This window comes from Macrotis lagotis, chromosome 2 (assembly GCF_037893015.1).
Source record: "Macrotis lagotis isolate mMagLag1 chromosome 2, bilby.v1.9.chrom.fasta, whole genome shotgun sequence".
NCBI lineage: Eukaryota > Metazoa > Chordata > Mammalia > Peramelemorphia > Peramelidae > Macrotis > Macrotis lagotis.
This window is the reverse complement of record NC_133659.1, coordinates 254,881,096-255,025,274: the sequence shown is the minus strand read 5'-3', so window position 1 is coordinate 255,025,274 and position 144,179 is coordinate 254,881,096. Positions and strand designations below refer to the sequence as shown.

General features: G+C 39.0%; 6 protein-coding genes and 1 non-coding gene across 11 annotated transcripts in view; 1 reads left to right on the top strand and 6 right to left on the bottom strand.

Moving 5' to 3' along the window:
* LOC141511625 (keratin, type II cytoskeletal 74-like) overlaps positions 1 to 3,383 on the bottom strand; it is a 14,946-nt gene extending 11,563 nt beyond the window's left edge. The window contains exons 1-3 of the mRNA XM_074220744.1: positions 2,796 to 3,383; positions 1,883 to 2,097; positions 268 to 328 (exon numbers count right to left, since the gene is read on the bottom strand). Of these exons, the coding sequence (XP_074076845.1) occupies positions 268 to 328; positions 1,883 to 2,097; positions 2,796 to 3,263 (744 nt within the window). The 5' untranslated portion in view covers positions 3,264 to 3,383. The remainder of the gene's footprint in view (positions 1 to 267; positions 329 to 1,882; positions 2,098 to 2,795) is intronic.
* Positions 3,384 to 15,981: 12,598 nt separating this feature from the next.
* LOC141511624 (keratin, type II cytoskeletal 72-like) lies at positions 15,982 to 28,871 on the bottom strand. 2 transcript variants are annotated; one of them, XM_074220742.1, is made up of 9 exons: positions 28,398 to 28,871; positions 26,086 to 26,300; positions 23,660 to 23,720; positions 22,432 to 22,527; positions 21,340 to 21,504; positions 19,958 to 20,083; positions 18,629 to 18,849; positions 17,252 to 17,286; positions 15,982 to 16,270 (listed from the first exon to the last, which is right to left on the bottom strand). In XM_074220742.1, the coding sequence occupies exons 1-9, from the start codon at positions 28,869 to 28,871 to the stop codon at positions 16,086 to 16,088; spliced, it is 1,578 nt and encodes a 525-aa protein (XP_074076843.1). In that variant the 3' UTR covers positions 15,982 to 16,085. The 2 variants fall into 2 exon arrangements, with proteins under 2 accessions (XP_074076843.1, XP_074076844.1); XM_074220743.1 differs by lacking the exon at positions 19,958 to 20,083.
* An 8,064-nt stretch (positions 28,872 to 36,935) lies between these two features.
* LOC141511623 (keratin, type II cytoskeletal 73-like) lies at positions 36,936 to 50,238 on the bottom strand. Its single transcript, XM_074220741.1, has 9 exons — positions 49,792 to 50,238; positions 46,524 to 46,738; positions 46,105 to 46,165; positions 45,161 to 45,256; positions 43,542 to 43,706; positions 40,315 to 40,440; positions 39,375 to 39,595; positions 38,803 to 38,837; positions 36,936 to 37,195 (listed from the first exon to the last, which is right to left on the bottom strand). Exons 1-9 carry the CDS (start codon positions 50,236 to 50,238, stop codon positions 36,936 to 36,938), a joined length of 1,626 nt encoding a protein of 541 aa, XP_074076842.1.
* A 6,254-nt stretch (positions 50,239 to 56,492) lies between these two features.
* On the bottom strand, positions 56,493 to 67,866 carry LOC141511622 (keratin, type II cytoskeletal 4-like). The gene is made up of 9 exons (XM_074220740.1): positions 67,372 to 67,866; positions 64,597 to 64,811; positions 63,892 to 63,952; positions 61,605 to 61,700; positions 61,205 to 61,369; positions 60,616 to 60,741; positions 58,660 to 58,880; positions 57,331 to 57,365; positions 56,493 to 56,743 (listed from the first exon to the last, which is right to left on the bottom strand). The coding sequence occupies exons 1-9, from the start codon at positions 67,864 to 67,866 to the stop codon at positions 56,493 to 56,495; spliced, it is 1,665 nt and encodes a 554-aa protein (XP_074076841.1).
* Positions 67,867 to 84,565: 16,699 nt separating this feature from the next.
* Positions 84,566 to 95,183, bottom strand: LOC141511621 (keratin, type II cytoskeletal 4-like). The gene is made up of 9 exons (XM_074220739.1): positions 94,689 to 95,183; positions 91,268 to 91,482; positions 90,438 to 90,498; positions 88,846 to 88,941; positions 88,465 to 88,629; positions 87,904 to 88,029; positions 86,157 to 86,377; positions 85,174 to 85,208; positions 84,566 to 84,825 (listed from the first exon to the last, which is right to left on the bottom strand). The coding sequence occupies exons 1-9, from the start codon at positions 95,181 to 95,183 to the stop codon at positions 84,566 to 84,568; spliced, it is 1,674 nt and encodes a 557-aa protein (XP_074076840.1).
* A 29,171-nt stretch (positions 95,184 to 124,354) lies between these two features.
* On the top strand, positions 124,355 to 124,458 carry LOC141515697 (U6 spliceosomal RNA). Its single transcript, XR_012476453.1, has one exon. It is a non-coding gene; the product is annotated as a U6 spliceosomal RNA (small nuclear RNA).
* A 16,522-nt stretch (positions 124,459 to 140,980) lies between these two features.
* Positions 140,981 to 144,179, bottom strand: part of LOC141511619 (keratin, type II cytoskeletal 2 epidermal-like) — an 8,374-nt gene continuing 5,175 nt past the window's right edge. For all 4 annotated transcript variants that reach the window (XM_074220735.1, XM_074220736.1, XM_074220737.1 and 1 more), the window contains exons 6-10: positions 143,945 to 144,109; positions 143,439 to 143,564; positions 142,896 to 143,116; positions 141,650 to 141,684; positions 140,981 to 141,537 (exon numbers count right to left, since the gene is read on the bottom strand). In XM_074220735.1, the coding sequence (XP_074076836.1) occupies positions 141,137 to 141,537; positions 141,650 to 141,684; positions 142,896 to 143,116; positions 143,439 to 143,564; positions 143,945 to 144,109 (948 nt within the window). In that variant the 3' untranslated portion in view covers positions 140,981 to 141,136. The remainder of the gene's footprint in view (positions 141,538 to 141,649; positions 141,685 to 142,895; positions 143,117 to 143,438; positions 143,565 to 143,944; positions 144,110 to 144,179) is intronic.

Sequence of the window (144,179 nt, the reverse complement as noted above, 5' to 3'; positions counted from 1 at the left end):
AGCTAAAAGGGATTCTATAAGGGAAGGGAAAGGGACTAAACATGAGCCAAGGCATTACAAATATTCTCTCATCTGATTCTAATGAATCATGGAATTTTATAGAGATTATTTGGTCCAACCTTTTTACTTTACATTTTAGGAAATCTGCCCCCCCCCCCAATTAAGAGACTTTCTTAGAGTTAATAAATAAGTATTCAATATGCTGACTGTAAATCCAGTTGTCTTCCCAGTAAACTGCACAGTACTGGAAATTTCTATTCTCCTCACCTTTTTGAGAAGAACAAACTCATTCTCAGCTGCTGTGCGCCTATTAATCTCCATCTCATACCTGCAGATAGGGAGAGAGACAATGGATGCATGCATTTATCTAAAGCCTCCCCCCCTCAAGCTCCTCAAACAACCTAATCACATTACATTGTGTATGAACACACACACACACACAGACAAATATCCTGAATGTCATATACTTCTCTGTGTACCTGTTTTCTTCCTCCTATAAGACCCATGAGGGCAGTCAGTGTAACTAATTTCATCTTTGTATTTCTAGTACCTAGCATAATGAATGGCACTCTTTAAAAAAAAAGTTTGACATTCTAATGCATTGATGATGCTCCCATGAATTAGTATAACCATTCTGGAAATCAAAGTGGAATTATATACTTTATATATTTATATCTTTTGACCTAAAAATTCCAATACAAGTCAAATAGTCCAAAGAGATAATTTTTTTAAAAAGTCTTTATAAACATCAAAATATTTTTAGCAGCTTTTTGTGGTTAACCAAAAAAAAAAAAAAAACAACAAAGCAAATACCTAACATTTGGGAGTGGCTTAAAAATTGCAATAAAACAATGTAATAGTACATTACCATGTTGTAAGAAACAATGAACACGGAGTGGCTAGATGGTGCAGTGGATAGAGCACCGACCCTGGAGTAAGGAGTACCTGAGTTCAAATCTGACCTCAGACACTTAATAATTACCTAGCTGCGTGGCCTCAGGCAAGCCACTTAACCCCATTGCCTTGCAAAAACTCAAAAAAAAAAAAAAAAGAAACAATGAACACAAGAGATGCAGAGAGAAATGGAAAGATTTAAATGAATTGATGCAAAGCCAGGAAAGTTATATATGCAATGTCTACAATAAAGAGAAAGAAAAATAACCATAAACAACTAAGCAATATTATAAAGTTGTAAAGAACTAGCCCCAAAGATGAGCTATGAGATGCTATCTATCTAGACTGCTCTGCAGAGGTCATGAATTTCGGGGTGAGAAGTGAGGTGGGAAAGAGAAAGCATAAGTGTGGAGTTTGTATAAGAAGTCTGATTTTTCTTTAAGCATTGATCTGTTTTGTTGAAATTTTTTATGTGTTTTTTTTTTTCCTTAAGAAGAAATACCTTTGTTATAGAGGATGGCTTTCTGGTATACAGGAGTAAATCTAAGCAAGGAGGGGAGAGGGGAAAATCAAAGTCTATTAAAAATAATTAAATAAATGTTGGTTGAAATTGATGTCCAGTCAAGTATAGTATGAGGTGAAAACAGAGACAGCACAGCTGTCCTTGATTCTCCAGGTTCCTCTTGCTAGGTTAGATAGAAGGGCAAATAACTAGAGAATCCAGGTCTGCCAGGCTAAATCATTTTATCTGTTGCTTCTCCAAATGCATTTGAATAGACTTCCAATCTCCTTTAAGGCAGCATGCTTCCCATCCTTTAAATTATCTATTTTGGCCATCCTGAGCAGGTCAGGTTACTAGACAGTATGGTTTTCTCTCCCTATTCCCCTTTAAAAAATCCCAAAGGTCAGAATGCCCCAGAGACATCTTAGTGCATATATTTGCTATCTAGGAGCAATTCCACTCTGCCATTCACTCATGTCTTCTCACCTCTTTTTGAAGTCCTCCACCAAATCCCTCATGTTCCTCAGCTCAGAGTCCAGTCTCAACTTGTCCCCTGACAGGGTGTCCACCTGCCTCCTCAGGTTGCCAATGTAGCCCTCAAAGATGGGCTCTAAGCTCTTCTTGCAGTTGCTCAGGTCCAGCTGCTGAAGCAGGTTCCATTTGGTCTCCAGAACCTGGTTCTGCTGCTCCAGGAACCTCACCTAGAACCCAGCAGGAGAATCACTTAAAGTCTACTACTGAATACCTAAGGCAACAGTTTTCAATATACAAAGGAGGGTCATTTGGCTGAGGAAGACACGAAAAGATCACTTTGTCCATTTCCCTGCCTCTATCCTTTTAAAAAACTTCCATAAACAAGAGTCTCATGAAGTAATTAAAGCAAGTAAGACTCAAGACTTCTGACTACAAGTTCAATTCTCTTTACAATAAATATTTCCTGATTAATTATTGAAAAGTTTCCAAAGAAAAATATTCAATAGTATCCCTCAGGCACTTTGCTTAAAGATGCAAAAACTATCTCAATTAGGAGGTCCCTTCTTAGTTCTTAATTTTAATCTTTCCTACAGTACTACAAATCAATTTCCTTTGAATACTATTGACCCCTTAACCAACAAGACCTCCAGAAATCATTCACATCCCTGACAAAGTCATTTCATTAATCCTATCTTACCCCCCACACACATTGCTGTTAAGGTTTGGTGAGCCTCCATGTATCCCTTTTGGAAAATTCCTAGAAAAACTAATTTGATTATCTCACCTTGTTTCATGTCTGCTACCTCTTGAGGGCAGGAGATCCCTCCTGTTGTCCTAGCCTCAATGCTTCCATGTAAGGAGGAATAACTGCCTATTTTCCCAGCCCCACTTCACCCACCACCTCTTGGAGACCTAGTAAGCTCACCTTGTCGATGAAGGAGGCAAACTTGTTGTTAAGAGCCTTGATCTGCTCTCGCTCCTGGGTCCTCACTTTCTGAATTTCAGGGTCCAGCTCCACATTGAGGGGAGCCAAGAGGCTCTTGTTGATGGTTACCTGGTGTATGCCCCCAGGTGGGCACAGTGATGGGCACACAGGCCCCAGGGATACGTTGCCAAAGATACTTCCTGCAAAGCCAGTAGCCCTGGCCCCTCCATAGCCAGCCCCATGTCCAAAGCCATATCCCCCTGTTCGAATACCCCCAGTAATATTGAGAGGCATGCGACGAGTGGCCCCTACACTGTAGAGACTCCGGCTGCCAAAACTAGTTCCAGCCCCTTTGACCCCTGACTGATAGGAAGATGAACTGCCCCCTACTTTCCGTGGCAAAATTGCAGAATATCCACTGAAGTCATTCCTCTCACCACCAGACTTCAGGCCCAGCTGCCGGCTCATGGTGCAAGTTGTGGAGTAGAAGGTTATCGGAAACTAAGAGAGCTGAGAACAAACAGTACTAATAGAACATTTGGAATACCTATCTACTTATATCCCCTCAAGTCCAGGATAGCCGGAAAAGGGCGTCTCTCCCCTATCTCCTTTCCTCCTCCCAGTGAGCCAGGGGGCGATGGGCAAATTGCTGAACAGGGATAACCAAAGCCTTTATACCAACAAAGCCCATCCAATCTACAACTAGATATGCTGTCCTTGCAAGCTGCAGTGGTCTAATTTGCAGTTTATTTGTGCTCTTTAATTATGTATTAGAGGAGTTATCCCCCAAAGATCTCCAGTATTTATTTTCTTAGCTCTGCTTCCTTCTTGTTTGAACTCTTTTGGATCTCTGGGTTCACTCTCAGGAAGATTTCATCTCTTCCCTAATTCTTTCCTTTCAACTCTATCCCATTAGGGCTTTTCTTGGCAGAGATACTACAGTGTTTCATCATTTCCTTCTCCAGTTCATTTTATAGATGAGGAAACTGAGGCAAATGGAGTAAAGGGTCACACAGGCAGAAAGAGTCTGAGGCCAGATTTGAACTCATCTGAATATAGGCCAGAATACTCTGCATCATACACCATCTGGAGCAGAAACCTTGGGTTTAAATCTTGACTTACTATCTGTGTGACCTTGGGTAAGTCACTTAATCATCTTGTCTTCAGTTTCTCCAGCTGTAAAACATAAGAGTTGGACTAAACAGCTCTGGGGTCCTTTGAAACTCTAAATCTATGATCCTACAATGATCCTATGATCCTATGATCCTATGATCCTCTTAGTATATAAAGTATGGATGAAATTACATTCATTATAAAGGAGAAGTATAAAAGAATTTGGTTTGAATGAGTTGTATAAGTAAAAAAAAAAGACATCATTGTAGTAGTAAAGGCCCTAGAATTTAGGAGATATGGATTTGAGTGCCAATTCTGCAAAATTTCAGCTAGAAAGAATCTCAAATGTCATTTAATCCAATTTGCCTCTGAAACGGAATCTCCTCTACAACATTCCTTATGAGTCATATTTCAGCCTCTGATGAGGAATTCACAGCTATCTAAGGCTTGAGAAACTTTGACTTTTTAACAGTTCTAATTAAGAGGAAATATTTCCTCATATTGATTGTAAATCTACCTGTCTGCAACCAGTCATTAATTGTTCTCATTTCTGGGTCTAGTCAGAACAAGAGCAAGCAATCCTTCTTCTACATGGCACCCTTCAGATATTCAAAGACCCCCCCCCTATCATGTACCCCACCCCCAATCTTCTCTTCTCCAGTCTAGATATTCCCAATTCTTTCAATAGATTCTTATGTGGAATGATATTGAAATTAATCATCCTTATCATTTTCATATATAAATAGATACATGATAAATGAATAAGAGAACTTTCTATTAATGAATTCAGTGTGAATGTATATATGCCTTATATACATATATATTCCAGCTTATTGATATTCTTCCCAAAATTTGGTGTCAAAATATAAATGGCACAGAGATATGGTGTGACCAAAACTGACTCCAATGGAAAAATGACCTCCTTCATACTTGATCATAGATGTACTGAGTGTGAGTCAGATGTTTGTGTATTTTGGGGGCAGGAGAGAGGAAGCAGCATATCTGTTATCGTTGACCCTTCCCAGAGGGACCGTGTTCTATGAATAGTATTTTGAACTCTGTTCTGCTAGTGCAGCCTAATCCCTTTAGGGTTTGGGGGAGATTTTTGGCTGCCAGTTCATTCTGATGGCACAAATTGGACTGGCATTCCTCTGTCCTATCTATTATTTTAATCTTTTGGACCCTACCCTCCAATTCATATTAGTTATTATTCTCCACATATTAGCTCACTTATCCATGTTCCATATTCTCTTTTCTTCCTTTCCTCTATAAAGTCCTCCTTTAAATCTTCAAGGGGTGATACAGAGGCAAGAGGAACAAAAACAGGGTCCCTTCTTAGGAGAGCTCCTAGCCTTATGGAGAAAATCTCTCTCTCTCTCTCTCTCTCTCTCTCTCTCTCTCTCTCTCTCTCTCTCACACACACACACACACACACACACACACACACACACACACACGACCCAGAAAACAAATAAAAAATATACATATTCCATGTGAACTGAGCTCATCTAATACTAAAGAAATATCAAATAAGGTAGAAATGATTAGAGACTGGTTATGATGATCGTCAGTCTCTGTCAGGAGGAATCCTCTGATACTCAAGAGGAAGAAGGAGATTTCCTTAAAAACAATGATGGGAGCTCCACCCCGCTCTGATTAGTGGTCTCCCCTAATTGGATTCCAGGGAATTTAATTGCCTGGAAATTGTTCTTGTCCTAAGTGATAAGATCTCTGGCACCTCTGATCAGTAAAGTGCTTTGCCATCATTTAATTAGCCATTTTACACCACAGACATGGCCTTTAAGTGGATATTTAAGAGTGAAAAGTCTCTCAAGAGTTAGAAGTGTTCATTAAACAAATACTGAGCAACACAACTCAATGCTAGGCACTGGAGGAGAGCAAGGGGAGAGGAGGAGTTTGCAAAAGGAATGTAAGACACAGACTCCATCCTTTAAAAGTTTACAATCTAGCTGAGGAAGCAAAATACATAAGACTCAGTAATAATATGTTAGGAGATGACTAAGCACCCAAAGGTGTGATATGGACACTAATGCTACTGGTATTCAAAGAAAAGGAAGATGTATATGAGCATGGTCTGCTGGAAAAGGCTTTTCATGGAGGAGGTAGCAATGAGTATTAACTTTGAATGATGGATATGCTCTAGATAGATGTGTGTTTGTGTGTGTGTGTGTGTGAGAGACAGAGAGAGAGAGAGAGAGAGAGAGACAGAGAGAGAGACAGAGAGAGAGAGAGAGAGAGAGAGAGAGAGAGAGTTTTCTCCATAAAAAAAAACTATTTGAAGGGGCGGCTAGGTGACACAGTAGATAGAGCACCAGTCCTGGAGTCAGGAGTACCTGAGTTCAAATCCGGCCTCAGACACTTAATAATGACCTAGCTGTGTGACCTTGGGCTAGCCACTTAACTCCATTGCCTTGCAAAAGCCTAAAAAAAACTATTTGAAGTAGATAGTAGAACTTGGTCTTTGGACCTATAATTTCATTAGTATAAGGAATTCTCAGAAAAGGAAATTCCTTCTACCAAGAGGATAGGCTACAATATATAATCTTATTTACTGGAGCACTGAGAGGTTGAGTTATTTGCCTTGGATTTTATAACCAGAACTTGAATCCAAGTCTTCCTGGCTTCCCAGCTGATTTCCAATTCATTAAAATACCACTAGTCAAGGATTATTATGTCTGTTTAAAACATTAGGATTCAAGAAGTCAAATGTATTGTTTTTCACAGTCACAGCTATTAAATGGAAGCTAGGATCTCTTGTTCATAACTCAAAAGCAGTTGTCTTCCCTCTTCTCAGGCACAAGAGCAGCAGAGGCCACTGGAGCAGCTGTTGTGACAACAGGGAACAGAAGCAGGGGCTGTGGCAGACTATCCAAAGGGAGGTGCTCACAGAAAGAGGAAACCAATGAAAGAAAATAGCTCACTTGGCATTGATTAGGTTATAATCATTGGAGGAGAGAAATAAATGAACAACCCTTTTGAAAATAACTCAATGAGAGAAGTAAATGAACAGCCTTTTAGAAAATAACCCAATGAGATATTCTCAACTGAATGTAGTTATTGCTTAGGGTTCCCTTCTTCTGTGAAATTAAAACTATTTCCATTTGCTAAAGGAAAAAGTATCTACTGTGAAAAAGACAATGAGCTAAACCCAGATGATTCAAAGATGAAATCCTTGGGACTACTTACTCTAACAGGGCTATTGCAAGAGAATTCTTTTATAAATTTATTTAAAGGACCATAGAAATTTGAATTATTATTATTATTTCTTCTGTAATTATGTGCAAGTCAATAAATATGAGTCTACTTTCCTAAGATATAACAGGTGATAGAATAAGGAAAAGACATTAGAATATCATGAAAGTGGCAGCTAGGTGGCACAGCGGATAGAGCACCAGCCCTGGAGTCACAAGGAGCTGAGTTCAAATCGGACCTCAGACATTTAATTTTTGCCTAGCTATGTGACCTTAGGCAGGTCACTTAAGCCCATTGCCTTAAATAAATATTTTTTTTTAAAAAAGAACATCACAAAGGAGTAAGAGAAAGGGGCCTGGAGTTAATGACAAGTTGTGGATAAATATGAAAAAGTGCATAAATGCATAATTCCCTACTCATCCCAGAAAGTCTACTTCCTTCTCCATGAAGCCTTCTTCATCTCCTTGGACAATATCACTTTCTCCCTAGACTTCTCAGAATACTTTGCTTTGTCTTTTTTGAGTGAATTTATCAAGGAATAATGTGAAACAGTGTTATCAGTTTGGGTTTTTAATCTCCATACTAGATTATAAATCCCTTGAACATAAGGACCATCTGTATCTTACTATATTGTGTAAGCCTCTTTCCTTTTTCTTTGACCTTTTTGGGATACAGACCCAGTAATGTTAATAGTGGGTCAAGAGTTTTATAGCCCTTTGGGCATAGTTCCAAATTGTTCTCCAGAATGATTGAACCAGTTCACAATTCCACCAACAGTGCATTAGTCCCAATTTTTCCATATCCTTTGCAACATTTATTTACTTTATCTGTCATCTTAACCAATCAGAGTTAATTTGCCTTTCTAACCAATAGTGGTTAGAGCATTTTTTTAGATGATGTTTTTATTGCTTTCGTTCAAAGTCCTCTTGGTTTTTTAATAGTCCATTCATCTCCCAGAGACATCCATCCTCTAATCAAGATCCATTCCAGAGGCCCTCTTCCCTTGCAAAAATTTTTAGCTCAGATGAACTTCTGTCTGAACACAAATACACATTTACATGTGGAAGACGGTTGCCATCTTCTTGGTTAAGACAGGATGTTCCTAAAATGATGTAGTAGCCAAAGTATCAAGTGAAAAATCAGGGGCTTTGGGGACAGATTCTAATTTTTCTCCTTCACTTACTATCTCTTGTAGCCTTTGGCAAATAATTTCTCCCTCTCTGGACCTCAGTGGCAGTGACTATAGTGTTGGACTTGGTGTCAGGAAGATTCATCTTCCTAATTTCAAATCCAGTCCCAGACACTTACTCTCTGTGTGACTTTGGCCCAGTCACTTCACTCTGTTTATCTCAGTTTTCTTATCTGTAAAATGAACTAGAGAAAGAAATGACAGACCACTCCATTATCTTTGCCAAGAAAACCCCAAATGGGGTCACAAAGAGTAAGACACAACAAAAATGATCTAAAACAAGATCCCTTATAATTCTCCATCCAATAATCTACTGAAGGGGCTACATTTATACATGATCTTTCACAAGTTCCCTTCAACCATAATCACTGTTTGGGTAGGTTTTGTGAACTTACTAGCATAGTTCCTCTTCTCTAATGGTTCTTTTTTGGATAGAGGATTAGGACATTGAGGACAGAGACAGATGGCTAGGTGGGAGAAGGGAGGAGTCTTTTGATCAGAGGTTGTAGAGTCTGATGCTTGGTTTGCTGATTTCTCTCTGCCTTTGCCTATCTCCAAAACAAACAAGTCAAGCTTCTTTCTAGGTTATAATTATTGCAACTGTCATCATACTAATGACATACTATCTTCCATGGGGGAGTATGTGTCACTGTCCAAACAGGAAGGAATAGTCCCACTCTTCCATTCCTTTGCCTTAAGGAGCAATGACGGTGATGAGACTAGCCTGGGGTGACAACATAACTCAAATGTGGAAGTGGGAGAAGCTTACTCTGGCCCAAATTACTCTCCCTATATTTGAGCCCTGATGGGAACCAGAATGAGAATGGAACAAGAAACAAGAAACAAGTAAGTAGAAGTACAAAGGATCTAGGAGGGGAAAGGAGTTGAGGTTAGCTAGATAAGGGTTTGCAGGATTTTGCAGAAAAAAATAGGAAGTAGAAGAGGAAATTTCCAGGAAGTGTGCACATGTGTAGATATATGTAGGTGTTTTAGAGGGAGTCTAGGAAAATTAGGGACATGAGGAAATAATTTGGTCATGCTAGGATGGGAGGGGTAGTGTGCACGGGGTCTGACTAAGGTCACAGAAAGTGAACCTGAATTCAATGAGCTTCAATAAAAATTTTGTAGCTATCTACCTCTCATCCTCCCATATCCTAAATGTCCTAAATATCCTCAATTTTTCCAATGGATTCCTACATGATATGGTCTCCACTCCTCCCATTGTCTGACTTGTACTCCTCTGGATGCCTTTCAATTTATCAATATCCTAGAACTGAACATAATCCCCCCCAAATGGGACAGATTAGGAATGACTCAGATGGGACTTTCCTCACAACAGCCCCATGAGGAGATTGAACATGTTATTATTCCACTTTATAGATGAGGGAAAAACTGAAGCTCAGAAAGGTTATGATTAAAGGTCATGCCTCTAGTAAGTAAGAATCCAAGTCTCTAAGATCATTGTTCTTTTTTTAAATTGATATTTTATTTTTCCAATGACATGCTAAGGTAGTTTTTCAACATTCATCCATTTGCAAATTTATAAGTTATATATTTTTCTACCTCCCTCCTTTCCTACCCCCTCCCCTTGGAAGTAAACAGTCTGGTAAAAATTGTACATGTACATTTGAGTTTAACATATTTACACATTAATCATTTTATTTAAAATGACTTAGAAATAGGAGAGAAGGAAGAAAACTATGAGATAGGAAGGTAAAACATAAAAGAAGTTTTTTTACAAAAGTGAACATAGTCTATACATTCAGATTCTTTAGGGTTTTTTCCCCTCTGGATGTGGATAGCATTGTCCGTAACAGGTCTCCCAGTTGAACTGCTGAGAGAAGCTGCATTCATCATAAATGAAGATCATTGTTCTTATCAGTCTGCCTTGCTGTTCAGCCAGGAGTTATCACTTTCCATGTCAGAAAAATACTGGGACAAAGCAAATTGATGCCAGAGAAGCTGCTCAGAAAGACAGATGAGAAAACAATATTATAGGTCTGAGACATGTTACAGTGGAAATAAATTCAAGGTCAAGCTAGTAGATCTATAATGATCTCTTGTTTTCAGTCATGTCTGACCCTTCGTGACTCAGTGGACCATAGTATACCAATACCATCTATGGGCTTTTCCCTTTTTTTAAATAATATTTTATTTTACCCATTATATATAAAAACAATTTTAATATTTTGTTTTGTTTTTAATTTTGAGTTCCAAATTCTTTCCTTTCCTCTTTCCAGCCCTCCTCCTTGAGATGGTAAGCATTTTGATATAATTATACATGTGCAATCATGCAAAACATTCAATGGGGGTTTTCTTGGAAAAGATACTGAAGTAGTCTGCTGTTTCCTTCTTCAGTGAATGAAATCAACATGTTTACATAACTTGCCCAGGATCAGACAGCACTAAGTGTCTACAATCATATTTGAATTCAGGTCTTCCCATTTTAGCCACAGTCATCTAGCTGCCCTGTGGAAGTCTCTATCAGTGCTCAATTTTGTGCTTTTATGATAAAACTATGACTATAAAGCTATAACATCTGTGTCCAGATGTTAATAGAGATCATGAGATGGGCTCATGATCTAGAGATTGAGAGCAAGAGTGCAGGAGAAAGGTTGATTGGGTAAGCAAAATAGAGAGACCTGTGGGAGGTTCTTAGGCTGAAATTCAGGGGGCAAAAACAATAGAAAAATTATCTGAGTACAAAAGTCTGCATGTTGAATTTTAATACGGAATTAGGCATCTCACCTCGAGCCCAGTCAGAAAGGACCTGTAAGTGCTAAGGACTCAGCTTCAGATGTGATCATTTAGTTGACTAGGATGCTGACATGCCCTCTAACAGAAAAAGCCAGGCTAAGGCATTAAATTCTGCCTTGCAGAATCTGTGACTCAACCAAGTACCTGTCATTTACCTATTGGTTTGTGGTTTATACTCTTTCAAACTGCTTCTGTGTTTGACATAGCAATAAAATAGATCTTTTCCTCTAAATGACTGTCTGAGATCACAATGAGACATTGATGACTCACCATGGAAGGGAGCTACAGGAAAGGATAAGGGGCCAGGCTGGTCCTAGACAAAATTTCCCATTCCTTGGGTGGTGGCAGTAGGATTGGCCAAAGGCAAATATGAGGTGACTCTCTTTGGAAAGTGTTTATCATCCCTCCCCATCATTTGCCACAACTGAAAGCATAGGGAGGTGGAGTGTCCTGGGTGGGCCAAAGAAAATTTGGATTCCACCTGGTAAAATTTCTGAACATTGTCTTAAGAATTTCAGACAAACTCTCCTGTCTCTTTCTTTTTTCTCAGATTCCATATGACATTGTAATAAGAGAATTGAATGCAGTCAGAAATCTTGGGTCTACAATATACTCTATAATAGCTGTGTAATCTTGGACAAATCACATTCTCTCTGAGACTTCACATCTTCCCATGTCAAATAAAGGAATTAGGCTAGTTGATATCTAAAGATCTTCTCAAGTTCTCAATTCCCTTCCAAGTCTGGACTCAGAAAGATTGACTCCAGACCCAGCATCTCATTCACTGTGTCCCCTAGCTCCCCCCTCCCCCTTCTCTCGCTCTCTGTCTTCATCTCAGTCTCTCTCTCTCTCTCTCTCTCTCTCTCTCTCTATCTCTCTCTCTCTCTCTCTCTCTCTCTCATCTTCCTTTTCCTCCCTGCACCAGAGATGTCAAACTCCCCTGTAAAACACTTGTGATCTCAAACCAGATTAAAATGTAATTGGAAAATGTTTACAAAAATAAATAAAAATACAATACAACATCGTGTCAATTTGTGGTTATTTTGAGTCAATACCCAGCTGCAGAGATCATTTCTATTACTTTGACATCAGTATTCTACATTACCCCCAGTACTCCTTAGTTTTGATGAGGAATTCCAGGTCTAGTGGTGGGGGTATGTGGAGTGAGACTCTTCCCTTAGAATCCTTTGACCCACACTTCTTTCTCCAGAAGGCCCAAGATAAGTCTTTGCACATAGCAAGTTCTCAGGGAATATTACTGGCTCAACTCTTCTCTCAGAAGAGCCTTAATTGCCTACAAAATTCTGTTTCCAGAATTTAAATATTATTTATAATTCCTTCCCATAGAACATTCTTCATAGACCAGGGACTTTTTTTTATGAGGGATGAAAAGGAAACTAGGAAAGAAGGATTGTATTTACACTATTCTTCTATGACCACTACTGACCTGTAGGGCAGCTTGGATTAGAGGAAAGATAACTGAATCTGCTCAGACAACCTGTTCCAATCTTGTCCTTGCTACTTACTGCCCACATGCCATAGCACAAGTCAATTCTTCTCTGACTTTCAGTTAATTTTCATCTGAAAAATGAAGAAGTGAGATTAGATGATCTCTGGGGATTCTGCAAACTCTGGGTCTCAGAGTATATGATTCTGAAAGTTCAGAGGCAAAGAGAGGTCAGAGAAGGTAAGAGGAGAGGATCCAAATAGACTTTGAGACCTCAAGAGGATAAAAGCAGGTGATGAATGATCGAAGCAGGGCTTAGAGTGACACAGGGGTAGAGAAAGGGCCAGGGAAGACCTGAGAAACTACTTGCTCAATGGCATCTGGCATGCTATTGATGAGCAGATGAACAAAGACTCCACCCTGAGGACATTCCAGACCTCGAGCAGGTTTGGGCAAGAAGAAACCTGAGTCTCCAGTTTCTGCCTCCCTCCCTTAGATATAGCTAGATTGGTTTACTAGACACCCAGGATAGAAGTTGCACTACCTAAGGACGATTATGGAGGGCAGTGTTAGCCCAGGAAAGAGCTAAAAAGACATTAAAAATACTGATGTGTTTATATAATAGTATCACGTATTCCAAGGTTTACAAGGTGTTTCCTTCACCACAGCCCTGTAAGGGAAGCAAGAATTTAAGCTTTCTATTTCCCTGCATCTTACTCATGGTACTGGACATAGTAGGGGCTTAATAATTTTTTTTTAAAAAAATTGAAGCATTATTCCCATTTTGGAGATGAGAAATTAAGTGACCTGCAGTTAACTAAGTACCAAAGATATTCTGATTCTAAGACTATTATACCACATTGTCTTTTATGAAAAAATCTGAGAATGAAACAGGAGCTTAGATATTAGCTCTTCTAACCAATCTACCACATCCCTCCAGGAGCTTAGGAGCAACAAGAATGTTATATTTGGAATACGAAATCCTTCTGATTATTCTACTCCATCTGTTCTTTCCAATATGTTTTTGTATTAGTTTACTCTTATATAAACATGTGTATCAGCAAGCATTTAAGTGACTATTTGAGCCAGGCATGGGTGCATGTATGGGCATGTACATAGGCAGTTAGGTGGTATAGTTGATATAGTGTGATGTATTTGTATTCAAAACAATTTGACTATAAATTCAGCCTCAGAGGCTAGCTGTGTAATCCTGACAAAACAAACCTTCCTCTACCTCATTTTCACATCTGTAAAATGGGGATAGTGTCTGTTACTTCACAGGATTGTGAGAATCAAATGAGATGACATGTAAAATGCTGTGCAGACTTTAAAGTGTTATGTAAAGGGCATCTATTTTCTTGCCCTGTACCTGAACCTTTCTGGTGGCAGAGGACTTACTATGACACAAAGTAGTCTTTCCCACTTGCAGAGATGTAACTATTGTAAAAATTACCCCATTGGACAGTTAACCCAGAGTACTGAGCTTGGATTATGTCAGGGAATGATCTCCATCCTTTTTTGTTTGTTTGTTTGTTTTTTATTTAAGGTAATGGGGTTAAGTGACTTGCCCAAGTCACACAGCTAAGTGTGTGAGGCCATATTTGAACTCAGGTCCTCCTGACTCCAGGGCCGGCTCTCTATCTACTGTGCCACCTAGCTGCCCCGTCTATCCTTTTTAATGAAACAGTTTTGTGTTTAGAGCATTTGTTTTTCAGTTGTCTCATTTCCCTTAATCTTTAGGAAAGTCTTTTGGAAAGAGGCATCTTCTGTCCAGGGAACTTCTGTCCAGAAAACAGCTGCACTGAGCTGAGTCAAGGACTAGTGACAGTAATAGACAGGAAAAGCTGGCACCCAACAGCTTAGGGATGCCACCTGGTACAGCCGAGGAAGGCAGAAAGGGAGGGATGCTCTTGGCAGAGCTTCAGGATGTAGTTTTTTATTTTGTTTTTGGGGGGGGGTTTCAAGATGCAACTTAGGTCCAGCCTGCGAGATCCTTTTGGTCATACAAGAAGAGTAAAAGGAGGATGGATGGGGAAAATAAATAGGGAGGGGTCAGCAAAACCACCAGAGGAAACTAACTATTCACAAACTTTTACCAAGCTTTGAATACAAGACTCCATGATGAACTGCCCTTCCTTACAGGTGAAGAAAAAGAAGAACTATAATCTCTCTACACTAGATGTCTCGAAATTCCTGATTAGATTAGGTCTAGGGAAAATTCTCTAAGGGAAGTGTCTGTGTGTGTGTGTGTGTGTGTGTGTGTGTGTGTGTGTGTGTGTGTGTGTGTCTGTGTGTCTGTGTTCTCCAAGGATCAGCCTAAGTATGGAAAAATCCACTGCAGGATACCCACAAGGTGATGAAATTTTTGGTTATCAAAACTCACAAAGACTGTTTAATATGGCAGACAAGGGCTGTAATCTGCATGTGGTAGAGGGATCCATACTGTAGAAATGTCAAGTCTCATAACAAGATAATTTGAGAGAAATGTTAATTAGTATCTGTGTCCATTCAGTGGCTGCCCATCCACTAGCAGATGGTAGGAACCACAGGCAAGCAAGTACCAGATTAGACTTGGAGTAATTCTCTGTAGCTGTTGACATGGCACCTCCTGGGAAACAGTTCTTTCCTTGGAGTATTTTGGGCAAGATATACCACACCAAGCAATAAAATAGCATATAATGTTTATTCAGGAGGCAGCAGAACTGACAATGATCAACCATAGTTAGACAGCAGACACAGCTTCAGGACAAGCATATGGACAGCCCAAGGCAAGAGTTCTCTTTGGCAATCTAAAGCTGGCACAGTTGTATGTGATGGGGATTGGTGCTGGGGGGGGGGGGGAGGAATCAGGGGATACAATGGTTGGAGGGTCTAAGGAGCATCCAGAATATATAAACTCTTTTGTATCTTGAGAGGCAGCATAGTGTAGCAAATGAAATACTATACAGGGTTCAGGTCTACTCTTGTTACTTAGCAGTATGACCATGATGCGGAGACAGCTAGATGGTATGGTAAATACAGTGCTGGTTTGGAGTCAGCATGAGTTCAAAGATACTAGTTATATAATCCTGGAGGAGCAAGTCACTTAATCTCCCTCCCTCAGCCTTAGTTTCGTTTTCTGTAAAATGGGGATAATAATATTCCCTACTTCACAGGATTGTGAGAATCAAATGACTTCTCTAAGCCTCAGACAGAGGATAAGCATACCTATAGTATTCTATAGTATAATAGGATAGTAATCTAGTGCCCACCTCAGAGGGCTGCTGTGAAGTTCAAGTGAATTACTATAAAGCTATTTGCAAGCATTAATTTTTTTTAGAAATGCCAGCCATTATTGAGTTTGTAGCCCTGTGAAGGCTACCCACAGGGGAGCAGTTATTGCTAGGCTGGACCAGATCCCCTTTGCAGAAGATACTGAGGAAGGCAGGAGAGGGAACTAATCAAGCTTTTTGAGAGCAAAGAGAACTTCCTGACTTAGGAGCAGAACAGGGGATCAGTCACTGAGTTGCAGCAGGGGCTCAAAAATTTCTTGCAAATATTCTGAACTTGGGAGAACTAGGTTGCTCAGCCTTTATCTGGAACCCTTTTTGGCTGGAGAACTGCCACCTTTGGTCATTGGCTCCTTATAGTCACTTCCACAGCTGCCCTTGGTTTTGATGTCAGAAGTTCCTGGCTTATAGCTGTATGTGCTTGAGGTTCCAAAGCCCACACTGAAGCCGGTACCTCCTGGTCCAGTGTTGGTGCTGCTGATGACCGCTGTGAAATGATATACATACCAAACTGATGCAGGGCAAAGAGAACAGAACCCAGAGAACAACATTTACAATAGCAACAATGCTGTAAAGAACTCTGATCAAGGAAATGATCAACCATTATTCCAAAAGATAGAGGATGAAGTACGCAACTCATCTTCTGAGGCATAAGTGATGGACTCAAGATGCAGAATATGACAGAGATTTCAGACATAGCCAATATGGTCATTTGATTTGCTGAACTATGCATATTTTATAGGAAAGGAAAGGAAAGGAAAGGAAAGGAAAGGAAAGGAAAGGAAAGGAAAGGAAAGGAAAGGAAAGGAAAGGAAAGGAAAGGAAAGGAAAGGAAAGGAAAGGAAAGGAAAGGAAAGGAAAGGAAAGGAAAGGAAAGGAAAGGAAAGGAAAGGAAAGGAAAGGAAAGGAAAGGAAAGGAAAGGAAAGGAAAGGAAAGGAAAGGAAAGGAAAGGAAAGGAAAGGAAAGGAAAGGAAGAAGGAAGATGGAAAAGTATATGATGGGAGAACCCTGATCTATGAGTCTGGAGAACCATGTTCTTCCCTTGACACTCACTGTATGACCATGGAAATTTTTCTTTCCTTGCTGGTACTAGGTTTTATACAAAATGAGAAGGCCCTTCTCTAAAGGGACCTTCCAGCTTTGACAATATGTGGTCCACTTGAGATCTTCCATCAATGACTGGAGGATCCCTTGTTAGGGATGCCATAAAGGGGGTTTTTATTTGGGTAGGACTTGAACTAGATCCCTCTGAGGTCCCTTCCAATTCTGAGATACTGCCATTCTGACATTTTAGAATTCTCCCTTCCATTGTTCTTCCTTGATTGCCACTCAAACCCAAGAGTAGTCTACATTGTTTCTTGGGCTTTTGCCTTTCCCTCCTCTCCAGATATCCTGATCCCCTGGCCTGTCCCAGAATGAGTGACCCCCATCTTCTTTAAAGGAGAGCTGAGGTCTGCATATACTTACAGATGCTCACGGAATTGGGATAGTCGCCAGACATCCTGCAGAGGGTGAAACACAATCAGTAAAGTGATCAATGGCAATTATTTTACTATCAATTATCCAGACACAGGGTGAGAATGCTAAGACAATTTATATAAAACATTTCCAGGTCATGTTAACATGTCCCAAACTCATAATATTCTCAGAGGGTGGTCAGGGGAGTGTGTAATAGTGAGGCATTAAGATTCAGTATAGGACAAGAATATTAGACCTGGAGTTCTAAGAACCTGGGTTCAGATAATCAACGCTACTGCTCAGGTTTGTATGAAAGACTGTGCATCAATTAAGCTCTCCCAACCTCCATCTCTTTCTTTGTAAAATGAAAAATGTAAGACTGACAACCTCTAAGAGTATTTTCTAGCTCTAAAACTGTGAAAACTCCCATTTTCCTTTTCACAATTCTTAGGGAAATAAGCCAGTATGGTATAATGGTAGAGTTTTGAATTTGGAATTAGAAGAAGACCTGACTTCTAGTTCTAGCTCTCTGTCAGTTACTAGATGATCTTAGGCAAGGCATTTGGTTGTTTCAGTTTCCCTATCTGCAAAATGAGAAGGTTGGACTAGATGATCCTTACAAGTGGTTTCAAATTCTAAAATTCAGCCTCCAAACTCATTCTCAGTCTGAGCTCCATTCAAGGCTCATTTTCAGTGCCACTGTCTGTACTAGATCATTCCTGATCCTCCCTAGTCCCAAATTACTTTTATTTCATTTTTATGTATCTCACATTTATTGATATAAGTACATATTTTTCCCTGATAGAATTTAATCTCCTTGAGGGCAAGGACTGCTTTTTGCCTATTTATACATTCCCAGTGCCCAACACAGAGTAGACCCTTAAATGCTTATTGATAGATTGATAGGCACGGATGCTGCAATCTACCTTTCCCAATTAGTTATAGATTTTTCCCCATCCTGAAGTCCACACAAACTAATCTTCTCACTGTTAATTACATACATTTAATCTTGTTTCTCTAAGACTTTTGCCTAGAATGCCTTCTCTCCTCTACTCTGCCTCTTAGAAATCCTAGTTTCCTTGAAATCTCAGCTAAAACTCCTGCATGATGCCCTTCTTGATCCCCCAGCTACTAGTTCCTCCCCTTCCCCTATTATATTTTGTATACACTTAAATGTACACTTGTTGTCTCCTATAGAATGTAAGTTCCTTGAGGGCAGAACTGATCACATTTTTTATCTTTGGATGCCTAGCACCTAGGCCCATACCCAGTTTTAATATATTTGCTGATTTATTTATAAATAAATTCTTGCTTTATTTTCTTGATGTAGACCATGACCAATTGTTAGCTTGTTCAAAAACAGTGATCCTCTCCCCCGCTCCTCACCTGCACTCCTCGCCCTCCAGTAGCTTCCTGTAAGTGGCAATCTCCATGTCCAGGGCTAGTTTGATGCTCATCAGCTCCTGGTAGTCCCGCATCAGACGGGCCAGCTCCTCCTTGCCACAGTGTAAGGCACCCTCCAACTCATCCATCTTGGCCCTAGCATCTTTCAGTGAGCAGTCACCCCGCTGCTCAGCATCTGCAATAGCTGTCTCCAAATTGGCACACTGAGGGATGTAGAACATAGATTCTAAAGTACTTTTAATTACTCAGGTAGTCTTGATGTTATAGAATCATCGATTTAAAATTAGAAATCATCTGATCCAGTAGTCTTATTTTACCAATGAGGAAACAGAGGACTCATATACATCTGAGCTTTAGATTTCCCCACCTGGGAGGAAATAATCTACTCAACATTACAGTAAACCCTTGGTTGGAACCAATCTGGCTAAGGATCAGAGAATGAGAACTCCACACATACTTTATCCCTTCCAGTCCTGAGGATTCCATCATTTCCTTCTTTTACTGAGGACCAGGGACCAGCCATATGCCCTCCCACTATACCCTCCCTGTGTGTAATATTGACCCTTTCCCTGACACCATCCAAAGGGCCTTTCTACCTCTTGCTAATGAATGGTTCAGAACATTTAACATCATTATTGCCAAGTAAAAGGCATAGCAGTCTATTGTCCTATGGCACCATTCATAATCCCTGTGTTTCTGAGTCATAGAAAATGTAGGCTGAAGCTCCCTTCCCTGATCTTCATTCCCACATACCCTATCCACATTAACCCCAAACCTGGCCTATCCAATCATCTAAATGGGAGCCCAGGAGAGGTCCAGCTTCTTTGAGCAGAACTGCCAAAGCAGGGGATTCCATTATATTGTTAACAAAACACCTTTCACATTACTTCTATACTCTTTGCAGAGGAATTAATTGATATGTGTGTATATATATATATATATATTTGTTTAATACTAAGATTGTTTTTATTTTTGTATCAGCACAGTGAGTTCATGATAGGCACTTAATAAATAATGCTACTTGAATTTAACTGAATTTTAGCTCAGATTCTCATTTATTTAGGAACCATGAAGACAATATTAAATACTCTGAGATCTTCAAAGTCACTACCTCAGTTTTCACGACAGATTTCTCTAAACGTGTATTTATGAAAATAGACTCAGGAGAATATGGAATGGAGGAACTCTCCAGCTAGATTGCAAATTTCTTGAAGTCAGGGGCTAGCTATCCACCACAACATCTTGGGTTATGCTGAACACATAACAGATTCTTAACAAATACTCACTGATGGACTTATCATCATAACTCACCTGTTTCTTTACACTCCCAATCTCTGAACGAAGTCTCTGGATCAGTCTATTGAGTTCTGAGATCTCAGCCTTGGTAAGTTTAAGATCATCACCATGCCGGCCAGCTGTGACTTGAAGTTCCTGGATCTGAGGGTGAGCAGCAAAGGCAAGGAACAGGGATGAGAATAAGGAATTATTTATAGAGATTAACTGATTAAACCAGATGATTAGGTTTCACATGCTCTTATAATATTGATAGAAGCAGAGTGTCAAGGTCTCAAGGACAAGTACACAGGGAAAGAGAGCCAATTAACTAAGACTCCCCCAGAGTCATCTGACTCTCTTACAATTCCTCCTTCCAACATCCTCAATTCTTCCCACAACTCAACTGTATTCCCTTCCTTATCAAAATAACATGGAAAAAAGAATTAGAACATCTGGGAATCATTCCAAGAAAACCAAATGGGATCAGAATGGCCATTTTTTCAACACAGATGTTAATTGGTCTAAATAAAGCAAGTTTCCTTTGCTATACCCATACCAAGATTCATATTGTCAAAGTAGAAAATACTTCAAGGGACCATCTCTTTATCCATTAATAACATATTTGTTGAATGGACCTGTGAACCTGACCCCGGGGGGGGGGGGATTCTGATTCTCAGCAGCTTCCAGGAAATAGAAATGCCTTCAATCTTCATTCACAATCAGAGGGGCAGCTGAGTGATGCAACAAATAGAGAGCACCATCCTGGAGTCAGGAGGACCTGAGTTCAAATCCAACCTCAGACTCTTAATAATTACCTAGCTGTGTGATCTTGGTAAATCACTTAACCCCATTGCCTTGCAAAACAAAACAAAACAAACATTCACAATCAGAATCAGGAATTTAAATTTACTTAAATTTACACTATTTCCAAGAGGGAGGAAAATACACTAGGAGAACTTTTGTGGAATTTGAGTTTCCTCTCCTTTCCCTTTCCTTGTTCCAGGGACTTGAAAAGTAGCCCCAAAGTGGATAGGAAATATATGACAAAATAATGTCAAGAGCCTAGCTAATCTGTAGAGTGAGTCATACCAGTCCTGGAGTACAAGTGATCTAAACAGAGGTAGAGGGCCTAACACCAGTGCAATTCTAAAAATTCTATCTGAGGCCACCATGCCAGTAAGAGAAACATTTTCTACTAGGAGAACCAGATGAAGTAGCTATGACCCATCTTAATATCAATGCAGAAGAAAGATCAAGACCAGGATCTGAGTCCTAGCTTTGTCATGTATTAGCTCTGTGACTTGGGGTAAGTCTTTTCAATCTCTTTGATCCTCAATTTCCTCAATTATTAAGTTAGGGATAATACATCTCTCAGAAGGTCATTTTAAGGATCATAAGAGATCTTTACACTCCCTCACCTTGCTCTGATAGAGTGCCTCAGCCTCAGTTTTGCTTCTCATAGCAGTGTCCTCATATTGGCTTTTGATCTCATCAATGATGCTGTTCAGGTCCAGGTCTCGATTATTGTCCATGGAGAGAATGACAGATGTGTCACTGATATGGGATTGGATCTCAGCAATCTCCTAGGCAACAGATAGGTGACAGTGAATTTAAGAGTACCTCTCTTTTCCTAAATAACCTCTTATATCCTGAATAATACAAATACTAAGGGTATACTAGGAAATGCTCAATAATCATCTCTCCAGAGAAAGAAATGTATTTATAATGATACACCTTCAAGTATTACCTGCATCATTAACATTTTCTCCATCACTAGTCTAGACAATCCACAAAGCAGACAGGTTCTGAGTTGTATTTGCCTGTTTCTGAGTTTTAACCTTGAAAATTTGACAATCACTTCTTGAGAGCTAGTTCAAGCTGACTGCAGCAATATCTCTGGGTCTCATTTTAATGAGTCTTGGTTAAAAGACCTGCATTTTAGGCTCAGCTCTGCCATTTTTTTAACCGCGATTGCTCGTCCCTTTATTTCTTAAAAAACTCTGTTTTCTCATCTGTAAAACTGAACTGAGGACAGGCACTATTTTCATGTTTCTTTGTATCCCCAGGGCTAAGCATGGTAGTAAGATCCTAATGAATATTTTTTTCTAAAATTTCCCTTTTAATTTAAATGAGTTCCAAAATCCTTTCAGCTCTAAGTTTTCAAGACTGTTGTCATTTCTATATTTCATATTGATAGTTTCTGAAGGTTAGAAAGCATGTGCCATTCACTTTTGACTGTTTCTAGTCTCATTTTGTACTCTCTCCAGGATATCTAGGAGGATTCTTAATATTTCTGCCTTTGTGGTGAATTGTCGTCCTTAACAAAAGACTATACTTAACAACCCATCTTCCTTCTCACTCCTCTCAGCTAATCCCTTTACCATGGCATCTGCTTTCTGGCCATTTCACCCAACTACTAGTCTTCTATATCCAGATCTAGGTGGCATCTGTGGGGCCACTGGTCTATTTGTTTTACTTGTGTGAAGGAAAGGATAGGAAATGATGCTTACCCCTTCATATAGGCACTTAAGGAATTTGATCTCATCAGTTAAGGAATCCACCTTGCTCTGGAGCTCTATTTTGTTCATATAGGCAGCATCCACATCCTGTGGAAACAATAAACCAGGGAAGAGTAATCTCTCCTTCCATGTTTACCTTCTTTCCCCTGATCCAAATTCCCCAGATGTAGGGGGTATCATGTTGGAGTCCTAACTTCAACATCGTATGGTAATGATTTCTGCCTCTTAAACCTAGCACCTTTACTAACAGGATATCTCTGTACCTTCCTTTCACTTTCCCCATACCTAAGGGGAAAAAGACTTAGAAACTCAGGACCACAAGTCTGCACAAGATCTAAGTGTGTCCAACCAAACATCTAAATTTTAAACCAGAAACATTTCAAGAATTAACTCCTTTCTAGACCCCATTCCTCATTCTGGACTTTCTCCACCATGGTATAGAAACCTCTATACCCTGGAAGATTATTCCATTCCTGGACTTCATACATTGGAAGTATTCTCCTTGCCAATGACTTCTCCTTCAAGTGACTGCTTCCTCCCTGAAGCTTCATTTTAAGGAGGGTACTCAGCTCAGACATGTCTTCATTCCTCTCTATACTGCATTTCTGACTCTCCTAGACTCCCCTTTCAAAGTCTCTAGTAACTTAATCCCTTCTTTTAGGTGTTGTTTACACACACACAAATTCATACACATGCACACATACATACATTATTATAATGTAAGCCTTTTGAAGGTAGGGAATTATCTTTTGGCTTATATTGATATTTCCAGAATTTAGCATGGAGTCTTATACATAATTAATAAATATCTCTTGAGTTGACTTAACTCAAGATGATTAAATTAAGAAAAAATACTTGAGAGTAATGGACATAAGGAATATGTAGCCAAAATATCAGTCAGGGTCCAAGGGATAAAATGACCCAGATCCTACCTCAACTACTCCCTACCTATGTGACCCTAGGCAAGTGATTCACACTCTCTCAACCTATTTCCTTTCCTGTAAATGGTTGTGAGGAACTAGTGTGATAATATAGGAAAAGAGCTTCAAACCTGAAGGTCATGTGCTAGTGCTTGCATCTATTCCTACAAAGTCACCAAATTTTACTGTTTGCCTGGAGTGAAGAGGCCAGTGATCAGTAAACCTTTTGTTCCCCACCCCACCAAGGACTACTCTCACTTTGTTTCCCTTCTTTGACCCCACAGCCACCACCATCTCACCTTCTTGAGTACCACGAACTCATTCTCAGCTGCTGTTCGTTTATTAATCTCCACCTCATACCTATATGGGATAAAAGATAAGAGACTGAAAATCAGATTCATAAAGAAAATAAAGAAAGACACTTAGGCAGGCATGGAGGCTCTAAAATTGAACAACATTTTAGTTTATGCCCAATGAGGATGAAGATGGATGACACACATATAGTCTTCTCTAATGAAAGTTCCTCTTCTTCTGAACTTTGTTCAAAATAATGACTATATTTACATAGTAGTTAGTAGGTTACAAAATTTTTATCTTGTCATCTGTCATTTAATAACTGCATACACAAGACTTCTGAAGTATGCAAGGCAGGTATTATCATCCCCATTTTATGGATGTGGAAACTGAGGCTTAGAGAAATAGTGACTTGTCCAAAGTCACAACTAGTAAATGGAACCGTTGACACTCAGATCCAGGTCTCAACTGATTTCATAATATAGAACTTTCTACTAAAATAGTTGTTGCTGTTGCTCATTCATTCAGTCTGACTCTTCCTGACCCCTGTGGTCCATAGTATATTAGGTTCTTCTATCTTCCATTATCTTCTAAAGCCTGTCAAAACTCATGTTGTTGTTTCCATCATGCTATCTATTCATCTCGTCCTCTACATTCCCCTTCTTTTGCTTTCAATCTTTCCCAATATCAGAATCCTTTCTCATTATGTGGCTAAAGTAGTTAAGCTTCAACTTCAGTATTCTGAATTAATCACTAAAATAAATCCCATTTCAAAACTACACTTGACTCTAATTGCCTTCTTTCCTTTACATTCCTTCACCACTGGGGTAATCAGCTCACCCTCTTTTCCTTTGTGTAGCTTTATATATTATTTCTAATTAGTTTTAAGTCTTTGATAAGTGCCCCATTTCCCCCACTCCCCCCACCAAAACCAACCATATCAACAATAAGACCTCCACTCCCTAAGTTGAGAGAACAAATCTCCTTCCTACCTTTGTTCCTATTTCTTGGGGAAAACCAGCTGTTTACTTAGAAATCACTCAAATGGGAAAGTAAGTATCCAGTTCCTAGAAGTTCTAGGCCTTAGAAACTATGCCTAGGGGCATGATATCCTGAAAACTGGTCTGCTTTACTGGTTCAGTTTGATAGGAGAAACAACCCACTTCCTAATTTAGATTTGGATTTTCTCCCCAATGTTGGAAACCAAAGTTACAGACAAGTACTTGTGAATTGGAAGGACTAAACTCTTCATTCCATTGGCATAGAGAACTCCTTGATGAAGAGACTCTTTGCCAATACAGGTTGTTCTGCAGCTTGTGGTCTTGGAGAATTGTATAGGTTAAGTGACTTGCCCAAGGCTGGCCACTCTCCTATGTGTCAGAGACACAATTTGGGCCCATCTTCCTGATTCTGATGCTGGGCTCTCTGTTCATTAAACTATAAAGAGTGCATTAATCCAAAAAGATTTCTTCTAGCAAAGAATTTTGGTCCTGATGCAGAAATTGTAGAGAAGCATGTGATTAAACTCTCCAAGAAAGTCAAGGAACCAGAGAAGGAATCTTTGTGATAGGAATGAACAATATCATTTTTCAGAACAGCCAAAGAAAAGCAAAACTGCCTACTCTCTTTCCTCTCTTTCTCTTTTTTGTCTCTTTGTCTTTTTCTCCCTTTTTCTGTGTCTCTGTGTCTCTTTCTGTCTCTCTATCTCTGTTTCTCTCTGGGTCTTTCTGTCTCTGTCTATCTCTCTCTGTCTCTGTTGTCTCTATCTCTGTCTCTCTCTGTCTCAGCTTCTGTCTCTCTGTGTATGTCTATGTCCATCTGTATCTCTGTCTGTCTGTTTTTCTTTGTCTCTGTCTCTGTTTCTGTGTATCTGTCTGCCTCTGTGACTATCTGTATATGACTATCTCTGTGTCTCTCTGTCTTTCTTTGTCTCTGTTTCTGTGTGTCTGTCTGCTCTGTCTTTATCTGTCTCACCTCTCTATTTTTTTGTCTTTCTCCCTTTCCTCTCTCTGCCTCTTCTCTCTGTCTCCCTCGTTCTGCCTGTCTGTGTTTCTCTTTGTTTCTGTGTGTGTCTCTGAGTCTCCCTTTTCTCTCACTGTCTATCTGTCTGTCTGTCTATGTCTCTATCTATTTGATTCACACATTCTCTGAAAGACTGTAGACTGGAGAAAGGAAAGGGAAGAGATAGTGACAGTACCAACAAAGGATTAATATTAACATCAAATCTTTAAATGTGAGCAAAGAATTGAAATTTTTATTTTCCAGAAATAAAATTCATATCTTTGTGCTCTGCTTGCCTCTTCTTTTTAAAAATTTTAGTTATTGTTTTTAATTTATGAAACAAAACAAGAATTTCTATAACATAATAGAATAAAAATATATGATTGCACATGAAACTGAAAATCAGTTATGTACAACTGGCTATTCTTACCTCTTCTTGAAGTCTTCCACCAGATCCTGCATGTTCCTAAGCTCAGAGTCCAGCCTTACCCTGTCCCCTGACAGGGCCTCCACCTGCCTCCTCAGGGTGCTGGCATAACTCTCATAAACAGGCTCTAGATTTCTCTTGCAGTTGCTCAGGTCCAGCTGCTGCAAAAGGTTCCACTTGGTCTCGAGCACCTGGTTTTGTTGCTCCAAAAAGCGTACCTAGAACCCCATGAAGTTAACAATTAGAACCCCAAACTTGGGTTAGATGACTTTTGAGGTATTTTCCAGCTCTAAGAATATTGTAGTGATACTAAAATTCTTTGACTTCTGCTTTGGGAAGGTAGGCTATAAATCAGAGTCAAGTGATGAAGATCATGGCCATTGCTTTTTTTTTGTTTGTTTGTTTTTGCAAGGCAAATGGGGTTAAGTGGCTTGCCCAAGGCCACACAGCTAGGCAATTACCAAGTGTCTCAGATCGGATTTGAACCCAGGTACTCCTGACTCCAGGGCCGGTGCTCTATCCACTATGCCACCCAGCTGCCCCATCATAGCCATTGTTAGTTAGAGACTAGTTATAGTTGTTGAGGTCATCAAGAAGAAAAAAATAACAAATCCAGCTATAATCCCAGAGGAAACAAGTGAATAGGATTCAGAAATTCAAAGAGTTATTCCCTCTTTATGGAGGTGAGGTGGGGAAGCTAGTACTACCCATTTCCTGACAGAGATGATGGACTCAAGATACAGAATTAGACACAAAGTTTTTGTTATGGCCAATGTGAGAATGTGTATGTGTGTGTGTGTGTGTGTGTGTGTGTGTGTGTGTGTGTGTGTTACCATGGCCTTGTCTTCCTTTTTTCCTCAGTGGGGAGAACAGGAGATGGGGGGGGGGGAATACCTATTCATTGAAAAGAATCTTTAATTACTTTAAATAAATTGTTTTAAAAATATAAAAAGGATAGAAAAATTCAGTCACTGCCTTTGAGGAGATTAATTATAGGCTATTTTCTCAGTCTTTACTGGGATTCAATAGTTTTCCTCTTATTTCATTAATTCTCCCTTCCACTCTTCTCCTAATTCATTCCCCAATTTTTCTGTGACTCCACAATTCAGACTCGAGTCAGAAAAATATGTACTCTTTTCTCTTCCTAAAATTCCTCTTTCCCACTTTTGAGACTTCACATGGGCCAGTCCCTTTTACCTGACTTGTCTTCCAATCTAAAGTAACTCTGTACCATACTCAACCCTTCCTCACCTCCACTAGGAAGCCTTCCTAGATTAATTCCCTCACGGTATATGCCAAGTTCTTCTGCATTGTCCCAGCTCTGATTTCTAGAGTTATGCATATCTCTTCTATCTCTATTCTTGTTTATCTTTAGGTTGCCTGGATACACTGGACATCATTTAATTTTTTCACTGAACTTATTTTTAGTTATTTAATATATTTTACTTCCCCAAATTACACATTAAAATAATTTTAAATATTTTTAACACTTCAAATTCCCAATTCTATCCTTCCTTCCATATATCCCTAAAAGGGTAAGCAACCAGATAGATATAGGTTATGCATGTGCAATTGTGTTGCATATTTGCATACTTAGCAACAGCTCTCAAGGTGTGGTCCAAGGACCCCTAGAGGTCCTGAAACCCTTTAAAGGGGTCTGTGAGGCTAAAAGATTTCATAGATTTTAATTTTTAATTTAATAAACCCATATAACCCATATAATGAAAAGCTCATTGTATATTGGGCAAAAGAGAGGGTTCAACAATTTTTAGGAGAGTAAAAGGATCCTCAGATCAAAAAATATGGCAATCATTGAAGTCCAAGAACCACTAGATTCCATTGCTTATCTTCAATCTAATATTTATATAGCTTGTTTGAGCATAAACATTTATTTGTATATTGCCTCTCCCATTAGATTGTGAACTCCTCAAGAGCCATCTTTTAACTTTCTTTTTATCTCAGTGTTTAGTGTCTGGCATATATTAGTTGTTTAATAAAAAGTTTATTACCTGCCTGACTGGCTCAAATTCCAGCTCTGCTACTTGACTTTGACAAGTCATTTCCTTTTTTTGGGGATTCTCAGTTTCCTCATTTGTTAAATGAGAAGTTGAGCTGGAAGATGTCTGGAGATCCTTCCCTAGAGTTTTCAATCTTCCAGTTTCTCATTAGATTGAAAGCTCCCCAAAGGCAGAAATAGAGGCTACTCCTCTTTCTGAATGCCCCCCCCCAATGCCCTCCAGTGCTCAAGATGGAGCTCTGCCTAAAGAAAGGAGGAAGGATTTCCACGATAATACAGAAAAGTTAGGTCAACCCACCTTGTCGATGAAAGAGGCAAATTTGTTGTTGAGTGCCTTGATCTGCTCGCGTTCCTGTGTCCTTACTTTTTGAATCTCAGGATCCAGCTCCACATTGAGTGGGGCCAGGAGACTTTTGTTGATGGTTACTTGGGGGATGCCTCCTGGTGGACACATTGATGGGCACACAGGTCCCAGTCCAGCATTTCCAAAAATCGTTCCCACAAATCCACCCACTCTACCTCCCCCAAAACCAGATCCATGCCCGAGGGCATAGCTCCCAGTCCGGGATGCTCCTGTGGTGGCACTCATAGAAATGCGACGATTTCCACACAGACTGTATAGACTCTTGCTGCCAAAGGCTGCAGCCCCTATTCCCTTCACCCCACCTCGGAAGGAGGTTGAACTGCTGCTAAGCCGACTTGAAATGATAGCTGAGCAACCACTGAAGCCAACACGGTCCCCATTGGGGTAGTGATTGAACTGGCGACTCATGACAGCCAGGCAAAGATAGCAGCAGATAGAAACAAAGTGGTGGGACCAAGAGGTGCGGCTCAGTTGATCTACCCCAATAGCCTCTCCTCTTATATACCCTGGACAGTTGGGATAGGAGACAATGAAATCAGCTTAATTTATGGGTCAGGAATATCTTTCAGGTCACTCTGGACTATTTTGTAAATTACCTCTTTGGTTCTCCATTTTGTAAATTATCTATCACCCTGTCTCATAGATTTTTGTCTCTTCTGCCCTGGACTCTGATGAATCACCTATAAAATGACCAAGAACACAGAAATTGCTTTGCTTACATGTTGTATTATAATAATTTGGGGTTATCTTATTCATGTTGCTCTCCAATTACTGGGGTTATCAACTCCTAGATCTCTAAAGTAGACTCCCAGATAGTCTCACCCCCTCATTGGTTTGGGGCTGTGGGTTGGGTTGATGTTGGGGCCAATTCTGGGTCAGAAATGGAATGAGTATTATTGGGTACCATTTATGAAAATGCCCTTCTTACCTTCCACTGATTACAGGCACTAACCAAAATTCTTCCCTTTCTACTCCCTTCATCTTTCCTGTGCTGGTTGCTGAGAAAAAAACTAAAGGAAAGAAACTACATGGGCCCTTCCTTGGGGACCTCAGAGTCTAAAAGAAGAACTGTGACACATACCCAGGACACAAAAAAATTTTAAAGATAGTAATAGGAAAAACCAGTCAAGGGCATTACTACTCCCTGAGACAGAAGAAGGGGAAATAGCTATAAAGAGTGCAGAAGAAAAGCAGGAGAATGGAGGAAATGATAATGTTGAAAGAAGGTTGTCCTAGGTAAAAAGTTTTTGTGCCATCTCCTGAGACAACTTAGGGCAGGGATTGTTTATATACATATATATATATATATATGTATATATATATATATATATATGTATACACATACATATATATATATATATATATATATATACATATATATATATATATATATATCCTAGACCCTTCTGAAAATCTGGTCAAGCCTTGGAACCCTCCTTAGATAAATATTTTTATTTAACAATTGAAGAAAATCCCTCTGAAATCTATACATGACCACCTTGTAGGTCTGTGGACCCTAGGTTATGAATTCATAAGATGGGAAATGTCCTTCCCTGAAGAGTTCCACAAATTAAAGAGATGGGAGGCTGTGCCCTGAAGCAGGGGATTGACTGTGAGGATCTCTCAAGGTCTTTTCCAGCCCCCAAAGACTATGATTCAGGACTTGGTACTATCTAGACACCATTAATCTTGGATCTAGGATCTGATAGGAATGTCAACCTGTAATGACTACATTTTGCTCCTGGAGACAAAACATTAGTCAGACAGAAGCAAAATTAGGACAAAAAGGAAGGCTCTCCTTTACCTGAGTGGAGAATTCTCTCCTATTCCACCCCCATTACAATTGGGAAGTTTTTCTTTGTGTGTAACTGAGTTTGCTATTACAACCTGTTATTTGAGATTCTCTTTAGAGGTAAGGAGCAAGTAGTCCTCATTAGTTGAACACTTTATTACAAGGATTTTGGTTTTTACTTTCTAATAGGAAGAGGAGGAAGAGAAAAAAAAGATTTTTGTCCATTAAAAAAATAAATTTAAAAATTAATAAATAGGAGGCATAGTCAGTTCCTGCTTAAATACATCTGCTCTAAAAAGTGCTCTGTCTCAAATTGTCTCTTCTACAGTTCTGTGTATAATTTGGACTACATTCATATCTGTCTTTGAGCTACTGCATGTCCATTTTCTCTTTTCAGATTGGAAGGTCCTCAAGGGAAAGATCCAGGTCACTTCCCCCAGCATTCACTTCTGTCCTTCCCTCTACCAGCTCAAGAGTCTCAAGATGGGAGAGGAAGCAAGAGACAGGAGGCTGACTTCACAGGAAGATCAGGATGATGCTACAGGGAGGACTTCCTGACAGACACATACTCCTCTGAAATAGGATGATAAGAGTAGTGAGGGAATTCAAAACCAAGCTGTTCCAAGACTGGTTGAAGGAGCTAAGCCTGGAGAAAAGAAGCTTTAGGAGGAGAAAATGGAGGAGTGATCAAGCATTGACAAGATTGGCATGTGGAAAATGGACCAGAATTATTCTTTTTTGCCTCAAAGGACAGAACCAGGAGCAATGCATGGAAGTTTTAGAGGCAAATAAAGGTTTGATGTCAAAGGGAAATAAAAACAGGCTTCTCATTAGTTAGACCTATCCAAAAATGGAGTAGGCTGCCTAGAGAGAAAGTAGGTTTCTCCTTGGAGATCTTCAAGTTGAGGCTGGATGATCACTTGGTGGATAGAATAAGATAGGGATTCTTTCCTTGATAAGTTAGCCTAGATGATGCTGAGATTCCTTCCAACTCCTATGATTTAATTAGGGAGAGGTAGGGAAGAGTAAAGTTCTGCATGTCTTTGAAGAACTGTCATATATGGAATGGAAATTACACTTGTCCAAATGAAAATTCCTTGAGGGTGGGGACTGTTTTGTTGGAGGTTTTTTATATCCAGCACCTAGTAGGAGTTCTTGCACATAGTAGGCACTTAATAAATATTTTTTTAAGTTGAATTGATTTGCTGTAGGAGAAAGAATTAGGACCAGAGACTGGAGGGTGACTGATTTTGACTCACCATAGGAATTTACTAATTGTCTGAAAGTTGAATGGGTTGTCTCTCAAGGTACTGATTCACCATCATGATTAGCAGTCTGGACAACCACTGAAATCAAGAATGTTAGAGAAGAGATTCATACATTAGGCAGGGAGAAGTACCAGATAACATTGGAGGTCCCCTCCAGCTTTGAAATTCTTAGTGAGAGATAGGAGGGTGTTTTGGAACACCAGACGGTAAATCTGGAGTTCAAATATCAGCTCTCTCAATATGGCCTTGGGTAAAATCACTTCTCTCTAACTTTGGTTTCTATCGTCAATGAAAAAAAAAGAGACTGGATGAGATGATTTCTATGGGCCTTCCCAGCTAGGCTCCTCCATGAGTTTATGTCTCCATGGCTTCTTCTTGTACTGACTGTGGTCTTGGTTCTGCCTAGACCCTTCTGGGAAGTTAAATGGTGCCCAAGAGTCCCATGTAATTCCAACCAAAGCTGTTTACATCCCAGGGAATAACATTGCTAGAATCTTGATAAGCAAGGAAGGCAGAGGGAGAGGGAGGTGCCAAAGTGATGAGAAGATTAAGAAGTCTAGGGCTGTCCTGAATAGAAGGACTTCATCCCATCTATGTGTCTCATGTGTCCTGCCTCCCAGAAGAGATCTGAGAAATGTCTGTATATCCAGTCTTCTGAAAAGTCCAGGTGAACTGCTACTCTGAGTGATGATCTATGGGTTCAATCTTTGGAAGATTTGGGGGAAGTCTATATGTTTAGCCCCAACCAGAGTATTCTGTGTGGCTGGTTCCTGTTTAGGATATCTGGTCCTTCTTTGGGATTTATGTAGTCAATCCCTTGGAGCAGTCCCCTGCCTCCTGACTCTCAGGAAAGGAAGGCTGTCTCTATTTCTGTGTTCTCATCAGGTTGATCTATGTTTCCAGAACCTTTGGAAAAGACAGTCTTTGAGAAATTCCGTATGTTCAGTCCCCTTGGAGCATCTGTGTTTAAATATCTCTTCCTCGGTGTGTTCACTTCCTCTGAGAAATAGTTCATATATCTGGCCTTTTTAGGGGCATGTATGTGTCTAATCCCATGGAGAATCAGAGAATCTATATGTTTTTATCCTGACATAGAGGGGAGGAGGAGAGGGGAGGGAGAGAGGTTGATGGAAGTGGAAGGTTGCATGACCCCAATGATTCTTGGGAAGAGAATAAATATCTCAGTCTTTTGTAGTGTTTATATAATGATGTTGGATAATAGAAAAAATTCTGGAGAAATCTCTAGATGTGAATCTGAATCCCAATTCTGACACTGATGAGTTGTATGACCAGGGATAATCACCTCAAAACCTCAGCTTTCTTACCTGAAAAATGGGAATAATTATATTTTCAGTACTTAGCTCAAAGAGTCATTTTCTGAAATGCATTTCTGAACTTAAAGTTCAGAACTGAACTTAAAGCTATTAATAACTAACTCCACCCTCCAGTACTTTTTGTATTTGGTTTCTTTCCCCTCACTTTAAGCATATTTTACTTCTAAAGATACATGGAGGGGCGGCTAGGTGGCGCAGTAGATAAAGCACCAGCCCTGGAGTCAGGAGTACCTGGGTTCAAATCTGGTCTCAGACACTTAATGATTACCTAGCTGTGTGGCCTTGGGCAAGCCACTTAACCCCATTTGCCTTGCAAAAACCTAAAAAAATAAAAAATAAAAAAATAAAGATACATGGAAGCGATCTCAATTATAGAATTAAGTTAAACTAAGGAAGAACTCATCTCTGAGGTATGTGAGACAATAGAAGAACTTTTGAAGGGTGTGTAGACATCACTTTTTATGGAAACATTTAAAAATATTAGAGAAGTCCCATTTGTCTGGAATATTAGTGGTTCAGTCCAGGGATAGGGGGATGGCTGAGATAACTTCAAATCTTCCTGAGAGAGGATGAATAAATAGATGAGTGACTCAATGACCTGTCTTCTCCCAGAATCTACTTATTTTAAGATTCAAAAGTGACTCAAGGAAAATAACTAAAGACCAGAGGTGAAAATAAAGTACCACAGTGGGAGGATCAAAGGGGTAAAGGGAGAAGCCTGGAGGATAGCTTTCATCCGGCATCCCAGCCTGGATTATCTCTGATTGCTAAGTCATGAACTAATGTTTATTATGCTCTTATGTCATCTGCATGTCTTCAATAAAAACTGAGCCTCCAGAACTGCAGCTCCCAAAAAAGGGGGTCTTTAGGGCAGAGGATAGAGTATCACTTGGAGATTAAGCAGAAAGGTAGACAAAATGGCCCCCAGATCAGGCTGTGGTGGCAATTTTGTGACTGAAGTGGTCATCAGAATGTAGGTCAATATGGTTAGTGAGTGTCCCTTCCCTCAAGTCCAGACAAAACTCTCCAAAAGACAGCAGGTTCCATACCTTTCTTTGGTCTTTGGTATGTTTCACTGGAGGGATAATATTAACTGTAACCTGATCTCCTAATCTCCTAATCTCCCTCATGTTAGGTCTCTGGCTCAGCATCTGGCACTACTGATTAAAGCAGCTTATCTGATGCCCCATCACTTGGGTACACAGCACATCAGATGGGCAGGGGGTATTGGTTCTGCTGTACTTCACATCCTCCATCATTTTGAAACAGGATTTTAAACTTTGTAATGAACCTAGTAATTCTCATCTTGGGTGTGTATATCATTTCCTTTTGTCTCAGCTTGGGAGTTCCCTGAGGGTAAGAATTGTGCTATGCTCTCCCAGGACAAGATCTAGGATGGCACTTTTCACATGAGGTCCAGGAAAGGAGTGGAAGGAAAAAAGAAGAAAAAGAATGTCATGGTGTAATGAAAATCGGACTGAATTTAGGAGGCAGGAAACCTCCAATCCATAAACTAGTTAGAGATAAATCCAGGATTGGAACACTAGCCATCTGATCTCTTTGGATAGAATAGGATAGGGATTCTTTCCTTGATAAGTTAGCCTAGATGATGCTGAGATTCCTTCCAACTCCTATGATTTAATTAGGGAGAGGTAGGAAAGAGTAAAGTTCTGCATGTCTTTGGTTTTTTTTTGTTTGTTTGTTTGTTTGTTTGGGTTTTTTTAGGTTTTTGCAAGGCAAATGGGGTTAAGTGGCTTGCCCAAGGCCACACAGCCAGGTAATTATTAAGTGTCTGAGACCAGATTTGAACCCAGGTACTCCTGACTCCAGGGCCAGTGCTTTATCCACTACGCCACCTAGCCACCCCCATTCTGCATGTCTTTGAAGAACTGTCATATATGGAAGGGAAATTACACTTGTCCAAATGAAAACTAAATTGAATTAATTCTAAAATTCAATGATTCTGATTTTGAAGCAGTTTTCATATCATTCAAATGAGAGAGCTAAAGTAGTTGACCCCTCCTCAGATAAAATGTATTGAAGGATGAAAGTACATATTGAAATTTTCATTGTGAGCATTTAGACCTTAGAAGTTGGCAAATGATCTATGAATCAGTACTTACTTATTATCTTGTTTGCTTATACTCTCATTGAGAAAGTAAATGAGAAAATATTAATGCAGATTGAACTGAAAAGTGTGTCATATGGACCTTTTACCCTCCTGAAACTCAGTTGTTAAACATTTTACTAGCATACCCCAAGGTGGATAGATACTTATCTAATGGCAAAAACACTGGGTTTCATTTCTGGGGCCTCATTTGTAATTTGAAGGGATTGGATAAGATCATCCCTAAAGTCCCTTCCAGCTCTAAATCTACAATGCAGTAGAGTCAGAACTAGAATAACTCATGTTTGAAAGTACTTTAAACACATTGTACACTTTGATACAAGCCAGTGAGATAAGTATTATTTTTATTATTCTTATTTTACAGAGTTCAGATACATTAATCATCTTTCTGACAATTGCATAGCCAGTAAGTATTTGAGATGAGATTTGAAATCATGTCTTCCTGATGTCAGCATTTCCGCCACTATACCACACTTTAAGTTCTACTTCTGCTACTTTGGATCATGATTTAGAGATGGAACCTTAAAGGTCACCTAATCTAAGGTTTCTCTAACTGAAAAACTCTGAAACTCTCCAGGTTTAGTTGCTTATTAATATGACTTAATAATATGAATGCTTGAGCATCCTATCGCCTCCAATGCCCTCAAATTCAACTGAAGTCCAAAGCCCAGAAACATTAAGTCACTTGCCCAAAGTCACATAAGTAATAAGGGCAGAGTGGAGGTTTGAACCCTGCTCCTCTGACTCCAGATCCAGGGAGCTTCCCACTATCCCAGATTGCCTCATTCTCTACTTAAATCAAGCCACCTGTCTTTTCCCTTCCCTAAATCTCCATTTAATTCATATAGAATGAGGCAACTAGATTAAAAATTCTAAGGTCCTCTTCAGTTCTAATATTATATGAATATGATCATTGGGATTTATCCCTTTAGTCTGGAACTAAACCTGACTTTTTGCTTATTTTCTGGTGATGCTAGAGGAAACTTAAACTGCAACATCAAAGCATTCTTAAGGAAGGGCCCATCCAGGCCCTTAAAATAGAAAACATTCTAGGCAAATCTTCAGATAAAATAGTGAATTTGTGGAGTTTATTGGAGGGACACAAAAAGAAAAAAATAGTGAACAGAGAAGTCAAACAGCAAGGAGAGAACAACACCATGAAATCATATGTGCAAAAGCATAAGGTTTTTTGCTTACAATCCTTTCTGAGAAAACCCATCCACTAGAGCCAGTCATCACTATTCTGGGCTGTCCCTTTGATTTCCTATAGTATTCTCAGTTGGGAAAGGGACAGCTGAGCCCGATCTCTCTCCCTGCTAGCAAAGATTTTGTTGTCTGGACACCTCAAAACAATACATCCTCCAATCAGGGACTTCATCTCTCTCTGGAAAAAAGAATCTCCTCTTCCATTCAACCAGGGAAGGAAGGAAGGAAGGAAGGAAGGAAGGAAGGAAGGAAGGAAGGAAGGAAGGAAGGAAGGAAGGAAGGACGGACATAACTTTTGTGGAGTTACAATATCCAAGCAGGATGGAAGTTGAAGTAGCAAGAAATGTGATTACCCCTGAGGGAGGAGTTCATTTTTCTCTAAAACCCAGTTTGGCAACAATGATGTAGGATGTAGAGTCGTTTTCTCTAGAGGGCTAATAAACATGGAAGCATTTTTTTTTCAGTGGGCTTTTCTGAGTAGAGGCATGTGGGAGTAGGAAGGGCAAACAAGGCAATTTCTAGTCCTAAAAAATCCAAGGTTCTCTAGCAAGAAAGACTAAGGTAGAGAGACCAGAAATAAAGGGGATTTCAATGTCAAAGAAAATGAAGAAGAGAATTCTAAAAAGAAGTGAATTAAGAGGAAATCAGGGGAAACATCCATCTCTTTAGGTTCTCTGTGGGTCAAGAGAGACCCATAGAGAATAGAACCTCAAAGCATCTAAAGCCACCCTGGCTCTAGGTTGTTTATCTTGTCATTTTCTTAGTAGGTGAACTCAGAGCCAAAGACATCTTCCCAAGGTTGTCTTTGTATTCATTGGCACTGCCCAGTTGGGTCTTGGATTCCCCTCTTGGACTGCAGGTCCCACTTCCAACGACACATCCTCCACCAAGGTTTCCATAGCCACCACTGACTGAGCTGGACCGGAAGCCATAGGAACTGGCACCACTAAGCCCAAATCCAGTCGCTGAGCTGGTGTTTCCAGCCATAGTGCTACTGATCACAGCTAGAAAGGAAGGAAAGAAGATAATTAGACTGTCCTAGAGAAGCCAGGAAAGCAGTGTATAAAAATGAAGTCAAGACAGTAGCAAGGATTTAGGTTAGCACTTTATAAACAGGAATTTTCAAAAGAACCAGACTACAGTTGATTCTTTGAGCAAATGAGAGCAACCAAGTGCATCACCTCTCATATAGCAGATGATCACAGTATATTAGATAAATTAAAAATCAGTAGAAATTAAGCTTTCAATGATATTCTGATATTTTTTAAATTGAGAATTTAATAACCACAAAGAAACATTTCAGCACACAGAAAAGGAATGAAAAGCTATGATCTTTTGTTAAGCTTTTAAAGAAATATTCATATACATTAAAATTAACAAGGAAGAAACAAAATCACAATATTCAAATTCCCTTCTCTACTTTTTTGTTTAATTCTGTAGATCTTATAAAATGTTTAGTGATGGGGTTTTTTGGCCTATTACTTACCCACTAACACCTCTCCCCCCAAACCTTCTCTTTTAACTAATATGTAGGCAGAGAAAAATAAAACATCAACACATTAGATCAGACAGAGGAGGCCCTGTGGCAAGCAAGAACTCTTGAGAAGGTATCTAAAGACCTGCCTTTGAATTGTGGCTAAGCTATTCTTTACCCACACTGGGTAAATCACTTCTACTCTCTAGAACTCTGTTTTCTCATCTAGAAAATGGGAGGATTGGATCAGTCCTAAATCTTATGATCTAAGACATTTCCTGCTACTGATTGACTTAAGCCAAATAAACTTGTGGGGGAAAGTCAGTGTAAGGCTCACTTGGGAACAAGCTGAACCTCCTTGTGAAAAAAAAAGATAGAAGAGAACTCTACTGATAATAAAAATTGTTCAGAGAACAATCCACAAAGACTGAATATTTGGCCTTCCTAATCAACTTTGAAAATAGTCCAAGTAATGGTATTAATGGGTCAAAGAGTAAAGCCAGCTTAATAACTCTTTGGGCATAATTCCAAACTGATTGGATCATTTGGTGTTGGTTGTTTGTTGTCTGATTGCGGTAAAGATTTTTCTGGAATCTTGTGATTACTGGGGGGAAGAGTGTGGTTATGAAGTGTTTGAATGAGAGACTCTATGAAAAGATAAGTTTTTCTCTGCATGTTGTGTCTCCATTAGAATGTAGAGACTCTCAGTGCGTAGGTAGAAGAGAATTTTAAACAAAGGCCAGTTGTTATGTACATATTGCTTCATGTTATATGTGACCTCTGATCACTTCTTTTTCTGTGCCTCTCTAATGAACTTGCCACATTTATTATGTTAAGATAAGTTTTGCTTAAGAGACTTTTATCTTGGGAGGAGGGACTGGATGATTCCTCTCTTAGAGAGGTCTTTGGCCTTCCCCACCCCCCTCCCACATCCCCCAGGTGTTTCACACAATTAATGGGACAAAGTAGGTGTTTTCCTAAGCTTAGTTGACTGACAGTAAAATCCTTGAAAAGAGAGAGGAGGAAAGCTGTCCCCCACTCAGAATACAGAAGAGAAGGCAAAGAGACCTCTGTCACTGGCACTCAATAAGTATTTATCAACTGATTTTAATTAACGAAAGGGTTTCAGATACTTACAGATGCTCACAGAGTTGGTGTACTCTCCAGACATCCTGTAAGAAAGAAATGAGCAAATCTGGGTTCTTCTGACTGGTATAGCATCCCAGAACGACAGACATATTGAACCCACTCAACAAATATCCAAATGGGAAGGCTAGATGCATTAAAAAATAAACAAAACAAAAAGCTCATTCTTTCCAGCTATCTGACTTCATTCACTTCCATCTGCACAGCTCCAGGCTTCCCTACCCATCTGCTAACTTCTCTTCATTCATCAACAGCTGAATAGGATCTCCGAGATCGGCTAGATCAAAACTTCTCATTGAACACACTAAGGGGTAAATTGATACATTTAAAATCATACGGTGAGAACATCAGTATCTGAAACTTGGTCCCTAGGGAAGAAGCTAAAACCAGTATCTGAAGCCTGGTCCCTAGGGAAGAAGCTAAGTACATTTCTTACCTTTTAGACCTGCTTCTCAATTTTAGCTAACCCCACCATTTTCTTTCTTTGAGGTTCTCTGGCTGGTCTTCACAGGAGTGACAGTTAAATAAAATGATCTTTAATTATGTCTATTGCCCACCCTCACCTGCACTCCTCGCCTTCCAGTAGCTTCCTGTAGGTTGCGATCTCAATGTCCAAGGCAAGCTTGGTACTCATCAGCTCCTGGTAGTCCCGTAGCAGGCGGGCCAGCTCCTCCTTAGAGCTATGCAGAGCACTCTCCAGTTCATCCAGCTTGGCCCTGGCATCTTTCAGGGCGCAGTCACCCCTCTGCTCAGCATCTGCAATGGCTGTCTCCAAGTTGGAGCACTGTGAGGCAAAGGACCAATTCTAAGGCACCCAAGCTTACCCTCCCATCTAATTATTATAATTGGTTCCAGATTGAGTCTATCATATAACTTCTATATTCATAGGGAGCCAAGGGGGAGAGAGTAGCTACTAAGTGATCTGGGAGAAGCCTTATTTCCACCACAGCCCTCAGAGAGCTGCCCTACAATTTGAGGTTAATTGTCAGGGCTGGAGACTAAGTAATGTAGAAACATAAGACTAAACATACAGAAATAAAACTAAATATGGAGAATGGGGGAGGGAAACTGATATGTAGGAGGTCGAGACTCAAATGTAAAGGATGATAGGAAAGTGTAAATAGGTTATGGGCTAACCATAGAAGGGATTGCGTGTGCCAGTTGAAGAGAATGAGTAGAGAGGAAGGGGATGGGGATAGGGTTAAGTAGAAAGAATGAAAGATATGAAGTCTCTAAGGCTAGGAAGTGTGGGAATAGGGACGATGTGTGAGAGATGGGAGCCCCTGAGTGTATAAGTGGACTGAGTAGAGAGCACAAGATAAATATCAGAAATGAAAAGAAATAATGTTGGGGATTTGGAGAGTTAAGGAGTAAAATGATTGGCCAGCTGTCAGTGGAGACTCATTCTCATCCCCATCTTAGTTTCAGGGTCCTAGGATACTCCAACTTTCCACTCTTATCCCCACTATGGACAAGACCAACATCCCATTAAGATACACTCACCTGCTTCTTCACATTCTCAATCTCTGAGCGAAGCCTCTGGATGAGCCGGCTCAGCTCTGAAATCTCGTTCTTGGTGTGTTTGAGATCATCCCCATGGCGACTGGCTGCCAGCTGCAACTCCTGGAACTAGATTCCAAAACAATATCATTGACCCAAAAAATTATTTAATGCTAACCAAAGTACATGGCAGAGCATACTGTCCTATGGGTTGAAATGGTGGAGAAAGAGATCTGTTGGGGAACATCCTTCATTTACATCACCTCTGTTGATAACCATCCATTTGGACATTAGGAGCACCTGAGGACCAGTGTTTTATTCTTTTTTATATTTACTCAGAATCTAGCACAATGCATTCTATCATAGACATTTAATGCTTGCTGAGTGAATATTGAATGATAAAGTCATTTGATCATTTTTATTTTTCATCTCAGACAATTTCTGTTCAATTGAATACCCCATTTCATCTAATGTGATCATAAAGACACCCAAAAATATCCTTTAGTCCTTATAAAGTTCACAGTTATCCATGAGAGAATTCTCTGCTTTAAAAATGAGTAAGAATCAGAAAAGGAAGCTTTGTTTCATTACTTCTATTACTCAGGCTACAATAGCTATCATGGTAGTAGAGAGATAGTATATGTGAGAGGGAGGAAGAAATAGAGAGAGTGAGAGAGAGAAAATGAAAGATAGAGAAAAAAGAGTCAGAAACAGAGTGACAAAGACAAAGATACAGAGAGACAGCTCCTATTAAAAAAAGATGCAAATTTCAACTTTACATAAAGAAAAACTTCCTAACTACTAAATACTAGAGTTTTCCAAATGGGAATAGGGTGCCTTGGGGAGTAAGAAGGAGGGTAGCAACCTCTCCTTCTCCAGAGTTCTTCAAGCAAAGGTTAGATACCCACTTATATGAGTTTAAGAGATTTTTATTCAGATCCTGACTGGAATCAGTGCTCTCTGAGATCTTATTCAACCCTGAAATTCCATCATTTTGATCTGAGCATTATCTAAACTTGAGCTTCTTTTTTTTGATAATACAAATTATTTAAAATAAACTGGATTCCATGCCAACAATATGTCTTCACTGGGTCAGACATTCATTAGACAAATGCAATATTCTTTCCATTTTTTAACTGTGAATTATCTGTAGCAAGTATCTAATCCCCTTTTTCCCTAACCCATATGAAGGTTTCTGAACCCAGATGTCTTAAAATGGCCATGCCTTCCCAAGAACAAAGAGTTCCTTCCCACCATCTTTTGATTTTTATCCTTCCTCTTCCTCCTCTTCTATATAAGTCTGCTTGGTATGATAATAGGAATAACCATAATAACAGTTTATACTGATGCTCTTGTTTATGGCTACATATTACATGTGCTTATCTGATTCTATTTGAGGATGATGAGTATTTTAGTCAGTCAAGGTGGAGATGGGTTTCTATTCCTGTCTGCATGTATACCTCTAGAGTAAGGATCTAAGAATTTGTTTTTGAAATATTTTGATCACTGATTTTAATATAATTGGTTTCCCTTTAATCCTAGGTATCTTATTTTATGCATTGAAAAATTGATTCTGTAAAAAGGATTCAGTCTTCACTAGACTCAATCAAAGGGGTCCAACACACACACTCACACACATACACACACACACACACACACACACACACACACACACACACACCACATATAAAACACATTAAGAACCAAGTTTTTCTAGAGGGAGATAATCTTTATCCCTATAATTTTGATGTGAATGGTGGCCATCCTACTGCTCCTCATCAACTGCATATCCCAGTTCCTGAGTCAATCTAGATAACTCCTTATCTTAGGATTTAACAAAGGGAAAAGTGGCAAAGATAACTGAAAAATTATTTTTAAGTGATTCTGAAAAACATTCAGCAAGTTTCTTCCAGGAAACTGGCCCAAGATGAATCTTCCCTCCCCAGCACACACCAATAAACTTTGATTTTATGTTAGAGGACCTGAGTTCAAATCTCAGCTTTGCTATTTACTACCAATGTGATATTGGACTAGTCATTTTAAAGACCTCATTTTCCTCATATATAAAATGAGGATGCTGGACTTGATGATCTTTTCAGGTCCATTCCATCTCTAAATCCTTTTATCTTCTGAAAAGATAATAAAAGGGCAACCCAGGAGCAAAAAAAATCTGCCTAAAATTAAAACTGATCCAACTGAATGTATAATTCACTCAAGGATGTTACTCCTTAGGTGGCTTTCAGAAAATGAGGTGGTACAGTGGATAAGAAAATTGGACTTGTAGTCAAGAAGATCTAAATTCAAATCCTGCCTTTGCTGACTATGTGACTTTAATTGAATCTTAATTAATCTTTCTCATTAATCTTTCTCCTCAACTGTAAAATGAGGAAGCTAGATTTAAGGTTCCTTCAGAGTTAAAGTTTTGACCCTCTGTATGGGGGGCTGGGAGTTAGAATGAAGGTCTTGTTTTTAAATACTGATTGTACCTGTCTCTCAGATTTGGTGGAGTTTGTAACCTCAGCTTCCACACACACCCCCCATTCTTATCTCCAAAGGATTGTAATAAGGTCTTTTCATAGTTTGTAGTTCCCTTGAGAAAAACTCTGATAAACCCCAAGGGGTGTTTAGGAAAGCAATCTCCCAGGGAGAAACTAAGTTATCTCAAAAATCACCTTCCCACTCACCAACTATTAGGGATGTTAAGATCAAAGTGAGTCATTCTCTTTCTCTTTCTTTCTTGGGCCCTGGAATTGGGTTTGATTGGAGAACTGGGGGAGATTCAGATCACAGTTGAAATAGCACCCCTCTTCAGCAATTAATTTTAATTTACAAGAGAGACTAACAGTCCGTGTTGGTTGCACCCTTCTAAACCTGCTTCAAAACTCCCCTCCTCTAGAAAACTTTCCCTGGCTGACCCTGGTACCCAATATTAATAATATCTGTGCTCAGTCTTTGTGTACCTATTTGACCCTAAACTCACTTATGCTTGATACTCTATGTCTTTTTGTCTAGAAACATATCCTGGGTGTGTTCTAGTTCTCCTCAACCAGATTGTTATTTCTCCTAAGACAGTGATCACATAGTCTCAGTCCAGATCTCACTCTCCAACCACCCAGGACAGAACCCTACACACTATGGGTCTTGAAACTTAGTACAGACTTCATGAAAAGAACAAATTGGCCCTCTGGCCCTGGGCATGTGTCCAGTGGTGTTGCTTCAGCCTCACTCACCTTGGACTGATACAGGTTCTCAGCCTCAGTCTTACTCTTCATAGCAGTCTCCTCATACTGGCACCTGACTTCATCGATGATGCTGCCTAAGTCCAGGTTTCTATTATTATCCATGGAGAGGATGACAGATGTATCACTGATATGTGACTGGATCTGGGCCACCTCCTTCAAAGATGGAAAAAATAACAAGAAACTCAAGTTGAATTGACTTCACATAAAGAAAGCAAAGCTTCAGATACATTGATCTAGGTAAATTTGAAGGTATAATAGTTAAATGGGAACATTAGGGAAGCTTTCATTGAGGAGATAGACTTAGATAGAGAAAGATTTCAAAAGGTAGAGAAAAGAATGAGATATTCCAGGTAGAAGGGATGGCCTTTTCAAATACAGATGTGAGGTTCAGAAAGACAAGGTCAAGATTTGGGAACTGTGGCCAATCTGGTTTAACTGACAAAGAGAGTGTAAGAGAAGACTAACATGAAATCAGGTCTGACAGATAAATTGGAGTCAGACTGTAGGCACATTAAATTCCAAACTAAGGAGTTTGTAGTTTTTCCAAGAGGTAAGTCAATTGAAGCTTTTTAAATGAAAGAATGACAAGACACAACCTATACATTCTAATCACTAATAGGATAGCACAGTACAGATTTGGAAAAAAATCTGTAATGAGAGAGTTATTTTTATATGTCATCATGTGTGATAGAGGACATTTCTGAACAAACAATCCAATTATATCTGATTATATTGTCCTAGAGATTTGGAATCCTGACCTGTTTGTCAAAGACTTTCCAGGAAACCCTAGATCTAGACCCTGAAGGGTACAGAGAGCAACCTGGATTATGGAATCTGACAGAATTTACAGGCAACTAAAAGGGGCATCACCAACCCCAGAGAAGCTGAACATAAAACATCTGTTCCTGAGGCTATATTAATTGGAATTAAGTGTGAATGGGAAGAGGGAAACCACTACTCTTCAGGCATTTAACAAAAAATTCAAGAAGAAAGACAAGAAGAAAAGAAGATGCTTAGTTTGGCTAATGACTGTTCCCCACAGCCTCTGTCTGTGTGTGGTGTGGTGTGGTGTGTGTCTGTGTGTGTGTGTATGTAAAAAGAGAGAGGGACTTCTTGGCCTGGGGTCACCCCAACATTCTGAATCTTCAATAGGCTGTCACCTTGCCCTTGTCTCTGATGCTACCTGCTGCAAAGAGTCTCACTGGGATGAGCTAAAGCAGGCCACTTATGCTGTAATCTCACAGGCATCTGGGAAGGAATGAATGTCTACTTGAAAGTAAAAGAGTGAATGTTGAATTTGATCAGGAATTGTATTTTCTAATTTTTGCAGGAAGAGTTATCAAGAGTGTGAGGGAAGTCAGAGGAGAGGCAAAGCATTATAGTGGTTGCTTGAAACCCAGATCAGTGTATTAGTAAGGAGGTGAATGGAGTCCTTGCATGAAGGTCATAGATTGGGCAAGAGGAGGAGAAGGAAGAGAGACATAGGAATATAGAGAAAAGGAAATAGAGGCAGAGAAGAAAGGGGGGAGAAAGAAAGAAAGAATGGAGCAAAGGAAAAAGAAAGGGAAAGAGGGAACCTCAATGAGAAACAGGCAGAGGGTACTCACTCCTTCATATAGGCACTTAAGGAATTTTATTTCTCCATCTAGGGATTCTACTTTGGCCTGCAGCTCCACCTTATTTGAATAAGCAGCATCTACATCCTAGAAAGAGGACAGACAATCCCTGAAATGGCTTTATTTCATGCTCTGAAAGAGCAGGACACCTTCCCTTCTCCTCTCCACTACTGAACTTTCAAAACCTGTTCACATTTCTGTCATCTAATATGATGGAAAGAGCCCTAAACTGGTATTGAGATTCTAATCTCTATTCTTTCCAAGGATGATTCATTAGACCTTGGATAAATCACTTTCTTTCTCAGGAAAGGAATGGGAATGAAATAAAATACAATCATCTCTTTATTATGTGGATTATTCACATGACCTTCTTCATACTACTAGCATCCCCCACCCCCACCCCACATGCAAGCATGAACACATCACACAATCACATACCACACATTCACCACACATACATATATCATATGCATCACATACTACACACATCACACACCACACATATCACACACACACACACACACACACACACACACAATGCACACCTCAAATGAGCTAAGTATATTTCCATTACTATGGGTAGAGAATGCTCATTCATTTAAGCTCTTACTTCAGATAAACAGGATTCAAAAAGTAAACCAGCTGTCCCAGAAAATCAAGTAATATATCCCCAAATCATACAGATTTTAAAAATAAACAAATTATCCATATCCAAAGTCCCTTCAATTGTCCTAGATAATTAAAAACTTACCATGGCAAATGCAATAAAAATAGTTCATGTTTGTATATTTGTTTTATTTATGTCTTACCATGAAGGTAGTACTTTGAAAGTGTTAAATAAACATACAGGTAATCAATACTACCACCTCCTGCCCTTTCTTGCCTTCCTTCCTTCCTGAACCCATCTACCTGCTGATGGATATCCACCTCCTCACCTTCTTGAGCACCACAAACTCATTCTCTGCTGTTGTCCGTTTATTAATTTCTTCTTCATACCTTTGGTTGAGAGAATGAAGATAAGGATTATAGTGAACATGTATAGTCTGCTGCCATCTTGATGGGAAGGTGAAGATGGAATTCCCCTAATCTCACAAATAATACTATTATTATTCTGGGAACTTGCAAATAAGTTACCACTCACAGAATCAAATCCTTTAAGTGCTATTGGTAATTCTGAAACCTTCATAAATAGAGGGCATCTTCAGGAAAGATTGTCTCCCCTTGGGTCATGCTCACCTCACTATTTCCCTAGTATCAAAAGCTAAATACCTCAGTTCCCACAGGGCTATTCTCAACTCTGTTGGGTTGAACTCAATCTAACACCCAGTCCAATAAGGATCATATCCCTTCTCACCTCTTCTTGAAGTCCTCCACAAGTTCCCTCATGTTCCTCAGTTCAGAGTCCAGTCTCACCCTATCCCCTGACATGGTCTCTAGTTGTCTCTGCAGATTGTTGATGTAACCCTCATAAATGGGTTCTAAATTCTTCTTGCAGTTGCTCAGGTCCAGTTGCTGCAGCAAGTTCCACTTGGTCTCCAGCACCTGGTTCTGCTGCTCCAGGAACCGCACCTAGAATCCAAACCAAATTGGGTTTCTTACCCTTGGAGCTGGGGATAAGCATCAGTCAGCTGGCAAGTGTCAATTACTGCATTTCACTAAGAGCAACATTTATGTCTCAGAAACCAGAAACTGCTACAAATTAGGTCTTGACATATTGTTTATTGATTGGCTAAATTTATTGGTGCAATAGAGGAAATAATAATTCAGATTAAAAAAATAATTTGTGTATGCATATATACTTTTATGGAGAGCTGGTTGCTAAATATTTACTAGTATACCCTTACCTAGAATCCAATATGACAGGCACCAAAAACTAAATTTGTGAGTCAGAACTTTTCCTTCTTTACTCACTCTCCCATTTGATCATTTGTTCATTCATTCTTTCATTCATCAAATCTTTATTGAGTACCTCCAAGTGTACCAAATGCTAATGGTGATGGTGATGAAAAGTTGAGGGTGGGGTGAGGAGGGAAGGATCAATCCCTGCCCTCAAATTACTTGCAATCCAGCTGAGAAATGAGATATACATACATGAAATTTATCAAGCTATCAGGATTATCACTCAGAACAGAAACAGGAAGAGATAATCTTTTTCAGGTCCATGAATAGCCTTCTCACTGGTTCCTCAGTACTCCATAAGTGTCTTTATACCTATTATTGGTCTTTCTCTGATTCTAATTTCACTAATTCACCCTTTATTAACAACTCAACTCAACAAGCCCTTATAGCATGCCTATTGTGCTAACCCCAAGGGAAACAAAGTTTACCCAATGTAGTTAAGTTCTAAACATGAGCATTTCATAAAATGAGAAGGAAAAACTAAATAATCTCAATGGTTAACTTCCATCTCTAAAGACAATGATTCATCTGATCATCTACCTGGGGCATTTTCTCACTCTTTTTCCCTTGTCCCTATCCTTCCCCTCCTTCAAAATTATTTTCCCTACTACCCTCACTTTTTTAAAACCAAGAACAGAGTCATAAGACTTATTAGCAAAGGAAAAGGAAACAACTCTTAGGACCAACTCTTAGCTTTATCTTATAATGCACCCTCAGCCTTTGGAGGTAGAGGTTCAACATCTGTGATAACTGTTCTTAATAATGATGCTCATTTACACTGATTCATGTGTCAGTGTTTCACCAGAATTCTAGAAGCCTTTGGATAATGAGTTGCTTTACAGCTTGGGCACTGGACACATTCTTAGTAAGCAGAGAATGATGGTATAAGACCAACTATCAATGGAAAAAAACTCAATCCAATGAATTGGACCATACTTAATGAATCTGAATTCTAGAGTTGGCACTACAGAGTTCATTTAGTGTAACCTATAATCCATGCATGAATTCCTTTCACAATGTTCTTACTGCCTATGTGACTTGAATGAATCATTCACTTCTCTCAGTCTCAGTTTCCTTATCTGAAAATGAGGGAATTGAACTAAGTGATTTCTAAGATTCCTTTCTGCTCTACATCTTCTGAGTTTCAGGATCCCTGGCAAATAGTACCACAGAATCTGCTTGAAAATTCCTAATGACAAATAACTCACCTCAAAGGGCAAATAAAAAGAAAAATAAACCTTCTCCGCAAGACCTCATATTATATCATAGACTCCCCCCAAAAAGATACTGAATACAAGAGGAATTTAAGCTAAATTGCAATTGTCTTGTGAGCATCTTCTGGTTGATGTGAAAAGTTATTGGATAGATATGTTTGAAGGGAGATAAAAGGAAGAAAGAAATGAAGGTCAAAATAATTACAAGATCTCCTTCCCTGTTGAAAAAAATCTAAATCCTAATAATACTCTCTGTCATCAGTGGATGGACAGTTATCAAAATACCTGAAATGCTGCCCTAGTTCATCCTATCCTAAATTGGAGGCAATAGAGGAGCATGGAAGTCAGGGAAGGTGGGCTTAGCTTCAACTATCAAGCAAGTGCTCAAACAACCTTGTTTCTCTCAGTGACTCATGATGAATTGTCCAACCAGAAAATTTACATAAACATCCTAAAATCTCTTTATACTTTTATCCTATAGTACTTCTTTCTTAGGATATTCCTTTCTCATTAGGGCTGCAGTGACCATTCATGAACCAATCAATTAGTAATTGTTAAAAAGAAAAAAACTTTAATTCATTTCCTTTTTTTGTCCAGAGTCAGTTCTTTGCTTTGAAGTGGCTCTGCAATAATCAGAAGGGACTAAACAAGGCTAATAGTCTATCAGTTTTAGCCCTATGGAAACTTGGGACTTCTGAACTCAAGAGCCACCTCCTATAATTGAGATTATGGACATGTGCAACCATTACCCCAAACTTGTCTTCTCTCAAGCTCAGTGGGGATCCTACCACCACCACTGGAGAAGGTTCATACTTCATAATTTTATAGGTTTTGAGCTTTCATAGAGGTGGGTGAATATGCTGATACTGAGATCCTTCCAAAATTAGATTTCTAGTGATACAAATCAGTGCACCTCCCCAGAGTATATAATAATTTATTCAGTAGCTAGAATGCTGGACTTAGAATCAGGAATACCTGAATTAAAATCTGACCTCAGAAACTTCCTAGCTGTGAGACTACTCCCATGAAAATCATTTAACCTTTGTCTGACTCAGTTTCCTTATCTTTAAAATGGAGATAAAAAGTATATCTACCTTTTAAGGTTGTTGTGAGGATCAAATGAGATGTTTGTGAAGTGCTTAAAGCACTATATAAATGTTGTATACAAAATTTATGATAAAGATAGGATTGTTTCCTAAACTTAGAAACTATTTAATATGGTCATGATCCTATGAGTATATAGTCCTGCTTTCCTGATCCATTCCCATCCTCTCTGGTTTCCATCTCCTTGATAGACCAGAGCAAGAAATGGTTATCTTTTTATTTTCCTCTGCTCCCACTATTAGCATACACAAAAGTACTCATGTACACATGCACACACACACACACACACACACACACACACACACAGAGGAAAGAAATTAGAAACAAGGTAAGTCATGCATTAATTGGCTTTTATATTATGAAGAGGGATTTTCAAGGCAACACAAAGAAGCTTGATCAACCCACCTTATCAATGAAAGAGGCAAACTTGTTGTTGAGAGCTTTGATCTGCTCCCGCTCCTGGGTCCTTACTTTCTGGATCTCAGGGTCCAACTCCACATTGAGTGGAGCCAAGAGGCTCTTGTTGATGGTGACTTGGTGAATGCCTCCTGGAGGGCATATTGACGGGCACATGGGACCCAGTGCAGTATTGCCAAAGATGCTCCCAGCAAAGCCACTGGCCCGACCACGGGCAAAACTATAACCCCCACTCCTCCCACTTCCACCAGCCACATTGAGAGAGATGCTTCTAGTTCCTCTCAGGCTATAGAGACTCCTGCTGCCAAAGCCACCCTGGAGTCCTTTGCCCCCTGCCCTAAAGGAAGATGAGCTGCTGGTACCTCCAGAGAGCACGGCTGAGCAGCCACTGAAGCCTCCTTTGGCTCCTGACTTGTATGTGAATTGACGGCTCATGGTGCTGGTGGAGAATCTGGTAGTTAGATATGAGAAGAGATGAATGAAGTTCTTTGGGAAATGATTTAAGATTTCCCCTTTATAGAGTTCAGAAGAGGAGTCACTTCCCTAATTTGGGGGTTGGTTTGCCTTCAAGCAAGAAGTCATTTTCTCCCAACAAAATCAGAGACACCAAGTAAATAACATGAAACCACCCTAAATTGCTTGGCTTGCAAATTTTGCTCATGTAATTTGGATTTTATCTAATTAAGTGACTGTCATAGGGCAATTAGCCCAGGCTAGAGTTATCTCTAGGAGGATCTGGGCTATGGAATTTGTCTTGTCCTCAATTGTTCTTCAATAGGGACTACTGAGAGGGAATTGGGTGGAGGGGGACCAGTCTGGAGGGGGTGTGAAAAGAGACTCTTAACTACAATGTCAATGATAAGAGATCTCTGAACTGGCTAGATCAGATGGGCTGGTGCAGGAGGAACCTTGGATGTACTCTTTAATGTGGTTAGGAAATGTACCTTCAGGCTTGCCTTCCCAAGAGCTCCAGAAACTTTTCTCATGATTTTCTAGAATACTAGAATCTCAAAGCTAGAAAGGACTTAGGAGGGCTTCTAGACTTCCTGTCACCTGAAACCCAAGCCAGGTAAGTATCCCCCCCAACCTCAACATGAATACCTCTATGTTAACAAAGACCATATGGACACACCCACAAATCACATGAGATTAAGGGAAAGTATTTTATATTGGGCAATTGAAAAGAACTGGGTAAAAATACCAGATTTAAAATCAAGCAGACTCATGTGTAGGCCATTCTCTTAATCTTTCCAAACTTCAGTCTCCTTATTCATAAAATAAAAATAATAATAATAATAGCATATACCTCACAGGGTCATTGCTATGATCAAATGTGAAAAAAAATAGTATATGTTTGGACAGCTAGAAAGTTTTACAACAGTGTTTCCAGGAAATTAAGGCAGATTTTGGTTATAATGTATTGATTAATTGATTGCTAATATTTTAAGGACCTTATTATAAAACATCAACCAGAGGATGCCTTTAAAGTTAGACTCTTGCATCCTGACTTGCAAGGTTCCTTGGGCAACTGTCCACCTCATTCTTTTACCCTTCCTTCACACACATACACACACACACACACACACACACAAACACACAGAGTTCATCTAGCCTATGGACAAAACAACTCCCTCACCTAATTGTACACTCCTTTCCCTTTTCTTCTTTATAAACTCTATGCTAAGTGACCACCTCTAGGCAATCTTCCCTGATAGGCCCCTCCCAGAGAGAGAGGCAATCACACCATTCTTGCCATCCAGTCTCTCCAATCTATTCTCCTCCATAATTAAGTCTTTCCTTATCAGCAATATCAATTTCTATTGATTTGAGAATACTGTTCCCAGTTGTGACCCAGGATTGGGCCTTCTTTGTTTGGTGAATTAGGATTAATAATAGAGAGAAGGCTAATGGCAGGGGACAATGAGGGGGGGGGGTATGGAAGAAGAAACTGACTCTATTGCTAAAGCATATCAGAGCTAGAAGGTACCTTAGAAATAATAATAACTTCTTCCCTTTTAAAGGTGAAGAATTGTTAGGCTATTTCTATAGAACTAGACTTGAACCCAGATTTCATAATGGCCAGTGCAGCAGATGAAAAGGTCCAGAAGCAAGTATGTGCTGATGAATATTTAACAACTAGATATTGGGGGAGAAGGGAACATATCTCTGAAAGATTTTCAAGTTTAATCAGCATTATTAATATTATTTTCTCCATCATTTTCTTATATTTAGGCAATTAGAGCAATAAATCAAGTCTCAATTTAACCTCACACATTTGATTTTCACTAACTGGTTTGAGCAGACTCCAGCACATTTCTGCCAAGTTAACTTGTGACTAAAACTGAGAAGCTTTTAGCAAGGCATATTTACTGTAAAGCTATAGAAAGAACATAGTACTAACTTTTTCACCAATACTTCAAGAGAACACTTTCCCAATACCCTCATTAGACTGTGAGCTACTTGAGGGCAGAGATGGTCTTTTGCCTCTTTTTATATATCCCATGCACTTAGCATAGATATTTTGTTATTGTTTGTCCTTCCTTCAGAAAGAGGACCAAGATGGTAGGTTGCTGATGTAAATCAGACACTGGAGTGAATTGGATTTAAATGAAGCAAGGCTATGGAAAATTACCAGTATCATTTTTTCCTCCAGAACATCTAGATCCAGTGGCCAGATATAGATCTGGATGAATGGAAATGGACCTGTATGCAGTGGAGACTTTGACTATTTTAAGCTAAAGGCTTTAACACCTCTCAGTTTGACTGATGCAAAGTCCATATGGAGATCAGGCTAGGTAAATAAAGAACTACTATGCATTTAGTTGGAATAATAAATGAATTTATAAAAAAAAAAGGAAAAAGAAAGAAATGAAGCAAAGAATGGCCTCTTTTTTGTTTTTGTTTTTAAAAAACCAATCTGGGAGGGGAAGACCCTCAGGGTTTCTGGTCAAAACACAATTAACTGTTATTTACATTCACTCTGAGCCAATCAGGGCCCAAGTGGTGCCTGTCCTGAGACCTATTGTGGCCAAAAAGAGAGAGCCAGTGTTTTGAGGCTGGTAAACTCCAAGAAATCTTGACAGTTTTCAGTGATTACAATTTACATTTCAGTAAGTACTTAATAAATATTTATTGACCAATTACAGAATGTCCATTGTGTTCTCCAGTCTCTCCTGAATTTTTGCATTCCACATCATCATAGGAAAACATCATTAGAAGGTACTCTCCATTTGTGCCTGACCTCAATTACACAGTACACAGTGTCCTTCAATTAAGTTAGAGATACTTACTAGTATTACTATAATATAGTATTGGTAAAGAACTCTAGATAATATAATACTATAGTATAGTATCACTATTGGACATCTAGGTGCTGCTATGAATAAAGTACTGACCTGAAGTCAGGAAGACTCATCTTCCTAAATTCAAATCTGACTTCAGACAATTATTGGCTGTGTGACCCTAAGCAAGTCATTTAACCCATTTTGCTTTGCTTTCCTCATCTGCAAAATGATCTGGAGAAGGAAATAGCAAACTATGTTTAAAGAAGAATCAGATATGACTGACTCCATCATATCACCAAAGATTCTCTAACTTACTAGACATACAAAGATAAAAATTAAAGACTACTAGAAGCTACAAAACATATGAGATTACAAAGATAAAAATTAAAGTCTGTACTCCTGAGGAGCTTACATTATATAATGTGTTTAGTTTGTATACATGTGAGTGATGTTCTTGGAACACTGTAATAATTTAGCAAATATTGAATTGAGTTGGATTATAATTGGGAACTATATTCCTAAAAAAGAACTCAGTATCAAATCAATCCTAAATATGAAAACATCACTGGTCATAAATATAGCTAATCAAGGTGACTTCTCTCAGTATAATCTCAGGCAGATCCCATATTCTATTTGAGTCTCAATTTCCTCCTCTTTTTTTAAAAAAAAAAACTTTTGTTTCATTTAAGGCAATAGGGTTGAATGACTTCCTCAAGGTCACACAACTAGGCAATTATTAAGTGTCTGAGGTCAGATTTGAACTCAGTTCCTCCTGTGTGGGATAAAGTTCTGAGATTTCTTCAGTAAAATATAGATTGAATCTGGTTAGCTATGTGCCCCTCCTTGACAAAGCAAACTCCTTGGAGTCAACTGACTTCATCTTATCTGTTGATGTCTGGAGAATCATTCAATTCCTGGGACTAAAGAGATAATCTGGTTTCAGTTTGAATTCTATGCCCCTTTCCCTAGGGTAGTTCTCGAGTTTAGATTGCAAGACCACAATCCTCATTAACGAGGGTGGGTCAGTTGGGGGTGGGGGGGATCGAGTTAGGATAAATGTGATTCTTGGGCCTTTTTCTTTTGCCTCAGTCTCTCTAATTGATTGTGGCCCGTTTCTCGAGAAACGAATAAAGCCTTTTCTTCATACCTTGAGAGATCTCTTGTTGCGGTCCACTCTGGGCAACCGGGTCTCAGTTTATTTCACACAACTCTTCGGGGAGCTCCGCCGGACATGTCCTGCATGTTCAATAATGAAAGTCAGCCAGTGAGAGATAAGCAAGGAGTTTATTGCAGGTATATGCTACATCTCTGACTCACATAGTTGAAATAAGGGTATATATAAGCCTAGTCCCCTTGTATCAGCATCCCTCATCTCCAGGCCTGTGGAAGTGTAACGGGTATGCCACAAAAGGTCTGTATCCTGGAAAAATGTGGAATCTTCAACAAGATAAAGATGAAAGGTAGAGAGATAAGTACCAGAACTCCTTCCTGGGACAGTTGAACAATATGAGGATGAAAGGCAGAGGGATAAGGACAAAAGGTCCTTCCTGAGAATATTCAACAAGATAAGGATGAAAGGCAGGAGAACAAAGAGAGAGAAGGGCCAGAGCTCCTTCCTGAGTTCAGAGCACTCTGGTATGGACATTCCTGTTGTCCCAGGTCTCAATGACTCTCAGGATGAACTCCTCATGGCCACATACTCTGTCTATTATCCCCTTACAATCTCTGAAATTTATTTAAGTGGCATTTGTCCCACACACTCCTGACTCACAAGGTCCAGTACTCTATCCACTGTGCCACCTAGCTGCCCCCAATTTCCTCCTTTTAAAATAGAAAGATTTGGTTGATTCATTATCTGACATCCATTTTAACCCTAAAGTTTATCATCTTCTAATATTGTCCAATTCCAACACAGGACATAGGATAAGGGTTGAAGATTTGTATTACCTGTCAGCTTTCTTGTCTTTCCCGAGTTATGTCTAACTCATCCTAAGTCTCAAGGATGATGATATATGAGATGACATGACAAGAAATAAATCCATATTCATGCCTCCATACAAAAACATTTAGCAAAGCTAACCAGAAATGAATGATATCATCCATGAGAAATAGACCCAGATTTTGGAGATCTGTTTTCTGAGACCTATTCGAGATGTAACTTTTTGGCAAATCACATGACCTAGTTGAGGTTTAGTTTTTTAATACAGAAAATGAGGGTGATTTGCAGTTGATGTGAGGAAGATGGTCTTGTAAATCAGAAAGCACTATGTAAATTGTTAGCAATTTTTCCTTGTAATTAATATAATATTCTCTGTTACTACATAAGGGATAGCTGTTCCTGTCTTGGTTGAAGGAGGTGATAGAGTGGGGAATATGATTAGGGAAAACTACAGAACATTTTTCTGGTAACCATGACAAATATTTAGACACAATTTAAATTTTTTATGAAGTTTATTGATAATATAGAGAGAAAGGGAAAGGAGAATATCCAAGGTTTTAAAACATGGCACAAAAACATAGACAACAAGTATTATTGACAAATATTATCAGATTTAGTTTAATTCTTACATTTCACCTGACCCAATTACATAGAAGGAATATTAATCCTCTTCCTGAGATCAGATAGCTATGAGGGACCTATGTTGTGCTGAACACTACATTTGGTGGCAACTACACCCTTCAGTCCTTTTCATGGGGTTTTACTTATACCTTCCAAGAGTAATATGGTATCCAAAATAAAAAAAAAAATCTACTGGGTCCTTAGGGAATCAAATATTTTCAATGATTCAAATATAGAAAAGGTTTGAGTTCTAGATACAAATCTGCCCTTTGGCATGTTCCTGGACTTTACCTATTCTCCATTGTTTGAGATGTGTTAAGAGATGGAAAAATCTGCTTGAGCAGAAAACAAACCCTGCTGTCAAATAATTTTAATAATAATAATGTCATACAATAATGCACACCCCAAAGGATATAATCCATTACTGTGGGTTATGTTCCCTCTAGTGAAGTAGATAATCATGGGCTGACACAAATTGATTCATGATTGTGCCTCTTATTTAAAATCAGGAATGGGTAGAAAAGGAAGAAGGGGGAAAAAAGATTTTTTTCAGCAGTTTGATGGGAAAGGGGGAGTGGTAGGAATTCTGAGGAATGAAAAAGGAATAATGGGGACCAAATAGGAAGGAAGACAAAAGATGAACCAAAAAAACCCCACTAAAAATCATCTTCCTCCTGCCTTCCCAGTTTCACCGAGAGGGATGAACAGAAAAAGGAAATCTGCTTTTGATTCAAAAGACCTCTATCTCTAGATAGCATATGTTGGAGGATGATGGATCAGAGACCAGAACATGGGAGATCATAATCTAAGCAAATTTGAGGATGCCAAAAATCTAAGCCAGGAATTTAGAACTTCACTCCAGTAGAGGAGCCCTCCTGATTTCCCTGTCCTGAGCTGTAACCCTGGGTCTTCCCAGAACTAGATTCTAAGATTCCAGATCCAGAGTTGGACCTTGAAGATCCAAAAGCAGCACTGGTGCCAGAGCTATATTCAGCTCCTGAGCTGTATCTGTTGCTTCCATCTCCAGAACTCTTGTTCCCATGACCAAGGCTTGTGGCTGCTGACCCAGTGGATGACACACTGCTGGTAACCACAGCTATAGGGAGAAAGAAAAGAAGTTCAAGACCCTGAAGAGCCCCATACCAGTTCCCCAGTCATCCATCCTTCACACATAATCATGAATCATCTTCCTCAAGAATGAGTTGAACTTGAGCTCTGTGTCTCTGTCTTTATCTCGGTATTTCTCTGCCACATCTTTGTCTGTCTGTCTACCTCCCTCCAGGCTCTCACTGCCTGTCTCTCTCTGTCTCTGTCTCTCTGTCTCTGTGTGTGTGTCTCTTTCTGTTTCTGTCTCTGTCTTTGTCTCTGTGCCTCTGTCTCTGCCTCTGTCTGTCTCTGTCTCTGTCTCTTTCCCCTCTCTCTGTCTCTGCCCCCCCCCTCTAGTCACAATCCATCCCTCCAGGACTCATGACCAAATCTCAACTCCTCATCCTAGGTTTTAAGAAACCTGTCATACTTCTCCCACCATCACCTCCCATCTTGCCTCTGTTCTGGGTATCCTGCAACCCCTAGATGTTCCCCAGTGCCATATCTTTGTATTCAAAGATGCAGGGAGCTTCTGTACCAGAAAACAAAGAGATGCTCAACAAAATTCTTCCCCTAACCCCAATGTAAGCTACTTACAATAGCTCACAGAACTGCACAGGTCTCCAGAAAGCCTATTAGAAGAGAAAGAAAAAATACAACTAACAGTCATTTTTTTTGAAGTGAGGTTTGGGAAAGAATTCCAGGTTTTGTTAATCCCTTGCTCTATTAAAGAATTCCAACATAGTTGATTCTAAGCTAGTATGATGAGTTACAAGTAAAATCATTTTTAACCATTTCTTCCCAGACACTTTGCTGCTTCCCAGATACTTTCTACTCATCTCTCTTATTATCACCCTTTTCTTTAGTACTACATTATCCTTCCTTAAAATCATTAGACCACCTACAGTGAGTGACTAACCCCAGGATACCAAAATTTTAAAAGCACAAATGTTAACACATGAACTTATTGAGCAGCATGAAATCTTTACTGACTAGGAACTAAGCACTTAATTACTGAGGAAACTACCAATTTGTTAAATACCTATACCTATTAGCCATTATATTTACTCCCTTCCTGCTCAACTGAAAATGACTCAATTGAAAATGTCATTTTTTACATAATGAAATTACAAATTTGATTTGAATGCACCACTTCAAGCTATTTGTTTCATGATCTTCAAATTGTTTCCACTAAGGGGCCAGAATTACTAGTTACAGCTCAATATTAGCCTGATTTCCACTTCTCAAGTCCTTGATAACTTCCCCTGTCCCTTTTCTTGATCCTTTCTTAAAGTCAGCCCAAGATACCAAAGACTCATCTGAAGGAGAACATGATTATGCCTAATATGGGCAAAGTCAAATGGAAAAGGGCATAACTCACCCTATCTTCTCAACCAAAAGGAAATCCTACCACAAAACTGAGGGGAGGGGAAGGAGGGGGGTTATTTGATAAGGGATAAAAAGTATGCAATCTCTCTATTCAGAAAATTGCAAAACAAACGTGGCTAGAAAAGTATGATTTTATTGAACATAGCCTCTAAACTAACCCAGGCATTTTAGGATTCATTGTAAATGAATGAAGAGTGGCAGGTATATCCAAGACTACAGAGTGATCAGATATACTCAAGAGAGGCTAACATTGGTTTGATAGAAGAGAATAAACCAAACAAAAACTTCCTAATAATGTGAGTTGTCCGAAATTATGAGACACATGGGTAGTAAATAGTAAATTCTTTATCCTTGAATGTCTTCAACCAGAGGTTGAATAACCTTTGTGAGGAAGGTTGTAGCAGGATACCTGACCAGATTAGGATTGAACTAGATGGCCTCTGAGGTCCTTTTTAGCTCTGAGTTTCTAAGGTCCCATGACTCCATTCTATACAAGGGCAGGAACAGTTAGGAGGAGGCATGTCTTGCTGAGCTCACCTGTTCTCTTCTCCCTCCAGTAGCTTTCTATAGGTAGCAATCTCCACATCTAGGGCCAGCTTAACATTGAGCAGATCCTGGTAGTCCCTAAGCAACCGGGTGAGTTCTTCTTTGTTCTGCTGCAGGGCAACCTCCAACTGGAACAGTTTGTCCTCAGCATCTTTGACAGTTTTCTCACCTTTCTGCTCAGCCTCCATGATGGCCTGTTCCACTGAAGCATTCTGCAGAGGATAGAATGGGATGAGTCTGTGGATCTTATTCAATGTTAGAGACTCATCTATAAGGAAGTTCTCCAATGAACAGGATCAGGATGAAGAGCTGTTAAGAGTCTTGGCAATACAGTCTAGCCCTCTCTTTTGACAGATGAAGAACATGAAGTCAACACTTTAAGTGATCAAATATCAAAAACAGTATCAGGACTGAGGTTTGCACATGGATCTTTTGAGGTAGCTAGGAGACACAGTGCACAATGGATAGAGCACTGAATCTGGAATCAGTAAGACTCATCTTTATGAGTATGAATCCAGCAAGAGACACTTCCTAGTTGGGTGATCCTAGGCAGGTTAATTAATCTTCTCTGCCTCAATTCCCTAATCTATGAAATGAATAGACCAGGAAATGGCAATGATTCTAATATCTTTACAAAAAGAAACTCCAAATGAAGTCATGAAGAATAAGATATGACTCAAAAAAACTAAAGAACAACAAAAGGGAAAACAGATAGAGCACTGGATTTGTAGTCAAGAAGACCTGAATTCATTGCCTTCTTCTGATGGTCTCTGTGTCACTTTGACCAAGTTATTTAATCTCCCTCAGTCTCAGACTCCTCATCTGTAAAGTGAGAATAATAATAGCATCTACCTCCCAAAATTTAAGTGAAGATCTAATGAGCTAAAATATTTTTACATATATTTGCTAACATTAAAATCCAATATAAATAGTTCTGGTTGTTGTTGTTGTTATTATTCTTATTCTCTCCACAGAGAGAACTTTACCTGCTATCCCAGACTGTCTCCCCTTTTTATAATCTTGTTCCAGGAGGAATGCCACCTATTCAATGGGATATGGACAATGAATGTGAGCCAAGCAGGAGCCAAGTTATATCAATACTAACACTAACAGCAATAAGCATTGATAGTAATGCTCATTGACATTTAAACAGAGCTCTAAAATTTACATGGCACTTTCCTCACAATCCTATGAAGTGAGTTGTGCAAGGTATGATAAAGAAGCTAAAACAAAGAGAGGTTAAGAGCCATTCCCATGAAAATCTACTTTATCAATATCAAATCAGAAATTTGAACCTACTAAACCTAGAAAAAATTTGGGTTCTAGTCTTGATTTTCACACTAAGTCATGAAACTCATCTGTAAAATTAAAGACTGAAGCAAGTGAAACTCTAGGTTATTTAACTGCTGTTTGTCTCAGTTTCCTCAATTGCAAAATGGGATATTAATAACACCCACCTCCCAGGAGTTTTGGGAGGATCAAATGAGGAAATATAGGTTAAGGCCTTAGAATAGTTTCTAGAACATACTAGGTACTTAATAAATATTTGATTCCTTTGTCCTTTCTGCACTCCCTTCTTCTTCCTTTTCTTCATTCCTTATGTTCTTATTTCCCTTCCTCTTTTTTCAATTTGATCACTCTATTAGTCTCTCACTCTTGCTCTAGTATTTTGTTTTTTTCCATACCATACTACCTTCTCATGACTTATTCACATCTTCTTTACTAAAACCTTAAAACAAATTTCCTAAGGATAGAAACTAAGACACTTTCTTATTCTGAAGCTCTTTCCCCTCCAGTGTCCCTGTTTCTCTCCCTGAATGAGCAGCACTTAGTACATATTTCGAGAAACAAATATTCTGTCTGGAGACAAAAAGTGTTCATTCACTGAGCTGGAAACCATAGGCATGGGTAATTTTGACCACAAAAGAGTGAAAGTACAGCCCCTACCTGTTTCTTGACACGGTCGATTTCTGCACGTATTCTCTGAATGGTTCGGTTCAGCTCACTGATCTTAGTCTTGAGCACCTTAACATCTTCCCCATGTTTCCCTGCAGTGATCTGAAGTTCTTGGTACTAGAGTGAAGGGAAAAGAGCAGAGTCAAAAGGAAGTCAAGGGAGATTGCCCAGATGATGGCAGCCCTTCTCAGGTGAATTAGTCCTCTTCTTTGTACACTCAAGGTCATCTTGAACAGAATTACTAAGTCCACTAGATATATGCCTTGAAGCACAACCTGACCTGTAGTTAGAATCACTGACTATAGAGAGATAATTCAGTCAATGCAGAATTGAACCAGTTTGCAGCATTAGATTTCAGATAGAACCATGCATGAACCCTTGAGAGTTCTCTTGGTGATATAGCCTTGAAAATAAAATAAACTCTCCAAAGTTGTCCAATAAAACCTACTCTCTACTGGACAAAATTTCTAGAAGTTTTGGATAAGAGATTCTTCCATTTAATCATTCCCTAAAAGGAATTTTAAAAAAGTACTGGTTCCAAGATCAGATTGTGCCCTAGTTGTCTGGTTCCCTCACTCACCTTGGCATGGTACAAGGTATCAGCTTCTGCCTTACTCTTCTCAACAATTTCCTCATACTGAGTCTGGATCTCAACCAGGATGCCGTCCAGGTTCAGGGTACGATTGTTATCCATGGAAAGGATCACACTGGTGTCATTAACAGTTTCCTGCTTATGGGCCAATTCCTGAAAGACATAGTTTGGATTGATCTTTAGAAGTTATTGAAGTCACCTTCTTCTTTGACTCTTCTTTCTCCCAAGGTTTGAAGAATCATCTCACCCCTAAGATCTACTCACAAATTTAAAGATCAAACCAGAGCTCCTTCCCTCCTGAGAGCCTTTCTCCCTTGTCTTTCTGTTTTATAGGGCCTCCTGGGCCAACTATGATGGTTAGATTGAAGGAGATAGCCCCTATACTTACAGCTGCATTCAGAACTGTGTAGAATTCGATTTCTTGCTGAAGATTGTCCACCTTAGTGCTAAGATCAACTTTAGCTGTGTAGATAGCATCCACATCCTAAAATCAAGCAGGGGAAAATGTATATAAAAATGAAGTTAGGGAGGACTCCTGATGCCAGAATACTTCTTGAATATGTTCTGAGTACAGGTGTATCTGTTGGTCTGGCAAAAGCACAAGAGAAAAAGTCAGAGTGGGAAGAATTGGCTTAGGGTCTTTTGTATTTTAAGTTCAAATTCCAATTCTCTAATTTTCAGGTTATGTGATTTTGGACAAGATTTCTTAGGATTCTTCATGTATAAAATGAAAGAGAAAGATAAGATGAACTCTGAAATGACTTCCAGTTTTGGCACTGATATTGTAAGGTCAAAAAGGCAGCCAGGTTCACCAATCCACTCCTTCAGTTTACTTGTTGCTTTTCCCTGAACCATGTTAAGGATAGGTGACATTACCTCTCAAATTGCTGCTGAACTATTTTCTTTTTTTATTTTATATTATTACAATAATCTTGTTGTGAGAGTAATGATAAACTCCCTTCCCCACACCAGAAGGTTGAGAAACCTCAAGAATAATAAAAGAGAAAAAAATGTACTTCAGTCTGTGTTCAGATTTCAATGGCTCTGTCTCTGGGATGAGTTGCCTTCTTTATCATAAGTCTTTGTACACTTTTTTGGGGGAATAATTTTATTTCTTCCTGGGTTCTTGCAGAGAAATATCTGCACTTCCAAAGCTTTGGGGTTTTTTTTTGGGACAATCTACAGGGATCTTAATTCTTCCAAGGTCTTATGAGAGGCTTCAAGCCCTCCCCTTTGCCCTGGAGCTGTGAGGATGGTCCCTGCTCAGCTATGGTAGTGTGGAAACCCAAACTGCAACCTGGATCTGAGTGTGGGCAAACAGCTGAGTCCTGCTCCAGGGACAGGAGAGAGATTTCTGCAGTCTTCCCTAACTTCCATGCCATCTGTGGGCTGAGAACTCTGGATGTGCTGGGTGGCCCTTTTGACTCCCACTGCAGGTTCTCACCATAGGGTGGCTCTGAGGCTCTGCAGTCACTCTAGTGGCAGAGTTCTCTCATCACCTCTTCTGGCTATTCCCAGTGATAAAACAGCTCCTTCTGCCAGGGACCCTGGTGTCCAGCCTGGCTATGCTGTGCTGCAGTTTTTTCCAAACCTTGGTCCCTAGAACAGATGTGTCCTGGAAATCTTCTAAGTTATCTTGGACTGGGAAATTGTATCACTCAGTCTTTCTGTGGGTTCTGCCACAGTAGATTTTGGCTAGAGTCATAATTTGATGGCTTTTGGAGTTTTGGGGGGAACAAGTTTCTGGAAATTCCTGCCTTCATGCTCCCATCCTGGCTCCGCTCCCCACCCCCCACTGAACTATTTTCTATCTTAGGTTATTGTCAATCTCAACCATACTTAGTCCCCTTCAGGGATAGGAAAAAGTAATTCATAATAAACCAAAGTACTAAACTATTATTCATTTCAGTTATTTCAGACTCCTCAAGAATCCATTTGGGATTTTCTTGGCAAAGACACTGGCAAAGACATTTTTTTCTCTAGTTCATTTTACATATGAGGACATTGAAGCAAACAGGGTTAAATGACATGCCTAGGATCACATAGCTAAGAGATGATCAGTCTTTCTGACTCCAGGCTCAGTCCTCTATCCACTGCACCAGCTAATAACCCTCTTACTAAAAGAATATCAGGGCAATTGGGTAGCGCAGTGGATAAAGCACCAGCCCTGGAGTCAGGAGTACCTGGGTTCAAATCCAGTCTCAGACAATAATAATTACCTAGCTGTGTGGCCTTAGGCAAGCCACTTAACCCCATTTGCCTTGCAAAAAAAAAAAAGAAAATCAATTTAATTTTTTAAAAGTACTAAACCATGTTTTGATTTAAAAGAACTTTCCTTACACACCAGGAGATTGTACTTTCATGCAATCAAAGTCACCAATTGGCAAGAATATTGGCAAAGAAGGTAGAAAGCAATCATTATGCTATGCAGGATTTATTGACAATAATTTTCATTGCAAAAACCCAAGAACTGATTACATTTTCCTTATCATCAGTATGATCACTATAGATTTCACTGAGCTCCAAATCACATAGACCTGAAAAGTAGACTGGGGACTAGAATTATTCATAAATGGAATAATAGGGGTCCAGTGAGGGAAGAAATAAGATTTCTCAAGACCAGGAAAATGGTGCCTACTGATTTGACACCTACTGAGATATTCAATTATATTTACCTTCTTAAGCACCACAAAGTCATTCTCAGCATTTGTACGGGCATTGATCTCTCTTTCATGCCTGGCAAAATTGAAATGATACTTGATGACCAATTATGTAAGACTTTCATCACCAGAGATGTTCTAATAACTAAATTCTAATTACTAAATGGTTAGATATAAATATAGATATAGACAGGTAGATAATATAGATAACTATATTTAAAAGATATTCATTTCCTTTGAAATTCTATGCATTTGAAAACAATATAATGAGAAGAAACACAGACTTCTCCAGTCAGTCAAGGGGGTCCAAGTCACACACAAAAGTTATAAATTCCTAATTTAAACAACTCATGTCTCAAAAGTTTAGTGACTTGACCAACTTCACATGCTAGTAAGTATCCAGATAAGCAACATTTGAACTCGGCCTTTTAACACAATAGTGTTATTTTTTAACAATACTGAACCAGTCTGCCTGCCCTAAATGATACATGGTGAAGTCCTTATTATATTCATTGCAGGGAAATGTCTTTTCTTCCCTGGGTCAGAGCAGCAGGAGCACCTGTTGGGTGATTGCAGTCTATGGAAAACAAGACATAGGCTCCCTCTTTGAGGTCCAGGCACATGAGAGAAACTGTCTTTCAGACCTCCTCAGAAGTAGGGGAAGTAAAATGACATTTGCTTTCCACAGATGGTAACAGTTACCACATGGGCTCCACTTACTTCTTCTTGAAGTCTTCCACTGACTCCTGAGTGGTCTTCAGTTCCACATCCTGCTGGCTCTGCTGAGCCTTGAGAGTGTCCACATGGGCCTGCAGGCTGTTGATGTATGATTCAAAGATGGGATCCAGATTGGCTGGGCGGGTACTGATATTCAGCTGCTGGAGCAGGTCCCATTTGGTCTTCAAGACCTGGTTCTGCTGCTCCAGGAACCGAACCTGAAATCAGGAAAAAAACTTTATAGGTAACAGAGATTGCCTCAGAGCAGAGGACACTGGGACCTCCAGAGGGCCCTTCTCATAATCTCAGCATCCTGGGATCTAAGAGCACCAGAGGACATTGGACATCACTTAGTCCATCCCTCCTTTTGTTACAGATGAGGAAACTAGGACACAGAAAGAAAAAGGGACTTACTCAAAGCACATAGCCATTTTGTAGCAGCTCTCACTCCCAATGACACAGTCATTCCCTATAAAGAGCTTGGGTTCTCTCCCAGCTCTGCTTCTTCCTGTCTAGTCACCAAGGTGGCCCAGTGGATGGAGTAATGGAACTGGAGTCAGGAGGACCTGAGTTCCAATCCAGCCTCAGAGACTGACTGTGACCATGGACAAATCACTTAACCTCTGCCTCAATTCCTCAATTGTAAAATGAGAACATTATTAGTACCTACCATACAGGATTCTTACAATGAGATTTCTATAAGGCATTTAGCACAGTGCCTGTGCATAGTAAGCATTTAATTCATATTTTTTCCTTTACCCATAATTCTTCATCACTCACTTCATCTTTCTAGGCCCATTTTCTTCTCTGAGGAAATGGACCACTGTGGGCTAAATAGTCACTAATATGCTTTCTAGTTCTGCATTCTTAGATCTCTACAAGGTTTCCCCTACCAACCTTCCTTTCAACCTTGGCTCAAAGGTCCCCTCCTCCAGGAATCCTTCCCAGATTACCTTCCCTCCATTCTATTCTGTCCTTATCCTCCTAGTTAGTATTATGTTGCTTCATATATATATATATGTGTGTGTGTGTGTGTGTGTGTGTGTATTTATGTATATTTAGTTATAAGCATTCTTAAGTTGTTTGATAAATACAAAGTCAGGGACCCTGTCTTCTTTTTTTTTTTTTGTATATATCTTTCAAGGTTCTGCCCACAATAGGCTTTCAATGGAAGTTGCTGGTCCCTCCACTGATTTTTCCCTACTCTTAAACTCTCCTAAGGCAGAACTTTCTCTTGAGTCTATTATATGACATTTCTTTGGTGTAAGAAAAATGATAGTCATCTCATATTCAAAAAAAATCCTCCTGCTCTTTCACAACAATTCACCAGCCCCTACCCTAGCGTTCAAGAGTCCACTGTGATAATAACAACTTCAGGGTGTCCAAAGTTTTCCCAAATACTAATTCAATGAAGACTGCCCAGTTGATCCCATCCTTTTAAATTCCTCTTCAATCAATCATCTTGGGGTGATGGGGACCTAGGTTTTTTGAAACCTGGAGAACCACTTGTGGGGGATGAAGTAGTGGAAAACAAGACTTAGACTTTATAACATTATGTCCTCCAAGGTCCCTTCCATTGCTAAGAGTATAATTCAATAATGCTGCTCCAAAGAAACACAAGCTCTCATCCATCCATAACAGCAAACTGGAGAGACCCTGGGAACAAATTGAATACCAGTCTGGTTAAGCTCTGCTTATCACAGAAAACAGATGGTTACCAACAGGTGGGTTTTCTTGGTTCCATCAATTTAGGAAGAATTATTGAATAAAATGTTTAAACCTATACTAGTGGAGGGAATCCTACATAGATATTTCTTTCTTCTCTCCCACCATCCCTCTCTCATTGCTTCCTTCTCTCTTTCCTTTCTTTTTTCCTTCCCTCTTTTCTTCCTTTACTCTTTCCCTCCTTCACTCTTTCTTTCCTTACCTCTTTCTGTTCTTTTCCTTCACACTATCCCTCCCTGCCTCTTCCCCCCCCTTTCATCTTTCATTCCTCCTTCTTTGGTTTCTCTCTTCTTTCCTTTCTAATATCTAATCCATGCTGGAAGTACAACTGCCACTCGCAGCCCAATCTGACTACTGATGAGAAGTCAAATCTTTGACCCACTATCTTTTTCCTCTCCCATAAGGCCATAGTTGAATAGGATTCAGTGAAAACATGTCATCACCTTAATCCTTGCTACAACTCAGAATTCCAGAGCTCAAGAGCCAGCCTCTGGCTTGACCTGTAGAAGGGGTTACAGGCATTTATCATCATTGCCCACATACCAATCTAAAATCCAGTCTAAAGTCTCATTAATTAAGACTAGGGAAGGAAGACTTGGAAAAGGTCAGGGAAGAAAAGGTCTTCTATGATATCTTGGTATAAGGAAAAGAGCCTTGGCCTTGAAATCAAGAGATCTGGGTCCATACCCTATACTTAATTATGTGACCTTGTACAAAAGATGTAAACCTTAAAATACTATATAGAGATTATGAATAAGTAGGATCCAAGATTTTCAAGTTCATTCAAAAATAGATTTCCCAATCAAATAGAAAGTTCCATTTTCACATCTGAAACCAGATATTTACCAAGGACAAGTTATCATGAAAGTTTGTTCTAACTCCTTCATTTTGGAGAATTTTTTGATAAAGTGAGTCTCTTTTATCCTTGTACTTGAAAAACCTTAGTCATTTTCCTGTTAGACAAGATAGATAACCACTGAAGTGTAGTAAACTTTTGCAGATTTTTGATATAGTTTATTCCTGGCTCCTTGAATGAGAAATGTTGGGACTTACCTTGTCAATGAAGGTAGCAAACTGGTTGTTGAGAACTTTGAGCTGTTCCCTCTCCTGGGTCTTCAACTGTTGTACCTCAGGGTCTATCTTCACATCCAGAGGCTCCAAAAGACTCTGGTTGGTCACCACTTCATGGATTCCACCGGGGCAGACATTAGGGCCAAACAACCCACCGCCCAAACCACCTAGGCCAAAGTTTCCCAAGCCAAAACTGCCACCACTAAAATTTCCACTTCCAAAGCTGCTCACTGTGTAGCCTCCATAGCCTAGGCTTCCTTGGCCTGAGCCTCTCCCTGCCACACTGGTAAGGATGCTCTTGTGTCTTCCAAGGTTGACAAGGCTGTGACTGCTAGAGCCAGAGCCTCTGCCTCCAGAACAGCTTCCAACTTTCAGAACAGAGGAGCTTCCAGCTACTCTCTGGCTCCTTCCAGGCAAGACAGCAGAGCCACTGCTATAACCTCCACTTTGGGATCTCCAGACAACTTGCCTGCTCATGATAGGTAAAGGAGAGTGAGTAAGGATGAGCTAAAGAGAAGAGCAAGAAGACTACTGAGTCCTACTCTGATGGAAGAAGGGAAGGATCCTCTTTTATATTCCCTGCTTGCTTTGGCAACTCTCCAAGGTAATTGGTGTACAAATGTAGGGGTTTGGTTCCCTTCTAGCAATAAACTAAAAAGTGACATGAAAATAAATTAAGGTCATCCATCTAGGGAACAGTTTGTCAAATAATAACTGCTTGGTTAACAGGTTTTTTCAATTATCTATTGACTATCTGCTGGTCTAGGCAATATGAGGGGTGTGAGATGATTCCCAAGAGCCCTCCAAAAAGCTGCTTTTCAGTTGTTGGTATTTACCACTTTTCATTTCCCTCAGGGTGGGATCAAAACCCAGGCAGTATCTTCTTAGACACTGAAGTTCAGAGACTTTGATCATCTCCAATTAGCTTCCCAGCTAGAGTACTGGCTGAGGAAGCCATTCCCCCCTCCATGAAGTTTTCTCAGATTGTTGTTTCAGAAAGCTGTTTCCTTTCTTGCTTCCCCTAACCCCATTTACCAATAACAAGAACATCTCACTAATTATACACTCATCTTAGATTCTCAAGAAAGAAGAAAAATTGCAAAACTATAAGTAATTTCCTGATCATTAGATTGTCAGTTTCTCAAGGGCAGGAATTGTCTTTTGCCTTTCTTTGTACCCCTAGAGCTTAATATGGTATCTGTCACAGAATCAGCACCAAGTAAATGCTTATTGACTAGTCAAGGTTGAAAAATGGTAAATCAGACTAGGAAAATCCCTAGGGAACCAGCATCCTGGCATCCCAGTTACCAGAAACTTGACTTTTCTTTCAGCACTTGCCCTCCAGAAAATTATCAGAACCCACTGGACAAAGCTACATTACCCCTCGAGGGAATATTCCCCCTTTTCTTTAGAGAATGCAAGTGGTCCTTTTTCCCAGGCACAGTAGCCTTTGCTGAATGCAGTGGACTTCATGCTCAGTGAATTTTGGGAAAATGTCCTTGGAGCATGCCATTCCCATCCTAACCTTGTCTTCTCTCCTACCAACAGGATGACATGATTTATCCAAGCTGTTTCCTTTCCTCCCCCTAGAAAAATGTGAAATATCTAAGCCTTTAATCCCCCAGTTCTCCCTAATCCCCTAGAAATTTACAAATCTAGTTCCAAAGGTCTCTAAGTCTCTAGCCCTCCTATTCTTCAGATCTACTATCATCTAGGTCTCCAGGTTTTTTGACTTAGAGACCTTCAGATCTCTAGTTGTCCAAAAGTAATATAGTGGATAGAATATTTTCAAGCAGCTCTCAGCTCAAATTCAGTCTCTGACACTAGTCATTTCTTTTTCTGGGCACATTTCTCTTTCAGTTTCTTTAACTATAAAATGGGAATAATAATAATAATTCTTTGGGTTATTGTAAGGATCAAATGAGATATTAACTGTAAAGTAAATAGTTCCTGGCACATAGTAGGTGATATATAAATGTTTATTCCCTCCTTGTAAATCTCTAGGTTTCTTGGTCTCTAAAAATTCAGATATAGGGTTTACATACAAATGCCTCTTTGACCTCTAAGGATTCTCCCCACTACTCCCTGTTGTTCAACATTCTCACAGTCACCTATCCAATCAACTCTCCATATATGTTCTTACTTCTAGTCACTAAATCAAAAGAACAAAAATCAAATTCCTAGGGAGAAAAAAATCCTGTAGCTCTGAGTTGGGACCTTTTAAAGGTCTATATTTAAGTTCAAGTGGAAAAAGATTGGGCTTTTAGGCAAGTTACCAACCTCTCTGGGATTCCATTTATTTCTCTGTAAAGTAAGTGGATTGGATGAGAGAATCAAATCCCTTCCAATCCTAAAACAAGAGATAGGCACAGGTTGCCAGAAAGAACTGATCTTGAAGACTAGAAGATCCAAGCTCAAATCTTACTTTGAACACCTGCTCATTGTGTGAATCTCCGACAAGGTGTTTTCCTCTCTAAGTATTCTAGAACTTTCAGTTCCAAAGAAGATCCTTCATTGACAGGGGAGTTCCCTAAAACAATGAAATCACAGGTAGAGTCCTTTAAAATTTGCAAAGCAGCTTGAGATATTGTCTCTTGCAGGCCTCCCAATAACCCTATGAGGCAGATAGAACAGCTATTATTATCTTCATTTTACATATGAAGAAAATGTCAAAGATGGTATTTGAACCCAGGTCAATCAGTCAGTAAACAAGAATTGATTAAGTCTTACTACATACCAGTGACTGCCCTAAGTTCTTGGGATACAAAGAAAGGTAATCAGTTGTTCCTGATTCTAAATCAAGCACTCTAATTATGTCACTCTCTATTGAGATTTAGAACACAAAAACAGAATTCAACAACCTAAGCAATCACATTCAATTCATCAGCTAGTTACCACAACTACTTGTGAGCACAGCTCTGAGTCAGAGCTGAGACAGAAATCATTTAGCTGAGCCAACCTTCTTGGCCCTCATGGTGAAGCTAGGAGAAACTGACTTAGGGGAGGGGGCACTTTAAACATGAATGTGATTCATCTTTGGTGAAGAAATCACCAATTCATGAGGGTAAGGAAAGGCTTAAATTTTAATTCACATGTTCCTGCAATAGTTCACATTATTATAAAAAGTTCACAGAAAAGTTTTATGTTTTTATGGGCTAGTGAGAACATCAAGGACAGTTATGAGGGAGGAAAGAGTGTGAGAGTTTATTTAGGCAATCAGGCTATGCCAGAGTGGGCTGCCATCACAAGAAGACAAACAACCAGGAAATAAGTAGTAGAGAAGAACAAAGGGGCAGAGTATCACATTTGCCTAGAGCAAAGTCCTCCAAAGAAGGATGGGCAACTCAACTGAGGAATGAACAAGATTGTTAAGTAAAACATAGGGAGATGCTGACAGGTCAGAGATGAGGTAATTTAGGTATATGTAATATACCTGATTCAGAAATTAGGCAGTAACTCAGAGAGCAGAGATAATTAGAGTTATGTAGATGAGAGTTGGAAAGTCAAAGATTAAGCCTTTCAGACTTATTATTAATGAGAGCTTTGGGGCCTGGGAGGCAAGACTTATCTGAGTTCTTGTCAGGGATTGGTAAGGTACATTACTAAAAGTTCATTGACCTCCTCTCATAACTTGGATAGTGGGAGGGAGGTGAGAGGTAGGATCAGTGTCAATGGAAGGTACATGGTCAGTACAGAGGGAACAGATTAATTATAGAATATGTTTCCCTTAACATTTCCCCTACTTCAATGGAGCTAATTTTCTAGTTGGGAGAATAAGCTACATTTACACATACATCTTTTTAAAGGTTCTTGAAGAGATGGAAGGCAGGATGAAGTTTTCTCCAGCTAAAGTAAAGAAATCTGAGAGGGGAAATTGCTTTCTTCAGGGAACATAGCATATTGGGGGTTGGCAGAATTACAAAATGGTACTGATGATGAGATCATTGACCTTGGTGAAGTACCTTACCCTAGCAAGGACTGCATAAATCCATGTCTCCAATCACAAAACAAACCCCTATCAACATAATAAATGCTTAGCATTGCCTAAAAGGATTAAGTCTTTGAGCTACAGTCCCTCATCTACATATCCCTAATCATCTCATTTCTGCTCTCAGAGCTACATCCCCTCAACTATATACTTCAACTCTCCTCAGTTGAGGTCTCCCTTTGGTAGATCAGTTCAGTTCTGGGGAGTGTAATCCTCCAAATAAATGCTTTCTCTTGAACTCCAAAGTATCCCTTGACTTTAAATTCTTTGGGGACATCTTGCATCCCAACTCACTGTATCTAGGCACTGACATATGTTCTAGCCTTATGAATCATTCCAGCCATCTTCATATGCAGGCCTCCATGGCAACTCATGCTAGGAAATCCTCTAAGAATCATGATAGCAAATGCATATTACCCCCACTATTGTGGGACTCAGGATGGTGAATCACTTGGGCTCAGGAGATAAAACATCCATATGATGAACCCCAGGGAGCAGGTAATCAGTTAATAAGTGTTTCTTAAGCATCTACTGTTAGCCAAATCCTGTGCTAAGCATAGGAAAATACAAAAAGGGGGAAGACAGCCCATAGCTCAAAACAACTCATAATCTAATGGAAAAGACAAGGAGAAGGAAAAAGTACAAACAAAATATATATATATATATACACACACAGAAAAAAAATGGAACATAACTGAGAGGGAAGCATGAGGGACTGGGAAAGGCATCCTGTTGAAGAAAGGGTACCAGGAGAGCCAGCAGGTAGAGTTGAGAAGGGAAAGCATTCCAGACATTGATTGAGGAACAGTCAAAAAGAATGTACAGAAGCTGGAGATGGAGTTTCTTATTTGTGGAATAGTCAAGAGGCCAATGTCATTAAATAAAAGAATGTTGGGGAATAAAGTGTAAGAAGTTTATGGTAGAGAATGGGGGATGAGGGGATGGGAAGAAAGGAAAACTATAAAGGACTACTAAACATAATTTTGTTTGATTATTTGTTTGCTTCCTGAAGTAATAGAAAACCACTGGGGAATGGGGTTGTGATGTGGTTGGGAGTTCAGTTTTAGTAAAATCACTTTGACAGCTGAATGGAGAATGAATTGGAGTGGGGAGAGAGTTGAGACAGTTAAACTAACCAAGGCTTGCCTAAAACAGAGCAAACTAGGTTCAGGCAGTGTTATAAGTGGTTCATGAATATTTAGTACAGAGTAATACAATGTTTCTTTTATTAAGACATCTTTTTTAAAATTTTCTTTTCAGAATAAACATAATACTCCCTCCCCTCACAAAACTATAAAACCTCATGAGAAATAAAGTGAAAGAAAGAAGGGGAAAAAATGTGTTTCAATCTGTGTTCTAATACCATCAGCTCTGTCTCCAGTGGATCACATCCTTTATTATAAATCCATCATAGAAGTTACTTCCATATTTTTCCACAGTTGCTGTTTTATATTTTCTCTCTCTTTTCACTCCATCCCTCTTCTAAAATGTTCTGTGGGGCAGCTGAGTGACACAGTGGACAGAGCCCCCAAGACTAAATCCCACCCCAGAAACCCAGAAACCACCCAGACCCTTGGTCCCAGACAGGCACCTAATCCCACCACCTTGCAAAAAAGTAAAAAAAAGAAAATGTGTTCTATCTGACTATCCTTTCCTATATCTACCCTCTCCTCTATTACCCACATTCCCCCCCTCCACTCCCCTCCCCCTGACCCCTTCTCTCCTTTTTCTTCTAGATTTTTATACCCTTTTGAGTATGCTGTTTCCTCTCTAAGCTATTTCCACTGAGAATGAACTCCCTCATTCCCCCCACCTTCCCCCTTGCATACCATTGTAAAAGCTATTTCTTGACTCTTTTACATGAAATATCTTAACCTATTCTACCTCTCCTTTCTCTTACTCCCAGTACATTTCCCTTTCACCCACTGACTCCATTTTTACAATATATTATACCTTCAAACTCAGCTCCCTGCCATGCTTCATCTATAAAAGCTCTTTCCATCTGCTCTGTTAAATGATAAGGTTTATAAGAATATTATCCATTCATCTTTCCATGTAGAAATACATGTAGTTCATCATATTTAAGGCCCTCATAATTTACCCTTCTTGTCCATCCTCTCTATGCTTCACCTGAGTCCTTTACTTGAAAATCAAACTTTCTATTCAGCTTTGGTCATTTCAACAGGAACATTTGAAATTCCCCTGTTTCATTGAAAGTCCATCTTTTCCCCTGGAAGAGAATGTTCAGTTTTGCTGGGTAGTTGATTCTCAATTGCATTCCAAGGTCTTTTACCTTCTGGAATATTATATTCCAAGGCCTATTGTAGTTGCTGCTAAGTCCTGTGTAGTCCTGACAGTAGCTCCATAATATGTGAATTGTGTCCTTCTGGATGTTTGTAATATTTTCTCTTTGATTCAGGAGTGCTGGAACTTGATTATAATATTTCTGGGGTTTTGTTTTGTTTTTGGATCACTTTCTAGGGGAGATCAGTGGATTTTCTCAATTTCTATTTTATCCTCTGCTTCTAAGATAAAGGCAATTTTTCTGTAGAATTTCTTTAAAAATGAGGTCAAGGCTCTTTTCCTGATCATGACTTTCAGGTAGCTCAATAATTTTAAAATTATCTCTTCTGGATCTGTTTTCCAGATATGTTGTTTTTTCAATGAAATATTTCACATTTTCTTCCAATTTTTCATTCTTTTGGTGTAGAATTATTGTACCTTGATTTCTCACAAAGTCTTTCAGCTTCCTTTAGCTCCATTCTACATTTGAAGGATTTGTTTTCCTCAGAGAGCTTTCTTATCTCCTTTTTGATCTGGCCAATTCTGCTTTTAAAGCATTCTTCTCATTAACTTTTTTTTTTATCAGTTTTATCCATTTGACCTAAATTGGGCTTTAATATGTTATTTTCTTCAGCATTTTTTTGGATCTCCTTGACTAAGCTGCTGACTTTGTTTTCATATTTTTCCTGCATCTCTCTCATTTCTCTTCCCAATTTTTCTTCTACCTCCCTTACTTGATTTTCAAAATCTTTTTTGAGCTCTGTTATAGCCTAAGCCCAACTTCTATGTGTCTTGGAGTCTTTAGATGCAGAAGCTTGGACTTTCTCATCTCCAGAGTGTGTTTTGGTCCTCCATGGGATTATAATAATTGTCTATGGTCAGGTTCCTTTTTTTTTCTGTTTACTCATTTCCCAAGTCTATGCCTGGTTTTGGGGTGCTTCCTGAGCTTTTGAGTATTATTGGGCCACCACCACAAGGACCTCAATTCATTAAGGTCTTATGGGAGGCTCTAACTGCTTTCCTGGTCTGTGAATGACCACAAGCTCACCCTTCTGCCACAAGGCTATGAGGAAGGTCCCTGTTCTGTGGAGGCCCCAGGCTACAACTAGGGTCTGAATATGTTCCAGGGACAGAGGAAAGACCTCGACAGTCTCCCTCCACTCCCTTACCTTCTGTGGGCTGAGCACTTAGGGAGCAGCTGCCAGGTGGCTTCCAGCTGGATGGCTCCACAAGCCTGGTTCTGTTTCCTGGGATCTGGGTTGTGCCGAGGACCACGGCCATGCTGATGAGGGCTACACTGGTCTGGGCTTTGTGCTCACTCTGACAGAGATCTCCCTGCTGATCTTCCAGGTTGTGCTTGGTGTTCTCTGGGGTGGCAGGTCAGGAAACTGCTTCTGCTGCCAAGAGCCCAGGCTTCCAAGGACCCAGGCACCCTGGGGCTGTTCCTGGAAGGCTGGAGTGCCTTTGCTCCCATGTGCTATTGCTCCCTCTAACCTTGAGGAACAGAGTCTTCTCATTATTTTCCAGGTTACCTTGGGCTGGAGAATTGCCTCACCGGATCATTCTGCAGGTTTTCTCTCTTGAAAATTTAATTAGAGCCATAATTTTAAGGTTTTTGAAATATTTTGGAGAGAGTTCCTAAGAAAGGCTATTCTCCCCCGCCATCTTGGCTCCGCCCCTTTATTAAGACAGTTTAATAAAAAGACACACCTCTCTCAAGGGGAGAGGGGCTCTAAAACCCCAAAATGCTAGATGTTATATGCACTTTCAAAGGCTTTGTGCCTTCCCTTTTGCACCAATCATTGGCTGAGGCCACAAATCTAATTGATACATTTGCTCCCCCTCATATGATTTCCCTACCTTGCTCATCATACTAATGAGCAAGAACAACTACTTCCTTATCCAGGTGCAAAGGACAATAGCACAGACTCCCATTCAACCTATGCAAAGTTATTTAACCTTTTCCTTTTGTCTTAACTCTCATCTTCCTGTAAACAGGTTGGTATCTCTTGAGTTTCCACAAAGACCAGATATCCTGGCTTTTGTCATGTATTATCCTCACAGACATCTGTGAGATTCTGGAAATACCATTTCTCACCCTTGTGAAAGCAAGATACTTGATTCTTTCTCATAATTTCCCCCTTTTTTCTTTTTATCAATTTTGCTTTCCACACCTTCCTAGTAATTTCTCCTTCAAATCATAATCCTTATTGACATGACTATTGACTTTTTTCTATAAAGATCTTACTTCCTCATTATCTGTTCTGGACCCATCCTATTTTCCAGATTTACCAACTTTCTGATGTCCCTACTTATTTCTTTATTACTTGTCTATTGGCATCTATCTTTAGGCAGCAATTTTATAGATAAAATTTACCATAAACTTCTTCTTCTCTAATGAACAGATTGTCTAATTTATCTCTTGTTTGCAAAGCTTAGCCAGACAGTGAGTCTAGGGCCCTAGGTATCTAACTGGTAATTTGGGGGGCAGCTAGGTGGCACAGTGGATAGGGTACCAGCCCTGGAGTCAAGAGTACCTGAGTTCAAATACAGCTTCAGACACTTAATAATTACCTAGCTGTGTGGCCTTGGGCAAGCCACTTAACCCCATTGCCTTGCCAAAAAAAAAAAACCCTAAAAAATAAAAATAAAAAATAATTGGTAATTTTTTCCACTATAGCTTAGAATCTAATCAGGATATAAATTGGGATTCCATAGTCCTAATTCCTATCCTGTGCCCAGGTAGCAGGCCCATAAGTCTAGATAACAACTCCCTTATCAACCCTTGGAAGATGGGTATATGCAGTAGTAATCACAATTTTCTTTACCATAATGGATCCTGACAAAGGATCTAGGTACCATAATTACATCTCACATGAGTCTCAGTCCATGTATCTCTGTAAGTAGTACAGCTCAGAATATATGTACCCTGCTTCTTGACATAAGTTCACACACTTTAGCTTCTTTCCAGGAAAATATACTGGCCAGACTGGTATAGATAATAGTCACCCTGAACTGATTCAGTCATATGCCACTGGAGTTTCTCTCCTCTGGACCAGAATCCTGTGCCACAGTGCACCTCTGACCAGGAATGGAGAATCTAAGCCAGACTCAAGGGGATTGGTAGACTACCACAGTTAGCCACACCTCAAGACTGGGCAATGACTTCTGTCAGCTGAATTCTACTCCACCATTACTCATACCCCCTTCTCTAAATCAGATATAGGACTCTTCCTAGAAAGGATATGCAGACTCATATAGGATATAATCATGCCACCTAATAATCTCCCTCCTTTTCTCCCAATGAAGAACATTATCACCCTGCCTCTCCTCCTCTTTTCCATAAGGAGAGGGGCATAAGTAGGGGTGTCACACTTACAGAATCAAAGGGACATTACAGGTATAAGTCCACTGACTAAACAATGTATACAAAGGCAAGAGATAGTGGAGATGAATTGGTCCAGTGTCTCTTTTCTCTTCTCTTCTCCCTGGAGACATCCTACTATGTCCTTCTGCATCTTCTGAATCGGTTCCAAAAAGTCCTCTCCAACTCAGGTGACTTGTTGAGGTCTTTTCTTCTAGTAAAGAAACTCTTAACATTTTACTCAGATCAAAACACGTGTTTTTATCACAAGACAATGAGATTTTGGAGCTTATTACAATTTACATTTTGCCTTACTCACTGTCATATTGATATTCATACTTCACTTCAACAAAATAAATTTTCATAAGTGTTTTACTACATGAGTAAACTCCACTGAGAATTACCACATTAACTTAAGCTTGTAACATATACATTTCTTAACCTTTTGTTCTCATTACAATGACTCAAACATCCTCAACCAAAATGAATTTTTTTCCAAAATATTCCCAAATATACCACAGATTTTCCTTTCCCTGATGTACTTGTCTGACCCACTTTTCTTTTCTTAAACTAGACCTTGAAAGTGTAATTATCCTAAAAATTTCCCATTTTTCTTCTTACCTATATATCCTTTCTAACACATAAAATTAAGGAGCTAATTCCTATCTAACCATGTAGGTGACAGCAGGTGTCAGAGTCCATACCTAACCTATCTGACAATTAAATCCACTTGACCTAAAACTTATTTTTCTTGTTTTGCTTAGTTACTATAAAGATCCAAGACATCAAAGGAAAATTCCTTTACAGATATAAGTATTGAATGTAAGTGTCCAGTCAGAGATCATGTGGGTAGTCAAATGTCTTAGGCCAGATTTATTCTACCATGTGAGATATTATCCAAATGTCACTCATCCAGATCAAAAAGGTCCAGCCTCAGGCCACACTGAAAAGATACTCCTTAGACTGTACATCCCTGTTACCTAACATCTTCAGTCCACTGGCTTCCTTGGTTCCAAGAACAACACATTGATTCAGTAACACTTCCTTTTTGCTGACCATCCTGATCTGATTTAAAAAGTGAAAATTGATTAAAAGTCCTATGATCTAAAATAGTTGTTTTATCTATTAGAATTTTGAGTGAGTCTAATTCACTAAATCCCAATTATAGTCTTAATGGGGTGCCAATTAATGAATTCCCTACCTAAGTTCTGAGTACTCTTCCTGCGTCCTTGCTAAAACCTGGAATTCTAACTATGACTGGCCCTATATGCCTCATCTCCTGCCTCCTATATCCTTTTGTCTGAAATTATATCTCTTCTATCTCTATATAAAGATGGTATATCAAATTCTCCTTGGCTAGAGACCCTTCCTTCTAGCCTGTTGTATTATGTAACAAATAAACACCTCCTTTGGCTAGGAGATTGCCTATCACCTCCTAAATTCTCACATAGCAATCAGCTAAATATAGTCACAGAAAAATCTCAAATTATCTTTCTCATATCACATAGATGCTTTTATTTCAAGTAAACAACCACAATTTTGGAATACATACATATATGTAGCTAGAAACTTCGATACATAACCTTGTTTAGCGATCCTTAACTTACAAATTATTATTTGTATTATTGGGTGGGTGGGGTTGCAAGGCAATGGGGTTAAGTGACTCACCCAAGGTCACACAGTTAGGAAGGTATTAAGTGTCTGAGGTCAAATTTGAACTCAGGTCCTACTGACTCCAGGGCCGGTGCTCTATCCACTGTACCACCTAGCTGCTCCCTAACATACAAATGATTACTTTAGAATTCTTTAAAACTATTAGAACAGGGGCAGCTAGGTGGTACAGTGGATAGAGCACCGGCCCTGGAGTCAGGAAGACCTGAGTTCAAATGTGACCTCAGACATTTAATAATTACCTATCTGTGTGGCCTTGGGTGAGTCACTTAACCCCACTGCTTTGCAAAAATAAAAACAAAAAAAAACCCATTAGAACATCTTAGGTGACTTTAAATTTCCAACATGTGTTATTAATTCCAATATAACAAAACAGCAATAAGAATAGCACGCAATACTAGATTATACAAAAACAATCCTTCCATTATTACATTATTCACAAACCCACAGATCTATCCCAGAGGGGATCATGATTTTTGATATTTCCCTTTATTCAAAGCAATCACATGATAATCCCAGGCTTTAACATCATAGTATTCAAATAGCTTATATATTCACAAAAGATAACCAAATATTGTAAATATAATCTCTTCACAGTTACAAAGGAATATCACATAACTGAGAAATACAGCTTACTCATCAATAACTTACCTTTCAGTGGGATCACACAGTTGCTATTTGTTCAATCATCTGTTAGAGCCCCCACATCAGCTGTCTGAAGTTACCAAGGGAGAAGTCCACATTCTTACCTTCTTTAAAACTAAACATACATTATTAATTTACATTGAACATAATATTCTTATTTAAACATCTTATTCCCTTTAGAACAAGAGCAAAATGAATATCCCACTATCTTTACATTTATGTCTTCCAGTCCTCTTTACCCAGATCCTCCAAGAATCCAGTCTCATACATATGATACACTTAAAAGCCCAATGCAATTTTTATTTATGCTATAAATGCTAGGTATTATTAATACATTCTCCTATTTTCAAATAACAGATGTTAAGTAGATTTTACTTTTAGCTTCATTTTATACACACACACACACACACACACACACCACACATATTCCCTTTCACAAACATGTGATAAGACAAAATTATTGCAAACTTTCTTTACCAACAAAAGGCATTATAAATTGTTGAAAATGTACTATCAATATCAATTTAACATCACAATAAATCAGATTACAAAATTTTTCTTTCCCTATTACAATATTTATCTTTTCCAAAAGAAATCAGTAAATGTCCCTGATAACATAATTATGTATTTTTCCACTGCCCTTTAACTCAAAGGTGTTTCAAGAGAGTTTAAAATCCCAAACCAATTTAACAATTTAGGTTATTTAATTCCTCCCATTCTGTACAAATTTATTAGAATGTAATAGCACTAGTTCCCCTCTTTTAAAATCCTCAATGTGCTTCCCCAAACTCGTGGTTTTTATATTTTCTTCCTTTCCCAATCACATATCATACCTATGGTGGAGTTTTTTTCCCTTTAAGGCTAAGTATCCTGTCACCCTCCTCCTCCATGGGCAAGTGGGGCACTCCTCCTGCTAAACTCAACCTTTAGAATTAAAGTAGAAATCATCGCTCCTATAACTTCTCAGTCTTAATCATCATTTCCCTTCAAATTTTCTCACTTCCTTTAAAACTTTCCCCATCACAGCTTTGTCTTTAAGAGCCTCTCCCTCTTCTCCAGTGCCATCCATCAGCTGCTGGCTCAGAGAGATATGTTGACATCTACAGATCTTCCTTCCTTCCTCCTCCTCCTCCTCCTCCTTTCTGAAACTCCTGGGCTCAACTCCCACCTCCCCTAGTTTTAAACTAAACTGAGTTCACCAACCCAGAAATAACTAATACATACCACACACACACACAGACACACAAACACAAACAACACACTTATACACACTCCCACCAGACCATACTCACATTGGATCTTATCAGCAGCTTCCTTCCTTCAGCATTCTGGCTACCAACTGATGGTTCCTGACTACAGACCACGAGGCTCCCTGGCCTCCCGTGTCCAGCCTGCTATCTTTTGTTCGGTGGGCTTTGGTTTTGGGGGAACTTCCTGAGAAGGACTTCAAATCCCCCTCCCTCCCTTTGGAGCATCCTATTAACCTCTGGCCTCTCCTTCTTTGGAGAATTTCTCAGACAGTCCAGGGCAGCTCTGGACACCACCTTGGAGATTGTCCCTTACCTTGGTTCTTACCCTCAGACGTTTTAATAACTTGACTCCAAACCCTTGGGTCAATCTTCCCAGGAATATCTGAGATACACCCCCACCCACCCACCCAGGTGGAGAACACCAAGAAAGTGGGCTTGAAATCAAGCCATCAAGGGAAATCAAAGGGAAAATATCGAAGAAGAGATTTATGTTATATCTGAGAACAAACACCCAAATTGTTATAAATGGCTAAGGAATACTTAGTCCAAGGGGATTAAACTGTTTCTTTTATTAAGACATCTTAATAAAAAGAAACACCTCTCTGAAAGGGAGAAGGACCCCAAAACCCCAAAATGCTAGATGTTATATGCACTTTCAAAGGCTTAGTTCCTACCCCTTTGTGCCAATCATTGGCTGGGGTCACAAATCTAATTGATACATTTGCCACCACCCCAGCCACCCAATATGTTTTCCCCACCCTGCTCATTATACTAATGAGCAAGAACAGCTACTTCCTTCTCCAGGTGCAAGGGATGATAACACATACTCCCATTTACCCTATTCAAAGTCATTTAACCTTTTCCTTTTGTCTTAATTCTCTCTATCCTGTGAACAGATTGGTATCTCTTGAGTTTCCAGGAAGACCAAACAGCCTGGCTTTTATAATGTATTATCCTCACAGATATCTGTTAGATTCTTTCTCTCTTGTGAAATCAAAACACTTGATTATTTCCCACAGGCAGGAAACATCAAGTCAATTTTCTATGTGACTAGGTAAGGGGATTTAGATTGAAAGAAACCACAACATTTCTAGCCTGGGAGAGATAACGCGATCCAATATTGAAAAAATAGAAGGTATATGCTTAACATCATTATGGTAATTTGAAGGTATAAAATGTTTTAAAATTCACAAATTTTTGAACATACTATTATCAGTTGATTATCATATCAGTGCTGATAGGAACTAAGGATAGTTTTCTGTTCTTTTCCAGGTGAAGGAGCTAAAAGAGAGTTTAGAGACCTCTCCATGAGCTCACAGCAAGTAAGTATAAGAGGGAGATCCCCCACATAGATTATGGATACAGAAATGTCATGCATGTTAAGTACCAAGAATCACAGTTCCAAAAGTGGTTCTGGATACAGCCAGCTCAAACCTTCTCTGATTTCAGATTGATTTTTTTTATTAAGCATTTCTCTGGATTCAAATAAGTAATTTTGGTAATCATTAAGTTATTATTATTATTATTATTGAGTATTGTTATCATTAAGTTATTATTAATCTATACTGATAAATTCACTCTGAACAACTCATTCACCCAAGCTGAACTGGAAAAAACTTCTTCACCCTGTGAGTTAGTCTTCATGTTCTTTATTAACCTCTAATAGCATACTTATAGATTCAGACATAAATCACGGTTACTATGTATTTATTTAACAGGGGCATAGGTCTGAAGCCAGGAAGACTCATCATCCTAAATTCAAATCAAGCTTCAAACACTAACCAGATGTGTGGCCCTGGGCAAGTCACTTAATCTTGTTTGCCTCAGTTTACTCATCTGTAGTAGAAGCTGGAGAAAGAACTGGTAAACCACTTCAGTATTTGCCAAGGAAGTACCCAAAAGAAGAAGAATCAGACATGTCTGAAAATGACTTCAAAACAACAACAGAGTATCACCAAGGTTACTCTAACTTCCTAGAGATACAAAGATAAAAATTACAAATTACTAGAGAGTACAAAGATTAAAATTAAAGTCCTTGCCCTTGAATTTACATTATATAATGAGTATAGATTGTATCTGTGTGTGCGCGTGCACGTGTGCGCACGCACTCACATGCACATAATATTACTGGAAAATGTTGAATTGAGTTGGACAATAATTAGGAACTATATTACTAAGAAAGAACTCAGCATCAATTCAGTCATAGCTATGACAACCCCACAGGTCAAAAAACACTATTTTCAATTAGTATTAATTAAGAATAATTATAAAAGTGAACTTTCAGTATGACCTCAGGCAAGCCCTTCCCATTGGGTCTCATTTTCCTCTTCATTTAAAATATAAGATGGGGTTACATCCTGAGATGCTTTTTAATCTCCCTTTTAGTCCTAAAGTTTTATATCCTCTGACACTTTCCAATCCCAGCAAAGGCTATTTAAAATATAGGATGGGGCTAGATCCTGAGATGCTTTTTATCCCCCTTTTGGTCCTAAAGTTTTATATCCTCTGAAACTTTCCACAGGCTTTCCTGAGTTATGTCTATCTCATTCTGAGTCTCAGGACATGAGATAAATCCATATTCATGTCTCTATACAAAAGTATTTAGCAGAATTAGCCAGAAATGAATGACGTCATCCATGAAAGATGGACCCAGATTTAGCAGGCTTGGTTCTGAGACTTGTTACATGTGTAACTTTGGGGAAGTCAGTCACGTGACATAGGTAAGACTTAGTTTTCTAATCTGGAAAATGGGGATAATGATTCATGCACTATGGACTTCCTAGAGTCATTGTGAGGAAGGTGTCTTGTAAATGAGAAAGCACACTATATAAGTGTGTTATTATTCCTCTAATCAATATAATGTCCTCTGTTAATAATTAAGGAATATTTAACTGGTCCTGTCTTAGAGGAGGGGACTGAGTGGGAATATGATTAGGGAAAACTGAACTCCATTTTTATAGTACCCATGATCAATATTTAGACACAACATAATTTTTTTATGAAGTTTATTGATGAGATGGGGAGAAGAGGAAAGGAGAACATCCAAGGCTTTAAAACAAGGTAAAAAAGCATAGGCAACAAATATCATTCACAAATAGTATCAGCCACAGCTTAATTCTTACATCTCAACTGACCCAAATACATAGAAGGAATATTCATCCTCAACTGATAGCTCACTGTTTTGCTGAACACTCCATTTGGTGGCAATTACATATTTCATCTTTTTTCATGGGGTTCTCTTTGAACCCTCCAAGATTAATAATGTATTTAAAAAATATAAAACTAATAGGTCCCTGGAGATTGGTAGATATTAGTGGTCAAATGTCAACAATTCAAATATGGATTCTGCTTTTTGTAGAAAAGTTTTGAGTTCTAGATAGAAATATGCCCTTTGGCATACTCCTAGACTTTACCTATTCTCTCCATTGTGTGAGATGTATTCAAGATGGCAAATCTGCCTGAGCAGAAAAACAAACCCCCGCTGTCAATAACAATAATAATAATAAAAATAATAAATTTCATACAATGCACACCCTAATGGACGTAACTTTTTTTGAAGCATCCATTTCTGTGGATTATCTTCTCTGCATTAGGGAAGATAATCAAGGGCTGACACTAATTGGTTAATAATTATACTATTTATTTAGAACTAGGAATAGATGGAATAGGAAGAAGGGGAAAACAAACTTCTATCAGCAATCTGGGTAGTGGTAGAAATTCCAAGGAATGGAAAAGGAATAAGAGGAAGGACCAAGTAGAAAGGAAAACAAAAATTGAATCAAAAAACACTAAAAGTAAATCCTCTTCCTGCCTTCCCAATTTTACTGAGAAGGGTGAATAGAGAAAGGAGATCTGCTTTTGATTCAAGAGATCACAATCTCTAGATGACATAAGATGGGAGGATGGATCAGAGGCCAGAATGTGGGAGATTACATCTAAGTAAACTTGAGGGTGCCAAAAATCTAAGCCAAGAGTTTAGAACTTCACTCTGGTAGAGGAGCCCTCCTGACTTCCCTGTCCTGAACCCTGAGTCTTCACAGAACTAGATTCTAGAGTTCCAGCCCCAGAGCTGGCCCCTGCAGATCCAAAAGAAGCACTAGTAGAGCCAGCTCTGGTGCCAGAACTATATTCAGCTCCTGAGCTGTATATGTTGCTTCCATCTCCAGAACTCTTGTTCCCATGACCAAAACTTGTGGATGCTGATCCAGTGGATGAGACACTGCTGGTAACCACAGCTACAGGGAGAAAGAAAAGAAGTTCAAGACCTTGAAGAATATCATAACATGTTCCCAGTCATCCATCCATCCTACTCACAAAATCGACAATCTTCAAAAGTGAGCTGCCTCCCCACCTTACTCATGACCAAATCCCAGCTCCTCCTCATTCTAGACTTTGAAACAACTCTGATACTTCCCCCACTATTAGCTCCCATCTTGCCTATATGCTGGGTGCTGTCTACCCTGCTAGATATTCCCCAGGGCCATTTCTTTGTATATAAAAATAAAGGTAGCTCCCATCCCAGATAAGAAAGAGTTAGGAACTCAACAAAATTCTTCCCCTACCCCCCAAAGGAAGTTACTTACAGTAGCTCACAGAATTAGATAAGTCTCCAGAAAGCCTATGATGAGAGCAAGAAAAAACACAGCTATCAATCAGCCTTCTAAGTAGGCTTGGAAAAGAATTCCAGATTTTGATAATTCCTGCTCTATTAAAGAATTCCAACATGACTAATTCTAAGCTAGGGTGATGAGTTACAAGGACAACCATCCTCAACCATTTGCTTCCCAGATACTTTCTACTCATCCCCCATAATCACCCTGTTATCTGAGACTACTTTTTCCCTTCATAAGTCATTAGACCACCTACAGTGAGTGACTAGCCCCAGGATACCAAAATTTTAAAAGCACAAATGTTAACACATGAACTTATTGAGCAGCATGTAATCTTTACTGACTAGGAGCTAAGCACTTAATTACTTAAAGAAATTAGTTAAAATAGGAAGTTTCACATTTGTTGAATATATTTACATATTAACCATTATAATGACTCCTGCTCAATTGAATGTTTTAATTACTTAAATCATTTTCACATAATGAAATTACAAAGTTTCTTTTGAATGCAATACTTCAAGTTACCTGGTCCATGGATTTTCAAACTGCTTCCACCAAGGGGCCAAAATGACTAAACCAACTAGGCATTTTAGTATCCATTGTCAACGATTCACAGAGTGATAGATATGTCCAAGACAAGATATTCTCAAGAGAGGCTAACAATCACTCCATATAAGAAAAGAAAACAAACAAATAAAAACTTGCTAATAATGTGAGTTGTCCAAAATTGTAAGGAAATACTTGGGTAGTAAATTGTAAATTCCTTATTCTTGAATGTTTTCAACCAGAGGTTGTATAACCCTTGTGAGAGAGGTTGTAGTAAGAAACCTGACCAGGCTGGGACTGAACTAGAAGACCCTTGAGGTCCTTTTTAGAGCTCTAAAATTCTAAGGTCCCATGACTCCAATCTACAAGGGCAGGAGCAGTTAGGAGGAGGCATGTCTTGCTGAGCTCACCTGTTCTCTTCTCCCTCCAGTAGCTTTCTATAGGTAGCAATCTCCACATCTAGGGCCAGCTTGACATTGAGCAGATCCTGGTAGTCCCTAAGCAACCGGGTGAGTTCTTCTTTGTTCTGCTGCAGGGCAACCTCCAACTGGAACAGTTTGTCCTCAGCATCTTTGACAGTTTTCTCACCTTTTTGGTCAGCCTCCACAATGGCCTGTTCCACTGAAGCATTCTACAGAGGATAGAGTGAGAGGAATCTATGGATCTTGTTCAATGTTAGAAACTCATGTATAAGGAAGCACTCCAATGAATAGGATCATAGGATAGAAAGCTGTTAAGAGTCTTGGCAGTATAGTCCAGCCCTTTCTACTGACAGATGAGGAACATGAAGTCTCAACACATTAAGTGACTGAATGTCAAAAAGGTAGTCAGTATCAGCACTGAGGTTTGCACATAGAGATTTTGAGGTAGCTAGAGGATGCCATGCTGGGTGGCACAATGGATAGAGCACTAGGTCTAGAATCAGGAAAATATCTTTATGAGTTTGAATCTAACCTCAGACACACACTAACTGTGCAAGTCAGTTAATCATTTCTGCCTCAGTTTTCTAATCCATAAAATGAAGAGAGAAGGAAATGGCAAATGATTCTAATATGCTTGCAAATGAAGTCATGGTGATCAAACATGACTTAAACAACTGAACAACAACAAATGGGAATACAAATAGAGCACTGGATTTGTAGTCAGGAAGACCTGAATTCATTGCCTACTTCTGATGATCTCTGTGTCACCTTGAGCAAGTTATTTTATTCTCCCTCAATCTCAGTCCCTCAGCAGTTAAATGAAGATAAAAAAAACAACAGAATTAGAGTTGAAGATGTAATGAGATAAAATGGCACTTAAAAAAACTTAACTAACAAAATTCCTAAAATTTAAATGTTATTTCCTCACAAACCTTTGAGATTGGTTGTGCAAGGTATTCTCATCATTCTACAGATGAAGAAATTGATGCAAAGAGAAGTTAAGTGATGCCCACGGTCATCTAATTTGTCAATGTCAAATCAGAAATTTGAATTCACTGGACCTAGAAGAAACCTGGGTTCTAGATTTGGCTTCCACATTGAACTTTTCTGTACCTCTCTTCTCTCATCTGGAAAATTAATAACTGGGGCCAGTTGAACCTGAGGTCATTTAAATGCTTCCTGTCTCAGTTTTCTCATCTGTAAAATGGGACAATAAGAACATCCAGCTCCCAAAATTGTTGGGATCATCTAATGAAAAAATGTTGGTAAAGCTCTTAGGATAGTTTCTGAAGCATAATAGATGCTTAGAAAATATTTTCTTCTTTCTACGCTCCCTTATTTCTTCCTTTTTTCTTTCCTTTTTCCCCCCTTTCCTTTCTTTCCTTTTTTCCCAACTTGATCATTCTGTTAGTCTCTCATGCCTGCTCTAGTATTTTATTTTCTGTTTTGTACCACATTACCTTCTCATTGTGATTAATTTTCATGACTCATTCACATTTTCTTTATTGGGTTCATTTCACAAATTTCCCAAGGGCAGAGACTAAAACACCTCCTTATTCTGAAGCTGTTCCAGAAGCCTGTCCCCTCCCCTGCCCCCAGCTTTTTTTTTTCTCCCTTCACACTCAACATCCAGTACAGAGTTTTGCACATGGATACAGAAAGTGTTCATTCACTGAGCTGGAAACCATAGGCATGGGTAATTTTGACCACAAAAGAGTGAAAGTACAGCCCCTACCTGTTTCTTGACACGGTCGATTTCTGCACGTATTCTCTGAATGGTTCGGTTCAGCTCACTGATCTTAGTCTTGAGCACCTTAACATCTTCCCCATGTTTCCCTGCAGTGATCTGAAGTTCTTGGTACTAGAGTGAAGGGAAAAGAGCAGAGTCAAAAGGAAGTCAAGGGAGATTGCCCAGATGATGGTAGTCCTCAGGTAAACTAGTCCACTTCTCTGTACACTCAAAGTCATCTTGAGCAGAATGCCTAAATCCTGACCTGTGATCAGAATCACTGACTACAGAAAGATAATTTAGTCAATGCAGAATTGAGAGTCAGTTTGCAGCATTAGATTTCAGATAAAGACATCTATGAACCCTTGAGAGTTCTCTTGGTGATCTAGCCTTGCAAATAATAGAAACTCTCCAAAGTTGTCCAATAAAACCTACTCTCTCACTGGATAAAATTTCCAGGAGTTTTGGATAAGGATTCTTCCATTTAATCCTTCCCAAAAAGGAAGCTTTAAAAAGTACTGGTTCCAAGATCAGATTGTGCCCTAGTTGTCTGGTTCCCTCACTCACCTTGGCATGGTACAAGGTATCAGCTTCTGCCTTACTCTTCTCAACAATATCCTCATACTGAGTCTGGATCTCAACCAGGATGCCGTCCAGGTTCAGGGTACGATTGTTATCCATGGAAAGGATCACACTGGTGTCATTGACAGTTTCCTGCTCATGGGCTAATTCCTGAAAGACATAGTATGAATTGGTCTTTAATAGTTACTGAAGTCATCTTCTTCTTTGACTCTTCTTTCTCCCAAAGTTAGAAGAACCATCTCTTCCCCTAAGACCAAACCAGAGCTCCTTCCCTCCTGAGAGCTTTTCTCCCCTGTCTTTCTGTTTTACAGGGTCTCCTGGGCCAACTATGATGGTTGGATTGAAGGAGATAGCCCCTATACTTACAGCTGCATTCAGAACTGTGTAGAATTCTATTTCTTGCTGAAGATTGTCCACCTTAGTGTTAAGATCAACTTTAGCTGTGTAGAAAGCATCCACATCCTAAAATCAAGCAGGGGAAAGTGTATAAAGATGAAGTTAGGGAGGACTCCTGATGCTAGAATACTTCTTGAATATGTTCTGAGTACAGGTTGGTCTGCTGGTGTGGCAAAAGCACAAGAGAAAAAGTCAGATTGGGAAGAATTGGTGTGGATCCTTCACATTTTAAGTTCAAATCCCAATTCTCTAATCTTCAGGTTACAAGATTTCTCAGGATTCTTCAAGTATAAAATGAGAGAGACTAGATGAACTCTGAAATCCCTTTCAGCTTTGGTATTGATTGCCTGAGAAATCAAAAGGGCAGCCAGTTTACTCTGCAACACATTTTTGAGGAGGGACAAAGTGAAAAGAGAGAGAGAATAGAATTAATGGGAGTGGGGAGGAATAGAATGGAGGAAATTATAGTTAGCATTAAAAACTTTGGGAAAACAATATTGAAGCAACTTTTCTGATGCACTGATGATAAAAAAAAAATGCAACCCATCCCAGAGATAGAGTTGATGGTATCTGAACAACAGACTGAAGTATATTTTTTTCTTTTGTTCTCACTTTATTTTTCTTGAGGTTTCTCTATCTTTGTGGGGGGAGAGGGAATTATGTTGTTTTTATAATACTATTGTAGTAATGTGAAAGTAAATAAATAAATTTAAAATCGAAAGGTAGCCAGGTTCTCAGTCAACTCTGTCATTTACTTCTTCCTTTTCCCTTATCCATGCTGAGGATGGGTGACATTACTCTCAAACTGCTGCTGAACTGCTTCTGTTTTAGGTTATTGTGCATCTCAACCATACTTCGTCCCCTTCAGGGATAAAAAGAATTCATAATAAACCCAAGTACTAAACTATTGTTCATTTCAGACTCCTCATGAACCCATTTGGGATTTTCTTGGCAAAGGTACCGGCAAAGATATTTTCTTCTCTAGCTCATTTCACAGATGAGGAAACTGAAGCAAACAGGGTTAAGTGACTTACCCAGGGTCACACAGGTAAGTGTGTCTGAGGTCAGATTTGAACTCAGAATGATATACCTTTTTGACTCCAGGCCCAATCCTCTATCCACTACACCAGTTAACTGTACTCTTACTAAAATAGCATTAATTTAATTTTTTAAAAGTACTAAAACCATGTTTTGACTTAAAAGAACTTCCCTTCTAATACCAGGAGTTGGAACAAAATTATCATGCAACAAAAGTCACCAATTGGCAAGAATATTGTCCAAGGAGGTAGAGAACAATCATAGCCAACATTATGTTATGCAAGATTTACTGATGATGTTTTAGTGCAAAAATTCAAAATCTGATTACATTTGCCTTATCATTAGTATGATCACTCTAGACTTCACTGAGATTTAAATCACCCAGACCTGAAAAGTAGAAAGGGAACTAGAATTATTCATAAATGGAATAATTGGGGATCAGTGAGTGAAGAAATAAAGTTTCTCAAGACCAGGAAAATGACACCTACTTATTTGATTCCTAGTGAAAGATTAGCTATACGTACCTTCTTAAGCACCACAAAGTCATTCTCAGCATTTGTACGGGCGTTGGTTTCTGTTTCATACCTTGTTAAATTGAAAAGATGAATAAGTGACCACCATGAGCCTTGATGACCATTTTTGAAATATTTGTATCACAGGGAATGTCCCCTTTACTAAAATCCCCTATGTTTAGGCCTTAGTCTTTGCAACAAACCAGGAATCTAAGAATTTGGTCTTTGCAGAAAGAAAGAAAGATAGAAAGTAGATAGATAGAAGGATAGATTGGTAGATGTTGTAAATAACTATATTTCCTTTGAAATTCTATGAATTTGAAAAAAAGTTATACTGAGAAGGAACATAGGCCTCTCCAGATAGTCAAGAGTATCTAAGACAAACACACACAAAGATTAAATTCCTAATCTAGAACTTAAAAACATGTCCAGGATAAGTTAATCCAACCCCATCCCTTTAGGAATAAACAACTCAAACCTTAGAGGTATAGTGACTTGCCCAACTTCACATGCTATTAAGTATCCAGATAAGCAAGATTTGAACTCAGGTCCTTTAACACCAGAGACAGGACTCTTTCTACTAAACCAGTCTGCCTGCCCTAAATGATTCATGGTGAAGCCTTTATTATATTCATTGCAGGGAACTGTCTTTTTTTCCCTGGGTCACAGCAGCAGGAGCACCTGTTTAATGGTTGTAGTCTATGGAAAACAAGACATAGGTTTCCTTTTTGAGGTCCAGACACATGAGAGAAACTGTCTTTCAGACCCTCTCAGAAGCAGGGAAAGTAAGGTGGCATTTGCCTCCCATAGATGGTAATGGTTCCCCCATAGGCTCCACTTACTTCTTCTTGAAGTCTTCCACTGACTCCTGAGTGGTCTTCAGTTCCATGTCCTGCTGGCTCTGCTGAGCCTTGAGAGTGTCCACATGGGCCTGCAGGCTGTTGATGTATGATTCAAAGATGGGATCCAGATTGGCTGGGCGGGTACTGATATTCAGCTGCTGGAGCAGGTCCCATTTGGTCTTCAAGACCTGGTTCTGCTGCTCTAGGAACCGAACCTGAAATCAGGAAAAAAATTTAATCTATAGGTAACAGAAATTGCCTCAGACCAGAGGACACTGGGACCTCCAGAGGGCCCTTCTCATAATCTCAGCATCCTGGGCTCTAAGAGCACCAGAGAATATTGGACATCACTTAGTCCAACCCTCCTTATGTTATAGATGAGGAAATTTGGACACAGAAAGAAGGGACTTGCTCAAAGCACATAGCCATTTAGTAGCAGCTCTCACTCTCAATGACACAGTCATTCCCTATAAAGAGCTTGGGTTCAATCCCAGTTCTGCTTCTTACTGTCTAGACACCAGTGGATGTACCTGGAAGGCAGGAGGACCTGAATTCCAATCCAGTCTCAGAGACTTACTAGCTGTGTGACCCTGGACAAATCAGTTAATCTTCGTTTGCCTCAGTTTCCTCAATTGTATAATGAGAATATTATTAGCACCTAGCCTGCAGGATTCCTACAAATGAGATATCTATAAAGCACTTAGAATGGTGCCTGTGCACAGTAAGCATTTAATACATGCTTTTTTCCTTTACCCATTCTCCATCATTCACATTGAACAATTCACTTCATCTCTCTAGGCCTGTTTTCTCCTTTGAGGAAAAGTACAGTTGTACTAAAAAGTCATTAACATGATTTTCAATTCTTCATTCTCAGATCCCTACAAGGTTTCTCCTTCCATCCCTCCTTTCAACCTTGGCTGAAAGGTCCCCTCCATCAGGAAGCCTTCCCTGATTATCACTCTTCCATTCTCCTCTACCCTCAGCTACCCAGTTAGGTCTCTGTTGCTTCACATTTATTTATTTGCATATAGTTTTTTTTAAGGTTTTTTTTGCAAGGCAAGTGGGGTTAAGTGGCTTGCCCAAGGCCACACAGCTAGGTAATTAATAAGTGTCTGAGACCGGATTTGAACCCAGGTACTCCTGACTCCAAGGCTGGTGCTTTATCCACTAAGCCACCTAGCCGCCCCTGCATATTGATTTTTAAGTGATCTTAAGTCATTTGATAAGTACAAAATCTAGGGACCCTTCCTTCCTTCCTTCCTTCCTTCCTTCCTTCCTTCCTTCCTTCCTTCCTTCCTTCCTTCCTTCCTTCCTTTTGTTCCTGCCTTCCCTTTCCTTTTTGCCTTTCCTTCCTTCTCTCTCTTTCTTTCTTTCTTTCTTTCTTTCTTTCTTTCTTTCTTTCTTTCTTTCTTTCTTTCTTTCTTTCTTTCTTTTCCTTTTTCTCTCATCTTTCAAGGTTCTGCTCACAATAGGCATTCAACAGAAGTTACTGGTCCCTCCACTGATTATCTCCACCCTTAAACTCTCCTAAGGCAGAATTTTTCTTGAGGCTGCTAGATGACATTTCTTTGGTGCAAGGAAAATGACAGTCATCTCATATTTGAAAAGAACCCTCCCGAACTTGCACAACAACTCACTGCTCCCATTCAAGAGGCTCCTATAGTAATAACAGCTCCAGGTTGTCCAAGGACTACTAATCCAATACTAATCCAGTAGAATCTCCAAGATGAACTCATTCTTTTTCATTCTTCCTCAATGTATCATCTTGGGGTAGAGGGGACTTAGGTTTCTTGAAGCCTCGATGACTACTTGTGGGGGCTGAAGTAGAGGAGAACATCACTTATGTTATGGCCTCTGTCCTCCAAGGTCCTTCCCATTTCTGAGAATATAATTTCATAATGCTACAAAAGCTCTAGTCCATCCAGCAAGCTGGAGACACTCTGGGGATGACAAGTGGTTTGCTGCTTGAGAACCTGTCTGATTCAGTTCTGCTCATCAGCTGAAATCAGATAGCTATCAAGAGGTGGGTTTTCCTAGCTATGTCAATTTAGGAATAACTATTTAATAAAATGTTTCATCCTGTACCAGTGGAGGAATCCTGTTTATTCTTTCACTCCCTCCCTCCTTCCTTTCTTTCCTCTTTCCTTCCCTCATTCTCTCCTTTCCTCTTTCCTTCCTTCCTTTTTTCCTAACCACTTTCCCACTCTCCCTCATACCATCTATTCCTCTTTCGAAAATTTCTTCATTCCTTTTTTGCTTCCTTCCTTCTATCCTTTGTAATATTTAATATCTAATGCAGGCTGGAAGTACAACAGCCACTCACAGCCCAATATGAATATTGATAGACTGAAACTTTCACCTACTACATTTTCTCTCCCCACTGAGTCAAAATTGTATAGGATTCAGTGAAGACTCCCAATCAGCTTAATCCTTGCTACAATTCAGAATTCCAGAACTCAAGAGAGCCACCAGCCTCTGACTTGATCTGTGGAAGGGGTTACAGGCATACAACATTACTGCCTGCATATCCAATTTAAAATCTCATTGATTGACTAAGAAAGGAAGACTGGGAAAAGGTCAGAAAAGACCTTCTATGATAGCTTGCTGAAAAGGAAAGAGCCTTGGTCTTGAAATAAGAGATTTGGCTTCATGGTCTATTCTTTCTTTTGTTACCATTGGCAAATATAAATCTTAAAATGTTCTGTGGAGATTGTGATTAAGTAGGATCCATGATTTTAAGGTTCATTTAAAAATATTTTCCCAATCAAATAGAAAGTTCCATCTTTATATCTGAGTCCAGATATTTCTAGACCTAGTGATAATTGCTAGCCTGGCTAATAGAATTTAAAGTCAACTGACCATCTCACCTACAATACCCCATCTTCCCCATTTCCTCTTCTTCACTCTTTGCTATTATCTCTCCCCATCATTACAATTTCCTGGCTACAATTCTAGAAGGACTAATATGTTGTCAGCATGCTTGTAATGCCCCTTACAAATAAAAATTCATATGAAATCCCATACCATTATTTTGGGGGTCTCTTTCTTGCCTAAGAAAATATCAAAGATTCTGCTATGAAAAGATCTTCTTTTATTTCAAGATGACATCACTCAGATACAATTCAAATGTACTAACTTGAAAGTGGAAATGAAATAAAGTCCAATATTGGGAAGATCTTATTGCCAAGGTTGAGACCTTCCTCCCCCCCAAGAAGGAGTTATCTTGGAAAGTTACTCTAGCTCCTTTATTTTGGAGAATTTTGGAGAAAATGAGTCTTCTTTATCCTTGTACTTGAAAAACTTTAGTCACTTTCCTGTCAAAAAAACAGTGAAACAGAGTAGAAAGATAACCTCTGAAAGTTTAGTAGTTCTTTGACATAGTTTATTCATGGCTCCTTGAATGTAAAATGCTGGGACTTACCTTGTCAATGAAGGTAGCAAATTGGTTGTTGAGGACCTTGAGCTGCTCCCGCTCCTGGGTCTTCACCTGTTGCACCTCAGGGTCTATCTTCACATCCAGAGGCTCCAAAAGACTCTGGTTGGTCACCACTTCACGGATTCCACCAGGGCAGACATTAGGGCCAAATGACCCACCGCCCAAACCACCTAGACCAAAGCTTCCCAAGCCAAAACTGCCACCACTAAAATTTCCACTTCCAAAGCTGCTCACTGTGTAGCCTCCATAGCCTAGGCTTCCTTGGCCTGAGGCTCTACCTCCCACACTGGTAAGGATGCTCTTGTGTCTTCCGAGGTTGACAAGGCTATGACTGCTAAAGCCAGAGCCTCTGCCTCCAGAATAGCTTCCATATTTCAGAACAGAGGAGCTTCCAGCCACTCTCCGGCTCCTACCAGGCAAGACAGCAGAGCCACTGCTATAGCCTCCAACTTGGGATCTCCTGACAGCCTGCCCATTCATGATGTCTAAAGGAGAGTAAGTGAAGATGAGCTAAAGAGAAGAGCAAGAAGACTATTGGATACTCCTCTGGTGGGAAAAAGGAAGGATCCCCTTTTATATTCCCTGCTTGCTTTGGCAACTGTCCAAATGTATGGGTTTGGTTTCCCTCCAGCATTAAACTAAAAAATGACAAAAATAAATTAATGCCTTCCAACTAGGGAACAGTTTGTCAAATAATAACTGCTTGGTTAGCAGGTTTTTCTCAATTATCTATTGACTATCTGCTGGCCTAGGCAATATGAGGGGTGTGAGATGGTTCCCAAGAGCCCTCCAAGAGGCTGTTTTTCATTTGTCGGTATTTCACCACTTTTTTTCCCATCAGGGTGGGATCGAAACCCAGGCAGTAACTTCTTAGACACTGAAGACTTTAATTGTCTCCAACTAGTTGCTCAGTTTAACATATTGATTGAGAAAGCCCCCCCCCTTCCACCAATGCAGTTTTCTCAGATTGATGGAAAACTGTTACCTGTCTTGCTTTCCCTATCCTTTACTTTCCCCAAAACAAGAATATTTCACTGAGGATCCACTCATCCAATGTCCTTGAAGAATAGTCATTCTTTAGATTTTCAAGGAAGAAGAAAAATAGCAAAGGTATAAGTAATTCTCTGATCATTATATTGTGAGCTTCCCAAGGGCAGGGTTTGTCTTTTGCCCTAGAGCTTCGATGATGTCTGGCACAGAATAGGCACAAAATAAATGCTTACTGACTGATCAAGTTTGGAAAATGGTAAATCAGGCTAGTAAAATATCTATGGAACCAACATAATGATGTCCCAATTTCCAGAAACTTGGCTTTTCGTTCAGCACTTGCCCTCCAGAAAATGGTTAGAACCCTTTGCACAAAGCTCTATTACCTCTGAAAGGAACATTGTCCCTTTCTAGAGAACCTGAGTTGTCCTTTTCCTCAGATACAGTAACCCTTGCTGAGGCCATTGACCTTGTGCTCATTAATTTTGAGGAAAATACCCTTAGAACATGCTATTCCCATACCAACCTTGTCTTCTCTCCTATCAACAGGATGACATAATTTATCCAAACTATGTTATTTCTTAGAATTAAAGGCTGTTCAATACATTTCGCTTTCCTCCTCTGAGAACACTGTGAATATCCAAACCTTTAATTCTCTAGATCTCCCTATCCCTAGACCTTTACACATCTATTCTAAAGGTCTCTGCATCTCTAGTTCTATTGCTCAGAGCTACTACTGTTCAGGTCTCCAGGGTTCTTGATTTGTGGACCTTCAGATTTCCATTTCTCCAAAGGTGATACAGTGGATAGAATGTTGACCAATATTCAGGCAACTCTCAGCTCAAATTCAGTCTCAGAATCTAACTGTATAATCCTGGGCAAGTTATTTCTCTTTTCTGCCACAGTTTCCTCAACTGTATAATGGGAATAATAGTACCATATTTCCCCCAAAATAAGACTAGGTCTTATATTGATTTTTGCTCTAAAAGACCCACTAGGGCTTATTTTCAGGGTTTTTTTTTTTTTTTGGTTCATGTGCAACAATCTACATTTATTTATTTATTTTATAAAAATCTACTTCTATTCATGTTCAAAAATCTACATTTATTTAAATACAATCATGTCTTCTGGGACATTTTCATAATTCTCCAAACCCCAAATTCCAGCCTGAATTTCTTGTGACTCCATTTCCTAAAGACACATTGGCCCCAATTTCTCATGTCCAGCAATAGAATCCTCTTAAATGAATACTTCTTGTCCATGTAGTCTGTTTGTAGTGCATTGGCAACACAAGTGTCAGTGATTTTATCCTATGATTTCTTCACCCAAGTCAAGCTAGGCTTCACAAAGTTTCCCTGCTGATTTCTCTCCATTCTATTTTCAATGTAGTCATTTATTTCTATGCTCAAATGGTCCTTGAATGACTTGCTTATTGCAATATCAAGAGTCCAGAGATAGTTATTCCTGTGGGAATCATTTTTTGATCTATTCTTTCTGCAAGGAATTTTTTCATATCTTTAGCATGGTGAGTGCTGGCTAAATCCTAGATTAGCAGATCTCTTTGACCATCTCACAAAACAAATGGCACATTAAATCAACCCATTTCCTTATAAATGCACCAGGTTTTTTCAGTTTCTAGAACATAAATGCCTAAAACACATTCACTCTTATCTTTCTTGTCCTTGGTGATGATTAGAACTGGGGCTTTCTTTCCATCCAGACTTATCACAGTTATTCCTGCACTGTCTGTACTCCTATTGATTATTTGGCAATAAATTTCAAGTTCATCTGTTTCTATATGTGTTTATCTCTTGAACAAAAGTACTCACTTGAGTATTTATAAGTACTTAATTATAATTTATATTATCATTTAAGTATTAATGTCAATAGTATTTATATTTAATTATATAATTATATTATTATTATTTTATGGTTCAATATGTGCATTGTATGTTGCAATGAATGTACTAAATGTGTCCATCTGGCTCTTGATCTTAACAGGGACTTATTTTTAGAGTTGGGCTTATATTACAAGCATCCTGAAAAATCATATTAGGGTTTATTTACAGTTAGGTCTTTCTTATTTTTTTTTCATGGAAGTATGGTACCCACCTCTTAAGATTGCTGTAAGGATCAAATGAAACAATAATTATAAATAGTGCTGGGCACATAGAAGTGATATATAAATGCTTATTCCCTCCTTATAAACCTCCAGGTTTCTAGGTCTCCAAAAGTTCAGACCTCTAGGGCCATTGGGTCTATAAGCAAATACATTTTTGACTCTAAAGATTCTCCTCCTTACTACCTATTGTCCAGCATTCCCACAGTCACCTATCCAACTAATTCTCCATATTTGTTCTAATGTGTCAAAAGAACAAAAAAACAAATCTCTAGATAGATAAAATTCTGTAGTTCTGACTTGTATGCCTCTAAGATGAAAGCTTAGGTTCAAGTGGAAAAGATTGGGCCCTTAAGCAAGATATCAATCTCTCTGGGATTCCATTTATTTCTCTGTAAAATGAGTGGGTTGAATGAGAGAATCTTTCAAATCCCCTCCAATCCTAAAACAAGAAATAGGTTTAAGACAGGTGCATAGGTATTATTTGTAGTAAAGAAACTCAAAATAACTAACTACCTAGTATGTGAGATGCAGTTCACACATAAATTTGATAAGATTAATCATCATAAAATACTTTTATAGCAGTCTTTAAAGAGAAGGAGTAGGGTTGCCAGAGAGAGATAGCTAATCTTGAAGCCTGGAACATCCAAGTTCAAATCTTACTTCAAATATCTACTCATTGTGTAACCCTTCGACAAGTTATTTACTCTTTGACTTTCAGTTCCAAAAAAGATCCTTCATTGGCAGGGGAGTTCCTTATGACAATGAAATCATAGGTATCTTTATCCCTTTAAAATTTGCCAATCATAAAGACATTATCTCTTGTAAGCCTCCCAATAATTCTATGAGGCAGGTAGGAGAGTGATTATTATCTTCATTTCAAGCATGAAGAAATTGAGACCCAGAGACATTAAATGATTTGTCTATAGTTGACTATCAAAGATGGTATTTGAACCCAGGTCAGTCTGTCAGGTGTTGTGGCTTGCTTCACCTTCGGGCCCACAGTGATGATCTCCCTCCCAGAGGGGAGCTGAGAATAAGGAGTCAAGCCACCACTGCCTTATGCCTCCAGCTCAATTTTATTACTGCTTAGTTTTTACATATATACTGTTAGGTCTTCCAGGGTAGAACAAAGAATATTGAGGTAATTGGGGGATGAACAAGAGGGATGAAAGTGCAGCATCTTACCTTACAGGATAAAGGGGTACATTGGAGGGAGGTGCTAAAACACAGCTGTGCCTTGTGCCCTTGGGCTGTGGGGCGGAATGTCCAGCTCCCAAGGACTCCGGTGCACCTTATCTCTCAGGGCAGCTTGCCAGCTCCTGAGACTGTCCAGGTGGTGGTCCGTTAGAATAGCCCGTGTTCCCACATCTCCCCCTTGTTTTTCATTTAGGGCCAGGGGGACCTGGATAGTCATATAATAAACACTGAGTAGGGAAGCCACACAAAATGCATAGGGGCTTTTACATGGGGTCCAGGAGATATGTGGAGACCAGAAGCGGGGAGGGGGGAGTGTCTAGTGTCAGGGAGAAAAGGGCAGGGAGGGGTGTGTGGGGTTTGGGGTCCTTTGGTAATCTTAGGTCCAGGGTACAAGGTTCTGAAATTCTGGGGCCAGTAAGCAGGGAAGAGAGATGCATCATGACCCACGGGTAAAAGAATGGGGATAGGGGATAAGTGCAAACCGAGGGGCGACCCATGCTTTGGAGGTGTTCAGCAGGAATAGCATAGTAACAAGGAGTTGAAGAGACAAATGTTCTCTGGGCTTAAAAGTTCATCGCTCTTTTTGCCAAGGTAAAGAGTTTGTCTTGGAGCGCTGCAAGAGGTTGGGGGATTTGCCTCTTCCTCCTCCATCCTCTGCGTGGGTTTTGTCTATAGTTGTTTAGAGACATTCTTTGCATTTCTTTGGTCAGGCTACTGCGGTGGAGGGACAGAGCTAGGGCGATCTGATCTGGAAGCCGGTGGGGAGGGGGCTGCTGCTGCCACTGCTGCGAGCTTCATCTAGAGAGGCAGGTCGGGTCAGACGGTCGGGAATCTGCAGCGGGGCAGTGCAATCTGTGGGAAAAACACAAGCAGACCCTCTCCCTTGTGTTAGGATGGGAGAGGAAGGGAAGTGGGCAAGGACCAAGACTAGGGCTTGCAATTCTGCCCATTGCACAGACTGGGTGTGAGGGCTCCTGTGAGTGAATAAAATGGATCCATTACTGTAGATTACATAGCCCAAGTGCTTTCTGTTTGGGTCTGTAAAGGCACATAAACCTGTGGAATGGGTCAGGGGGAGGGAAATAAGGAGAGCTTGCCGACAGGGAGTGCTGAAATCTACTTGAGGAGAGGGGAGGGTGGGTAATGGTTATCAATAGACCCAGCAAAAATCTCTCATCTCACAGGCATCCATGAAATCGTTAGCTGCTGCTGAGGGGGAGGGGGGAGCATCTTGATGTTTTGGGGGAGGCTGGATCCAGTCATCTTCCTGAGGCAACTCAAGGTAGAGACGAAGAGGCTTTGTGGGGGTGGTTTGTCTGGTGGGGGATGAGAAGGGCTTAGGAGGAGGGGGGCGAGTGGATTTCTCATCAGTTTGAGTGCCCTCATTGCAGACTTCAGTGAGGTGGCACGGGCTCTCTGCCCTGGCCTTTTCTGTATCTAAACCTGCCTGTAAAATATCTTGAGGTTTTTACTCTCTCCCTGAAAGGCAGGCATGTACTGCAGTGACAATAGGATAGAAAGGCAGAGGGGGAGAAAAGTCACCACAGACCTCAGCTCTGCAAGCAGGTGTCAAAACATGCCCCCAAATATCAGGATCCAGGATGTGACCAGCTTCAATCCAGGGGGCCAAAGCCAAAACCGCCTAGAGTGTTATCTTACATTCTTTTTCAGAGCAATTCAGGCGATGGGAACTTAGGAGGTGTTTAAGAACCTGTACTTGGGTATCTTGGGAAGAAGGGGAAAGATTTCCCATTATGTTAAGGGACTACAAGGGGCTCTAGAAGCCATGGGGTTGCTGGGGCGAGGGGACCATCAGAGACCAGTCAATATGGGGCACTTACCTTGGCCAGCAAGGATGAGTGCAAATTCTGAAGCATCCTTCAGATTGGGGGATACCAGATTTCAGCACCATTTGTTGTGGCTTGCTTCACCTTGGGGCCCACAGCAACGACCTCCCTCCCAGAGGGGAGCTGAGAATAAGGAATCAAGCCACCACTGCCTTATGCCTCCAGCTCAATTTTATTACTCCTTAGCTTCTACATATATATACTGTTAGGTCTTCCAGGGTAGAACAAAGAATAATGAGGTAATTGGGGGTGCACAAGTGGGGTGCAGCATCTTGTGTTACAGAATACGTTAGGGGGGATGTGGTAAAGCACCGCTGTGTCTAGTGCCCTTGGGCTGTGGGGCAGAATGTCCAGCTCCCAAGGACTCCAGCACACCTTATCTCTCAGGGCAGCTTGCCAGCTCCAGAGACTGTCCAGGTGGCGGTCTGTTAGAATAGCCTGTGTTCCCACATACAAGAACTGATTAAGTCTTACTATTGAGGGAAGGGACCCAGAGAGGTTCTAGGGACCCCATCCTGGTTTGTGGGTGATTGTGAGAGAACTCACATAGACAGGGAACTGATTCAGTCAACTTTTATTACTTGTACGTTTGCAGAGTTCAATGAAAGAAGTTTAAGACAGTTGACTGATGGGGGTGGCTAGGTGGTGCAGTGGATAGAGCACTGGCTCTGGAGTCAGGAGTACCTGAGTTCAAATCTGGCCTTAGACACTTAATAATTACCTAGCTGTATGGCCTTGGGCAAGCCACTTAACCCCATTACCTTGCAAAAACCTTCAAAAAAAATAGTTGCCTGACTATGGGTGGGGGAAGGGATTGCTTATAGAGAAAGATTATGAAACTTAGCCAGGTACCCCATAGGCTAAGGAATTTTCCATTTGCAAATTCTTCAAGATTGGAATTTGAGAGGAAAAGAGGACATGCAAGGGGACCTTAGAGATAATGGTGCAAAGTTAAACTCTGCTTGAGAAGACAGTCATACAGAGAAAAACTTGCTTATATTAATAAGTCTCTGTCTGGGACCTCTTTGCACACAAAGTAAGGTGAGATAATATCACAGTTAACCCATTCATTTCAAAGTTCAAGTTAAGCACTTCAGTTAATCCCATCATTTCACCCTTCTTTAATTTGGGGACCTAGTGGCAAAAGGGGCAGATACCTCATTTTCTAGACCTGCTTCAAGTTGATAAATGGATGTAGAGCTCTCCCTAAAGACTCTATTGGTCAAATATAGCTGCAGTCCTTTCAAGATGGGAAGTGGAATCAAGCATTGAGGTTTTTTGACACTAGAGATTTATTGGTAGTCATCATTCATCACCATCTGCAGATGGAAGACCTGAAGTCTAGATGTGGCAAACTTGACAAGAAGATTAAGGAAATAGGGTCCAAATCTACAGGGGTATAAGAATGTGGGCAAGGAGAGGAAGTATCCAAGACTTCCAGAAAAAGGAAGTTGAGAAGGGAACTACTTCTTCTCATGAAGGGGCATGAAGATCATTCATTGATTAAACCTCATTTAGGAATTTTCTGGTTTGCAGTTCAAACTGGTGAGAGTTATTGATGCCCATAGCAGGAAGTATTTGCTAGTTCACAGACACCTCCAGAAGAGGCTAAGGGGTAATATAGGGTGATCTGACTATCAAAAACAACATTGGCAAGGGAATTCTGTGTTTCCTTAATATCAGAAAGGGAATGAGAGGTGTCATTTGCAAGGAGTGAAACAGCAAGGGTTAAGTTAAAAAGAATGACATCATGTTTTCAACGACTAAACCAGGGGAGCAAATACACAGGTCCCTTGAATATGTACCAGAGAATATTTTTTCAAAATCCTCATTTTGGTGGGGATGTTCTAGGAGTATCAGGAAAGCCAGGATCCCCAACAAGGAGAGGGTCCTGGGGAGATGAGATTCTCATGGACCTTCTGTATCCATGCAATCTTTTCCATGATACACTTAGTCCAGAGTCCAACCTTTTGAGAATTGTTAATATACACACAGCAACAGAAAAAAGAACAAGAACAAGAATATGAAAGTGTAGACAACAAAATGCTACTTTATGACTTTGGTCAGTGGTTGAATCAATGCATCTAGTGTATGTTATATGGCAGTTTCCAATCCAGGTGGCATTGGTCTTTTCAGCATGTAGGGGAATACTGCTTGGTTGAATGTAGAAAATTGATAAAGAGAGAAAATGCTGGGACATGATAAAAACAACTTCAATTTAGTCCCTGGTAACTCAACACATATGCAGTATGATCAACATCCTTAGCTCTGCTTGACTTCAGCTAAGTGTCACAGTTGACATCCAAATATGCATTAATGACTTAATTAATTAATTAATTAATAATGCTTAATTGATGATCATATTCAGGAACTGATAGGTGGGGAACATTCCTTCTCAATGGAGGACAAAGGGGAAAAACTGAACCAAAAGGGATATATCTTGAACAGAGACCAAATATTGTCCTTTCAACCTGTTTCCAGGCACCTCCTCCTATAACACTTTAGGACAGGACCATCCAACCTTAGGTGATCTTAGGGCCACATTAAAATAAACTAATTATTTGAGGGCCTCACCCAGAATAAAAAAATACAATACACTAATGTATTAATTTGTAGTCTTACCTTAGTTAGATTTAGCAAATGCTAGAAAACGTTGTGGTACTTTTAATTTCTTAGAAAGTGGAGGAACTTGTGTCATCAACACAACAGGCAAAGATGTAAAGCATGAAAGCAAACACAAAACAACAAAGCAACAAAAAAACAGTATAAAGGCATGTGCATATAGACTACTCTGAATTGTACAGATGGAATACATCCCATAGACTGACTAAAAATTCTGTTTTCCATTCATATGTTACATCTGTAATACTGCTTTAAAACAGCAAAGAAAAAGAACATCAATGAGATTATTTATTAGTGATGGAATTAAAAAATCTAACACTCATTGCATGCAATTTATTATTTTATTCTTTTACCCATGAAAATGAAAACCCCAGGTGGTTCATATAAAACTGCACTGTGGATTGCATAAGGCCCGCAGTCTATTTTGGACAGACCTGTTTTAGGATATCATGTCTTTTTAATATATTATACCTTCCAACTCAACTCCCTCCTTTGCCTTGTCTATATACTCTCCTTCTAATTGCCCTAATAAATGAAAAGACTCATCAGTATCATCTTCCCATGCAGGAATACAAGCAATTCAAGATCATTAATTCCCTCATGACTTGTCCTTCCCAAGTACTATCTCTAAGCTTTCTTTCTGTCAGCTTGTAATATTTTCTCCTTGACTTGGGAGTTCTGAAATTTGATCATAATATTCCTGACAGTTTTCATTTTGTGATCTCTTTCAAGGAGGTGATTGGTGCATTCTTTCCATTTCTATTTTACCCTCTGCTTCTGGGATATCAGGCATTTTTCTTGGATTATTTCTTGAAAAATGAAGTCTAGGCTCTTACTTTAGTCATGATTTTCAGGTAGTCCAATAATTTTTATATTATCTCTTCTAGATGTGCTTGCCAAGTCAGTTGTTTTCCAATGAGATATTTCATTTTCTTCTAGTTTTTCATTCTTTTGGTTTTATTTGATTGTTTCTTGATTTCTCACAAAACCATCAACTGCCTTTAGTTTCAATTCTACATTTGAAAGAATTATTTTATCAGAGAGCATCTCTATCTCCTTTTCCATCTGGCCAATTCTGTTTTTTAAGGTATTCTTCTCCTCGTTGGCCTTATGGACTGCTTTTTCCATTTGACCCAAATGGTTTTTAAGATATTTTCTTCAGTATTTTTTTGTATCTCTTTCACCAAGCTACTGGCTTGATTTTCATGATTTTTCCCATATCACTCTCATTTCTCTTCCCAGTTTTTCCTCTACCTCCCTTACTTGATTTTAAAAATCTTTTTTTGAGCTCTTCTATAGCCTGAGAACAATTCATATTTTGCTTGGAGATTTTAGATTCAGAAGTTTTGATTTTGTTATGTTATGTTTACATTTTGATTCTCCATAGAACCAAAGTAATTGTCTACAGTCAGGTTTTTCTTCTGTTGTTTTCTCATTTCCCCAACTCTTTGTTAAGGTGGGACTCTATTCCCAGGGTAGAGAATGCACTGTCCCAAGCTTTGGAGAGTTTTTTTTGGTAGCTGTTTTCAGGACCCCCCCCCCAGACCTGCAAATTCTTAGTTCTTCCAAGTTTTTGAAAGGCTCTAACTGCTCTCTGGTCTATGAATGACCACAAGGACTCCCCTTTGCCCTGGAACTCTGAAAAACATACCAACTCTGCTACAGATCAAAACCTTTGTTGAAAGTTGGGGCCTCAGACTGTGACCCAGAACTGACTAAGGGTGAAGCAACAGAATTCTGCCTCAGGGAAAGCAAAGATATCAATGTAATCTCCCCAGTCCCCTTACTATCCATAGGTTGAGCATTCTTGAAGCAACTACTAGATGGCTCCCCAGGCCTTCTCCTAGTCCTCTGGGAGGACTTTATTTAAGTCAATGAGGTTAAGAGTGACTTGTACAAGGTCACACAGCTAGACAATTATTAAATATCTGAGACCAGATTTGAAATCAGATCCTCCTGACTCCAGAGCCAATGCTCTATTCAGTGTACCACCTAGCTGCCCCCTTTCTCTTTTTACATTGATTTTTAATCAATTTTCAAAACTTCCAAAATCAATATTTTAACTTATACAAAATCAAACCAATTGATCCATTCTATCTGCATGCTTTAACTTTCTATAAATTTTATATACCTCACATGTGATTCAAAAACCCATCCTTCTATAATCCTCTATTAAATTTTATATACCTCAGATATGGTTCAAAAAACCAATCTTCTTTATACCTTTGCCTTTTTCCTTGTAATCTTGTTCTTCTTATTTTCCTAAGTTTTTCAAACCCATTACTCAGACTGAACTTACATTTTCCTTTAATATATGGTTTAACCATATTTCAAACTGTATTCACTCCTTTTAATATTTCCTTTTTCTGACATTAGTACCTACTGTTCTTAACTAAATCCAATGACTTATTTAACTTTTATAGCTATAAGTCAATATATGATTTTAATTATCACATCACAATTCTTTCCATTAATTTGTCATAATTCAAATATTCCTTTAAGATAGAAATATTATAGAACCATTGTAGATTTTTTAACCCTTTAAATACAGCTAAATACAAAACTTGTAAAATTAGCAACAAAACATATTCAATTTGCTTCCTTAATTGTATTGAAAGTAGCAAAACATTTCTTTAAGATTCAGCCATAGAAAATTAATAGAGGCAGCTAGGTAGGACAGTGGATAGAGCACCAGCCCTGAAATCAGGAAGACCTGACTTCAAATCCAGATTCAGACACTTGTTACTTACTATCTATGTGACCTTGTACCCACACGTCACTTAACCCCATTGCCCAATATAAAATAAATTTAAAAAAATTATTAAGACCTGTATATAAGCTATAGGAAGATACATTTGCAGTGATCAGTGTTTGATATCAGCTTGAATGATTTTTGAAATAACAGACTCAATTATTTTTTTACCTTTTCCTGTTGTGTGTGTTTTTTTTAATGAGACAGACAAGCATTGAAACAATTGGCATAATTCCCAGAATGGGCTGTGTCTTAGATTACACAGAAGTGGAACTGCATTTGGAAAAAAAAACACTGGGAGTGAGGATAGGCATCCACAATTCAGAGAAATGTGTCACAGACACATGCAAAGACATTTTATCAGTGCTAAAAAAAATATCATGCCAGCTTATGTTTTGGATTTTGCCAATTATTTGCATATCTGAAGGTTTGATAATCTCTCATGTCCTTTAAATAGTGATGAGGCTAGAAAAAAGAATTCAAAGATTGGGCTAATGGTGTTTGGGATCTCAAATCCAAGAAAAAACATGCCAAGAATAGCAGCTCATTCAGTAAAGGAAGATATTTCAGTATGGGGTATTTATCAGAATAATCTCTCTTATGTTTTCATAGTTCCCTCAGGAATCATCTGGGGAGACAGCAATTACCCCTGGGGTGCATCTATATACTGACTCAACCATGGTATTTTCAAATTTCTGGAATAGAGTCCAAAACACAGCAAGTAGAGATAAGAATGATTGAATTTCACCAAGAGAACTCAAATTGTAAAGTTTTAGACAAACTAAAGTTTGAAGGATGGAGGATATTAAAATGCAGACCAAGTTTTAGAACTCCTACTTCTACCTAGCAATGCCCCTCCCAACCAGGGTCCAGTGAAAAATGAGGTCCAACAGTCAGGGAGGTTGCAAGTTTCCCAATAAGGGTTGCTCCCATTTAGAGGCAAAAAAAAGCCAAGTTGCCAAATGTGTGTGTGTGTGTGTGTGTATGTTGTGTATTGCATTATAATTTAGAGACCCATTCTTTTTTGATCATTCTAGGATATATTGATGTTATGGGACAAGGAAATTATATGCTATAGGGATGTTATAGAGAAAGAGAAAGATGCCTTTGCTCAATCCTACCAGCTCCAGATTTGCCCAGTGACCCAGAAAAGTCCAAAGTAGAAATCTTGGGAGTTGAAAGTCCTAATTCCATATGACTTGGTCTTTCCCTGCTTCCCAGCATCCTAGGAGAAGGGAAAGTGATAAGGAGAAAAATGATGTGACTTTGCAGAAGGCATCCTTCTAAGTCCCACTGGGTTTGGCCCAGTCCACTTGCTAGTCAGTTCCCTAAAACTGAAAACAATCTCCTGTGAAAGATCAGAACTTTCTAGGGGCCCACTACAGAGCAGAGAAATGGGGGACATTGGGATAATGAGGGGAAAATCAAAAGAAAACACCTACATCTCTTTGGCTGAAGGAGATTTCTAGGATTTACAAATGGAATTCCATTTAGTTCCCAGATTTCTGCACCAAAAAATGTTGAGGGAAGGGATCCAGAAAGGTTCTTGGGATCCCATCTTGGATTGTGGATGATTGTGAGAGAATCATATAAACAGGAACTTGTTTTTGCTATCCATTATTATGTATCAGCTCACAGTGTTAAGGAAAGGCAGGGTTTAAGATAGTTGACTGACCATAGGGGGAAAAGGGATTGCTTATAAGGAAAGATTGTGAACCTTAGCCAGTCCTCGTTGGCTAAGGAATTTAAAGGAATTTGCAAAGTAAAAAAAAAAGAATGGAATTTGGGAGGAAGGTAGGGAAATCAAGAGGGCCTTAGAGAAATGGTGCAAGGTTATGCTCTGTCTGAGAAGATGATCATATTGAGGTCAGTTTACAAAAACATGCTTATGTTAGTAATTCTGTCTGGGACCTCTTTCCACATAAAATTAGGTGCTATAATAACATAATTAACCCTTTCAATTTCAAAGTCCTTGTTAAGCATTTCCATTAACCCTATCATTGCCATGCCAGGAACTGTCCTAAGTGCTTGGGATGCAAAGAAAGGCAATTGGGTATTTCTGATTGTAGATCAAGCACTCTAATCATGTCCCTTCAATTGCTTTTGAGAATTCAAAACTAGAATTCAAGAAACTAAGCGATTATTCTCAGTTCATCAGCTATTAGCCACAACTACTTGTGTTCATAGCAGAGTTTAATCTGTTAAGACTGAGAGAAAATATAGCTGAGAAAACTTTCTTGTCCTCAAGAACTAATGTTCCAGTTGGGGAATAAATCTCATATACACATAAATCTTTTATCCTCTCAAGGACCCTTGAGGAGATGGAAGGCAGTCCAGTTAAAAATAAGAAAAATGAGGGGGGAAACTAAACTGCTTTTTCAGGGTCATGGTAAATTGGGAGTCAGCAGAACCAGAGAATAGTACTGATGATGAGGTCATTGAACCTCAGTGAAATACCTTACCCTAGCAAGCACTGAGTAAATCCTTGTGTCCAGGCATGAGACCAGTTCTTATTAACAAAACAATAAATCCCTGGCCTAGCCTAAAAGGATTAAATCTTTGAGCTACTACTCCTCATCCCTAATTACTTCATTTGTGCTCTTTGTCACCAATTTTTCCTTTGTCACCTGTCACCAATTATATATACCTCATTTCTTCCCTTTAAAAACTCATCTTCTCCTCAGTTGAGGTCTCCCTTTGGGAGACCAGTTCATTCCTGGGGAGTGTAATCCCCAAAATAAATGTCTTCACACGAATCTGTGTCATTAAATTTTTTTGGGGGGGGGCACTGTACCTGGACACTGATACATGTTCTATACACAGGAATCTAATTTGTGAATTATTCCAGCCACCTTCATATGCTGACTTCCATGACAGTTCATTCTAGGAACCCTCTAAGAATCATGGTAGTAAATGCCCACAATTTCTGTTCCTGGGGAGGTTCAGAATGGTGAATCATGAACTCAGGAGATTCAACATCAACGTGATGAACCCCTATGAGCAACTAATCAGTTATTATATATTTATTTAAGTATCTACTGTGAGACAGATGTTGTGCTAAGCTTTGAGAATACAAAATGAAGAAAGACTTGGTCCAAGGAGCTCATAATCTTATGGTAAATACAAGAAGAAAAAATACAAACTGCATACTGTTAGATCCAGGTCTGAGTTTTATTCTTGCCCACTTGAAACTGGTTGAGTATCATTTGCTGAGAAAATGAATCTTAACTTCTACAGAAACCCCAAGCAACTCAGTCACCATGGAGACCCCAAACAACTCTCAGGTCTTCATGGAATACACAACACCCTTTTTTCCCCCTATAGCATTCTTCCTATAAAAGACATGCTCTCCCAACTACCCAGTTGCTAGAGTCAGCTCTGAGTCAGCCTGCCATTCCTTCCTTCAGTAAACAGCTTTACATTCCCTCCATTCATCTCTTGTTGTCCTCTTTATTCTGCAGGCTTTCCAACCCTACATTTGACCCCACACAGGAAAAATGAAAAAGAGGGAAGGCATGAGAATTAGGAAAGACTGGGAAAGGCATCCAGTTGAAGAAGGTATTTAGTTTTAGTGAGGACATAAAAGGATACCAGGGGAGCCAGGAGTTACAGGTGAGAAGGGAAAACATTTGAAGCATTGGGGAACAGCCAGAGATAATGTCCAGAGCCTAAAGATGGAGTGTCTTATTCCTGGTATAACCAAGAGGCCAGTGGCACTGGATTAAAGAGTGCGTATACCTCAGCAACCAGGTGAGCTCTTCTTTGTTCTGCTGTAGTGCAACCTCCAACTGGAACAGTTTGTCCTCAGCGTCTTTGACAGTTTTCTTACCTTTTTGCTCAGCCTCCAGAATGGCCTGTTCCACTGAAGCATTCTGCAGAGAATAGAATCAGTTGAGTCTATGAACCTTCTGCAATTAGCTACTCACCTATAGAGGAGCACCCCAATGAACAGGATCATAGAATGGACAACTGTTAAGAGTCTTGACAGTAGGGGCATGTAGATGGCACAATGATTACAGCACCAGTCCTGGAGTCATGAGGTCCTGAGTTCAAATATTACACTTAATGATAACCTGGTTGTGTGACTTTAGGCAAGTCACTTAATTCCATTGCCATGCCAAAAAAAAAAAGTCTTGGCTTTATAGTCTAGTTCTCTCCTTTTACAGATGAGGAACATGAATATATTAAGTGACTAACCCAATGTCAAAAAGGTGGTCAGTAGCAGAGTTAAAGTTTAAACATATATCTTTTGAGGTAGCTAGGGGACATAGTGCTTTATGAGTTCAAATTCAACCTCAGACATTTAATAGCTAGATGATCCTAGGTAAGTCAATTAATTTGGTCTAGTTTCCTCAGTTTCCTCATCTGTAAAATGAACTGGAGAAGAAAATGGCAAACCATTCTAAGATCTTGGCCAAAAAAAAAAAACCTCAGGATGAGGTCTTGAAGTCAGACATGCCTGAAAGGACTAAAAAGCAACAAAAGGGAACACAGATAAAGCACTGAATTTGTAGTCAAGAAGACCTGAATTCATTGCCTACTTCTGATGCTCCCTGTTTCACTTTGATCAAGTTATTGAATCTCCCTCAGTCTTAGTCCCCTCATTTGTAAAATGAGGATACTTTAACCTCCTCTTCCCAGAATTATAGTGAAGATTAATAAGAGAAAATGGGTTGCATATATTTACTAACTTGAAAGTTCTATATAAATACTATTAATATTGTTGTTGTTACATAATAATCAATTGCAGAAAGGCAGAAATAGTGAATACATCTTTCTCAGATCATAATGCAAAAAAATCATATGTAATATTGGGCCAGGGAGATATAGACCCAAGACTAATTGAAAACTGAATAAATAACTTAATTTTAAAGAATAAGTGGAACAAGCAAAAAAAATCATAGAAGGAATTAATTATTTTATCCTAGATAATGACAATAATGAAACAACATACCAACACCTATGGGATTCACTCAAGGCGACTGTCAGGGGCTATATTATATCTTTAAATGCTTATATGAATAAATTAGAGAAAGAAGAAGTCAATGAACTAAAAATGCAACTGAAAAAATTAGAGAAAGAACAAATTTAAAAACCCCAGTTAAATACCAAATTAGAAATTCTAAAAATTAAAGGAGAAATTAATAAAATCAAAAGCAAAAAAACTATTGAATTAATAAATAAAACTAAGAGCTGGTTTTATGAAAAAAACAATAAAATTGATAAACTTCTAGTCAATTTAATTTAAAAAAAGAGAAGAAAACCAGATTGCTAGTATCATAAATGAAAAAGGTGAACTCACCACCAAAGGGGAGGAAATTAAAGTAATTATTTGGAATTATTTTGCCCAACTATATGCCAATAAATTTGATAATCTAAATGAAATGGATGAATATTAACAAAAAATATAAGTTGCCCAGGTTAAATGAAGAGGAAATTAAATACCTAAATAACCCTATTTCAGAAAAAAGAAATTCAACAAGCCATTATTGAACTCCCTAAGAAAAAAATCTCCAGGGCCAGATGGATTCACAGGTGAATTCTGTCAAACATTTAAGGAACAACTGGTTCAAATTCTGTATAAACTATTTGGAAAAATAGGTTAAGATGGAGCTCTGCCTAACTCTTTCTATGACACCAATATGGTGCCGATAACCTAAACTAGGAAGAGTTAAAATAGAGAAATAAAATTATAGATATATCTCTCTGATGAATATAGATGCAAAAATCTTAAATAAAATCTTAGCAAAATGACTACAAGTTATGACTAGGATAATACATTTTGACCAAGTAGGATTCATCCCAGGAATGCAGGATTGGTTCAATATTAGGAAAACTATCAGTATAATTATATCAATAACAAATCTATCAGAAATCATGATTTCAGCATCAATAGATGCTGAAAAAGCTTTTGAGAAAAAAACAGCACCCATTTCCTACCAAAAACACTAAATAGTGTAGGAATAAATGAATTATTCCTTAGAATAATAAACAGTATCTATCTGAAACTATCAACAAGCATTACATGCAATGGGGATTGACTAGAGGCATTTCCCAATAAGATCAGGGGTGAAACAAGGATTCCCACTATTACCACTATTATTCACTATCATATTAGACATCTTAACTTCAGCAGTAAGAAAAAGAAATCGAAGGAATTAGAATAGGGAAGGAAGAGATAAAACTCTCACTCTTTGTAGATGACATGATGGTATACCTAGAGAATTCCAAAAATACACCTAAAAAACTACTAGAAATAATTAGCAAGTTTAGCAAAGTTGCAAGATATAAAATAAACTCCTATAAATACTCAACATCTATATGTGACTAGCAATATGCAGAAGAAAGAGCTAGAAAGAGAAATCCCATTCACAGTAACTTCAGACAATATAAAATACCTGGGAGTCTACCTGTCAAGGCAGACTCAGAAACTTTGAAAACAATTACAAAACAGTTCTCACACAAATAAAATCAGACTTAAATAACTGGGCAAATATCAACTGCTCATGGATAGGCAGAGCTAATATAATAAAAATGAAAATTCTACCAAAATTAAACTACTTGTTTAGTGCCCTACCAATCAAAATTCCAAAAAAATTACTTTAATGAGTTAGAAAAAATTGTAAGTAAATTCATATGGAGAAATAAAAAGTCAAGAATATCCAAGGATTTAATGGAAAAAAAAGTGCAAAAGAAGGTGGCTTAGCCCTACCAGGTCTAAAATTATATTATAAAGCATCAGTCATCAAAACTATCTGATAATGGCTAAGAAATAGAGTGGTGGATCAGTGGAATAGACTAAGTACAATAGCAGGAAATGATTATAGTAATTTGCTGTTTGATAAACCCAAAGAGTCCAGCTATTGGGATAAAAACTCTCTCTTTAATAAAAAAAACTGTTGGGGAAAATTGGAAGTTAGTATGGCAGAAACTTGAATTAGACCAACACCTCACACACTATACCAAGATAAGATCAAAATGGATACAGGATCTAGACATAAAAAAACAATATTATAAGCAAACTATAAGCAAACCTGTCAGATCTATGGAAAGGGGAATAGTTTATGACCAAGGAAGAGATAGACAACATCATTACAAACAAACTAGATAATTTTGATTACATTAAATTAAAAAAGTTTTTACACAGACAAAACCACTGTAACTAAGATCAAAAGAAATGTAGAAAATTGGGAAACAATTTCTATGACTAGTGTTTCTGATAAAGGACTCATTTCTAAAATACAGAGAATTGAGTCAAATTTAAAAAAAAGACAAGACATTCCCCAATTAACAAAGGGTCAAAGGATATGCAAAGGCAGTTTACAGATGAGGAAATCGAAGTGATCCATATGACTATAAGAAAAAGTGCTCTAAATCACTACTTATTAGAGAAATGCAAATTAAAGCATCTCTGTAATACCTCCTCACACCTCTCAGACTGGCCAACATGACCAGAAAGAACAATGAACAATGTTGGAAGGGATGCAGGAAATCTGGGACACTAATACATTGTTGGTGGAGCTGTGAACTCATACAACCTTTCTGGAGAGCAATTTGGGATTATGCCCAAAGGGAAACAAAAATGTGCATACCCTTTGATCCAGCAATACCACTACTGGGTCTATACCCTGAAGAGATTATGAAAAAGAGTAAAAACATCACTGTACAAAAATGTTCATGCCTTGTTTGTTGTGGCAAAGAAATGGGAACTGAGGGAATGTCCATCAATTGGGAAATGGCTGAATACACTGTGGTATATGTATGTGATGGAACACTATTGTTCTATTAGAAATGAGGGATAGGAATTCAGGGGAGCCTGGAAGGATTTACATGAACTGATGCTGAATGAGATGAGTAGAACCAGAAGAACACTGTACACCCTAACAGCAACATGGGAGTGAAGATCAACCTTAATGGACTTGCTCATACCAACAGGGCAACAATCAGGCATAATTTTAGGATATCTGCTATGAAGAATGCTATCTGTATCCTAAGAAAGAATTGTGGAGTTTGAACAAAGACTATTACCTTTAACTTTTTTTAAAAAATATTATTTTGTTATGTAATTAATTCTGCTATATTACATACTGACATGTTTCTTCCTTAAGGATATGGTGCCGATAACCTAAACTAGGAAGAGTTAAAATAGAGAAATAAAATTATAGATATATCTCTCTGATTAAATTCATATGGAGAAATAAAAAGTCAAGAATATCCAAGGATTTAATGGAAAAAAAAGTGCAAAAGAAGGTGGCTTAGCCCTACCAGGTCTAAAATTATATTATAAAGCATCAGTCATCAAAACTATCTGATAATGGCTAAGAAATAGAGTGGTGGATCAGTGGAATAGACTAAGTACAATAGCAGGAAATGATTATAGTAATTTGCTGTTTGATAAACCCAAAGAGTCCAGCTATTGGGATAAAAACTCTCTCTTTAATAAAAAAAACTGTTGGGGAAAATTGGAAGTTAGTATGGCAGAAACTTGAATTAGACCAACACCTCACACACTATACCAAGATAAGATCAAAATGGATACAGGATCTAGACATAAAAAAACAATATTATAAGCAAACTATAAGCAAACCTGTCAGATCTATGGAAAGGGGAATAGTTTATGACCAAGGAAGAGATAGACAACATCATTACAAACAAACTAGATAATTTTGATTACATTAAATTAAAAAAGTTTTTACACAGACAAAACCACTGTAACTAAGATCAAAAGAAATGTAGAAAATTGGGAAACAATTTCTATGACTAGTGTTTCTGATAAAGGACTCATTTCTAAAATACAGAGAATTGAGTCAAATTTAAAAAAAAGACAAGACATTCCCCAATTAACAAAGGGTCAAAGGATATGCAAAGGCAGTTTACAGATGAGGAAATCGAAGTGATCCATATGACTATAAGAAAAAGTGCTCTAAATCACTACTTATTAGAGAAATGCAAATTAAAGCATCTCTGTAATACCTCCTCACACCTCTCAGACTGGCCAACATGACCAGAAAGAACAATGAACAATGTTGGAAGGGATGCAGGAAATCTGGGACACTAATACATTGTTGGTGGAGCTGTGAACTCATACAACCTTTCTGGAGAGCAATTTGGGATTATGCCCAAAGGGAAACAAAAATGTGCATACCCTTTGATCCAGCAATACCACTACTGGGTCTATACCCTGAAGAGATTATGAAAAAGAGTAAAAACATCACTGTACAAAAATGTTCATGCCTTGTTTGTTGTGGCAAAGAAATGGGAACTGAGGGAATGTCCATCAATTGGGAAATGGCTGAATACACTGTGGTATATGTATGTGATGGAACACTATTGTTCTATTAGAAATGAGGGATAGGAATTCAGGGGAGCCTGGAAGGATTTACATGAACTGATGCTGAATGAGATGAGTAGAACCAGAAGAACACTGTACACCCTAACAGCAACATGGGAGTGAAGATCAACCTTAATGGACTTGCTCATACCAACAGGGCAACAATCAGGCATAATTTTAGGATATCTGCTATGAAGAATGCTATCTGTATCCTAAGAAAGAATTGTGGAGTTTGAACAAAGACTATTACCTTTAACTTTTTTTAAAAAATATTATTTTGTTATGTAATTAATTCTGCTATATTACATACTACATGTTTCTTCCTTAAGGATATGATTCCTCTCTCATCACATTCAACTTAGATCAAGGCATACTATGGGAATAATGTAAAGACTAACAAACTGCCTTCTGTGGAGGGGGGGAGGGAAGCAAGATTGAGAGGAACATTGTAAAACTCAAAATAAATAAAACCTTTCTAAAATTAAAAAAATACATTGTTGTTGTTATTCTTTACACATCTAGATCTTTATCTACTACTCCAGACCATCTCCCCCCCTTTTATGATCTTCTTCCAGTAGGGACTACCATCTACCTAGTGAATGGATGTAGACAGTGAATGAGTCTACCAGGAGTTCTGCCATATCAACACTAATACTAACAGCAACACATTAACAGTAATACCCACTGACATTTAAACAGAGTTCAAAGCTTTCTATGATACTTTCTTCCCAATCCTGTGAGATGGGTTCTACAAGGTATTCTTCTCCCCATCCTGCAGATGAGAAAGCTGAGGCAAAGAGAGGTAAGTGACTTTCCCATGATAATCTAGTTTATCATTATCAAATCAGGAATTTGAACTCAATGGAGCTTGGGAGGTGGGTGCTATTATTGTTCCATTTTACTGTTGAGGAAACTGAGGTAGGCTGTGCAGTTAAGTGACTAAGTTCCATTGGCCACAGTTCTTAATTTTCCAGATGAAACAACTGAAGAATAAAAAAATTCCATGATCAAATTAGTGTGAGACCCAAGACTAGATCCAAGGTCTTTCTAGCTCTTTCTAGCTTTTTAACTTCTCACAAAATCAGTGGCACAGTTGGAAGGGATTTCATTTTATACACACAGAATCCTGAGACATCTTGTCCAAAGTTATATAAACCTCACATTGGAGAACTGGGATTTGAATTTAAGATGTGCTGGTACCTAATTTTTTCTAGTAGGTCTTTTTCTCTTCAACTTTTGCCAGACAAGGGGTGGGGGGAGGAAAGGGGGAGGGAAAGAAGAAAGAGGAAAGAAGGAAAAAAGGCAGGCAGATTCTCCATTTCACTCCTTTTTAAAATTTCTTCCTTTTCCCTGATCCATACTGTGGACAGGTGATAAGTAAAACTCTCTCAGGCTACTGCTGAACTGTTTTCTGTCTTAGATTATTGTCACCCTCAAATATTTTTACTTCCCTTCAGGGATAGGAAGATATAATTAATAATAAACCAAAGCATTAAACTATTGCTCATTTTAGACTCCTTATGACCCCAGTGGAATTTTTTTTAACAAAGGCACTGGTGGTTTGCCATGTTGTTCTCCAGCTCATTTTACAGATGAAGAAAACTGAGGCAAATAGGGTTAAGTGACTTGCCCAGGGTTACACAGCTAAGCAAGTGTCTAAGACCAGATGTGAATGTAGGATGATCAGCCTTTCTGACTCCAGGTTCAGCCTTCTATATGCACCAACTAGCTGCCCTCTCATTAAAAAATACATACATACACATATATATATGTATATATATATATATATATATATACATATATATATATATAAAACTTTTAAAAAGTACTAAACACATTTTGATTTAAAAGATCTTCCCTTCTAACACCAGTGGGTTGTACTGTCATGCAACAAAAGTCAACAGTTGGCAAGAATATTGGCAAAGGAGATAGAGAGTAAGAGCCAACATTATGCAATGCCTTCCTCATAACAACTTTATACCATCAAGACATTGGATTTGCAGGATTTACTGCTGATAAATTTCTATATTAAAAACCCAAGAGGTGATGATATTTGCCTTATCATTTGTATGATCACTATAGACTTTACTATACTCCAAATCATTCATGCTTGAGAGGTAGATTGAGAAGTAAAATTATTTGCAAATGGAAAAAATTAGGCCCGGTGAGTAAAGAAATATAGTTTCCCAAGACTTGAACAAGTTGTTTGCTTACTTGATTCCTAGTTTAAGATTTGGCTACACTGACCTTCTTAAACACCACAAAGTCATTCTCAGCATTTGTATTGGTGTGGATCTCTGTGTCATACCTGACAAAATTGAAAAAATGGATAAATAACAACCATGAACCTTGATGAGTTTTGTAAGTCTAGTATCACTGAGAACAACTCAATTACAAAATTCTCCTGCACTTAGATGAACTTAGTTTCCATAACTACTCTTGTATCTGGGAACTTAATGGTTGTAGATAGCTAGAGAGAGGGAGAGAGGGAGAGAGAGAGAGGATAGAAAAAGAGAAAAGGAATGGATTAATAGATGAATGGACATTAGAGAGATGAATGGAGAGGGACAGATCATAGATAGTACACAGTACATGGAAGGTATTTGGAATATATATTCATATATATATATATATATATATATATATATATGAGTATATTTCAAAATAATTCATTTCCTTTAACTCTATGTACTTCAAACCATTTTTAGAAGAAGCAAAGATTTCTCTAAACACTGAAGGGGGTTCAACACACATACACACAAAAGTTATAAATGCCTAATCTAGAGCTTTAACACATGTCCAAAACCAATTGGTCCAACCTCCTGCCTTTAAAGATAAACAACTCAAGACTCAGAGGTTTAGTGACTTGCCCAACTTCACATGTTAGTGTCTAGAGAAGCAAGATTTGAACCCAGGCCTTTTAACACCACAGATAAGGTTCTTTCTACTGAACCAGTCTGCCTGCCCTAAATGATACATGGTGAAGCCCTTATTATATTCATTGCAGGGAACTGTCTTTTCTTCCCTGGGTCAGAGCAGCACATGCTGTTTGATGGTTTCAGTCTATGGAAAACAAGACATAAGCTTCCTTTCTGAGGTCCAGACACATGATAGAAACTGTCTTTCAGACCTTTTCAGAAGTAGGGGAAGTAAGGTGGCATTTTCCTCCCACAGATGGTAATGGTTCTCCCCTGGACCCCACTTACTTCTGCTTGAAGTCTTCCACTGACTTCTGAGTGGTTCTCCGCTCCACATCCTGCTGGCTCTGTTGGGCCTTGAGAGTATACATGTGGGTCTGCAGGCTGCTGATTATGATTCAAAGATGGGATTCAGATTGGCTGGGCAGGTACTGATATTCAACTGCTGGAGCAGGTCCCATTTGGTCTTCAAGACCTGGTGCTCCAGGAACTGAAGCTGAAATCAGGAAAAAAATTTAATCTATAGGTAACAGAGATTGCCTCAGAGCAGAGGACACTGGGATCTCCAGAGGGCCCTTCTCATAATCTCAGCATCCTGGGCTCTAAGAGCACCAGAGGACACTGGATGTCACTTAGTCCAACCCTCCTTATGTTATAGAAGAGGAAACTAGGACACAGAAAGAAGGGACTTGCTCAAAGCACATAGCAAGTTTGTAGCAGCTCTCACTCTCAATGACACAGTCATTCCCTATAAAGAGCTTGGGTTCAATCCCAGATCTGCTACTTACTGTCTAGGCTCCAATTTGGCCCAATGGATGGAGCAATGAACCTGGAGGCAGGAGGACCTGAGTTCCAATCCAGCCTCAGAGACTTACTGTGACCCTGGACAAATCACTTAGCCTCTGCCTCAATTCCTCAATTGTAAATGAGAATATTATTAGCACTTACCCTGCGGGATTCCTACAAATGAGATTGCTACAAATCTATAAGGCACTTACCACAGTGCCCATACAGAATAAGCATTTAATTCATGCTTTCTCCTTAATTCATGCTTTCTCCTTTACTGCTTCTCCATCACTCACATTGACCAATTCACTTCATCTCTCTAGGCTTGTTTTTCCTCTGAGGAAATGGATAGTTGGACTAAATAGTCACTAATATGTTTTTCAGCTCAGCATTCTCAGATCCCTACAAGGTTTCTCCTATCATCCCTCCTTTCAACCTTGGCTCAAAGGTCCACTCCTTCAGGAAACCCTTCCTGATTACCACTTTTCCATTCTCCTCTGCCCTCAGCTACCCAGTTAGGACTATGTTGCTTCACATTTTTTAAGGTTGATTTATAAGTATGATAAATACATATTAAGTATACTTGACTCAAAATTCAGGGACCCTGTCTTCTTTCTTTCTTTCAAGGTTTTGCCCACATTAGATATTCAATAGAAGTTGCTGGTCTCTCCACTGATTTTCCCCACCTTTAAGCTCCCCTAAAACTGAATTTTTTCTTGAGGCTGTTGAATGACATTCCTTTGGTGCAAGAAAGATGACAGTCATCTCATATTCAAAGGAAACCCTCCTGAACTTGCACAACAGTTCACTGCTCCCTATCTATTCAAGAAGTCCCTGTAGTAATAATAGCTACAGGCTGTCCAAAGTCTTTCCCAATACTGATCCACTAATAATTTCACAAGTGACCTCACCCTTTTTTTCCTTGGCCTGAACCTCCACTTGCAATACTGGTAAGGATGCTCTTGTGCCCTCTAAGGTTGACAAGGCTACAGCTACTAGAGCCAGACCCTCTACCTCCAGAACAGCTTCCATATTTCAGAACAGAGGAGCTTCCAGCCTCTCTCCAGCTTCTGCCAGGTAAGACAGCAGAGCAACTGCTATAACCTCCACTTTGGGATCTCCAGACAACCTGCCTGCTCATGATGGGTAAAGGAGAGTGAATGAGATGAGCTAAAGAAAAGAGCGAGAAGACTATTGAATATTCCTCTGGTGGGAGAAGGAAAGGATCCCCTTTTATATTCCCTGCTTGCTTTGGCAACTGTCCAAGAAAATCAGAATACAAATGTATGGGTTTGGTTTCCCTCCAACAATAAACTAAAAAAAATGACATGAAAATAAATTAAATAAATCCATCTACTGAACATTTTGTCAAATAATAATTGCTTGGTTAATGAGTTGGATAGGTTTTTCTCAATTATCTATTGACTTTGGGGTGGCTAGGTGGCATAGTGGATAAAGCACCAGCCCTGGAGTCAGGAGTACCTGAGTTTAAATCCGGTCTCAGACATTTAATAATTACCTAGCTGTGTGGCCTTGGGCAAGCCATTTAACCCCATTTGCCTTGCAAAAAATAAAATAAAATAAAAAAAATTATCTATTGACTATCTGCTGGCCTAGGGAATATGAAGGGATGTGAGATGATTCTCAAGAGCCCTCTAAAGAGACTGTTTTTCATTTGTCAGTTTTTTTCTTTCTATTTCCATTAAGGTGGGATGGAGACCCAGCACTAGACCCTGAAGGTCAGAGACTTTATCTCCAATTACCTGCCCAGCTAGAGTGCTGGTTGAAGAAGCCCCCTCCATACAGTCTTATCAGATTGGTGGAAAGCTTCTTCTTGTCTTGTTCTCCCTCTTCTCCAATTTTCAAAAACAAAAATGATGACAATGTTTGTCCTTCATTCTAGAAGAAGACCATGACATCGAGAAGGTGATACCTGGGCGACTAGGTGGCATAGTGGATAAAGCACCAGCCCTGGAGTCAGGAGTACCTGGGTTCAAATCCAGTCTCAGACACTTAATAATTACCTAGCTGTGTGGCCTTGGGCAAGCCACTTAACCCCATTGCCTTGCAAAAGCCTAAAAAAAAAAAAGTGATACCATTACAAGCATGTGAATTGGATTTGAGTGAGAGGTTACTATACAAAGTCACCAGTTCCACTTTCTCCTCTGGAGTCACCTGAGTCCAGTGGCCAATGAATCAGGATGACTGGAGATGGCCCTGGAAGCAAGGCAATCAGGGTTAAGTGACTTACCCAAAGTCATACAGCTTGTAAGTATCTGAGTCTAGATTTGAACTCAGGTCTTTCTGACATCAGGGCCAGCATTCTACCTATTATAGCTGCCCCAAACAACAATATTTCACATGTGGATACATTAATCCAATACCTTCCAATCCTGAAACAAGAGATAGATTTGAGACAGGTATGATAGGTGTTATTTGTAGTAAAGAAACTCAAAATAACTACTATGTAGTATGTGAGCTGCAAATTCTCACATAAAGTTGATACTGAGATGAATCATCATAATGGACATTTATAGAAGAACTTAAAGAGTTGATCTTGTAAGCCTGGAAGATTCAAGTTCAAATCTTAATTCTAACACCTACAAGTTGTGTGACCCTCCAGTAAGTCATGCGACATTATTTATTTATTGCAAGGCAATGGGGTTGTCCAGGGTCACACAGCTAGGTAATTGTTAAGCATCTGAGGTTGGATTTGAACTCAGGTCCTCCTGACTCCAGGGCCTGGCTGTGCCACCTAGCTGCCCCAAGTTATTTCATCTTTTGATAGTCAATTCAACCCTCTAGGACATTCAGTTCCAAAGAAGGGCCTTCACTGACAGGGGAGTTCCCTATAACATTGAAATCACAGGTCTAGTCCTTGCAAATCATCTTACAGATATTATCTCTTGTAAGCCTCCCAATAACCCTATGAGACTGGTAGAAAAGCTATTATTATCTTCATTTTATGCATGAAGAAACTGAGACTCAGAGATATCAAATGACTTGTCTATAGTTAGAATGTCAAAGATGGTATTTGAACCCAGGGCAGTCAGTCAATAGAAAAAATTGATCAAGTTTTACTACATACATTCCTAAGTGCTTGAGAGTCAAAGAAAGGCAATCAGGTGTTCCCAATTCTAAATCAATCACTCTAATTACTGGATTGCTATTTAGAACTGAAAAACAATTAAAAAATCAAAACAATTTCACCCAACTCATCAGCTATTTTCCACAACTACTAGTATGCATAGCAGAATATTAGGTATTGAGACTGAGAAAATTTAGCTGAGTCAACATTCTGGGTCCTCATGGAGAAAATCTTCTAGTTGGGGAATAAGACAAATATAACCATAAATCTTTATCTTCTCAAGGACTCTGGAAGAGATGGAAGGCAGGATAAAATCTTCTTGTCTAAAAAGATGAAAATTGAAAGGGAAAACTGTTTTCTTCAGCACATTGAGCATCAACAGAACCAGAGAACAGTTCTTATGAGTTCACTGAACCTCAGTGAAATCTCTTACCCTAGCAAGGACTGGATAAAATCCTGCCCCCAGGTAATGATCAATAAAACAATAAATCCCTGCCCTATCCCAAAAGGAATAAGTTTTTGAGGTACTACCTTTCATCTCCAAGTCCTTAATTACTTCATCTCTTCTCTCTAAGCTACAGTCCCATCAACAAAACACACCTCTACCTATTAAAGGCTGACCCTCTCGTCAGTTGAGTTGCTGTCTCCCTTAGGAAGTCCAATTCACTCATGGGGGTATCCCCCCCAAATAAATGCCTTCACTTGAATTTGAAGATATTTTGAGTCTTTGAATATGTTTAGGACATTTTGCAACCCACCAATCTATACCCTGACACTGACATAGGTTCTAGCCAAAGGAATCTAACTTGTAAATTATTCCAGCCGCCTTCAATTGCAGGCCTCCAAGGCAGTCAATTCTAGGAGCCCTCTAAGAACCATGATAACTTGAGCTCAGGGGATCCAAAATCAATATGGTGAATTCCTAGGAGTAGTCAACCAGTCAATAAGTATTAAGCATCTACTCTGGGCTGAACCCTGTACTAAACATAGGGGACAGTAAAAGAAGGAAGATAAAGTACATAGCCCAAAGGAACTCATAATCTAATGGAAAAGACAAGAAGAAAATAATTACAAGCAAGCTAAATATGGAAAATAAGAGGGAATAATGAGGATTAAGAGAGGCTAGGAAAGACTTTCTGTAGAAGACAGGATATAACTTTTAGTGAGAATTTAAGGAAACCAGGCAAGCCGGAAAATAAAGGTAAGAAAGGAAAGCATTCCAGGCATTGGGAAATAGCCAGAGAGAAGGTCCAGAACCTCAAATGGAGTCTTATTCATGGAATTTCGAGGTGGCCAGTGTCATTGAATTAAAGAATGTGTGTTGGGGAATGAAGTATAAGAAGTTTGCAGAGAGGTGGTGGAGAATGAAAGATGGGCGAGGATGGGGGCAGGGAGAAGGAGTAAGGAAGAGTATAAAGGGCATTGAACACCAAAGGATTTGGTTTTGGTTATTTATTTGATTCCAGAGGTAATAATAGACATCCAATAGAGCTTATTGAATAAGGAGGTGATGGGATCAGGAGCTCGGGTTTTAGGAAAATCATGAATGGAAGATGGATTGGAGTGGGGAGAGAATTAAGATGATAGGTAAATTAACCAGGGTTACCTGCATGCCTAGCAAACTAGATCCAGGCAGGAAACAGATCAGATCACATTTCTGTGCAGCTAGTTGAGGGGATCTAGACTGTGAGCAACCACTACATTTCCAGCCTGGGAAAGATAGGGTAACCCAATCTTGAAAAAATGGAATGTATAAGGGTATTGTTAAATGATCAAACCTCACAACGGTAATTTGTATGTATAAAATGCTTTAAAATAAACTAAGTGCTGTATGTATGTATCTCATTTGATCATCATAACAGTACTATTGAATAGGAACTAAGAATAGTTTTCTCCTCTTTTACAGATGAGGAAGCTATGAGGAAGTTAGGAGACCACTCCATGATCACACTACTAATAAATATAAGAGGGAGAAGGTGTCCCATATAGATTAAGGACCATGATCTCTTTGGTAGCACATATACTGAAATTGGGAAGATACAGAGAAGATTAGCATGGCCCCTGTGCAAGGATGACTGCAAATTCGTGAAGGATCTTGTGTAGATACAGAAAGGTCATCTAATGAAGCTAAGTACCAAGAGTTACAGCTCAAAAAGCATATCTGGATAAATCCAGTCTTTGCTTGCAAGTTCATTTCCCTGTTAGGTATTTCTCTGGGTTCAAAAAAGCAATCTGTGGTGTATTATTAAATTATTATCATTAATTATTAATTGTTATCATTAAGTTATTATTCATTTAAACTGGTAAATTCACTGCAATCAACTTATCCAGTCCAACCTGAAATGGGAAAAATTTCTTCTTTCTGTGAGTTAGTTTCTATGCTCTTTATCAGCCTCTAACTGCATACTTATAGGTTCAAACACAAATCATAGTGCCTATATACTTTGTTTAATGGGGGTAGCTATGTGGAACAGTGGATAGAGTACAGGTCTAAGGATAGGAAGACTCAATCTTCCTAAGTTCACATCTGAATGCAAACACTTAATAGCAGGATGACTCTGGGCAAGTCATTTAATCCTGTTTGCTTCAGTTTTCTCATCTGTAAAATGAACCAGAGAAGGAAATGCAAAGCAGTCCAGTATCTTTTGCCAAGAAAACCTCAAATGGAGTCATGAAGATTTGAAAAGGACACAACAAAGACAATCAATAATAACTTTAATAGCACTTTCAAACAGAATATAATCATGAATAAGCATTAAAAGGAATAAGGCTTCCACTGACAAGCATCTTTTTCTACCTCCCACCCCTTTTTCACTCTAGTTGAAAGGGGAAAGGGAAAGAAATGTGATCTGACTGGAACCTCCTCAGGCAGCATCCCAAGGAAGCAGGGAAGGGCTGAACCTTACCCTTATCATCTACTTCATCAGTTGTTTTTCAGACCCCTTTTCTGCTGCTTTTGCTAGTTCCACTGGCTAGTCCTTGCTCAAGGCAACCCTATAGGTCTAAGACATTTAGTTGCCAAGATACTCTCCTTCATTGACAGAGGAGTTCTCTATTATAATGAAATGTAGTCCCTAACCCTTTAAAACCTACAAATCAACTTGCAAATATTATCTCAGGAACATCCTAGAATCCTATGATTTTGGTGGTGGAAGGAACAGTAGGTCCATCCCAAATTTTCTTCTGGGCTTGCAAGGAGATTTGTGGACAGAGAAACAAGTCATCTTGGTCTTCTCTGAGCCTCCTTATGGAACAAGTTTCTTCCCAAAGTCAAAACCTCACCCCCCTAAACCAGCAGGACCTCAGACTTTTTAGTATATATACCTCACTCCTATCCCATGGCCCTATAATTCTAGACTGGGGTGCTCTCCTGGAGAAAGGGTGACCCAAGTTTATGTCTGAACAAGGATTACCCAGGTCTATCCTGATTCCAAATCTAACAAATACTTTGCATTGTAGAATTGTAGCATTGTTGTTGTTGAGTCATTTAAGTCATACCCTCCCCTTTATGAACCCATATGGAGTTTTCACGGCAAAGATACTAGAGTATTTCCTTCTCCAATGGATCCAGTGAGTCTATTTTGTCAGGAAATCAAAGTGAAGTGACTTGCCCAGAGTCACACAGTTAGGAAGTATGGCTGGATTTGAACTCAAGTCTTCCTTATTCCAAGTTCAGTGTTCTATCTGACTGCTAAGTCAAAGTTCCCTAAGCATTATGATACTGCAGTACCAAGGAGCCTCAGTGATCTGGTAAAGACCTGACTCTAAAAGGTCAAGGTCTGCATCAGTCACCAATTATCCTGATCTTATTAAGTCAGGTCACTTGACTCTCATAGTTCTGGAAGAGATTTCACTCTAATCAATCTTATATGCATATCATGACATCAATACCCTGATTTCATGGGCTTCTTTGAGATAGAAGAACAACAACAACAACTACAACTTCTACAATTACTACTACTACTACTACCACTACCACTACTACTACCACTACCACTACTACTACTACTACTATCTGTACATCCACCAGAACTACAGCACTACAGCAAACTACCTTTCGTAAATATTAGAAACATTGTTATTTGAAGATGAGATAAAGAGGAGATAAGAGTGAAATGAAATGAGATGAATTAGAGATGAGAGTGATTGAGACAGAGATAAGAGAGATAATAGATAACCAGATGTATTGATAGATAGACAACTAGATATATGGATAGATAGATGATAGATAATGATGGATAGATAGATAGATAGATAGATAGATAGATAGATAGATAGATAGATGATGGATGGAGTATATACATTTAGGGAAGGTGAGGGAAAGGGAAGGAAGTAGGCATTTATGAAACATCTATCATGTTTCATATCATATCATAAATGCTTAAAAATAAATTATCTGATTTCTCATCACAACAATCTTCAAGGTTATAAAAATATTTTTTAATTGTTGGTTCATCTAATCCTCATAATAATAGAAGGTCAGCACTAAGGGTGACTTTATTATCCCAATTTTATAGATAAGGAAAGTGAGGCTCCTAGAATTAAGATAGCAATAACAGTCCTAGTAAGCCTCTCTCAAAGGTAGGATTTGAAGCCTGGTGTCTTCTGATCCTAACTCCAACAAGCCTCCAAATGAAACAGTATGTTCACTATTTGTCCTGAATATAGTTTGGTTTTTTTATGTATTTGTTTGTATACTGTCTCCTTCATTAAATTGCAAACTCCCTGAAGGCAGGGATTGTCTTTCATATCTTTTTGTATACTTTGCATAGTGTCTGATACATTGCTGTTGTTTAGTTTTTTCTAACTCTTCATGGCCTCATTTGGAGTTTTCTTGGCAAAGATCCTGAAATGGTTTGCTATTTCCTTCTCCAAGTCATTTAACAGATGAGAAAACTGAGACAGGGTAAAGTGACTTTTCCAGAGGTACATAGACAGTGTTTGTTGCCAGATTTAGAATTCAGGAAGATGAGTCTTGTTGTCTCCAGATCTGCACTCTATCCATTATAGTACCTAACTGCCCCCAGTACATAGTAGGCACTTAATAAATGTTTGTTGATTGATTGATCTACAGATTCAGCTAGGAGGAGCAGTCACACAGTTAGGAAGTGACCTAAGACTGAATTTGAATTCAGCTCTTCCTGAGTTGAGTTGGGAAGCCCAGAATTCAAATTCAACCTCAGACACTTAATAATTGTGTTATCCTGGATAAGTCACATAACCTCTGTCTGTCTTAGTTCCTCCATTATAAAATGGAGTTGATAATAACACCTTCTTCCAAAAATTGTTGTGAGGATAAAACAGTACTTTGTTAGTCTTAAAACACTACAGAAATCTAGCAATTCTTACCATAGTAGATTCACAGAGATCTGGTATCAAATTACTCCTCTGACATCTAATAACTCTATGGTCTCTAAGGTCCCATTCAACTCTCAATGTCTTATCCTATGATCTTGCCATGACATCATCTAATAGGAAGAAGACTTCACTTCATCCTAGATAACTCTTTCATATTCCTTCCATTTCCTGGTATTTACAAAAACCTAACTTTCTCCTGAAAATGCCACTGGGTGCTCCACCCTTCCTCACATATCCCAGAGAAGGAGTCAGCACAAACCTTGCCCTCCACAGCTACACCAAGATGCTCCCTCTTCTATCAAGGTCCACATCTCATTCTTTAGGTCACTCCATTCTCTCCAGGTCCTAACTGCTATCATCTATGGACTTCCAGACAATTTTCCTCTCCTCCCTGGGAAATTCTGTAGCCCTCCACCCTTACTCCTTTCTTCCATCCTCCTTCAATCTTGCTTTCCCAGTTCCTCCCCTTCCCTAACTCCCATGATTTCTGTCACCAATCCACCTTAACCACACACACATAGACACGGAACTTAATTCCTCCACCCGATAAATTTTCTCTCCAGCTTTCAAAATTCCTAGCTACAGTTCTGATTTCTAAGATGAGATCTTAACTTTAAACTCTAGTCAGACATACCATTGAAACACCTAAAAAGGATGATTTTTCATTGAATAGGGATGTATAGACACAAAGGACTAAGACACCCAAGATGAAAACACATCAACAAGCTTTTAATCTTTCTTCTGTCACTTTAACTGAGAGATCTATTTCAAAGATTCTAAAATTGCTGGGTCATTTCACCTAAGCCCCTCATTCTACAAATGAGTTAACTGAGACCCAACTAAGGCCTGAACTCAAATAGCTAGAAAGTAGCTAAGTCAGGATTTAAAAGCCAGAGTTTCTAATTTGAGAGAAATATTAATTTTAGGGGAGTTCCAGAGGTATTTTTTTCATTTTTTGATTGATCACTTATTTAATTTTTCTAATTACATATTAGGAAAGGTTTTCAACATTCATCCACTTGCATATTTATAAGTTACATAGTTTTTTCCCACCCTCCCTTCCCCTCCACTCCCCTCAGTGGCAAACATTGTATGTATCCATTTGTGTTTCTCATGTTTACATATTAGTCATTTTGAGTATAAGGAAATAGGACTAAGGGAAAAGAAAGAAAACCATGGTACAGGAAGGAAAAACATAAGAAAAAAATTTTAAGTGAACATAGTGCTCATTCAGATTCTGTGGTTTGGGGAGGTTTGGTTTTCTTCTTTCCATCTGGATACGGATGACTTTATCCCTAACAGGTCTCCCAGAGATGGTCCTAGCTCTCTAAACTGCTGAGACGAGTTGCATCCTTCATAGTTGATCAACTCACAATATTGTTGTTAATGTGTACAATGGAGATCCAGAGTTTTTCCCCTTTATATTTCCTCATCCTCCATTAGGTCAAGTCAGCATCTGAAGGATATGAGATTAGATTAACTTTCTCCTCAATCTTATTCAGACCCCACTCAAGCAGGGAAGCTCATTTATTACAGCCAGACTTGGGTGGGAGATAGATTCTTTGTTCAGATGACCTGAGGCTGATTGTGGTCTACGGTTAAGAGTGATCAAAGTCACATCCAGGCCTTCATTAAAATGGATCTACCTCTCATCATAATATTTATTTTTTCATTAATTTAACTAATCAAAGTTGATTGTCACCCTCAGGAACATCTATCTACTCTTCAAAAGACATATAAACATTGAGTGGGTTCCATTAGGGGTCTTTGAAGGGTGCCACTGACTCCTTTTTTTTAATTACTCACTAGCATAATTAATAAAATGATTAATTTCCCAGATGTATAAAAAGTGTTAAATTTTTTAAACATCAGAAACTTAAGACCTCGACTCATTAAATTACACAGCATTTTCTTAATATTCATTTTGAAAGGTCCATTTACTATTTTTAAGTGGTGTCCTGGAACTTATAGTCTTATTTCCCAACATTTTTTTGTCACAAAAACCAACCAAGATCCACTTCAATTTATTTTTGTTTTCTTTCAAACTTCAAAAAAGTCTGCACAGGAATAGGCTATTTGGAAGCTAGTTGAAAATACTTCTCATGGGAGCCTTTGAAAATGATTCATGTCTATACCAGATTATACTAACATAAAAATCCACTTACAATTCAATCCTTTAATTATACAATCTACAAATTTTCACTGACACAGGTTTTAAAACTAGAAAGGACTTTAATTTCTCTAGTCCAATCTCTAATTTTATAGTTTATTAAAATGAGGTATGGATCAGTTCAGTTAGGCAAGATTCATCCAATGTTTCACAGAGAATAAGCAGCAGATCAAGAATTTGTACTCCAAACCTCCAACTCCACATGCAGCACTCTCCAAGTGAGCCATGCATCTTCTACAAGATGTATTTTTAGGTGTGCTTGTATAAGTTGACTCTAGGGAAGTTGTCTGACTTAAGAAAATGTAACTCATCAAAACTTCATGCTAGGAGTTCCATATGAGTTCTTCAAGGTTAGATTCACTTTGTTGCTTTTGTTAGCCATTTCAGGCATGAAAACTTCAGGAAACCTTCACAGTTTTCTTGGCAATAATACTGAAGTTATTTGCCAGCTATTTTACAGATGAGGAAACTGAGACAAATAGGATTGAGTGACTTGTCCAGGGTCACAAAGCTAGTAAATGTCTGAAGCCTGATTTGAATTTAGGAAGATGAGTCTTCACTCCAGACCTGGTATTCTATTCATTATGCTAATTAGCTATCTAGATTCACTAAATATCCTTCTATCTCCAAATTAAATGGCTTTTATCTATAATTGCCCTAAGGAATTATTAATCTCAGGAAATATTTTCTTTTATGGACTCATAGTAAGTTAGTTTTGTTAAGCAGCTAAGTAGAACAGTAGATAGAGTTCTGAGTCTGGAGTCAGGAAAACCTGAACTTAAATCTGGATTTATACATATACTAACTAGTGACTCTGGCTAAGTGATTTTACCTCTTTCTGCCTCAGTTTCCTCAACTTTATGCAGACTATTATACCAGACATGGATTTAAATTCTGAATCCAACACTTAATGGTTGTTAGACCCTGGTTAAGTCATATAATTTTTCCATGCCTTAGTTTCCTCATCTGTAAAATGATAGGCTTGAACTCAATAACCTCTAAGGTCCCTTGTGACTAAGAATTTCCTATATAAAAGAAATTCTTTAAGAGGTGTTATAAATCCATTTGAGCTAGTACTGTTAGTGCTTCACAGAATGTTATATTTTATAAAGTACATCCTAGAATAGGAGCTCTTAATCTTTTTGACATCATGGAACCACAATTTGGAAGTCTATCTTTCTCTGAATGATGTTTACTCCCCATATTCATAAATGAAAAAATGCCAAATTTTATTTAGAGTTTAGTGAAAATAAAGATGTAAATTTGTTTTTTATCCATTGCTATAAATGGCTTGTGAAGATTTAGTCCAGAGTGATTAAAATTTTTTTTACTAATTTTTTTTTTATTAAGACATCTCAATAAATGTCACACTTCTCTCAAGGGGAGAGGAGCACTGAAACCCAGAAATACTAGGTGTCATATGCAGTTTGAAAGGCTTTGTTCCTCCCCCTCTGTGCCAATCACTGGTGGGGTCATAATTTAATTGAATCATTCATCCCCATAAATTTTCCCCACCCTATTCATCCTACTAATGAGCAAAAACAATTACCTCCTTGAGCATGAACAAAGGAGAAGGACAGACCCTAGGTTAATCTCAAAACTAGGTGGGGCAGATTTGACCTAATCTTAGTTTTTGATCTGGTTGAGGCTAAATCTTAACTCCAATACCTGCCCATAGGCAACAATACAGGCAGATCCCAGTCTTTGTAATGTAAACTAACAATACTCCCTTCACATTCTTGTGGAACCCAACAAACTCATATTCCTCACAATTCCCCCTTTTCTTCTTTTAGTAAGAATTTGGATTCCACACCTTAATAGTGATTTATTTCCTAAATCACCACCCTTGTTATTGACATAGCTACTGACTTTTTCTTCTATCAATATTTTTCCTTCTTCATTATCAGAGACATGAACCTGTCCTTTTTTCCAGGTTTGCCAACTTTCTGATGTCCCTGATTATTTCTTTTACTACTTGCCTATTGTCATCTATCTTTAGGCAGCAACCTTATAGATTCAATTTGCTACAAACTCCTCCTTCTCCAACAACAGATTGTCTAATACAACACTATGTTGAATAATTCTATCTTATTTGCATCAGTCAGCCAGCAAGTCCAGGGCCCTAAGGTGTCTAATTGGTAATTGTTTCCACTACAGCTTAGAACCTAATCAGGATATAAACTGGGTTCCATAGCCCTAACTCCCATCCTGTGCCCAGGTAGCAGGCCCGTAAGTCTAGATAGCAACTCCCTGACCAGTCCTTGGCATATGGGTATACTCAGTGGTAATCCCTTACAAGAGATTATTACATTTCACATGCATCTCAGTCCACCTATCTCTGAAAATTGTACAGTTGAGAATATGTACCCTGTGGACAGTCCACAGACATTTGCTACTACCCTAGAAATATCCTGTCCAGACTAGTATAAACAATAGTTGATTAAAAATTCCATGATCTTTTAAAATAGTTTCTTTACCTCATTAGAACTTCGAGTGAGTCCAAATTCACCAAATTCCAAATATAGTCTTTTTCTTTTTTTGCAAGCAAATGGAGTTAAGTGGCTTGCCCAAGGCCACAAAGCTAGGTAATTATTAAGTGTCTGAGACCCAATTTGAACCCAGGTACTCCTGACTACAGGGCTGGTGCTTTATCCACTATGCCACCTAGCCACCCCATCTCAAAGTTATTTCAATAGAGTTTTAAATCCCTAACACTTTAAGAATCTCTATTATTTAAGTCCTCCCATTCTGTGCAAATTTTGTCAGAATGTAACAACACAAATTCCCCTCTTTTAACATCCTTAGAGTGATTCCCCAAACTCTAATTCAGAAAGGGGTCAACCTTAAAAACAGAGTGAGGGTCAGTAGTGCAGCACTGTCAGGCCATGCTACCAGAGCAAAGGCATTCATTAAACATGATTTCCTTTCAATAAAGGTGTCTCTGAACTCCTGGTTTTTATATTTTCTTCCTTTCACCTCAACTGAGGCTGGGTCTTTCCCTGTAAGGCTTAAGCATTTGAAATCTCCCACCCTCCCTACCCCCTCCACAGGTGGCTCACTCCTCAGCTAAACTTAGTTTAGAGGTCAAAGTCTTAACAAGATGATGGATGGGACCAAGATTACCACATGCCCAACCCACCAGCTCTTTCCCCCAATCCAGGGAGAAAACATGGATCTTTCCCAGACAGTCCTAAGAATAAGAAATCTTCCCTCCTATAACTTCTCAGTCTTTCCCTTAAAAGTTCTTTCTCTCTTAAACTTGTCCTGAACCACAGCTTTTTCTCTTTAAGAGTTTCCCACTCCCTTCTCTCAAACTCCACATATCAGCATTCAGTGAGGGAGGGGCTGAGCTCCATAAAGGGGATGCTACAGACCTACTTCCTCCTCCCCCACCTTCTGAAACTCCTTGGCCCAACTCCTGACTCCCCCACAGTTTAAAACTTAGACTAAGTCCCCAGACCCAGAAATACCTAACCCAGTCCACTTACCCAAGAAATGACATAGAACTTATGAACACAGAAATACATACACCCTATGAGAACATTCAAACTCACTCATATAACCAGACTGAATCCAATCGGCTTCCTTCCTCTAGCTTCTTGATTCTGGTTACTAGTCACGAGACTGCTTTGCCCCCCAAGTTTTCTGGCAACCTTCCTCTTGGTGGCCTTTAAGATTTGAGGAAAATTCTTGGAGAGAGAACCCCAAATCTCCCTCTCTTCTTTCAGGGTACCCTATTATGCTCTGACCTCTCCTTCAGGATATATTTCCCACCTAGAGGACTTCTCAGCCTGCCAGGGAGGTTCTGGCCACCACTCCACCAACCTGGAGATTGCCCTTTATCAGGGTTTTTGCCCCCAGACATTTTAATCACTCATATCCATGTTCACAGAATCCCTGAAAACTCTCTATAGTCCCCTTAGAAAAACTTTTGTTTGTTCTACAAGAAACCATTGGATTTTTTGCCCAGAATCCCTTGCCTTGTTTGAATTTTCCCTTTATTTTTCCTGCTAAGGTATAGGGAATGGAGAGCAGATCAGGTGAAAAGAAATGGGAGAAAATTCTTGGAAATGGGAATGAATAGGATAAATATCTTCAAGTATATGAAGTACCATCAGGAAGACTTTTTCTAGTTGACTCTAGAAGGCAAATCTAGTTGCAGTGATGACAAATGGAGAGGGTAGTATTTGACTTTATAGAAAAATTTCCCCGAAAGCAAAGCTGTTCAGGTGAATTTGGTTGCCTTAGAAGATAATGAATTTATTAGGGAATCTTCAAGTGAAAACTGGATGAACACTTGTTGGGGACATTATAAGGTATAACTCTATTAAGGTCCAGGTTGAACTAGATGGCCTCTTGAGGTCTCTTTCAGTTTTGAGGTTCTGGGATTTTATAGTAACTTAAAGTTCATATAACTACTTAATAAAAGTCAAGACTGGAGCAAAGTTCTCCTGATGATCTCCCACTCCTCAAAGGACACCACACTGATGTTTCCAGGCCAGATTTCCTTTTTTTTTATTTCCACTATTCTTAAATGAATGTTCAATTCATGATAAAAAAGAGAGAGAGAGAGAGAAAATTCTGAGCTAGTGCTAAGACTCATAAGTGAGAGAGAGAGAGAAGACGAAGATATTCAAAATATTAGCCTCTTCATGAGAGGATCTGCATTTATCCTGTTCATCTATGGAAATATAACTCATAAAATTCCTCTGCCTGTGCATGTTATTCCCTTTGGGTGCTTTGGATCCCATAAGCCTAATGCTTATAAGTAATTGGGAAAAAGGAGGGCAGAGGGCCCAGGGTGGAGATATATGACCCAGATTCTGAGTTAATCATCACTTGCAGCAAGACCCTAGATATTATCAGGGAGAGGAGAGATATACTCTATCCATCCTCAAGTCTCTCAGGACTCCTGATTCAGTGTTTTTCATGCTCCAAACTAATTTTCAAAGTAAATTTTATTTTTTATGTTTTTCAATGCTTTGCCAATGAGATTAATGATTTCATGAGCATAGGCTAACACTTTTCTTCACCTATAAAGAAAACTCTTCCATTTCTTGGGAACTCAAAAAGCAAAAGAAATATAAAAAAAATCATTGGTATAAAAAGTGATCATTAAAATCAGAATGCCCAAGAGGATCATAACCAAAATCCAAAACTCCCAAGTCAGAGAAAAAAATTTGCAAGCAGTCAGAAAGAGTTCAATTATCAAAGGACCACAGAATACACTAAGTCCAGACTATACAAGAGGTAGGAGAAATTACTATAAAAAGGAGAAAATTTTGAAACTCATTGCTCCAAAATGCAAAAAATAAAAACTTAAAACTAAGAAAAATCTTATAGGGAAAAAATAAAATATTATAGAGGAAAAAATGGAACTTTAATAGAATAGAGAACATTCAAGCAATCTTTTTGAAAAATTAATTTTATTCATTTCATTAGATATTTCCCAATTACATATAAAAATTTTTAGAATTTTGAGTTACACATTTTCTCTTTTCCTTCCCTACCTTGCCCCCTCCTTGAGAAGATTTTGATTTTACATGTGATGTCATGCAAACATATTACATATTAGTAATGTTGAAAACACAAATAAAATAAAACAATAAAAATAATTTTAAAATAAGCTTGAATCTTCATTAAGAGTTCATCAGTTCTCTCTAGAAGTGGACAGGATTTTTTTTGAAATGGTACTTTTGGAACTTTCAGATCATTATCTTGGTCAGAGTAATCAAATCTTTGATAGTTGTTCATCCTTACACTATTATTGCTACTATTGACAATTTTCAATCATACTGTTTTCCAGTTTTCCCAACAGTTTTTGTAAAATAATGAGTTTTGTTCCAAAAAGTTTGGATCTCTGAGCTAATTATTTACCAGATTATTGTGGCTATTTACTTAAATGTAATTTGTACCTAATCTAGTCCATTGATTCACTCTATTTCTTAGCTAGTATCAATTGTCACTGTTATTTAAGCAAAATTAGTCCTAATAATTTCTTTAATTTCTTCTTCATTGATGATGCATTTACCCTTTTTATTTTTAATACTAGTAATTTAATTTCCTTCTTTCTTTTTCAAAATCAAACTAACCAATGTTTTATCTGTTTTATATTTTCATAAAAGTAACTTCCAATTTTATTTATTAATTAGTTGACTTTATTTGAACTCTGTTTTATTTTTATCTCTCCTTTAATTTTCAGAATTTTCATTTTGATGTTTAAGCTGAGGTTTTTAATTTGTTCTTTTTTTCTGGGTTTTTTTTTTACCATTTCATGCCCAATTCACTCATTAATCTGTCTTTTCTCTCTTATTACTATAAGCATTTAGAAATTAAAATTTTTGCTTAAGTGCTACTCTGGTTGAATCTCACAAATTTTGGAATGTTTTCTCATTATCATTTCCTTTAATGAAATTTTTTATTGGTTTTATGTTTAGTTCTTTGGCCAACTCATTCTTTAGAATTAGATAACTTCATTTCCAAATTGCTTTTAGCCTTTGCTTCCATGACCCTTGATTAAATCTAATTTTATTGTAAGTCTTTCCAGATTTTTCTAAGGGCATTCTGCTTATCATTTCTTATAGCACAACAGGATTCCATCATAATCATATAACACAACTTGTTTACCCATTCTCCAATTAATGGACATTCTCTCAATTTGTACCACTTTACCAACAGAAAAGAACCGCTACAAATATTTTTTATACATATAGGTCCTTCTTTATTTTTTATCTCTTTTGAGATCTAGACTTAGTTGTGGTATAGCTGGATCAAAGGATATACATAGTTTTATAGCTCTTTGGACATAGTTCAAAATTGCTCTACAGAATGATTGAATCAGTTCCCAACTCCACAACAATCATTTTCTCACATACCCTCTAAAATTTGCCATTTTACTTTTCTTATTAGTCAGTCAATCTAATGGGTGTGAGGTGGTACCTCAAAATTGTATTAATTTGCAATCTCAATCAATCATGATTTAAAGCATTTTTTCATATTGCTATATATTTGATCACTTCATCTGAAAACTGACTGTTATCTTTTAATCATTTATCAATTGAGTAATGACTCCTGTTTTTAGAAATAAGACTCTATTCTCAATGTTTCATGCCTTTATCTAGGAAACTTTTTCTCTAAACACTTTCATCAACAAAAGAGAAAGAAAAAATTCATAAAGTGAGAATGAAATTACATTTTAGAAAAGCAGAAAAACATTTTAAAAGACTTTCTAGATGGATGGAGTCAAGATGGCCAAGTGAAGGCACAAACTCCCAGAAACTCTCCCTCGGACAACTCCAAATACCTTTAAATAATGACTCTAGCCAAATTCTAAAGTGGTGGAATCCATGGAATGACTGTGTAAAACAATTTTCCATCCTAAAACAACTTGGAAGATCCTTGGGAAGGGTCTGTTACACTAGAGTTATAAGGGCCACAACACAGCCCAGGTAGGGCTAGAGTAAAACTAGCTCTAACCATCCAGGAACAATTCAAGGGGTGCCTGGGTCTGTGGTGGCAATTTCCAGACCTCTCAGCCCAGGGATTGCCAAAGACTACTTGGAAGGTTAGCAGAAAACTCTTCCCCATCAGAGTAAGCTTGGAGCCCAGTTCAGCCCAGACTTCAGCGTAGACCTGGTCCCAGGAGCAAACCTGGGGAGCCACCTAGCATGGATGGTAAGGGGGCCGGGGAGATTGCAGAGACCTCTTTGCTATCCCTGAGGTAGAATTCTGTTGCTTTGTCCATACTCAGATCTAGGTTGCAGTCTAGGGTCCCAGTCCCAGGAAAAGAAACTTAACTGTCCTAGCAGAGCAGGACTCTCCTTATGTTTCCAAGGCAAAGGGAATTGCTTGTGGTCATCCATAGACCAGAGCATAGTCTAGGGGAACAGTCAGAGACTCTCATAAGACCTTGAAGGAATTGAGATCTCTGGGAGGTGTCCCTGAAAATAGCTGCAAAACCTTCAAAAGCTTGGGACAATGAGTCCTCCACCCTGGAAGCAGAGCTCCATCTTAACAAAGAGTTAAAAATCAAGTCATAGGCTGGGGAAATGAGCAAACAGAAGGGGGAAAAAATCCCACCATAGACAATTACTTTTGATCCTATGGAGGGTCAAAACACAGACACTCAGATGATAACAAAGTCAAAGCTTCTGTATCCAAAGACTCCAAAAAATATGAATTGATCTCAAGATATGAAAGAACTCAAAAAAAGATTTTGAAAATCAAGTAAAGAAGGTAAAGGAGAAATTGGGAAGAGAAATGAGATTCATGTGGGAAAATCATGAAAACCAAGTCAACAACTTGGTGGAGATACAAAAAATACTGAAAAAAAATATCATCTTAAAAACCAGTTTAGGTCAAATGGAAAAGTCAGTTCAAAAGACCAATGAGGAAAAAAATGCCTTAAAAAAGGTAGAATTGATCAGATGGAAGAGGAGATATAAAAGTTCTCTAAAGGAAATAATGCCTTAAGATGTAGAATGGAACTAAGGGAAGATGATGACTTTGCAAGAATAAAAAAACTAGAAGAAAATGTGAAATATCTTGACAAGCAATTGACCTGGGAAACAGATTCAGAAGACATAATTTTAAAATTATTGGACTACCTGAAAGTCATGACCAGGAAAAGAGCCTGGACTTCATTTTTTAAGTAAAATCCAGAAAACCTGTCCTGCTATCCTAGAAGCAGTGGGTAAAACAGAAATTGAGAGAATCCACCAATTGTGTTCTGAAAGAGATCCCAAAATGAAAATCCCCAGAAATATTATAGCCAAATTACAGAATTCCCAAGCAACCAGAAAGAAACAATTCAAATATCATGAGTTACAATCAGGATAACATAGGATTTAGCAGTGTGTACATTAAGGGCTCATAGGACTTGGAATATGATATTCCAGAAGGCAAAAGAGCTTGGATTATAACAGAAATCAACTACCCAGTAAAACTGAACATCCTCTTTCAGGAGGAATGATGGACATTCAATCAATGTATGGAAGAACCCAGATCCTGATGCAAGGACTTACCATTTTGTAAACACTCCTGGAAAATATGGAAAGCATCCCTGCTGGAATTAGATAGAGACCCAATTTGGCACTTTATATACCATATGTGGTTGCTCCCATGACTTCTCATCACTAAAACTGGTGGTTCTTCCTACCTTTCAAAGGACATAGCACATTGTCTGGTATTTAATATTTGCTTCTTTCTTCATTTTTTGTGAAGAAAATACTCTCAGAATCAAGCATTGCTTCCCCAGAATTAGGGGGGATCTGGAACTAGGGAAGCTATACAAAGTAATTCTGATTGCTCCAGAAGCATGTAGAGATTAACACCTATTTCTATGCATCTTTTAATATAGTCTATGCAAACATGCAAAAATATATCATATATAAATCTTAAGGGTCCTCCCAATCCATGACCTCGGATAAAGACATCAACTCAGATTCAATTTAGATTAACCTTTCATTCTGGGCAAATCTGACTTTCCCTTTTACTCCATCCTCCAGTCTAAATTAATCCCATGGGCCTTGATAACTCCAACCAGAACTCCTCCTTGGTATAGGGGTCAATCCCTGATACAGCCTCCAAGGCTCATGGCAGCTCTGTAAAAAGGAAGCCCAAGTTGTCTCCATACTCTACATTGGGGCACTGGTCTGATCAGACAATTCCCTATTAAAGGAGGCATAAGACTGGAGGAAGGAAAGAAAGATTGCTCATTGACCAACAAAACATTAACTTTGATTTTGAGGACAAGATACTAGAGTGTCCAAATTCTGGAGCCTGAGATACTAAACTTCAGAACAAGCCTTCCTTGGGTTTTCCAGTTTGCCAAAAGAGAAAGAGTTAGTGGTCCAAAGAAGCAGAGAAAAAGACTCTGGTTTTCCATGGAGAATGATTCCTTCATTAAAAAGACCACTTGCATAAACACTCCTTATCCATGGTCCTGTAAAGTTCACTTCACTGAGGGTATGTGAAATAAAGATGGAGAAGCTAGGACTAGGTAGACTTAGGACATTCACCTTGGGCAGGTCATCTTGCATAAGGTTTGGAAGAAGGGAGCTGGTATGAAGTAGAGGATGAAGTGGGGGAAAACTCAGAAAGTAGGACACATTGAGGTCCAAGGGATGGAAAACAGAGATCCTAAACTAGGAATTACTGGAGAGTATGGAAATGAAGAGCCCAAATCCAGGGGTTTGAATTTATCTTGAGTGATGATTAGGGAACCATTATAAATTTGGGAGCAGGGAAGAATGAGTCTACCACATTTACCTTCCTCTGGGATTTTGACTAGACAAAAGGATAAGATTGTTTCCAGTCCTTTTTTTTTTTTTTAGGGCCTGTGGTCTATCCACTGTGCCACCTAGCCACCTCCTTGTTTCCAGTCCTTACAGATTTCCAGAGATGGAAGTTCTGACACTTCTCTAGGATATAGTATGTCTAGGATTCAATCTCTTAACTGTCAAGAAGTATCAAGAGTATTTTTCAAAGATTTATCTTTCTTTTTTCTTTTTTTTTAGTTTTTTTTTTTTTTTGCAAGTCAATGGGGTTAAGTGGCTTGTCCAAGGCCACACAGCTAGGTAATTGTTAAGTGTCTGAGGCTGGATTTGAACTCAGGTACTCCTTGACTCCAGGGCCAGTGCTCTATCCACTGTGCCACCTAGCCGCCCCAAAGCTTTATCTTTCTTATGCCAATCCAAAGCTTCAAGGGAAGTCCATTTCTTCTTGTCCCATTCTGCATGGGAGTGAAAAACTATCTAGGTTCTTCTATCCAGACCCCAGTATCCTCCAGTTAAGATCAAAGTAAGAAAGTCAGGTCATCACACAATCAACATGAATTGCAAATGAAGTTTATTTTATAGACGAGGGTGGGGGCAGAGTAACATTTTAGACAGCAGATTCAGAAGGAGTAATTATGTACACAAGAAATATAACTTTTTTTTTCCTTTTTTGCTACATGCAGGGAACTAGGAATTCTAATGTTATGATCAGAAGGGGTCACTGAAAAAGTAAAAGCACAAGGATGTTCCAGCCCACCCCCACCCCCAGCCCTAGGAGATTTCTCCCTAAAGGAGAAGAGCTATAAAGATCTAGCACTGATTTTTATTGGAGGGGTTTTAGAGGCAAGAGCTCTCTGAAAATATGTTTGAGCATCTCTTCTCTCCCCTGAAATGGAACTGGGTGGTACAGTTTGAAACGCTGTCAACAAGTGGAGTAGGGAAAGACTCCCTTCCAAGGGAGGCATTGGGGCATCAGTTTTATCTAAATGTAACTGTCATATACCCTTCAGAGTTACAGCTTTCTTCTCCCTGGCGGCCCCCTGAACTGGAACCTGAACTTCGACCCCCAGAACTGGAACCTCGACCTCCAGAACCATAGCTGCCCCCTCCACCTCCACTGCCACCTCCTGAGCTAGACCCCCTGCCTCCAGAACTGCCACCTCCAGAGCTATAGCCTCCTCCTCCTCCTCCTCCAGAGCCAGACCCCCTGCCTCCAGAGCCATAGCCTCCTCCTCCTCCTCCTCCAGAGCCAGATCCCCTGCCTCCAGAGCCATAGCCTCCTCCAGAACTGTGTCCTCCTCCTCCACCTCCTCCTCCTCCAGACCCTTTGAAGCCAGCCTTGGATGCCACACTGGATGAGATAGTGCTGCTACTTATAGCTGTAGAGAGAAACAAAATCATAGTAAGCATACTGAAACCTCTGTATACCCACTTCTTCTGATAGCCAGTTTCAAGAAATCTCATAAAGAAGGGTCATCCCTCATTACTTACATATGCACACATTACTGGGAACTTCTCCAGAGATTCTATCAAGGAAGAGAGAGAAAAAGGGGTCTTGTGATCAAATTGTATGTTTTTTGGTAACCCCAATCCCCAAACCTATCACTATGGGTAGAAAAGGATGCCCTGCCCCAGAGTGACTCTTCTGCTCTCACCAACTTCAAACCATCATGGTCATGTGGCTTTCAGACTGGGATTATAGTTTTTTCTTTGAAAGTCAATTTCATCAAGTCCTAAATTTCCATAAGGAAACACCACCAAATACCACTTGGACAATTCCATTTTCTTCCACAATGACTCATTTAAAAATAATTGTCACTTAGAAGAAATGCTTTTGTAATACTCTCTCCCTCCACCCCACTTTCTTAATTTTAAATGGGCTTCATTTCATGTGGGGGAGGGGTATGCTAAATGACATCAGCTGAAAATACTCCCTTGACTTTCCAAACTTTTTTTTTGAAAAATAAATAATATTGGATTCAAAATTCTTAAATTCACTCAAATAAACAAAAAGTGAAGCTGCCTGTAAAGACTCATCCAATACAGGAGGACGGTCACTACCCCTAGCTAAAATCTTCCTGCTCCTTACTCTAAGCCAGTGCTCCTTCCCATTTAGATCTAAGGCACCAGCATAAGCAGAGCTATCATTCTATGACTTTTCTTGAGAAAATAAAACCTTCCTTTCCCCCTCTTTCTGCTGTCAAATTATAGACTTCTATTTAAGCAATTATAAACTATGCTTATGAAATTGTAAAAGGTGAGATCGTGTTTACTCTTTCCAGGGGTGGAATGGGAAGTACAATTTAAAACCTTACCAATATACAATTACCTTGGTCTTAGCAATTCTATTTTACTCATACTTATCTCTTTCAATATCACAATTGACAAAGAAACTTACTGTTGAAGAAACAGACCCAGAAAGGGCAAGTCATTTGTTCGATAGTTAGTGGTAAAGAGAAGACTTAAGTCTAGGCTCCTGACTCTGAGGGCAGTATTATCTGCTACCTCCCCTTCTTGTCTGATATACTGCCTAGAAAATTACCCCATTCTACTCAGTACAGATAGAACTTTGACATATATTCCTCTTCCCTGTTCCCTAACTTTCTTCTGTCTTTCCTGGTACCCAAAGTCCTCCCTCCTTGTCTTTCCTCTGGGAAGGAAAAGTAGGAAAGCCAATGGACTTTTATCATTCTTTATCTCCACCCATAAAACAGGAGTCATCTTTGAGTCCCCTTACCTATTCTCCTCTCCCTCTAGCAGCTTCCTGTAGGTGGCAATCTCCAAATCCAGGGATATTTTAACATTCATCAGCTCCTGGTAGTCTCTCAACAGACGGACCAGCTCTTCCTTGGCCTGCTGGAGAGCTTCCTCCAGCTCTTCCATTTTGTGCTTGGCATCTTTGAGAGCATGTTCCCCCCGTTGCTCTGCATCAGCAATGGAGTCTTGAATGGCACTGCACTACAAAAAAAGGGAAGGAGGGATTCTGTCAGTCATTGGGAAGCCGTGGGAAAGGGCACTGTCCATAGAAAAGAGCCAAGGTAAGCAGGATAAAGAAAGGTCGGTAGACTGATTTAAATCTTTTTGAGAGTTCCATTATAATTGCTGCATTTCAGAATCAGGCTAAAAAATCTTTGCTATTGTTCTCTGGTTCTGTATCATAATCATCATAAACCATCATCCTTCCTTTTATGTAGAGGTGTTCACCAAAGTCTTCACGTAAGATCCCAACCAACCACTGAGACCAGCCAGAAAGGCAAATTAAACTGAAGCCCTGGCTCACCTGCTTTTTCACATGGGCAATTTCTCCCTGAAGCCTCTGGATCATGCGGTTCAGCTCACTGACCTCCATCTTGATTTCCTTCAGACTCTCTCCATGTTTCCCTGCAGTAATCTGGAGCTCCTCATACTGGTTTTACAGCAGAAAAAAAATGAGGGAAGGGAGAAGGAAATGAGGTTTGTTTGTTGCTAATGACTGAGCATAGGAAGTGAACCCCTTCCCTGCATATAACTCACGGCCCTCTTCCTCAAGAGAGATCAACTCTAGGACATTAGAAGAAGTAAGTGGAGCAACCTATGTAAGCTAGGATGTTAGTAGAGCTTCTACATTTCTCCCAGGGAATTTGGATAACTGCTCTAGATTGGAATCTTTTGAGGAAAGTGGCAGTGACGGTATTATGAATCCATACTTTAAGTGGTTAATTCATTATCACTTCTAATTGCCCATAAGCTCCTGTACATTCATTCAAGTTCAAAAATCTGTGGTCATGGGTTTGGTTAGGTTCTCACTTTGCTGTGATATAAGGCTTCTGCCTCTGTCTTGCTCCTCTGGGCAATTTGTTCATACTGGGATTGGACATCCTTGATGATGCTGTCTAGGTCCAGGCTGCGGCTGTTGTCCATGGACAGGATCACATTGGTATCAGTGATGCTTTGCTGCATCTGAGACATCTCCTGAAATAGGCAGAGCAGTTATGATTCACATTCTCAGAGATATGGGAAAGTCAATAGAGTCCCAGGAACA

Coding starts and splice junctions, on each gene's coding strand:
- LOC141511624 (XM_074220742.1), bottom strand. CDS start 28,871: ATGAGTCGCCAGTTCAATCACTACCCCAATGGGGACCGTGTTGGCTTC. Junction 23,721..26,085: donor GTGGAAGACTTCAAGAAGAG/GTAAGAATAGCC, acceptor TATCCCATATAG/GTATGAGGTGGAGATTAATA. Junction 20,084..21,339: donor AGGCACTCTATCAGAGCAAG/GTGAGGGAGTGT, acceptor GCTCACCCTCAG/ATCCAGGAACTTCAAGTCAC.
- LOC141511623 (XM_074220741.1), bottom strand. CDS start 50,238: ATGAGCCGTCAATTCACATACAAGTCAGGAGCCAAAGGAGGCTTCAGT. Junction 39,596..40,314: donor TTGAGAATGTGAAGAAGCAG/GTGAGTGTATCT, acceptor TTTGCCTCACAG/TGCTCCAACTTGGAGACAGC. Junction 37,196..38,802: donor CACCAACTCTGTGAGCATCT/GTAAGTATCTGA, acceptor CTTCCTTTCTAG/CTGTGATCAGTAGCACTATG.
- LOC141511622 (XM_074220740.1), bottom strand. CDS start 67,866: ATGAGCAGGCAAGTTGTCTGGAGATCCCAAAGTGGAGGTTATAGCAGT. Junction 60,742..61,204: donor ATACCTTGTACCATGCCAAG/GTGAGTGAGGGA, acceptor CCTTCACTCTAG/TACCAAGAACTTCAGATCAC. Junction 58,881..60,615: donor TCGACCGTGTCAAGAAACAG/GTAGGGGCTGTA, acceptor TATCCTCTGCAG/AATGCTTCAGTGGAACAGGC.
- LOC141511621 (XM_074220739.1), bottom strand. CDS start 95,183: ATGAATGGGCAGGCTGTCAGGAGATCCCAAGTTGGAGGCTATAGCAGT. Junction 86,378..87,903: donor TCGACCGTGTCAAGAAACAG/GTAGGGGCTGTA, acceptor TATCCTCTGTAG/AATGCTTCAGTGGAACAGGC. Junction 85,209..86,156: donor CTGGAGGGAGAAGAGAACAG/GTGAGCTCAGCA, acceptor CTCTCATCATAG/GCTTTCTGGAGACTTATCTA.